The following is a 144,179-nucleotide window of genomic DNA, read 5'->3' on the forward strand; positions in this document are numbered from 1 at the left end:
TGGGCTATAGGCAGCCCATGGTCAAAAATCGAGTGGCAAATTGAGTGGCATTTTGTGAGTTTAACATTGTTTAACGTTGTTTAATGCAATCAGATTTATTTTATTATACTTTTCTGTTTGGGTGTATGGGCTGTCAAGGCTAGAAAGGATACTTTTTTGCCACTCTGTATAAGCATTCCTGGTTTGATGATGATGTCACGCGCATATTACCCTCATATATAGCCAGGCCACACACTTTTTCAAATTAATTATTTGAAAAAAAACAACAAGCATATAGATGGCTGTAACCACATACAGCACAAGCACACTGACAAACTGACTGTATAAGTCAAAAAGGTCATATTATGACCAGTGAAGGGAAGCAACTATTATCATTGCTCCCATTTGCTTCCAATTGCTGTAATGTACATACGGTACAGTAGAGTGCATACAAAATGTATCATTCATTATCATTGGCACAAATTTGCAGCAATTTTCCAGAGTTGAGCAATGTACAGCATAGCCTACTGATGATGGGTCTGACATTCAAAATTGTGAATGCAACTTCACCCTCCAAGCCCTCAGTATGCCCACTTACTTGACTAATTACTTTCGTTGTTATTGTTTTAAATCATTATTATTATTATTATTATTATTATTATCATATACTACTATGTATATACTATACTATAATTCTAACAATGTCCGTCTGTGTGTCTGTCTGTGTGTGTGTCAGAAACACCGTCGTAGCTCCTCATTGCCTGATCCAATCGCTCCCACTTTTCACACAGGCATTGACCATATGAATATGGAGGGCGTAACGAAGCCCTTTTTTTGATTTGACACATTAATGATTATTAATGAATTTATTAGTGAATTAAAAACGCACCGGGCGCAGTAACCCCCAAGGCCACAAAGGGTGGCAAATATCTCACAACGGGTAAGGGCTAGTTATATCAATTGTTGGAACCCAGTGTACTCTCTGCTGCCCCATCTGGCGGAGTCAGGTTATCGGTTAACAGCGCTGACGGAAAACTTCTCAAAAAATGCTGCCCAGTGGCCAACCCAATCGGAAATGATAAATGGTGGCCTGGGCCGTGGCTCAGCGGCCCAGGCACCTTGGCCGGTAGCCCAAGCCCATTGCAGTGTGCCGCGGGCTCGACTCTCGATCCCGGCGGCCCCCACTGCATGTCCCCCCCCCCCCTTTCCCATTTGTTTCAGCCTACTGTCTGTCCCTCTATAAAAAATATAAAATAAAGGCGAAAGCCACAAAAAAAACATCTAGAAGAGATGATAAATGGTAGTGGTACAGTCTATGATCTATGTTGTGGTATTTATTTTATATTATTGGCTAAAAAATAAATATTCCCGATAACCTTCCTGCACTTTCCTGTAAAGTACATCAGGGGTTCTCAACCCATGGGTCCCGAACCCTCTGGTGGTCGCGAAATTATTTTGGGGTGTTCCCAAATTATTATATATATAAAAAATATATTTTTCTCTTTTTTTTGTTGCTGCAACTGACTGGCTGGAAAATGGAAATGAAGAGTTTACATAATAGTACACCTAATACACCTTCCCTAATGATTATCTGGTTTCAGTATTTATTTATGGTGTATTGTCTCTATTATTAAGGTTATTGTAGCAGTCAATTTATATTGGGGGTCGGGAGGGGGCGGGGGTCCCGAGACACTGTCAAAGCATCTCCGGGGGTCCCCGGCCAAAAACGTTGAGAACCCCTGTTGTACATCATGGGGAGACACAGGAGATGATGACCTCAAGACTCAAGAGGCTGTTTTGTGGCTACAGGTTGAATCACTTCTGAAAGTGTCTTCATGAACACAAATAACTACTGTTATTTCTATCGATACATTTCATATTTTACTAGACTTTGAAATATGTGCTCTTTCACTGCAGATATAAGCACTAAGCAGATATAGTTCTATAAATGTAAAATCATAATATACAGTAACTAACTGATCATTCTTGTTTTCTGTTGTTTTTAAATGGAATTTTGCACTTTGGCCTCAAAAGGTCGCCATTGTTGAACATAGTTCAGATGTTTAGAATGAACGAATTATGATCCTAGCCCCAACAAGTCCACTTTATTGAAATCAAATAGACACTGCCCGTCGTCTCTTTGGTCATTCATGCGTTTATTTAGTAGATAGTTCTGTATAAGCCACGGTATATACTTTGTATTTGTGTTAAAGGCAGACATAGGTTTGGTTCTTCAATGTGATTTTATGTTCAGGCGTCCACCCTGAGGTCATTTATCCATTCTCCAATAAATCAATCAATCAATGAATCACTGGATGTTTGGTGTTGGCTGGCTGTGTTTGGGGACTATGGATGGAGTCCATATTTTTGTGTTGCACCTGTTGACCCCTAGGTGGAGTCGTAAGCACCTGGTGGTGACCCCTACCGGGTCACCGGGTATAGGGTCGTCTATATTGGAAACTGTGTGTCCAAAACAGATGGCCATGACCTGTGGGGGTCCATTCTAGGACACCTCCTATTTACAGTAAGCTTCCCCTGGGACAAATAATAAGCAATGATAAGGTCAATTACCATAATTATTCATCTCATACCCAAGAGTCAGGGGAATTATGTCCAAGCAAGACCTAGAAACACTTGGACATGCTTTTGTTTCCAGTAGACTGGAATTACTGTAATGGTCTGCTCACAGGACTTTCAAACAAAGTTCTTCGTCAACTCCAACTGATTCAGAATGCTGCTGCTAGAGTGCTGACGAAAACTAGGAAATATGACCATATTACACCAGTCCTAAAATCCTTACATTGGCCACCAGTATCCCAGAGAATTGATTTTAAAATGTTGTTACTTGTCTATAAATCATGTTTGTGGCTCTGGGCCCAGCTACATCTCAGACATGCTGAAGCCATATGAACCATCTAGAACCCTCATGGCATCTGGGGCTGGCCTACTAATTGTTCATCCCATAGTTGGAACAAAACATAGGGAAGCAGCATTTCACTATTATGCACCACAAACCTGAAATAATATTTTTTAGGAAATCCCCAACCATAGCTGTTTATAAGTCTTAATTTAAAAACATATTTATTTAACATTGCCTATCCGAATGATGTTTAATAATGCCTGGCCTTTTAATCAAAGGTGGGAGTATTTTTTCTAATGTATATGCTCCTTTATCTTACAGTATTTATGTCTATTGTCTATCTTTGTTCATTTTTTAAGTGCACTGTTGGCCCTCTGTATATGTTTTTATTCTGTAAAGCACTTTGAAGTGCATGAAAGGTGCTATATAAATAAAACTGCCTTGCTTGCCTCAATTGTTAAACATACTGCATCAAATCTTCATCATAACAATGAAATATAATTATCCACTTTAGAAAGGGACACACCAGAACGGTTTAGACTTTTCAGAATGCATATATTTATTCACCAGGACAGTACAAAGTATCAAGCTAAGAGACAGAAGTATACAGTCCAATAGAGGCATCATTTAACCACACTGACCAACCGTAGAAGAGACAGAAGTATACAGTCCAATAGAGGCATCATAACAAACGAACATTCTGGAACAATAGCCAATTTACAAGCTCACGAGATGTCACATTGCAACGCATTATGAGCTTGTATATCTTGTTGACCGTGGTCAACAAATTGTAAGTGATTAATTAAACAATTTAAAAACCTATATTTAGTTTACTAAATATCTTTGCTGATGGTAGCCGATCTACAAGCTCACACTCATGCGCTGTGAGCTAGCTAGATCGCCTGTTTTGACCAAAACGTTAGCGGTCAACTCCCCAACGTCCGTTTAGTCGTCTCTGCAGTCGCTTTTGGTTTGTCCTGCTGTAAATCAAATGTATCCAAGCATGTTGACTTTTGCCTTAGCAGAAATGGGAGCGTACCTATGTTCCCCAGGTTCTATGTTCCCCACCATGCAAAAAAGGTTATTTGTTCCCCACTTAAACCAGAAACCTAACCTAGTATTTTTGTGTAATTCTAGTAAGACTAAAAGTATTTGAGAAACTTAGTCTTAGTGTTACTTTTAGTAGCACATTCTGATTTAAGCTCAGTCTTTGAACAATCCATTGAACTTTAGGCCTGCCAATTAAGGCTACTTAAACTATCTAGTCTTAGCCAATTAAAAATTAACACTGCCATAAAATAATGGCATAATTGCTCTTCAACAAAGATAGCAAAAACAAACATTCTTTGTTCTGTACTTATTATACATACAATTGTATAGTAGGCTACAAAACACTGAAGTCTTTAAACCAGAAAGCTAACGCTAAACCCTAAGGTAAGTGGGGAACATATAGAACCTGGGGAACATAGGGTTGACCCCACAGAAATGAACATTCTGAGATATCTTATATATGCTTTTGGAAGGAGAAATGACAAACATGGCCACTCCAGAATAGAGACACTATAGGGTCCATGTGTGGTTAACTTGTTGTCACAGGGCCGAGCTGGAATTGAGAGGAGGATTTGACAGGAAATGGACACTATCATCATTCTTTCCCATCAACTTTCCCAGCATCATCGTTCCCCAGAAACTTCATTCTTGTTGGCAAACTTCTCCTACGTTTGAAAAAATTGAAAATAGTTATTTGACATCATTCGTACAGTAGGCTATAACTGTTTTAGTTGTATTCACAAAAATGTACTTGAGTAAAAGTATTGGTATCACAATGTACTTAAAGTACCAAAAGTAGAAATTACATACAATATGCAGAATGTTTTGAAGTTAATGCATACATAAACGTCTAGGGCCCGACTCACACCTTTCGATCTAGCATACAACATTGATGCATGCTAGATGTATACAAAGGGTGTGATACATCTTGCCCCAATGCATTTCCAATGGAAGTCACATGGTTTGACACAACATTTGTGTTGTACGGCTTTCGGCTGTGTTTCGACTGCCCCCCACCCAACCCTCTCATACAACACAAATGTTGTGTCAAACCATGTGACTCCCATTGGAAATGCATTGCGAGCTTGCATCAGCTATACATCTCATACAACAAGCATACATCAATCTGTTGCGAAGGTGTGAGTCAGGCCTAGCAGATCTATAGACCAATAGAGCCGATCTACACAATGTGATGCAACGCATTGTGTAGATGCTGGGATTGGAGATCGGCTATTTTCAAATGCCCCAAAATGTATAATAGGGCCGTTATAGTGGCTATAACCAAAATCTACAAAGTAACCAAAGTTTTTTTGGTGTAGTAAAAAAAAGCTTTGCTGAAAATTGTAGATCTACAAGAGCTTGTGGATCTGCTATTTTCAGCCCATATTCCCCTCAGAATAGAGAAATAGATCATATCACACAAAGATTTTGCACAATTTTGAGGTATTTGTACTTGAGTATTTCCAATTTCCAATACCTTTACTTCTACTCCACCACATCGCAGAGACAAATGTTGTACTTTTACTCCACTACAATTATTTGAAAACGTTAGTTACTAGTTACTACTAGGTAGGTTCACTTTATAGGTTAACCTATAAAGTTAACCTATAGTAACCTATAGTAACTATAGTTACTTTGTAGATTTTGATTGTTATTACAAAACATAGTCATTAATCACTCCAGCCCAATACACATTTCGGCCATTTGAAAACAACTGATCTACAAGTTCACAATGCATCGTGATCATATACTGTATAGGTCCCGATGCGACACATTGTGAGCTTGTAGATCTGCTATTTTCAAAATAATTGTATCCATGTTATACAGTACACTTGAAAACATTCTACAAAATTAGCACTTTCTACTTTTGGTCATTTTAAGTACATGTTGATAAATTACCAATACCTTTGTACTTTTACTCACGTCAATTTTAAATGCTGGACTTTTAGTATTTCTACATTGCAGTATTGATACTTTTACTTAAGTACAGATTGGTTTTTTTTTTCCACCACTGCTACATAAGGTGAATGGCCAAAAGTTGCAAAACAGAGAAAAAGCAGTAGAAATAGGCTACACTCATTTGTCTCTTGTGCAGACGAGACACCTAAAATGTCTTCTAAATCCTGACAGTTTTCTGAAAAAGCTATGTTTCTATGTCAGTGATTTTTCAAAGAAATCAGACCTACAAGCTCGTAGCACGCCCCTTGGTGGTGCGCTACGAGCTTGTAGATCTGCTATTTTTCAATAGCTAAAGCATAACATTTGTCCGCCCAAAATGCAGACAATTCCAATTATTTACCTTCCACGGAAGACGTTATGCCTACGTCCATGGCCTGCAGACAAGAGATAAACATTATATTTGGGCATAATATTAATAAGTATAATAATAATAATTTGGGGCCCACTATACATGAGCATATTGCAAGTATGCCCCAAAAATAATTAGCAAAACACTACGATTGTAATGATTATAATAACATTTAAAGCTGCACTATACAGTATGTATACACTGTCCTCTTCTACCCCGGATTTTCATGCTCTACCATACAGATGGGGGGGGGGGGGGGGGGGGGTATGTATAATGTATTCATTAAGTTGCATAAATATTAAATTAAAATAAAATAAAAACGTTTTTCTTTCTTTCTTTTCATTGTTATACCAATACATAGGAACTTAGAGTAAACTATGGAATACATTCAATTTGATAAACCAGATGTGAGGTGACCACTTAAAAGGGATATTTCACTTTCAATATTTTTACGGATTTATTTTGTTCATTTTCCAAAATATTAAAATAAAAATAAATTTAAAAAAGCGAACAAAACAAAAAAACAACAACACAGGGCTCCATTTTCGTCACCGCTAAACCCCTTATCCCTAAACTCCTTTGCCTTTTTTTTTTTTTTCACTATTTTGCAAAACATTTTTGAATAGTTAAAATGGCCAGTCTACAAGCTCACAACGTGTCAATAAGATTGGCTAGTTGAACTATTCAAAAATGTTTTGCAAAAAATAGTAAAAAAAAAAAAAGGCAAAGAAGATTAGGGATAAGGGGTTTAGCGGTGACGAAAATGGAGCCCACACAGTCTCCTCACTTATTAGGAGGGCACACTATGAGTCACCAGAAACAAGGATGGGTGTTTCCGTGTTTTCGATGAATTTATCATGGTTAAAGCAATGGGTTCAAAACTGTCCGGGGTGTTCACAAAAGCCTGATGAAAGTGAAATATTATAAGTGGTCAGAAGGGCATGACGTCTGATCACAAGGGTTTTGGGTCCAGGCCGGGGAGACACTAAAATGTATCTTGTGGGTCCACCAAGTGATTTGGTACTTGTATTATAAGACAGCCAAAAGAGCGGTCCAAGTACAGAGTGACCTCATGGTTGACCTACGGTTAAACAACAAATGCCAAAACCCGTCCACTGGCTCGGGTCCCTGAGCCGCCAACAGCATCAGCACCAGAAGCACGGAGCAGAACGACCTCATCCTGAAACCAAGAACCAACAACGACATACAAGACAGTGCATTAGGACGATGTGCGTGCGTGCATGCGTGCGATATAACGGTGCTGTATAGGCCTACATGTATATCACTTTTGCTATCAAGCCTCTTCCGGGAACCTTTACAATAAACATGGGTGTAGTGTGAGCAAATTCCCTCTAAATCGTTAGTTCTCACACTTTCAAGATTTTCTGCTATTATTTCGGCTATTAAATCGGCTATTTTTGAATAGCCAATAATGCGAAAAAAAATCTAATGTGACATGGTTTTCAGAGCCTTGCCTGAAGAGAAGAACACCATCAGTGACCAAAATGTTGCCTTTCTAACAAATTGTCCTCTTTTTTTCTATTTTAATATTAAAAAATAAGTTCACTGAAGGTTATCTGAGGTTTTTGAATCTTGCCACTGACAAAAAACGAAACTAACATTAAAACTAATACAAATTAAAACTAAAAGTAGTCTCTTTGAAAGAAATGTAAAGCAAATTTGCTCAACATTAAACTAATTATAACTAAATGAAAATGTAAAACAAAAACCAACTACATAGTACATACAACAAAAATACATAAAAATAACCAATGGAAAACGCTATGATTGCCCTGATTACAACCTCACCTATTTGGTTTCCACTCAGAGTCTAAGTCAGTGTAATGTTATGTTTCTAAATGCCAAGCCGAAACGGAGCTATTTAATTCTGTCACATTATCATGCAGTGTACAAACAGGCAGCCTGGCCAAGGTATATTTTATCGGTAGCATTACGTAGTAAAAGATGACGTTTATAGAATCATCATAACTCAACACGTCAACATTTATTTCTTACCTTTCCAACAGACGGCGTCTATGAGAAAGTGATGACTTGAAAGACCAGCTAGTGCCAGCGAGGGTTGTTGAGATTCCAGAGGAAGGTCAAGGGTGTGTCTGAAGGTTGACAGCTCGCGGTGTGTTCTCCCGGAACCACACCAGCGTTTTATAGCTTCTGCATGGACTTGTTTAGTCATTGTGTTGTTGTTGTGTCTGTGTTGTATCTGCGATAGCGATCACATGTCGTAACATCCAGGATATGTGGTCACACACACGAGGCCTTATCTCCACGGACACAGACACGACACACGTTTCTCGTTTTCTGATGGCGCTCATCGCCATCGTCGCGCTCAAATGCATGGGTCTTCAACGTGTTGGGGATTCCGGGACCCCCTATGAGTGCGAGGTCCTCGGAGTTACAACAGGGAGGGGGCTGCCAAATCTTTGTGCGATAGGGATTTATAGAATACGGTAGATTAGATTAAATTACAGGTGTTTTTATTATCCACAAGGGATTTTATTTTCTCGGGTCACATAGCATACAGACAAGACAATATTAATACAATATACATACATGCACGACAATTAACACCCGGCAAAGTACTTCAATGATATAAAAGCTCATTCTAAATGTAAAAGAGTCTTTGAGAGAAAGCAATGTCCTGCACTTCTACTGAGACGTTTAGTTGGCATAAGGTCATGGGTGTCAGGATACCAGGAAGCCTGAACCCAAATGCAGAGTCTCACGACAGTAGATTCAAAATAAACTTATTTATTAAAGCATGAGGCAGTGACAAACAAAACTCAGAACATCCAAAAATGTCCAAATGCTCTAAATGCCAAAATGCTAAAACTTTAGAAGCACAATGCAAAGCACAGAAAACATAGTCCAAAAATCAACAAGTCCAAAATCAAACCTTCACAGGATTGGAGCACAAAACAAGGAACCAGGAACCTTACACAAAGAGTGTAAGCAGGGAGTCCAGTTATATAGGGAGGAGGTTAATGGCAAAGTGTTCACAGGTTTGTAATGGGAAGCACTGCTGGGCTGATGAGGGACTGTGAGCAGGTGTGTGGCAAGGACTGAGGGTAGGAATGGAGAGTGGGAGTGGCTGACGGGGAGATTTAGGGCGCGTTCGGCTATGCGCACCGGGAATGTGGTCAGTTTGTTGAGTGTGGTGGGCGGTGACGTCACAGAGTGCGTTCAGTGTGCCTTATTTACGAACGACCAGTTACAACACACCATTCACACTGAGCAACCCTACCCTCAGGGTAGGGTTGCTCAGTGCGTGCACTCGGCACACCCGGTGCGCAGCGCACTGGATTTTCGAACGGCAACGCACTGAGTGCACTGAATAAACGAACGACAAGAGAGCACACCAGTGCGTTCAGGGCGCATTTCCGAACGCACCCATGGTCTGCAGACCGTGACAATGCGTCACCCAGACAGCCTACGGCATGAATTGTGACCTGATGGTCAAGATTACATTTATCCCCTGAGCAAGTGTTAGCTCAGTGGTAATATCAAAATCAGCACTCGAGCAGGTTCAATGAAATCTTCGTAGAGGAGGAAAGTTACATGAATCTATTAGATTAATGTAACCTATGATTTCTAGATTACATTAATCTAGAAATAATTTCCACCGGTTGGTTCCCAATGGGAACCGGTTCTTGTGGTTCTTATAGTCCATGAGCCAGAGCTCCACAATTGGACCGTTAATTATGAATTGAGTATGGGCAAAAACACATTAGATCGTTGTCACCATGACACTTCCCTAGTTGATTACTTATTCACGGAGACAATGATTTATTGTAGTACAAATGTTATTTTATTTTAAATATGCAAATGAGGCATATTATAGGAAAATATGCAAAAAAAAGAACATATGAAAAAGCTACTACCGTGGAAGGGTTATCATATATTTATTTACTTATATTGATCCTATAAACACCCCTCCCCCCCCCCCCACTGGGGAGGCACTGGGGGGACACTTGGGACAGTGGAGGCATTGGGGGGACACTGGGGACAGTTGAGGCATTGTGGGGACACTGGGGACAGTGGAGGCATGGGGGGTCCCGAGACACTGCCAAAGCATCTCCGGGGTCCCCGGCCAAAAACGTTGAGAACCCCTGTTGTAGGGAGACACAGGAGATGATGACCTCAAGAGGCTGTTTTGTGGCTACAGGTTGAATCACTTCTGAAAGTGTCTTCATGAACACAAATAACTACTGTTATTTCTATCGATACATTTCATATTTTACTAGACTTTGAAATATGTGCTCTTTCACTGCACCATAAGTGCAGATATAAGCAGATATAAGCAGATATAGTTCTATACATGTAAAATCATAATATACAGTAACTAACTGATCATTCTTGTTTTCTGTTGTTCTTAAATGGAATTTTGCACTTTGGCCTCAAAAGGTCGCCATTGTCCACTTTAGTTCAGATGTTTAGAATGAACGAATTATGATCTCTGCCCCAACAACAAGTCCACTTTATTGAAATCAAATAGACAGTGCCCGTCGTCTCTTTGGTCATGCGTTTATTTAGTAAATAGTTCTGTATAAGCCACGGTATATACTTTGTATTTGTGTTAAAGGCAGACATAGTTTGGGTTCTTCAATGTGATTTTATGTTCAGGCGTCCACCCTGAGGTCATTTATCCATTCTCCAATAAATCAATCCATCAATGAATCACTGGATGTTTGGTGTTGGCTGGCTGTGTTTGGGGACTATGGATGGAGTCCATATTTTTGTGTTGCCTGTTGACTCCTAGGTGGAGTCATAAGCACCTGGTGGTGACCCCTACCAGGTCACCGGGTATAGGGTCGTCTATATTGGAAACTGTGTGTCCAAAACAGATGGCCATGACCTGTGGGGGTCCATTCTAGGACACCACCTATTTACAGTAAGCTTCCCCTGGGACAAATAATAAGCAATGATAAGGTACATTACCATAATTATTCATCTCATACCCAAGAGTCAGGGGAATTATGTCCAAGCAAGACCTAGAAACACTTGGACATGCTTTTGTTTCCAGTAGACTGGAATTACTGTAATGGTCTGCTCACAGGACTTTCAAACAAAGTTCTTCGTCAACTCCAACTGATTCAGAATGCTGCTGCTAGAGTGCTGACGAAAACTAGGAAATATGACCATATTACACCAGTCCTAAAATCCTTACATTGGCCACCAGTATCCCAGAGAATTGATTTTAAAATGTTGTTACTTGTCTATAAATCATGTTTGTGGCTCTGGGCCCAGCTACATCTCAGACATGCTGAAGCCATATGAACCATCTAGAACCCTCATGGCATCTGGGGCTGGCCTACTAATTGTTCATCCCATAGTTGGAACAAAACATGGGGAAGCAGCATTTCACTATTATGCACCACAAACCTGAAATAATATTTTTTAGGAAATCCCCAACCATAGCTGTTTATAAGTCTTAATTTAAAAACATATTTATTTAACATTGCCTATCCGAATGATGTTTAATAATGCCTGGCCTTTTAATCAAAGGTGGGAGTATTTTTTCTAATTTATATGCTCCTTTATCTTACAGTATTTATGTCTATTGTCTATCTTTGTTCATTTTTTAAGTGCACTGTTGGCACTCTGTATATGTTTTTATTCTGTAAAGCACTTTGAAGTGCATGAAAGGTGCTATATAAATAAAACTGCCTTGCTTGCCTCAATTGTTAAACATACTGCATCAAATCTTCATCATAACAATGAAATATAATTATCCACTTTAGAAAGGGACACACCAGAACGGTTTAGACTTTTCAGAATGCATATATTTATTCACCAGGACAGTACAAAGTATCAAGCTAAGAGACAGAAGTATACAGTCCAATAGAGGCATCATTTAACCACACTGACCAACCGTAGAAGAGACAGAAATATACAGTCCAATAGAGGCGTCATAACAAACGAACATTCTGGAACAATAGCCAATTTACAAGCTCACGAGATGTCACATTGCAACGCATTATGAGCTTGTATATCTTGTTGACCGTGGTCAACAAATTGTAAGTGATTAATTAAACAATTTAAACACCTATATTTAGTTTACTAAATATCTTTGCTGATGGTAGCCGATCTACAAGCTCACACTCATGCGCTGTGAGCTAGCTATAGATCGCCTGTTTTGACCAAAACGTTAGCGGTCAACTCCCCAACGTCCGTTTAGTCGTCTCTGCAGTCGCTTTTGGTTTGTCCTGCTGTAAATCAAATGTATCCAAGCATGTTGACTTTTGCCTTAGCAGAAATGGGAGCGTACCTATGTTCCCCAGGTTCTATGTTCCCCACCATGCAAAAAAGGTTCTTTGTTCCCCACTTAAACCAGAAACCTAACCTAGTATTTTTGTGTAATTCTAGTAAGACTAAAAGTATTTGAGCAACTTAGTCTTAGTGTTACTTTTAGTAGCACATTCTGATTTAAGCTCAGTCTTTGAACAATCCATTGAACTTTAGGCCTGCCAATTAAGGCTAATTAGCCAATTAAAAATTAACACTGCCATAAAATAATGGCATAATTGCTCTTCAACAAAGATAGCAAAAACAAACATTCTTTGTTCTGTACTTATTATACATACACTTGTATAGTAGGCTACAAAACACTGAAGTCCTTAAACCAGAAAGCTAACGCTAAACCCTAAGGTAAGTGGGGAACATATAGAACCTGGGGAACATAGGGTTGACCCCACAGAAATGAACATTCTGAGATATCTTATATATGCTTTTGGAAGGAGAAATGACAAACATGGCCACTCCAGAATAGAGACACTATAGGGTCCATGTGTGGTTAACTTGTTGTCACAGGGCCGAGCAGGAATTGAGAGGAGGATTTGACAGGAAATGGACACTATCATCATTCTTTCCAATCAACTTTCCCAGCATCATCGTTCCCCAGAAACTTCATTCTTGTTGGCAAACTTCTCCTACGTTTGAAAAAATAGAAAATAGTTATTTGACATCATTCGTACAGTAGGCTATAACTATTTTAGTTGTATTCACAAAAATGTACTTGAGTAAAAGTATTGGTATCACAATGTACTTAAAGTACCAAAAGTAGAAATTACATACTATATGCAGAATGTTTTGAAGTTAATGCATACATAAAAGTCTAGGGCCCGACTCACACCTTTCGATCTAGCATACAACATTGATGCATGCTAGATGTATACAAAGGGTGTGATACATCTTGCCCCAATGCATTTCCAATGGAAGTCACATGGTTTGACAAAACATTTGTGTTGTACTGCTTTCGGCTGTGTTTCGACTGCCCCCCACCCAACCCTCTCATACAACACAAATGTTGTGTCAAACCATGTGACTCCCATTGGAAATGCATTGCGAGCTTGCATCAGCTATACATCTCATACAACAAGCATACATCAATCTGTTGCGAAGGTGTGAGTCAGGCCTAGCAGATCTATAGACCAATAGAGCCGATCTACACAATGTGATGCAACGCATTGTGTAGAATTGCTCGGCTATTTTCAAATGCCCCAAAATGTATAATAGGGCCGTTATAGTGGCTATAGCCAAAATCTACAAAGTAACCAAAGTTTTTGGTGTAGTAAAAAAAAGCTTTGCTGAAAATAGTAGATCTACAAGAGCTTGTGGATCTGCTATTTTCAGCCCATATTCCCCTCAGAATAGAGAAATAGATCATATCACACAAAGATTTTGCACAATTTTGAGGTATTTGTACTTGAGTATTTCCAATTTCCAATACTTACTAATTACTTCTACTCCACCACATCGCAGAGACAAATATTGTACTTTTACTCCACTACAATTATTTGAAAACGTTAGTTACTAGTTACTAGGTAGGTTCACCTATACCTAGGTTAACCTATAAAGTTAACCTACTGTATCGTAACCTATAGTAACTATAGTTACTTTGTAGATTTTGATTGTTATTACAAAACATAGTCATTAATCACTCCAGCCTAATACACATTTCGGCCATTTGAAAACAACCAGTTCACAATGCATCGTGATCATATTCTGTATGCAGTAGGTCCCGATGCGACACATTGTGAGCTTGTAGATCTGCTATTTTTCAATAGCTAAAGCATAACATTTGTCCGCCCAAAATGCAGACAATTACAATTATTTACCTTCCACGCCGCCGGGAACGGATGATACTGTTTGTAAGACTTGAGACTGCAGACAAGAGATAAACATTATATTTGGGCATAATATTAATAAGTATAATAATAATAATTTGGGGCCCACTATCCATGAGCATATTGCAAGTTTGCCCCAAAAATAATTAGCAAAACACTACGATTGTAATGATTATAATAACATTTAAAGCTGCACTATATGTATACACTGTCCTCTTCTACACCGGATTTTCATGCTCTACCATACAGATGGGGGGGGGGGGGGGATGAATGTATTCATTAAGTTGCATAAATATTAAATTAAAATAAAATATGGAATATGGAATACATTCGATTTGATAAACCAGATGTGAGGTGACCACTTAAAAGGGATATTTCACTTTCAATATTATTACGGATTTATTTTGTTCATTTTCCAAAATATTAAAATAAAAATAAATTTAAAAAAAGCAAACAAAACAAAAAAACAACACAGCCTAGGGCTCCACTTTCGTCACCGCTAAACCCCTTATCCCTAAACTTCTTTGCCTTTCTTTTTTTTTAGTCTACAAGCTCACAACGTGTCAATTATAGATTGGCTAGTTGAACTATTCAAAAATGTTTTGCAAAATAGTAAAAAAAAGGCAAAGAAGATTAGGGATAAGGGGTTTAGCGGTGACGAAAATGGAGCCCACACAGTCTCCTCACTTATTAGGAGGGCACACTATGAGTCACCAGAAACAAGGATGGGTGTTTTCGATGAATTTAACATGGTTAAAGCAATGGGTTCAAAACTGTCCGGGGTGTTTCACAAAAGCCTGATGAAATGAATGATTCAACATTGTTTTTTAAAGTGAAATATTATTAAGTAGCAAAGCAAAGTAAAGCAAAGTTACCATGTTTACCCAGGGTAACTGGACTAAGCTCAAGAACTTGTTTACAGCCAGGCCCTGCTCATAGAACATTTCATGGTAGGGGTTAAATGCCTTGTCCAAGGGCACTTCAGCGGTGGTCATTTTAACGTGCCGGTCCGGGGATACGAACTAGCGACCTTCCGATATCAAGACCGCTCCGCAAACCGTTTGGCCACCGCTGCCCATAACTGGTCAGAAGGGCATGATGTCTGATCACAAGGGTTTTGGGTCCCGGCCGGGGAGACACTAAAATGTATCTTGTGGGTCCACCAAGTGATTTGGTTGTATATAAGACAGCCAAAAGAGCAAATTGTTGGAATTGGAATTGTGGGTTTGAGTGTTTATTTATAATGGTAGACTTGGTTGGGGTGGAGTTGCTTTGCAGACTGCTGATCCGCTCTAGATCTAGACAATAGAGCGGATACGGAAACGATGCACACTCGTCGGTACGTATGTGTGAAGTATCGGATGCAGAAGGGCGGGCCTTAAACCGTCCGGAACACGGAACAACAACCTAAACTAGTGTGTGTAACTTGTTAGACTGCACTGTTAGAGACGTAAACAAACTAAGCATGGAGGAGATGGAAGAGACACCGGCACAACAAAGCGTTATAACATTCAATACTTGGAAGTATTCGCATTATTTTGAGTATGTCCGCGATCGAGACGAGTCGAACATTATTGTCCGCTGCAAGTTGTGCATAGGGAAGAAGCTATATTCCACGTCGAAAAAATCTACTTCTAATCAATGTGTACAAATGGACCCATCATCATGTGTACACTATACAGTACACTTTTTAGAGTTAAATAAACACTGCAGAATAGAGGAGGGGGGACTGCTAATGTTGGAAATGCAAAGTAAGACTTTTGGGGACAAAATATGCAATTACTGGAGGCGAGAGGGAAAAAGTAATAAGTAATAAGTAACTAGTTACTTTTCTCAGAGAGTAATACGTAGTGTAACTTTATTCCTTTTTTTTTAAAGTAATAAGTAATAAGTAGTATATTAGTGTTAAAGTAATATTTTGACTACACTGACCCAATGGAGACAACCACCGAACTAAAAGGGTGAAGAACCCGTCCACTGGCTTGGGTCCCTGAGCCCCCAACAGCAGCAGCACCAGAAACACGGAGCAGAACGTCCTCATCCTGAAACCAAGAACCAACAACGACATACAAGACAGTGCATTAGGACGATGTGCGTGCGTGCGTGCGTGCGATATAACGGTGCTGTATAGGCCTACATGTATATCACTTTTGCTATCAAGCCTCTTCCGGGAACCTTTACAATAAACATGGGTGTAGTGTGAGCAAATTCCCTCTAAATCGTTAGTTCTCACACTTTCAAGATCTTTCAGAGATGTAAAAAAACCTCAGCAGATCTGCTATTTTTGAATAGCCAATAATGCGAAAAAAAAATCTAATGTGACATGGTTTTCAAAGCCTTGCCTGAAGAGAAGAACACCATCAGTGACCAAAATGTTGCCTTTCTAACAAATTGTCCTCTTTTTTTCTATTTTAATATTAAAAAACAAGTTCACTGAAGGTTATCTGAGGTTTTTGAATCTCGCCACTGACAAAAAAACGAAACTAACTAACTAATACAAATTAAAACTAAAAGTAGTCTCTTTGAAAGAAATGTAAAGCAAATTTGCTCAACATTAAACTAATTATAACCAAATTAAAATGTAAAACAAAAACAAACTACATACTACAACAAAAATACATGAAAATAACCAATGGAAAACGCTATGATTGCCCTGATTACAACCTCACCTATTTGGTTTCAACTCAGAGTCTAAGTCAGTGTAATGTTATGTTTCTAAATGCCAAGCCTAAACGGAGCTATTTAATTCTGTCACATTATCATGCAGTGCACAAACAGGCAGCCTGGCCAAGGTATATTTTATCGGTAGCATTACGTAGTAAAAGATGACGTTTATAGAATCATCATAACTCAACACGTCAACATTAATTTCTTACCTTTCCAACAGACAGCGTCTATGAGAAAGTGATGACTTGAAAGACCAGCTAGTGCCAGCGAGGGTTGTTGAGATTCCAGAGGAAGGTGAAGGGTGTGTCTGAAGGTTGACAGCTCGCGGTGTGTTCTCCCAGAACCACACACACCAGCGTTTTATAGCTTCTGCATGGACTTGTTTAGTCATTGTGTTGTTGTTGTTGTGTATTTCACCACTGTGTTGTATCTGCGATAGCGATCACATGTCGTAACATCCAGGATATGTGGTCACACACACAAGGCCTTATCTCCACGGACACAGACACGACACACGTTTCTCGTTTTCTGATGGCGCTCATCGCCATCGTCGCGCTCAAATGCATGGGTCTTCAACGTGTTGGGGGTTCCGGGACCCCCTATGAGGGCGAGGTCCTCGGAGTTACAACAGGGAGGGGGCTGCCAAATCTTTGTGCGATAGGGATTTATAGAATACGGTAGATTAGATTAAATTACAGTTGTTTTTATTATCCACAAGGGATTTTATTTTCTCGGGTCACATAGCATACAGACAAGACAATATTAATACAATATACATACATGCACGACAATTAACACCCGGCAAAGTACTTCAATGATATAAAAGCTCATTCTAAATGTAAAAGAGTCTTTGAGAGAAAGCAATGTCCTGCACTTCTACTGAGACGTTTAGTTGGCATAAGGTCATGGGTCACCCAGACAGCCTATAGGATCTGGCACGAATTGTGACCTGATGGTCAAGATTAAATTTATCCCCTGAGCAAGCGTTAGCTCAATGGTAAGATTGAAATCAGCACTCGAGCAGGAAACCGGGTTCAATGAAATACAGGGTAGAGGAGGAAAGTTACATGAATCTAATAGATTAATGTAATCTATGATTTCTAGATTACATTAATATAGAAATCATTTCCACCGGTTGGTTCCCAATGGGAACCGGTTCTTGTGGTTCTTATAGTCCATGAGCCAGAGCTCCACAATTGGACCGTTAATTATGAATTGAGTGTGGGCAAAAACACACGTTTTGGGGAGGCACTGAGGGGGCACTTGGGACAGTGGAGGCATTGGGGGGACACTGAGGACAGTGGAGGCATTGGGGGGACACTGGGGACAGTGGAGGCATTGGGGGGACACTGAGGACAGTGGAGGCATTGGGGGACACTGGGGACAGTGGAGGGATTGGGGGGACACTGGGGACAGTGGAGGCATTGGGGGACACTGAGGACAGTGGAGGCATTGGGGTCTCACTAGGGAGGCCCTGGGCAGACATTGGGGAGGCACTCGGGGGACACTGGGCAGTTTTTGGGAGTAAAAGAATAAATAAAAAATAAATGTGTGGCCTGTAGGAAGGGCCGGGCCTGTATAAACAATAAGGGATAGTTTTGCCCCGCACTCAATTCATAATTAACGTTCCAATGTTGGAGCTCTGGCTCATGGACTAAGAACCAAAAAGAAATGAACCATTGGGAACCAACTGGTGGAAAAAGGGGCCTGAGTGCAAAGCAAACAGCGTAGAAGTTCTTCACAGAGCAGCTCAGGGGTCATCACTATGTCCCTACTCAGTCTGGACCAGTGTTGTTTTTGGCAGCAAAAAAAATGTTTTTTTCATATTTTAGTCACCTGGAATGTTTTAGTGTTTAGTCTAGTTTTAGTCGACTAAATATCATAAGATTTTAGTCGACTAAAATCTTGGTGGGCCTTGATGCTGCTTGTTGTCAGTAAAAGTCTCCAGGTTTTCTTCAGCATATTTATGTACAGTATGACATTGATTTACACTATGGCATATTAGGAGTCCTGCAGTACCAAATGTTTCATTCACAAAGACCTCCTTAACTCTAAGAGCTTTGAAATGGAACCAAGTAGACCCACGGGTCCATTTGGATCTCTTCTCCACTCGTGCCTCCCTAACATTTTAGTGTAGTTTTTATTTTATTTTACGAAATTGTCAATATATTTCGTCATAGTCGTGCAGTTGATGAAATCAGCACTGGCGTGAACAAACAGTATTTTTGATCATGGTGAGCGATCGAGCTAGGGCTGTTGGGCAACGCCGCCACTGTCACCATGACTGCTCGCTTTTATCGATTGAAAGGACGATACGGAGGTGAAAGATCTGATCTGCGATGAGTTTGTCATGCAACCGTTATTGTGAAAGAAGTATATGTCTAGACTATAGGTCAGGAGTCTTCAACATGTTTTAGCCCATAAGGACCCCTTGGCTGAGAGACAGATGAAGCAGGGACCCCCCTACGTATGCCTATGAGGGACCCCTTAGCTGAGAGACAGATGAAGCAGGGACCCCCCTACGTAGGCCTACGAGGGTCCCCTTAGCTGAGAGACAGATGAAGCAGGGACCCCCCTACGTAGGCCTACGAGGGTCCCCTTAGCTGAGAGACCGATGAAGCAGGGACCCCCCTACATAGGCCTATGAGGGACCCCTTAGCTGAGAGACAGATGAAGCAGGGACCCCCCTACATATCCCACTGTATATGAGGGTCCCCTTAGCTGAGAGACAGATGAAGCAGGGACCCCCCTACATAGGCCTATGAGGGACCCCTTAGCTGAGAGACAGATGAAGCAGGGACCCCCCCCCCCCCCCCCCCCTACATACCCCACTGTATATGAGGGACCCCTTAGCTGAGAGACAGATGAAGCAGGGACCCCCCTACAAACTATATACAATTATGTTGTCATGTCATAGATTATTTGACAACTTTAGTTACTATATAGCCTATAGTTACAAAGAGAAATCAACCATGGGGCCGGACTGGTAAACCAAATCAGGTCGGGAGATGAATCGAGGGTATGCGCATGCATGAAGTGAACGGCAAATCGAGTGGCAAATTGAGTGGCATTTTGTGAGTTGTCAAGGCTAGAAAGGATACTTTTTTGCCACTCTGTATAAGCATTCCTGCATTTCTGGTTTGACGATGATGTCACGCGCATATTACCCTCATATATAGCCAGGCCACACACTTTTTCAAATTAATTATTTAATTTTTATTTTTTGCCCCCCCGTGGATGTAATGTTGATCATTAATCATTTTTTACTAATTATGATCAACAAAAACACAGACAAAGCCGGTCACCAAAACAACATATATGGAGGTGTGAATGACCGAACGACTGATGGGAAATGCATGTTTTCATAGTAAACTGCGGCCAACCACTTGGATGGTTTTGAAATTAGAAGAGTGGTAATATGTCTTTTTTGGTTGGGTCTCTCTCGTGGTCTCTTTGTAAATGTGTGTAGCCTATAATTATCAGGCTACTGATGAGCCTGCAAAAGTGCCGTTGGATAACTCAATAAGTCTGCAGTTCATATAGGTAGCTACCAGGTGTCAGCTTTGGCACTTGTTCAGTGTCAAATAAAAGCCTGCTGATTTATGAGCAGATGACAGTGAGCCTTAACCTTAATCTTCACCACTTGTTTATGGAACAGTTAGTCTACCTGCACCATACAGTGCAATATGTGCTATGCAATGTGAAATCGAAATGTACCAGGAGGTTTTTCTACTGTCGTGGCACTTCTTCTTATTGTTTACTCTGTGGAGTTGTTTTTGTAAAAGATGGTTGGTGGTTGGAACTTGGAGGTAGTTCCAGAAAGGCTGTGATAGCCTAAAATAGTCTTTCCTAGGCTGCCTATAGGCTATATTTCATGTCCATATAGGCTAAAAGGCTATAAACAGCCATATCACTTTAAAAGTTAAAAGTTGTAGGCTACTATTGTGCTCAGTTTGTACTATCACCCAATAATTAATTACCTCGCACCACTTGCACCTGTCACCAAAGGAAGTTTTCATAGTTCAGTCCTGCAGTTTGCCTGAACTTGGAGAATGTTGTCTGTGGGAATATATTTTTCGACACAGCCCATAATGACAGAAAGTTTCATTAATATGAAACTTGAGGACATGCATAGCTGATCCCGAATTGCAGCAGGCTATATAAATGCACATGACAAAATAACTCTTCTGGGCCCCATCCCTATACTTCCTTCACAGGTGTTACCGATGATACTAATTAAGGCTCTGTTCCGAGTGTATAGCCTACAGTGGTTCTCAAACTTTTTAATTCCAAGGACCCCCACAGTAACTCTGAGTGTACAAAATGTACAGTGTGTACATTTATACACTCAGAGTTACACACCAGTATGCAGCCATTTGGAACCCACTCAAAGACACTTTTGAGACCCAGTAGACCCACTGGTGTAGCATAGTGTTTCCAGTGAGCCAACATGCACAATAGCAGCACCCACAAACCACTCTGTTTGACTAGAATGGAACAGAGCCTTAATTAGTATCATCGGTAACACCTGTGAAGTGAAGGAAGGGGCCAAATTAAGTTCTTTCCAAAATGGCGTATTGTGTGCATAGGGCCTATTAAATATATTGGGTGAGTCTACATGCAGCACTATACAACTTTTAATGCCACTGTGATCTACCACAGGAAAAGCAGTGATATATGGCTGTGTAGCCTATATGGAATACATAATCAAAGCATTCTATGGCTGCTAGGAGGCAAGCTGCTATTTTGTAGCCATGCAGGTTTAGTGTGAACTGTGAAATCTACAGTAGGCCTAGGCATAAACTTGACGGCTGAAGAAGAAATGGAATCGATCTGCTCAACTCTGACTATTATATTCCATGAACACTTGAACAGACATTCACCTCCCTCGCTATATAGCTCCTCCACACCACCAAACCTCCTCCACTGAACTTCTCATTTAGTTATTTCCCCTTGCTGCAGTTTCTCCTCCTCCTGGCTACCCTATAAGTATTTACCTGCCTCCTCAGTCTGATGTGGCCTTGTTAATGTCTCCACTGTGTGTTACTGTTTGATGCGAGAGGGCGGAGAGAATTCAGAAACGCACGTGGCTGGATTACTACTCTCTTTTTGGCACACGTGCCTCACCAGCAGCTAGCGTATCGCTGTTGCTGCTGTTGCATATTAAAGGGTGAGAGTGAGTTCATTGTTTGATAGGACTGTGTGCAGGTTGTCTTCTGCAAGTCATCGTGCCAGGAGCTATGGGTGCACTTATACACTGAACCACTCAGAGTCAGAGCACGAGATAGTTTAATAAGAAAAGTCTATTCCATGCTAAACAAGATGCTATGGCATGGTTTCTCGCTTTCTCCGGGTACTTAGGTTTGAAAACCAGGCAAATAGGTTTTCGAACAGTTAAGCCTGTGTCCACCAAATTGTTATTTTTTTCCCAGCTGAAAAGGCAAGGCGTTCTGCTAAAAACGCTTCCAAATGCCCAGTTTTGAACAAAAATATTTCAACTCACCAGGCGTGAACCGTGAATGTGCAGCATAATAGACATGCACGCGGAACCATTTTCAAAAACGCTCCCAAACTCCCAAACTCTTGGAATCCCTGGTCATTAAACAATCTGCCCCACCTGTTAAACAGAAACGCAGTGCAGTTGCCAGAGATATGGGACAATTTAAATAATACATTTCCGTGGGCGTCAGAAAAACTAGATTTTTTTTTAAATAACGTAACTTTACGTCTTAAAATGTAACCTGACGTTCCTCGCACAGATTGGGTTAAGTATTTTTATAATTTAATAGTGTAATATTTGGTTACACCTCTTGTACTTTGAAGTTGAAGTTCACCACTGTTATATCATTATAGTTGTGGTATGGATTCTGCCATCCACGTGAATTACAAAGTACCCAGCTTTACTGTTGCTTTATCCATCTACATTGGGTACAGTATATATCTTGATCAATGCTAACGGCTACAGAGCTTGGCCTTGTGGTTATGTTACAGACAGTAGCGTAGCCTATACTGTATGCACGTAGCAGTGTGAGCTGAGCTGTGATTGGCCTACTTTTGTAGGGACAGAGATACAATGACATTCAGACAAATCCTGTTTATGAGTTTATAAATCCATACATGTGTGTGTAGGTCACAGAGAGGAAGAAGAGATAAGATGCATGGTGTAAACTCATTTGCTTTTTTCATTTTGTACATGTATGTATATTACAAAGTACTAGTACACTAGAGCCATACATTTACAAATTACATTTATACATTATTTGTACAGCATCTATGCATTTGTGGCGGTGGTGGTGTGGGATATTGTTAATAGCTTGCTGCAGCAATGCACATCCTTCGAGCTCTCTCCTAGAACCACCAGAATCATTGTCCCTGCGCTAATTCAATGTTTTGGCCATTAAAAACGATTTATTGCACGTTATGATGGTTAAATTCCCATCACTCGGTCCGGGGTCCGTTGCCAAGGGCTTCTCCCTGTCACTGTGAGGGCCCGGTGGTTGATGAGGTAACCTCTCTGTCCATGATTTATACCCCACAGATGTTCTCGGTGAACGGCTCCTTCTGGTGGTGGGTTTGGGGGAGGGGGATGAACGCTTTGATACCTGGGGCTCTCCCAGCACAGTCTGCAGGCAAACCACAGACAGTTCCATGGCAATTGGAATTAAAAGAGATTTCCCATTCTGCACTCCCACGTCCACCCCCCCACCCGCATTAACCATTAAAGAGCATCGATCTTTTTTGGATACCTCATGGTGATCATGGTATTCATATAAAGCAGTTTGTGTGAGTTATGTTATACCACAAACCAGATTGTATTGTCATCAAGCAGTGAGGGCATCCACGGTTCAGATGACTGCTCGCAGTAACAAAATTAATGTTGTCTTGGCGTGCGCTATTCGTTGGGAAAGATGGTTGTCTGCCTTTGCCTTTCTTTTGCCAGGTACAGTACATGGACATTAAAGAATTTGCTGCATTTGCAGACAGATTTGTAAGATTAGAGCCGTAAATATTTCATAGCAATACTGTAGGATGGGGTGGACACTTGTTATCGTCAGTGTCTTTAATCATGGATAGATTCAGAGCAGGTTCTTTGACAGCAGCCGTAACCATGCAGTTATTTATCTGTGAGGGTCAGTCAGATGTTTCATGTTTGGCACCGTGGATTTGCCTGTTTTGGTGATTGCTGTTTTTGTTGTAGAAACTCCTTCGACAGGGAATAATTGAGTTATGTGTCTAGAGAAAAACAAGAGAAACAAATAATCTAATCTAATAATAATAATAATAATAATAATGATAATGCGGCCGCTGGCCTAGTGGTCCAGGCGCATGCCACGTGTAGGCTCTGGCCTGACAGCGCGTCGCGTGTTCGAGTCCCGTTCATGACGTCCTTTGCTGCATGTCTCTCCCCCTGTCTCTCTTTCCTGTCTGTCTTCACTAATGACTATCAATAAAGGCAAAAAGCCCCAAAAACAACATGACGAACAGTTTGCAAAAATCTGCTGCTTGTAGATCAAATAAATATCCCTGAGGGACCCCAGTCAGTTATTATTACGTATATTGAGTTGAAGTTGTTAATATAGGGTTAACAAAGGGCATTCGTTCCCAGCAGACGTTAGTGTGATCGTTTGTACCACATCTCATTATTTATTACTGTCTTGGAGCTGTTAAGTCAAGTGTGTGTGAAAAACATGATCTCAGCTAACCGCTGCCAAGTCTACCGCCAGTACGACTCCCTGCAGTGGTGTTCCGAGAGAAACAGTTATTCACATGACTGGCTGTTTCTTTGGAACCCCCTCAATTCCATCAACACTCAAGCTAAACTGTTGATAGGACAAGGCAGGTATGGGCTCCTCCTAGATTAGAAGGAAGCCTCTCACATATCTCCACATCCACTCCTCGCCAGTGTGTTAGGTCAACACACTGACTGACCTCATTCATATTGTTTTTCAAAGGCTGCGTAGCAGCCTTCAGCGTTGGAAGTTTCTTCCTCTATGACATGAATAATGAATACTGTAATGCATTCTTTCCCCCATGATGAATGCACGGTCCTTTCAGGACATATTTTAATTGTGCTGCTTTTATGACATTGCCATAATTGTCTTGCATTCCTTGTGTTTTTGTTTTTATAGTGTCACTGTTCCATGGAGACTGTTAATGTTATTGTGTTACTAGTGATTGGGGATGATTGTTATCTCATGGGAATGAGATAAAGGCAAATGGTGTTCCCAGTATTCTCAAGAATGAAGTCAACGTCAACATGCAGGTGGAGCCTGCATGTTATTGTGCATACTACGCAGTAAAATCTTCAATGTCAATTTAACTCTGAGAGAGTAAAAGCAGAAAAGTTGCAAAATGCTAGAAGACTTGGCAGTAGCTAGCAGTCTCGGAATTGTATGAACCTGGGTGCTCCGGTTGCACAGTGAAGCTAAGCTGAAGCCCACAAATGTGGCTGATAAAAAAAAGGCATATAAATCAAGATACTGGTTGTTTCACGGGGCAACCCGTGCCCTATATACAAATACACATGAAAACGGCTTAATATGAAAGGACTAATGTTTTAACCTTGTGTATTGAAATAATCACTGATGTATTGTCTCTCCTGAACTGCTGGTGGAAATTCCCTTGATTAGACCAAGTGCTGTGCAGGAGAGGGGTGTTTCTTCTTATGCTTTGAGTAATTGTCATTGAGTTTTCATGCTTATTTATATTTGTTTAATTGTAATACAGCTTTAGTATGTTTTAAGTTACTTTTATACAATGGATTATTTATGGAGGTATTTGTGTATAAGAAATGTTGTTAATTGATTCTGTGTCCTGTGGCAGGATCCACTCCTATTTAAGGGAGGCTGCAGGGACAGACTAGTCAGTTGGTTGTGGGCTTTAACACATTCCTGAGGGTTCTCATCCTGTTTGATTTTGTTCAGTTGTGTTTGCCTAAGTATTTAGTTTTGAACTTGTTGTTTTTGTACTGAAGAAAACGGTCTGGAGGTTGGTGGAGGAGTTTGGGGAGAATATACAAACCCTTTAAAACTACAATTTCTGACTGTTCGGGCAACTTCACACCGGTATTGCTCACTATAGTCACTATTTCACTAGTCAGAAGAATACTGTGGACTATACTGTACGACATTCACACAGCACCTTCAAAGCACCTCAAATAGGACTATTAGTATACATACTTTCTTTACCTACTTGTTATTCTTAATTATTTATTTTGTTATTTTTTGCTACAATGTTGAGGAACCAAAACCCAAATAACTGCTATTGTGTTATCATAATGAGATGAAACAAATCAACCTCCAGGCCAACCTCCTGCTACTGATTACCCCGGTGGGCTTACAGTAGTTATAGAATGTTGACTGGGGTACAGTACAGTCATCTCTACTCAGTCTCGACAGCTTCCAGAAGCTCCTACGCACGCACGAACACACACACGTGCACACACACTCTCACACACAAGCTTTCTACCCATATAAATCAATGTTTGCTCCAGGCTAGCTCCCTGTCTCAATCCCTAACGCCTTTGTGTTCTGTGAGCGCACGTGCTGCCTGCCTGTTGACATGCCGCCGGGAATGGCCCAGGCAGCAGCATGTGTGCACAAAAACAATGATGTGTGGAAAAGGAAGTGCCTTGGGAGACGGGGCAGACAGAGACAGTGTCCAGACACACAGGCCAGAGGGGCCCCAAGGCCCGAGGAGGCCCCTCTGCTCATGAGAGAGTGAGACTGAGAGACCAGTTGGAATTTATAACTGAGCCAGAGCCAGGTCTACAGGTTTTGGCTGCAAACAGCAGACAGTAGTAGGCCTTCCTATAATAAGCCCCCGTTTATGATCTTCCTTATATCCACCAATGACACAAGTTTTTTCCCCTTCCTTTTTAAATTTTCATCATTTCTTATGCCGTTAATTGTCATCAGTATCGTGTTCATAGTCACTGGCAGCAGTCGTTGTCGTCATCATTGTAATCATAATCATTATCATCACCACTAAAAGACCACAAGGGGTGTTTTAACATTATTCAAGTTGCTTTTTGCTACAAGCACTCATTTGGCCACAAGTCACCGATTCCTATTGGTCACGCCACAATGTCTGCAATTATGCAACTTTTCCTTAGAACTTCTTGTAGTTCAATAACCACATGGTTAAACTGAGACCTCTCAACGTTGACCCTCCACCCATATTTGTTGCTCTTCTCTATTGGGAAATAAAGGGTGGGCTGTGTAAAACATTTGTATGACGGTCTGGACCTTAATTTGTAAAGATGCATATTAGACAGTCAGCCTTTTATTTAAGTCATAGAACAGATCTGAGAATGGGCTACCCGCGGTGTCTTCCGTAACGGATGAGGAGCAGACGCTTTTGGGTCTGTCTGTCAGTCTCTTGTCTCTCTCTTCCTCCTGGGATCAGCTGATCTTCAAGGCCTCAGAGCAACAATAAAATCTTTGGGGCCTTCTGTGAAAGATAGTTAAAGGGCAGATGAAAAGAATTAGCACTGCTCAGCCCAGCAATGCACACTGACTTATTTCTAGTTCTACTTGTCTTTTTTGTAATCAAGCTATGTGATATATGTGAATGAGGCCTGAGAACACAGTGTTATTTAAATTGGCAAGTAGTAGTTGCAGAGTATAGTCAAGGCTTACATCACCCGCATTCACAACGAACATTGGGAATGGCTGAGTAATGCAATGCTGCAACGGAGTTGAAGGTCCAAGGACATACGACAGAAGAAGAAGTAATGTAGAAACATTTTCGTTACAAATGCAAGCCAAAAAACATATGTCCTCCTGACTGATACAAAATATGATGGACGAGGCGCCGTGGAGTTCCTTCCAACGTACATTATTTTTCAGGATACACTACATTGCCAACTTGTCAGTAAATTGCACAAACCTCCAGGAGGGGCGAGATCCAAGTTCGACCGCAACAAAAGATTTCACAATCGTGTGAGGTAAACTTATGTGAGGGTTATGTGGCCCGGATGACTATAGGGTAGTGGTCCGGGCACCATAGTGTTGCGGGTTCGATTCCCGATCCTGACGACCTTTGCTGCGTGTCACTCCATCTCTCTCTTCCCATTTCTTGTCAGACTAGGCAGGAGGCAGGAAAAGCAAAAAAATCTTAAAAATTAGAATTCATTAATATATTCATTAATTATTGTAGTGTGTTTGCCATCACAGATTGTTTGTAAGCCAGCTATTACATTTTCTCAACAATTTTAAAATAGTCTTCTTCTTTCTTCTAATTCCCATCAGGGGTTGCCACGGCTATTTTCTGTGACCATGGTATTATCACAGCCACGTCATATTGTCCCTAGGGGTTATACAGCATCTGACCAATCAGCGCAGCCACCTTGCACTGAACTGATACTGTGAGCAATCTCGCTGCTTAAGGAACATGGATGAAACTAGTGTAGTAGAAGTCACGGCGGAGGAAACAAAGGAGTTTATGAGCGGGTGCAAACTTAAGGAACCAAACCAGAGTGGAACTTTAAAACGGTGACCTTCGATGACTCACAGAATGGCTGTGTACCAACAAAGACGAGGCATGCTAGCAACACACCTTCCATCATGTTCTGAGCCAGCTCTCTCCCCCCATACTTGGAAACTATTTTGTCCATTGGGGCAGTTACTTGTTGACAATCAAATGCAAATTTCTCATTGCCTTTTCAATAAACAAGGCTGTGGGGTATGTGAGAAAAACTAATTAGCACCTCCTGCAAGCGGCATCACCCTTGCCCTCGGTTGGATAATCTTGGGCAATGATCGACGAATGCCTGGGTGATCATCTTAAATACCATTTGACAGTGACTGAGCTGATAAAAGTTGAAGATAAAAGAGTGGAGCTGTATTTCCTGAAGGAGAAAAGGAAGAGAAATGGTTTCATGGTTAAGCCGCCCTGCTGTTTCTATACTATTCTATTCATCATGTATTTTGCTTGAGGTATTCCTTGCTATATACTACAGTATGTGGTTGACAGTGATGGTGTTGTTTTAGTTACATGTGGCCCTGCTGAAAAGACCGCAGTTGACAGTGATGGTGTTGTTTTTAGATGCATGCTCCCCACTGAAGGGACCGCAGCTTAACCAAACACAGGAAACAGCATGCCGGGATCTACTCATTTCCGCTGCAAAAGTCATCTATTATGCTCCTTTTTAAAGTGTGTGTGTGTGTGTGTGTGTGTGTTTGTGTGTGCTCTACTGACACACTTTAGGCGTTGCAGCACTTGCAGCACGGACACATACGTACACATACACGTACGCACACATATAATATATGTACGCACACATGCAGACATAGCTCCGCATAGGAGTGGCGCTAGCACCAATCAAAAACTAAATGCACGTTTTCTTTAGATGTGTATAGTAGTGTGTGTAATTTTTCTTCTTAGCCATTGCTAATCCACCGTTAAATCTATATCTTCCATCGTACTTTGCAGAGGATATCAAGTTCAATACGCTTTTTACGCCATATGACAAGTCAACCAAATTTGAACCATTAACCAAAACGTTACGTTACCTAAACATCAGCATGGGGTCCACCAATGGCATGCTTTGTATGGCATAGGCAGCTCCCGGCAGGATCCGCCGGGAGGTGTGTGTATGTGTGTGCGCGTCAATTTAACAAAGGTGCAGACGATCAGAAATCAGCAGAGAGTGATCAATGTTTGCGCTACTCTATGCCGAATTGAAGTGGACTCGGTCCCAGACTTTATTTTTCTCCCTGGAAATAAAAACATCTGGGTTTCCGTGGCTACCAAAACATTAACGTTAATAGCGACAATATATATGATTTATTTCCCCCGACTTCTTTTGTTGTTTTGTAGCGCCTACTTCCTTACTAAAGTCACATGATGCAAGGCCTGCAGGCTCCCACTGGCCAGAGGAGAAAAGTAGGTGTGGTAAGGTAGGTATGACCTATACCGTAGCTGGCAGAGACCTGTGCTCCGATGAGCACCTTTTCTAGTTTATTCTGTTTATTCTGTCTGACCTGTATCTCCCCCAACCTCTCATGATGTTTCTAGTGTCCTCATCTCATCCCCAGCTGTCATGTAGGCCATTTTCTGCATGAAAACATTCTCAACACTTAGCACAATCCTCCCTTGTGGCAATGGAGTTTACTTGGGATGGTGCTGTAGGACACTGGCCTCTTGTCCTCGCATGTTTGAGACAGGATATGCCAGTGGCAGTGTGTCATCTCTCCACATCTGTAGCTATATAGGCAAGGGCTTATTGATGAGCTCAGCCTAAGATAACAAATGTGATTGATTAGACGAGAGATCTGGCAGGACTGCAGGGGTTGACAGTGGATCAGACTTGGAACCATGTGTGTCCAAATAAATTACTATTGGTGTAGTCTGATGCATTGTAATTTGATGCAAAGAAGCAAATAAAAAGTATGGGGAATTGTAACTGACACATATTTCAATAGGTCAGGCCCGTCAGGGTAGATATATTGCACAGTAAAATCATGCATTTATCAGGAATCAAAACGTGTATTTTTGAACATAGGCTGTTTGCCTAAAATAACCACTTGGCTGTAAAGTGACTTGCGAGAAGCATCCATCTTTTTGTCAGAGCTTAAACAGATCAGAGCGCTCTGTGTACTTTTCAGGAAGCAATGAGGTCCTTCAGCCAATCGCTGATCTCTGCAAAGCTGATATTGGTTGGTTTCCAGCCAATACTGAGAGCGTCGTTTCTGACAGACATATGGAAACCAGATGGTCTTTTAGCCCAAACAGATCTTCCAAGTCCCAAAACGGCGTGTGTAATCAAAAGTTTTGGGCTTACACACCAACCTGTGAGCTGGAGACAAATACAGCTTTATTGTACATTTTTGTGTATGCATGTTAATTTGTGTATGCACGTGCATCATGTCCTCATGCAGTGACCTCTGCTCACTGATTGCTGTAGGGAAGGCGTTGTTTGTTGATATGCTTTTGTATCTTGCATCTAGTTGGAGCAAAGCCCCAGATGCATTTGTCTTAGACATAAGATGGAAGTACATGGCAAACGTGTACTGTACCATTTGTTCTCTAAGTCTAAGTTCAAAGCCCAAACCACACCAAAGGGTCGGGGTTGGGACAAAACATTTTTAAATTTAAACCACACCAATGCAACTCACTGAGTTGCAATGAGTTGCAATGGTGTGGTCAACCTTAAAAACCGTTTCGTCCCGAGCCGACCTAAGTCTCTAAGCCTGTGTTTATGCACATGTATACAAACAACACAAGCGTATGTGCACTGTACTGTTGATTTGTGCATAATACCCTGCCATGTGAGTGAACCCCTTTTGGTGTTTTAAACATTATGTTATAATTTAGCTATTGAAAAATAGCAGATATACAAGCTCATAGCACGCCACCGAGTGGCGCGCTATACGAACTTGTAGGTCTGCTATTTTTGAAAAATCGTGAAAATGTGGCGCACATTTGGAATATATATTTTTAACGTTTTTTAACTCATATCTTTGCTTCTGGGAGGTCCCTGGAACAACATATTTTCAGATGGAGGTCGCCGGCCAAATACAGATAATTCTGGGGGTTCCTTGGCATGAAATTGTTGAGCGCCACTGACATAGAAATGGGTTTCTCAGAAAACTGTCATGATTTAGAAGACATCTTGTAGAATCGAGCTCAGGTCTAAAATGGGTTAAGCAATGTTGTAAAATAGGCCTCCAATACATAAGGGAGTAGGGTGGATGGGGGTTGCTGGCGGCATTTGGAATCAGGGGCAGTTTTTCCAAACTGTCCGTCTATAATATGCCTGCTGGTCACCTGCTCACAATTAGACCTGGATGTCTTTGCTGCTCTCTCCCCTGACGGCCCCTGCAATCACTGCCTGCACTGGGGCCTCTCGCACTGGTCTTGGAAACACACACACACACATCAAGGAAAGGAAGGCATTGAAGCTGTACAGAAACAGTCTGTCATTTCATATACACTAACATCAGTGCAATTTGAAATGGATTTTTTGAAATGCAATGTACTATTTTGTAATGTAATATAATGTATTTTGTAATGTTTTAATTTATTTCTGGACTCTTGGAAGATTAGCCGAAAGGAAACATTTGATATAAATAATGAATGATATAACTGTATTCTCTGTATTGATGAGTTCAATGTAAAGCAGTAACTATTGCATTTATGAGATCTGCCTGGCATAGACCTATCCTTTTTTTAAGTGAATAATAAGGATAAACTTTATTTATATACAGTAGCACCTTTCATGACATAAAATGCAGCGCAAGGTGTTTTACAGAGCAGCAAAAAAAAAGTCTCACATACGGGTCTAGCGACACATTCAATTAAAAAAAGGATAGGTCTATGCCAGCAGAGTCAATTCACTGCGCTTCCTGTAGCTTGGTTTGATTAGGTTTGGCCTGTTATTGCTCGGTCTTACACAAGAATCTCAACAACCACAAATTGATTCACTGTTTTGTCTTGGTGATTTTGACAAAATTACCAGCAATTGCCTGGAACAAAGGGCAATTACATGGAATGTGATTTCAGTCGACAGCTCGAATGCTTTGGAACCAAAACGAGTACAAAACAGAGGCATAGACCCACGTTTTGGCAGCTAACAGGATAGAGAATTTTGGAATCTGTTCCAACACCAGCGATGGAACTATGAGGTCCACAGTTCAACCCAAATGTCTGGCGAACACTGCAGCAGGTGCTACCTGAGGCTGGCTGTTTCAGGTCCTCATTTCAATGGCTGGAAACTATTTTAATGTGAAACACAGGGATGGATTAGAGAGAGGGAGAGAGAGAAGCAAGAAGGTAGAAGGTCCCTATTCTCCACTCCAGGCCCAATTAGACGGCGCACTGTTTTTGTCAGGGATCTTTCAGCGGTTGTTCTGTGAATCATAGTTTATTACAGTAAGTACATCCTCTCACCAGGGTCCGGACTGTGGAAAGTACTGTCCCCAAAGAGACAGATAGACAAAGCAATATGGGGAGAGACAGACAGACAGAGATGGAAAAGTGTTTTTTTTGTTTTTTTTAAGGTTCACGGTTTACTCACTTTTAATTTGAAATGCCTAATATGTTTCCCCCTTTTTGGTAACAGTGTGAGGTGTTATGCAATAATTGCTCCCGGTAAATTACTGCTTAGAGGCTCATTTGTATCAAATTAAGTGCAATCAGGCGCTAGCGTTGGTCATTACAAGCCTGGCTCTGATGGCTGCCATGGAGAATATCTCCCACATGTTGCACACGATGTCAGGTTATGTACAGTTCACCGACAGAATCTCCTCACATCCCTCCTCCGCTGGACGAGTCTCTCGGGTATGCATGCGTTGCATTCACATTCCCGCTGTTCATTGGAGGGAGCAGATGCAGGGCTGAGGGTGAGAGTCTGCGTCCCTGCGGTATGTCAGTAACGTGAGGTCAGGGCTGCATGAGCGCAGGCATCTCTGATGGCGTTCACGTGTGTCACCCCCCCCCCACCCTTACACACACAAACACACACACACAGGCCAAGTGGATTCAGGCCAAGGAGAGATGAAGCAGGAACCCCCAAATACATATTGTATCAAATTGTGTTGCAGATGGATAACCTCATAATATTTGTTTGACAGCACTGTCATCATTGTCGTGTAATTGTCTCCACCAGGCCGAAGCCATGGGGAGAGTATGTTTTGCACTCCGTCCGTGTGTCCGTCCGTCCGTTTGTCCGTCCCTCCGTCCCTCCGTCTGCGTACAGCTAATCTCCGGCACCTTTGGCCCAGTCTATGCCAAACTCTGCACACACACCAGAGGCGCAACACGGACCGAACGCTAGGAAAAAAATCCGTCCCCCCCGTCCCCCCCACCACCCTAGGGGAGGGGGGGATGGGGGGGTCTAACCACAAAAACGTGGGGTTATGGTTAGGGTTTGGGGTCGGACTACAGAGAGGTTGTTCCAGTGACTCAATGTACATACAAAACTGCGTTTTGGCACAGTTATTATTATTATTATTATGAATTACCTGGCTGTGATTCCTCCTCCTCCTCCACAAAAACGTGGGGTTATGGTTAGGGTTTGGGGACGGACTACAGAGAGGTTGTTCCAGTGACTCAATGTACATACAAAACTGCGTTTTGGCACAGTTATTATTATTATTATGAATTACCTGGCTGTGATTCCTCCTCCTCCCCATTTGTCTCAAAACGTAAAAGTTTAACCACATTATCAGCAGCGCCTCGAACAGGTCAAAACTCACTGACCATCTGATCTGTAAGTTAGCCTATCCTATATAAAATGTACACCTGGGAAGTTTTCAGGAGAGGATGTTTTATCAACATGTAGTTAGTGTTAAACCCATGCAACTCGAGAGGAAAGAAAAACCTGCAGCGCCTTATCTGGTGTTGACAGTTGTGCTTAATAGCGGCGTCGATCTCCTCCTTTCCCCAAATAATATAATTCTCAAAGTGGGGTCCGGGGACCCCCAGAGGTACAACTACATGATAGTTTGTGGCATGTCATGTGGACGCTCTCAGTTTTTTAAATTAACATTGATTATCAATTGGAGTCCCACCGCTAGAAATGGCATTAAAATAGGGTCCGTCCGAGCTGTATAAATCTTCTCTTATGGGGGTCCTTCTCTTCTCTTCAAATGGGGGGGTCCGCAGGCTAATACGTGTCCATTTGGGGGTCCTTGACATGAAAAGGATAAAGTAAATCCATTCATCTACTGATCGTCTTACCAAAAGTGGTGCGTGACACCAAAAGTGCTGACCTATTGAATCCTGTTCCTGTATTATTAGAATCATTACAGAGTGCAAAGCACATTGGGTCACTGATTGCGGTGTAACAACTCCCAACTTCCGAAAACAGTAGAACAGAACGGGCCAAACCATTTTGGGATTTAAACAGGGGTGGATCAAATATATGCTTCAAAATATATCGCGTTTATGAACGCAGGATTTCAAAAGTATTACTCCTAAGATAACTTTGGAGCCAGGGGGGATACAGGGGGGGACCCCCCCAGCCAGGGGGGACCCCCTAACTCATCTGGGGGGGACCAATGTGACGCTGACAGGGGATTCGTCCCCCGCGTCCCTGCGGTTATTGCGCCCCTGACACACACACTTCCTGGATGCCACCGAAGAACCTCTGCCCCAATTTTTCCACAATGGCCTGTTATTGCAAACACATTTCTTTATATTACTCGTACACATTTTATCCATACATCACGCAACTCTGTCCGCCCCCTTTCATGGCGACGCCAGGGCCAGGAAATGAATCCCAATGCATTTTTCCCATAGACATTTCAAAACGTATTTATTTAAAGACCTTTTAAGCGTCGTACGAAGCCAACTCTTGTCGTGACAAATCATGACAACACACACAATATTTTGGACCAAACAAATAATTACAAAGAAGAAAACCAACAATAAAAGTGTTTTTTTTCTACTTTCTAATTCTTTGTTTGGCCTGAAAAATTGTGTTTGTTATCATGATTTGTCACGACAAGAGTTGGCCTTGTCCGCGGCGTAAACGTCTTTAAATAAATACTTTCTGAACTTGAATTTACTTGAATTTTTTCACACCAGCCATGGTGGAGCTGTAACTGGCCAATTCGTGTTTTTACCTATATAACTGATTTTATACGCACACTCCCTAGAGGCCAAGGAAAAACCATTTTTCGCATCTGCCCTTTATAGCGCCACCAAGATGCCGACTTATGTAAAACATTTCTTCTGATTTTATCCACATCTCACACAAATCGGTACACATGATCTCTATATTGTTTTCTCATATTCCTGATTGGCTAACATTAAGGCTTCCAAACGTTTCAGGAATGGCCCGTTTTATACAAAATCCTGCAAAACAGTAACACAGCGTCCAATTGTGGTGATACTGCATATTCCCACTAGGCTGCCACTTGACATTTTTCCAAAATCGCTTCTTATATCGCTCCATATATAGGTTCTATAAGCCAGTCCAGCTGTGTAAGATTCTGTACCCAAGAGGCCTGCCATCTGTCAGAAGGCAAACGGAGTGACTTGACTTGACTTGACTTGTGTTTATAGTTATGTTGGGGTGGGCTTTCATACCACTGCAACAGTGACCCCCTATAGTTATTAACAGCAGCTGTTCTTTATTTTGTATGCTACTATAGTCTATAAATTCATCTTGACATTCAAATGTGTTCTTTATTTGCCTTTCCGGCAAAAGAAAAAAAAACCCTGATGGCATATGCTTCTTCAGGATGCCATGGTGTCTCCCTTGGTTGCAGGCTTTTTTTTCTACCTTGAGACTAGCAAGTGTTGGCGTTTAGCTTTCCATTATTCTAAGGAATATGCACTACCAAGGCCAAATACACACAAACTGTCTGAATGATCAAGGCCTGGGGGGTTTCAAACTTCATGCCAGCAGAATGCACAAGTCTTTTATTAGTCCATGGAACCCTATTTCAAACATCCCTGTATGCTTTGGTATAAAGAGCCGTTTTTTTTTGTAAGCACTAAACATCTCACCTGTTAACACGCTAAGGTGAGTTTCAGTGATATATGGATTATGCCATGGTACCATAGATATTAAAAATCACACCCGTGTGAAGTGAGTGGCGCTCTTATCATCGTACAGTATCAAGGCTATATGTATAAGACACCATGATGTAAAATTCTCCATTCATTGTCAATGGGAATGTAATGTTTGTGTAGTCTAGGCTGCCTAGTTGCAGCCCAGTTGCAACCCAGTCACAGCCTAGTTGCAGCAGTTGCAGCCCAGTTGCAACCCAGTCACAGCCTAGTTGCAGCCCAGTCGCAGCCCAGTTGCAACCCAGTGACAGCCTAGTTGCAACCCAGTCACAGCCTAGTTGCAGCCCAGTCACAGCCTAGTTGCAGCCCAGTCACAGCCTAGTTGAAGAAGCCCAGTTTCAACCCAGTCGCATCCCAGTTACAGCCCAGTCACAGGCTCACAGCCTAGTCACAGCCTAGTTGCAGCCCAGTTGCAGCCCAGTTGCAACCCAGTCACAGCCTAGTTGCAGCCCAGTCGCAGCCCAGTTGCAACCCAGTGACAGCCTAGTTGCAACCCAGTCACAGCCTAGTTGCAGCCCAGTCACAGCCTAGTTGCAGCCCAGTCACAGCCTAGTTGCAGCCCAGTCACAGCCTAGTTGAAGAAGCCCAGTTTCAACCCAGTCGCATCCCAGTTACAGCCCAGTCACAGGCTCACAGCCTAGTCACAGCCTAGTTGCAGCCCAGTCGCAGCCCAGTCACAGCCCAGGGGGTCCCTCTATTGTACTGTACTGTCACTATACTGTACTGTCACACCTGAAATCCATCATATACAGTATATGTGTGTGTGTGTGTGTGTGTGTGTGTGTGTGTGTGTGTGTGTGTGTGTGTGTGTGTGTGTGTGTGTGTGTGTGTGTGTGTGTGTGTGTGTGTGTGTGTGTGTGTGTGTGTGTGTGTGTGTGTGTGTGTGTGTTAGGCTGCACAACAATAACACTTGGTGGTGATAACCAACCAAACGCTATGTTCGTGCACATAGCTGTCTATAGGAGTGGTTGCACCACTCAAAAATAAGCCCAGTTAGACTGCATCCACACAGTCACATCGCGAAAATGCCAAATGCCGCTCGCGGCAGGATTCTCTTCCTGGTTTTTAGACAGCTGGTGGATGGAAATGAAGCTCCACCCACGCTGCAACTTTCAGTGTTGGCAAAGCGTTTCCGGCTTTCTGGCCAACACTGCAAGTTGCAGTGTGGGTCTCGACTCTTTCTGACCTTTCGAAAATGGTTAAATCAAGCATTGAAATCCATGAAAAACGACATACTATAGTATGTCATTGAAAAGCATGATTTTTATTTATTTATAAAAAAAATTACCCCTCCTCCCCACTATTCGGATGGTGGTAGGTCTTGATTTTGTCCGACCTTTGGAAGATACATTTTTACACGAGAAAATAATAATCACTTGAATTCATTGTAGCTTTTAGCAAAGGTTCAATTAGGAAGATCTCTGTTGTCATGTACAACTTGAGAGGCCAGCTCATCTAGCCAATCTGCAGTCAGCCAATCAGGCGATTGGACTCCGCCTTTAAATATCACTGCCACTTGCCATTCTCTTTTCAGTTTGCAACAAGCAACTCCACCTTATCCATAGTGTTGAGAAGGGAGGAGGTTCATCTGCATAGACTCCAATGCTCCAATGGGGGGGGGTTCTCCCTATTAAAAGCTAATCTTATTCAATAAATGCAATTGGAGTCTAATCGCCCAAATGTTATGCAAGGCCAATAATGCAATGATGCAAATGCTATGGAATAAAACTATTCATTTGCAACAACTTGATCTCTCCTTTCATTGAACTACACCGATACATTAGAGAGCCTGGGGCCTCCAAAGGACTCGGACAACTCAGAGTTGGTCGCGATATGTTGCATAATCATTATTTAGAATCGTATTCATCTGTATGAACAGCTGGATGAAATGACCTGAAAAGTCACATCATTATTTCCACATTGTTGTCCACGCTCCTTTTTTGCTACTTTCAGGCAGTTCATCCTGGGAATTTTGGCCAAAACTCTGCAAGCTCACAACATGTTGCATTGCAATGTGATGTGAGCATTAGATGTGGTGTTTTCACTTTCTAAATGTAATTCGTATTTGTATAATGTTCAATGCCAAAAACACAATTGAATCAATCGCAATTATTTGTATGACAATTAATCATCAACTAAATGTAATGATAGTGACAGCCATACAGTAGTCAATCTTTTCTCAGAGACATCTGACCGCCGTCTCTAGACTTAGCCAAACGTCCACCCATGTGATTTATATGCCTCCCCCGCAGAGATAACGCATCCACGTTCCACCACCTGATGGGAATACGGAGTCATTGCCATTAGACTTAGATCCAAATGTAGTAAATATTCAGCCTTGTTGACAACAACAAGAAGCACAGACCTTCTGTTGTTTCATGTCTTCCTGGCCATGTTGCAGTAGGGAAGGACATCTCCGTGGATGCCTGAGCGCTGCTCCGAGGCATGGTTCTCCTTAGCGACTCATGCATCATCAGCTGTCTTTTGGATTCACCTCACATGCTGTGTTCGTGTGAAGTGGAAGGCCTTCCATGGAATGAACATTGAGCCGCAGTGTTTTTTACGGACTGGAGACAATATGCAGCAGCGCTCATGCTGATTGTGTTCATCATATCCAGACCTTTCAGACCTTTTATTGTCCTATACACATGCGCACGCACACGCACACACACACGCGCGCACGCGCGCGCGCACACAAATAGACGCACTAATCAAAACACAGCTAGGTTATTGAGTATGAGTTGCTTGTGTATACAAATTCCATTCACTCCATTCCATATCTCTCTGTCTTCTGTTGACCTGCTTCAGTCTGACAGGAAGGAAAAAACATACAACTTTGGGCTGATTAAGTTGTGTATTTTAAACAAGGTCAAACAAGGACTGGTGTGTATACAGTATCATTGTGGCTCCTATATCACTTCTTCATCTGCAATGATTTTAGTTTGGCACATTGCCACAACATTCTTCAACTTTTTTTTTCTTTTTTTCTGTCAGCATGGATTGATTGATTGAATACTTTATTAACAGTTTGCAAAAAGTACAGTGGTACGGTTACACAATAATGCTAAAAGTATAGCGGAAAAAAGCCCTGAAGGAACGAGATGCAGTCGAGCTCCTTTTCTGGTGTTGTGCCCGTGGGCGTTTCTCACTCTATTGAAGTATTTTGACAGGGCACATGGTCCCTTGAGTATCCTGACCTCTCAAAACAAACTAATCAGACTACTACTAGTAGTAGTCTGATTATAGTTTGTTTTGAGAGGTCTGTGGGTTAGATTTTAGTGCCTTTGAGGTGCTAGAGTACCATGAGGTAGGACTGTAGGTACATGCATATAGTCAAAATGCCGTTGGACGATTACTCCAGCTAGTGACCCAAAAAGAACAGATTCAGTTTTACCCAGGTGTAATGAAAGTTTATCAATGGGCCATGTGCGGATTTTACTGAGCTCGGTCAGAGCTAAGGGCTTTTTTAACCTGCAATTTGTTCTAGTCCAATACCAGGAGTGCAAAGTATTAGGAACAGCCTTTAGGAAGAGTAAAGGCGGGGAGCCAGCCGTCCAAAATTTGAGAGGACCTGTGATGTCATGAGTCATGACATACTTTTTATTTGTATTTTTTCTATTTGGTACACTCCTTGGCCTAAAATCGGCCATATCCACTTGCCCAAATGTGCTTAAATGTGCTGACATCATCACATTTGTGAGCGTTTTTCGTGCAAAACAAATGCTTGGATTGGATTCAGAATCATGAAAACCCCCTATTTTGACATGTCACATGCTACTTAAAGTATGATGACATTTTGCATTGGTTGTCTATGGTGTGGTATACAAAAATGCCCATAACTTTTTTTTGCGATGCAGAAAAAGCAGAGCTTTTGGGCCTGTGGCTCCCCGGCTACTAGTACACTTTCTTGAGTCGTTGTGCTGCCATTGTCAGGATAAGGGGATGACTGAACCCAATATGGAGAGCCACAACAGGAAGGTTCAAAATCAAAAAGGTTTATAAATCCAAGGCAGAAACAGGTAACAAACAAAAAGTAGCTGTAAGCTCAGGATACTCACTTTTTTTTGGACAAATCCAAAAATAAAAAAAACTAGGAAGTCCAAAAAGGCAAACTGTAGAGTACAAGGCAGTAAATCATGAAGTCCAAAATTCAAACCTGAAGAGCACAGAAACAAGGAACCAGGAACATCAAGGGATAGCTCAGGGAAAATGACAAATGTTCTCTGACAGTGAGTTTTTGTAAGGAGTCCAGTTATATAGGGAGCAGGTAAATGGGCAAAGTGTTCACAGGTGGGTTGATGAGGGAGTTGGAGACAGGTGAGTGAATGGGACTGCAGAGTGGAAGGGAAAGTGGGAGTGGCCAGGGCTGACACGGTCTGTGGAGAGCCAGACCTTGACAGCCATGTGCTGCCATGTGCCAGCTTTTAAACACATCATAAGTTGTCACCCTGATGAGTTTAAAGTAATATTTGTGGACACCTACAGTATAGGTTATTTCGTAGAATGTGTGTGTTTTACGGGTGCATGTGTTTGGTCTGACGTACCAACAGTCCCACAGGCATTAGTCTGACACCCTACCCAAAAGCCAACCCTAAACCTTGGCTTACAAGTTAGTTTTAACCTGCCACAGGTTAGTTTTAACCTGCCACGCAATGTCAGGAGCCACAGGTCAGTTTTAACCTGCCACAGGTCAGTTTTAACCTGCCACGGGTTAGTTTTAACCTGCCACGCATGTTCGGGAGCCACGGGTGCATGAGTTTTAACCCAGGCCACGGGTTAGTTGTAACCTGCCACGCAATGTCGGGAGTGACGGTGTTGTCGGACTGTTCTATGTCTAACCAACGTATGCACCCCGTGTTTTACACCATATAGCCGCCCGGCCCTAGATTGAGAGGACAGTATAACCAGGGTGATGGATATATGGTTGAAAACTTGTGAAGAAGTAACCTTAGCTACTTTTCAGTAGCTAAGATTAGTAGCTTTTCAGTGACGAGCGTGCCGTCCAAATTAACGCCGACGTTTGCAGACGGTTAAACAGAAAGATGGAAGGATCGCCATGGCGATGCAATTATTATTATTCTCACTGGACCGCCTGAAGGGTCTGTTACAGTACATCATTCAGAATGTGGCATCGACACTCTTGTTTTGCTTTGTGGGTTTTGAGTGTGGACCGCCGTGATGATGTGATGCAGAGTAAGGTGATTATTTTCCACCGGTCCAGTCGGCGGGGCCTCCTTTTTCACCTTCACCTACTCCACTTACTTACTACATGTAATGCCGTACTGAAATACCTCTCTGTCCAAAGCTCTCCCGCCTCCCTCCTGGTCTGTCTTCCAGGGCCTGTCTAGGTCTGATCCCTTGGTTTATTTGTCTTAATCACCCAGAGGAACAAAGCGGGAGCGGAGAATCAAAGACGGCGTGAAGGCGACCAAATCACCAAGCCAGGAAAACAAACGCGTATCACTCCGAAATTATCTCTCCATCTTTTTTTTCTTCTTTTCTGTCTATCCACTTCTATTTCACTCGCTCAATCATCTCTTCCCTGTCTCATAATTTATTTTCCCTATTTTATAGCCACAGATTTTCAGAGTATTTCAAGATGGTTGTAAGTAATCTAGGTCAACATGGGAGCATATATCAGTATGATCTAAGAAAAACTGTATTCGCCCAATGTTGTTTTATAATCAGAACTTTTGTTATTGCTGGTTTTGTCAGCATGGCCTCGCTCTGGGTGAGAACGCATGTTTGCTTATTCTGTTGAACTCCTGGAAATCATCTTATCAAAATGTTTGTGTTGTTTCTGGAGAAAGGGTGATTGACAAAATACCACAATAGCAGTGTTCAGAATAACACACACTCTGAAGGGCAGGTATATAGGCAACAAAAATTGCCGAAATCAGCAGTGCAAAAACACAACACACTTGGTAAAGGGATTCCCCTCTATTCTTTTGGTGCTCATCGTTAACCCATTATGCGTGACTCATGTACAGTACTGTAGGAAATGTTACATGCCACGCAAATATGTGAGAAATAGCTTATGGCGCACCTCTAAAACAAATACTTGTCTTTTATACCGAAGGAGTAGAGTGATTTCCAGTGTGTCTATGTCTGGAAATGACTTAAGCACAACATGTAACTCATATGCGATTTCGCTCATAAATGTGTGTTACATAAAGCGACATTGCTGTTTTAAGCTATTGTCAAGGAGGCCCCTTTCGTCTGTTTGAGATGTATTTGGTTGCCATCGTAAGGCTTAACAACCTATAGTGGAGTCACGGAGAATACAATTCAATGTTGTAATAATAGGATGGTTGAATATATGGCTCATTGGTCAAGTTTATATTCTCTGTTACATAATACGTACGTATACTTTTTATTTTATTCACAGACTACACACACACACACACACACACACAAGCGCACACACACACACAAGCACACACATGCACACACACACGCACGTGCACACACACACGTGCGCGCGCACACACACACACACACACACACACACACACGCACGCACGCACACACACACACACACACACACACACACACACACACACACACACACACACACACACACACACACACACACACACACACACACACACACACACGCCCCTTGTGTGTTTGTAGTTGGTAAACTTTGTAGTTGGTAAACTTTTAGCTTGAATTGTGCATCTCTCATGCCTTTATTAAAGCATGCAAGATTTTTCCAAACAACTCCCCTTTACAGACAGTGTATAGGCCTATAGAGTAAAGCATTTACAGTAAAGAAGTGGGACTTTTATGATGGCTCCATCTGGGTATTCTGAGCCTTGGTATATCTGAGCCAGAGTCTTAGTTTATGGCCTGTGGAGTTGTCTAGTATCTTTTCTGCTGTCAGCTCAAAGTTAAGACCTGATCTGCTCATGTAATGTGGTTATTTATCATTAAGAGACACACACAAAATTGAACACACATTGAACCCGTGGCTTCTCTCCTAAACATACTTGAGTGGGTGAAGCATTTTAGCACTTCTTTGCACTCTCTCTCTCTCTCTCTCTTCCCTCCGCTCTGTTCTGTCCAGCTCTCTCTCTCTCTCTGCTTCACTCTTCACAACATGCTGCCCCACATGCGATTCCCGTAAAATTATTGCTATGATTGCCTCATCGTGGTTGGCAATAACTACATCTGGCCCGTCTGTCAAAATGGGCTGCCAGTAGGACGGACGATCGTGTCGTAGTGACGCATTATATATTTGCAGAGTAAGGTGTCCTGTAAGCTTTGTCATGCTGTGGGTTTGGGCCCCCGTTGCCCAGGCTGACCCAAACCAAAATTGCTGACCTGACCGAAAATTGCTGGTTTTGGCCCGTGCTGTAATGGGATACGCTTGAGCATGAGCATTTACAGTCACAGCGATCAAGATTTTAATCCCTGCGTAGATTCCTACCCTTCAAAACATTTCCCCAGATGTGTATCCATCCGTGTGCAGATGCTGTTCACCTGTTTGTACGAGTATAGGAGTAAGTCAGTTCGGTCGGTTTGACGTAGGCACATGTCCTACGAAGCCCAGGAACCGAGAAAGGCTGATGCAATTGTGATTCTGTCATCTTTATCGACATATTACGGTGCATCTAGCACTCGCGGGGACTAAGAGAGTCAGCTGTCAACATGCCTGGGAGAGTGGAATTGAGCCATAGATCATTCGGAGAAGTTTGAATGGATACAATAGTTTGTGGCTGTCAGTATATCTAGGAATGGCAATGGGCTGTGGCTGTGCACATGATGGATGAGATATTCATATACAGTATATGTGTACAATGCATGTGTATATGCATGTGTGTATATTTGTGCAAGCGTGTGGGGGGGCAAATGCAAAGGTACCTTTGTGTGTGTGTGTGTGTGTGTGTGTGTGTGTGTGTGTGTGTGTGAGTGTGTGTGTGTGTGTGTGTGTGTGTGTGTGTGTGTGTGTGTGTGTGTGTGTGTGTGTGTGTGTGTGTGTGTGTGTGTGTGTGTGTGGCTCGCGCCTTTGAAGAGCTGTGTAAATATTTGGTGGAACATTCCATACATCATATTTTCCACTTTGCTACAGTATGCGGAGCCATTAGAGGGCACGGAGGAGAGACTGGAGTTAAACATGTTCATCTGGCGGTGAAACCAGACGGCTGCAGCACCACAACCTGACAGACACATCATAAATTTCCAATAACGGAGTGGGGTCAAAAGTCATTATTCACTCTTTCAATAAATGCATGAATGTAAAGTTTATAGCATATGAACTTAGCGATTCAGTGATGACAGAGTAACCTGAATTCCACAGGGGTAGAACTCTCTTATCAAACACACGAAGACTACGAGTACATTACCATTGTGTTTGAACTCTCGCAACATTAAAGCTTGGAGAGCTTGAGGCAGAATTCTTCTGACCTGGTATGGAACAGTGGAAGTTAATAAGCCATTCCATTCATGGCATCAGCAGATGCGGATGGCCTTTGGAAAAAGTAGGTGGAAAAAAAAAATCTAAATTATTTTCTTTTTCCATACTCAAAATCGAAAACGGGCCAAGTGGGGAAACGTACAAACTGGACTAAGCTGTGAAAGCCCTTCTCCTGCACTTGGCTGCAGCCGCAATCGTTTTCCAACTCCCCACACCTAGGCCTACTGGAAGCGACAAGTTATGGCTGTTTAAAAAAAAAAAAAAAAAAGTTACCTCAAAATTTCAATATTTTATTCTGATATTGGGAAACATTTGGGCCTTGGCTGATCTTGTTCTGGCAATGGCCGCTCGGGGTCGTTGGGATCCGACAGAGCACTTTTCCACCTGAGTAAAGGTGATCCCTCTTAGGGGAATATCGTGGATTAGCCTATTAATCTATAAATGAGGAGGGAGAGTAGTCTATTGTTCCTTTGAATATTATCAACTTTTTCCCCATGCACAGCTGACATGTGTGGCTGAGTGCGTCTCATGCATGAAATCCCAACGTGTGAGCGCTCTCCACTTTCTCCTCGCGCCGTGCCCATCCCCCGACACAGTTTTCCGGCTGCGTGGCGCTCGTTGGCAGGTGGGCCTGATGATGTGTTGAAAACCTATAAAAATGGAGAGAGGGAACGACCAATCGGTGATGACTAAAGCAGAGCGAGCACAACGTGTCTATGTGTGTGCCGCTCTGTTCTCCTCCACTCTGCGTCCTTCACAAAAAGCCCCCGAGCAGCACAGTCAGGAGGAAGGAGAGGAACAGGGACAGTGGGAAGGAGACCGAGGTGAATGGGAGGAAAGAATATGACGAAGGGACAGAAAAGAGCAGAGACGTGCAGAGAGCGTTAGAGGGGAAGGGGCTCAAATCCCGTAAGAGGGCACTTTTGGACACAAATAGTGAAAATAGCAGATCTACAAGCTCACAACGCGTCGCAGTGCGACGCGTTGTGAGCTTGTAGATCTGCTATTTTCAGGGTGAAACCCAGCACTCTTTAGCTATAGTGGAGATGCGGTGTGTACGACATGGATTTCTAAACAAATTTGTTCAACGCAAAATACATGTGTTCAAGTTCAGGAGACTTCAGAAAGAAAAGCAATCCTCCTGAATGCTGCCTTCCCGGCATGGAAAGGAGTGGCATTTGCATTACAAACGGGTAAAAGGGGCAGGGGCTGAAGCCCCCTTTAATGTCTATGTGTGCACGTCCCTGGAAAAGAGATCAGGGAAGGGAGATGGACAGAGGCCGAAAAGGATGCCGGCGTTGTAACACCATCTGAGGACTTATAATGTTGCATAATACAGTATAGGGACAGGGGACACCATCTGGGACTAGGAAAGACAACTAGAGCAGGGGTTCTCAACTGATTATGAACCAGGGACCACCACCCTGACTGAGAATCAACCTGGGGACCACCGTTGTGTTGGGAGGGGGGGGAAATTAACCTTCCATATTAAAATCGTGTTGCTATTGTAACTTACTGTATGTATGAGCGAGCAGACACATGCAATTAATTATGGGCACATTTCCTTATAATGGTGACTCAACCAGGCAATCCGGTAACTGACAACGTCGACATGTCACCACGTCATTTACTGCAATGTTTCTCAACTTGTGGCCAATACAATTAATTAAAATACAAATCTTCACTTTCCTACATTACCAAATGCATGGTCAGGGACCACATGCAATAACTTCACGGACCACTAGTGGTCCACGGACCACCTGTTGAAAACACATGGTCTAGATCAGTGGTTCTCAATGTGGGGGTCCGGGAACCCCCCCCCCCCCCCCCCCCCCCCAGGGTGAGGGGAGCAAGGCAACAGGAGGAGGAGAAAAGGAGGAGACGGTCGAAGCAAGGAGGAGGGCAGAAGGAGGAGCCATGAGACACAGATGTGGGGTATAGGAATGAGAGGGAGGAGATGGTACGGTGAGGGGTGGATGAAGAGGAAGTGAAGGTGTGGTGGCGAAAAACCACAAAAGGGAGCGAGAATGGCAATATATATACTGTACCAGTACAATCCTGTCATTGACAAAATCCATTCATTTAAAGCCACAATGTATATTCCATAACTTTATTTTGTGGATAAAAATGCTATTTTGATCAGCATGGTGGAGTATGTCCATAACATATAGAACACATTCTGCAGTGGTCGGTCTCCCCACTTGACTTAGACCCTGTGTTTGGGTATATAGGAACACAAGGATTATACCGCATGAAATTTGAAACAAAATATCTTCCCTGCCAAAAGCGGGTGTTCTGCATTTAGCTCAGCGGTTAGACATGTTCTTTGCCCCGCGGGGGAGACCCATGGGTTTGAATCCAGAGAAGGACATCAAGACTTTAAGAGGAGAGCAACAAATGCATCCGTTGTCACAGTGCAAGGGCAGGAGCTTTTAGGACCCAATTGCAGACAGATAGACGCAGGCAAATGATCTTCAATGCAAGGGTTTTATTCCAAAAAACCAACACAAGGACACAGGAATACACTAGGAGTTAAATCATGGATACACAAGGAGCTGAACACTAATGACATAAAGTGACGAACTAGCAAGGGAACTGAACAAACAGGGGAGTTTAAATAGACACTGACTAACTAGGCACAGGTGAAACAAAACTCAAAATCAAGACAGGGATTGGCTGGGGGACTAAGAGGACACAGGTGGAAAACAAAGACTAATCACAATACAGGTTAGACAAGGCACGTACAGAACTACAGGGGCAGACAGGAAGGCATAAAACAATACTACAAAATAAAAGGTACACAAGATAAAGGTGAAACTCAAACTGGAACTAAGAAAACACAATACTACAAAATCACAGGAACACAACAGAAGGGTAGAACAATAACAAAAACCAAGAACAGGGTACACAAGAAAACATGACACGTCACGGATTGTGACATCCGCAATCTGTCCAATTCAGGAATTTGACAGTGTTATAAGGACATTGACAGCAACACCTACGTCCACTCCCATCCCAATATCTGTACCTTATTTCTGTGTGTCCAAATCATCACGACGTGAAAAGGAGGCGTAAGTCCTTCAGTCAAAGTGTTATTGTAACGTTACAGTCTTACAGAGTGTCGTACCCATAAATAAAGCCAGTGAAGTCTCAGTCATCGTCTACAGTTTATTGAGATGTTTTCATCATGTTCTCTGAGTGCAGCACACGTGTGCCTCGACACGTCGTCTCTCCGCCATGGAGGCTGACAGAACGTCTCTCCGCCATGGAGGCTGACAGAACGTCTCTCCTCCATGGCGGCTGACAGAATGTGTAATTGGGATCGGAATACGAGGGATTTCCAGCGGAGACACACCTCCGGCGTGTCTCCATTTCCTGTCTCATGTGGAGCTCATGGAATAACCGCACGCACCCACGCACCCACACACGCACACACGGCCACACGCGCTCAGGCACGCACACACAGAGTATACACACAAAGACACACCCAAGTCCTTGAGGCCTAATCCTGGCTAAATGGATTCTTGGACGTTCGTCAGACTTGGGTCCAGCCATGCACGTGACACGTCTGCATGCACGCACATGCACGTGCAAACACACACACACACACACACACACACACACACACACACACACACGCAAACACACGCACGCACACATACACATGCAAACACACACACGCAAACACACACACGCAAACACACATATGCAACCACACACACACACGCACGTACGTACGCACGCACACACACACACACACACACACACACACACACACACACACACACACACACACACACACACACACACGTACGCACTCACACACACACACACACAGACACACACAGAGACAAACACATAGCCACACTCAAACATACACTGAGACTGTAAGAACTGCAATGATGGATTAGCTCAGACTTCAAAGAAGAAGAATGGGGCAATGCAACATCACCATGTGTTTGTGATGGTCTGCATTCTGCAGAATGACATGTTTGAAGCATGTGCAATTTAAGTATATGCGGTCTGCAGCACGTGATTCTGAAGGGCTCTCATGCCGCTGTGCATGCAGCGTTGCATGGGTCATAATGTGTTTCTGCTTTTGGCAGCGCGTGTGTGTTTTGTGGGATGACAGACAACGTTTCCATGGGAGTATAAATGGGAAGAAACCCCCCTACATTCTGCAGCGCTTTGGATACAGGACGATAACACAAGTTATCAACATTAAAAAAAAAAGAAAAAAAAAACTCTCGAATTCTCCTTTTTGTGGTTCCGAGCGAAGAAAGGAGGGAAAATAAATGGACCGAATCTGCACGTGTTGTGGAGGAGTGAGATGGATATGGCAAATAGTGTACACAGAACATTACGAAAGTCAACACAAGCTAACGGAGGGTGAAAGAATGAAAGAACGGACGAGAGAAAGAGATAATGAGCAATTGAAAGGATTAAAATGGCCTTGGGTGGGATGGAAAGCCAAGTTGAAGGGCACACGCCAGACCAAGGGGAGGAGGAGGAGGAGGGGGGGGTGTGTGTGTGTGGGGGGGGATGGGACAGAGGAGGAGGGAAGAAAAAGAGAGAACTTTTTTTTTTTTACACAGTGAGAGAGGAGAGACAGAGAGAAAGAAGGGTGGGTGGGGGTGGGGGTGGGAGAGGGAGAGGGAGAAATGAAGAAGGGAGGGGGCTGTGGCAGAAAGAAAGAAAGAAAGAAAGAAAGAAAGAAAGAAAGAAAGAAAGAAAGAAAGAAAGAAAGAAAGAAAGAAAGAAAGAAAAGAAAGAAAGGGCAGAGAAAAAGGACCTCGTATACGTGCAATGTGGAGTGGGTGGGGGGCGTCTCCCCTCATGTCCCCTCCCTCTCCTCCCGTGCCGGTTATAGATGGTGCCGGAGGAGCCCGCTTACGTCCAGACACCCGGTCCAGTGAGCTGTACTAGTCCTGAGAGCTACCAGACCTCAGAGAAGTAGTACAGCCACTATACAAACTATCTATCTACAGCATACATTCTTGAAGAACTCTCCTCAGCACCGCTCTCGTCCCTACACTAGCTATAGTCCAACTTTCATCCTGTTCACAAGGTTAAGTCAGCAGTTGTTTCCTCCCAGTAAGGTCCCTTCTTTTTTCTTTTCTTTTTTTCTTTCTTTCTTTTTTTTTTTTGCAAAAATTGCTTCGCTCAGTTCCTCGTCCAGCTCCTATAGCATCTAACAGCGAGCAGCAGCACGTTCCTCGTCACACCTGCAGAGACCGTCGGTGATGATGATGATGATGCAGCGCAGCACCGCCACCGCCGCCGCCACCACCCACACCTTCCTGGTCCTTCTCCTCGTGCTCTTCGTAGCTGGGATTGCTTTATCCGGCCCCTCCGCGGGCTCCCACAGGAGCAGAGGTACGTGGCATTCTGTATATCAGCATTGTGTGTGTACTGAAATATAGCCACTATATCAGAGGATTCTAAAATGTCCTGACATCCTTGACATGATTTAACTCTGAACCGTTTACACTGTTTACAGTTCAAGGATTAAATGAACGCTCACTTGCTGAGCAAAGCTGCTGGTTGATGGAACGCATTGATATGTGTATAGCCTACTGTATGTGCATTTGTGTTGGTTAGGTTTGAAGTCACATGTTGGGATGCACAGTAAGTTGCGTGGGGCTTGTTCAGACATGACAGATCCATCTTATGTGTTATTGTGATTCAGCCGAGACGAACTGTTGGCAGTTCTAATTTGTGTAAATATTTGTTGTGTGATCGATGCTGCGGTTAAGGGATATAGTAGAGATGTTGTATTTATGATCTCTTTGCATATACAGTATATGGCTACAGTAGATAATACCCTAATCGGCACATAATGTGGTCATAAGGTACTGTAGCTCCTCCTTGGGGTTCCCATTGCAGACACTTGTTTTGTGGGTGTATCCTCGAAGCAGATCTAGATGCACTCCATGATTACAGCACATGGCATTAAGACGGTTTCTCTGCTCCAAATGCACACTGAAACTTTTATTTATTCGAAAATATAAAAGCAAAAAACTCAAATCCCAACACTGTAAAAAAAAAACCTCAAAACTCCACACTGTACAGCAACGTATACGGCCATTTAAAACGTAATTGATTTGGAACTATGCAAACACTGGGTGTTTATGACCCAAGTGCGCTATTCCCATTTCCCTGAAATGAGGAGAGCAGACGCATGCGGAGAAAAGAGGTCATGCCGCTGCTCGCGGTGTCCAGTGAAAGTGTTTCCAGGTCGGTGGTCATGGGGGTTAGGCTCGTATGTGGACACCCTGGTGGGATATGGCTTTCCCAGAACCGTGTGCCCACATCACCCACCAAGCAGAAAATCTGTCCGGTTAACAAGCTAGCTAATTACTTTCATTCATTGCTTCTGGCAAGAGATCTTTTATTGTTTCTGTAAAGATTTGTATTAAAGAGCTCATTAATGTGTTTACGTCAAAGACCCTATGAAGGGAGTCTTGTGATGTAAACAAAAGACATATGGGAGACATGCAGAGCACAGACCCTTCCCAGAACTAAATTTTCTGCAGGTTTTGTATTACCAATTTGAATATATTGTAAACATAGCTCCCAACTAGTGGTTTCTTTTACAGACATAACCATAAAAAAGGGGCTTAAACAGGATACACTAACGCAAATTAGCCTGTATTGGGCCTTTCTACTGATTAAGATTCTCACGTCCCGACAGTTGTGGAAAACTGCAGATTTTCCACCAACGTTTGCCATATTGTATCATTATCCTGCCACTTGAACACACACACACACGCACGCACGCACACACACACACACACACACACACACACACACACACACACACACACACACACACACACACACACACACACACACACACACACACACACATGTACTGTACACCCACCCACCCTCACACATGCACTTGATGCACACATGCACGCACTGGCTCACATTTACACACACACACACACGCGCGCGCGCGCGCAGTCTCAGTCTGCGCACGCACGCACACACAGACACACACGGTCAAATAGATTTCTGGCTTCTTGTTGTTTGAGCTGATGGTGTGTGTGCAGCCGTGCTGTTTTCTGTGAATTAAAGTTGGGCACCCTTTAGAGACTTTGACGGTCATAAAAGTGATTTGAAGTGAAGAGAGTGGAGTCAGTGAGAAGAGGCAAGCGCAGTGGAAAAGACTGTGAAGTATTGGCTCCCAGACAGCCTCCAATGTGTTGCTAGCTAAACTTGGCCTGCATACAATCAGAGTGTGCAGATTTGGAAGTGGGATGAAAGAGTGTATGTGTGTCTTTGCTTTGGGAGGGGTGTTTATGGTCCGCGCTCGTCTTCTTGGATCACCTCCCCGGTGTTGGCTTGACGCGTGTTATGTAATGTGATATTGTAATGACATGTTTTGCATGCTTTTTTATTTATTTTCAAAATCTTTTTTATTTAAAATTTTCCGATAACAGAAATCTCAGGGGCAGGTAAATAATGAAAATACTATATGTTGTTGAGCAAAACACATGCCCCTCCCAGACAAAAGAGAAAAAGAAAATTCTCCCCTTCGTGTCCCAATTCAATACGTATATAAGCCAATTCCCAATTCCCCACCCTCTCTATGAGTACTCCATCTCTGCTAAACCCCCACAATAAGTCATTGGGAGGGGTGAAGATAGCCTCGGGTCTCCTCCGATACCCGCGGGCCGTCAAGCCACCATCTTTTTTTCACCTGACACTGAAGGGTCTGACTAAGGGGGCGTATCGAATGTGGAGGTATGCTATCCCCCCCACAGTTCCTCTCCCTCCCCTGAACAGGCGCCCTGTGCATGCTTTTTTCAACTATAGAAAATACGTATACAGTATGTAGCCTACTGTTTATATTTCACAGATGACTTTTTTTTTTTTTACAATGGCAGCTACAGTAGGTGTGGAGCAATAAGGTAGCCACACAACAGCTGTGCCAGTCAAAACATGCCTTATATCACGTGTAGAGTAATGATGAGGACAAGGAGAGGAAAAGTGGAGAAATTACCCGAGGGGAGTGGAGGACAAGAGAGATGGATTTAAGGGATTGAGAGGAAGTTGAAAGAGGGTCACGGAGGCTGGAAAGATGACTGAAGACAGATATGGGACAGGAGAGATTGAGTGAGGGTAACAGCTGTTGCTCGGTTAGAATCTGACACAGGGAGATATAGTGTGAGAGCACGGGGAATAAGCACAGAACCAGCCAAGGCGAGGGGAGAACGTGGGAGAGTGATCCCCGGCCCCGGCAAAGACTCTTTCCAGCTGGGCTTCGAGGTGCAGACTAGAGGGTCCACATAGCCTCCACGGCTCCCAGAGTCTTATAAAGCCCCGTTTCAGCAGATCTACAAGCTCACCACGCATCACAACAGCTATGCGTGATGTCACTCAACTATGTATATATAAATCACCCTTAAGAGTGTGGTTCCAGTGACAGAAGAGGATGTGAGAGGTCATGCTGGGATTGAACAGGTGGGTCGAGGTCCCCCCTGGGTGACAGCTATAGGGTATCTCATTAGGGCTAATATACAGTAGGTCAGCACTATTGATCTATATCAACAGACACTTCCTGAGAGGCATATCTCTCTCTCTCTCTGCCTCTCTCTCTCTCTCTCTCTCTCTCTCTTTACACTACTTACCAGTATTGCATGGCATGAGGCTCGAGGGATTTTGACACTTCACTGATTTAAATGAAGGCGACAGTTTTATACCGAGGGCCATTAAACATCTCTGCCTCTCTCCCCCAGCGGCGGAGGCCATGAAGTCCCTCACTATACAGTACCTCTTCCCTCCTCCATTCCCAATGCAGGACAGAAGAAACCTGAGAGTCCAACATATGCCAGAGCTGCATGAAATCATGCTGAGACTCATTATCTGTGCGCGCGTGTGCGTGTGCGTGTGTGTGTGTGTGTGTGTGTGTGTGTGCGTGCGAGCGTGTGCACGTGTGTTATTCTAGGAATTACATAGACATTATGATCCATGTAGATTGTAAAGTGTATGCACAGCAAATTACGTTGAATGCTTTTGAGACGAGTGCCTGACATCACGCAGTGGAGCAGATATAGCTGTGATGTTCAATTTGCGGGATACGAGTTCCTTATTTAGTCTGATCCAACAGTCAAGATGCAAAAGCAAACGGTTCTTCCACACGTTTCGCAATAAATCAGGTCGTTCCTGTTGTTGTCCCATTCCGAGACATTTGAGATGCTGCTTTTGGATATTTCTAGTTTATTACCTCACGGAAGAATAATCTCTCCGCATATAAACAGAGCACTTGCTTCCATGTACTGTAGTTCCCCTCATTTAGCGGGGGAAAGAAAAGAGGAAGTGTGAGTATAGTCATACAAAGACAGGAGAGTACGAGTGTGTTGCCAAGAATAATTAGTTTGGCAGTGTCAGACAGAAGGATGTAAATCAACAACTAGAAAACACTGACAGTGGTTCCAGAAATACATTATACACCAACACTACACATGCATATAAATGAACACTCACGCGTACGTACACATGCACAAGCATCATAAAGACTCTCTTAGGATTGCATGCGTGCGTGCGTGCGTGCGTGCGTGCATGTGAGCGTGCGTGCGTGCGTACGTACTGACAACCTTATTAACCCACTCCCTTTCCCAGAGGACCATCCATCATCACTGATGAGCCAAGATTGCCTCTCCCGAGCTCACTTGCCTCCAGTGAGTGTTTCCATTCAGCCTTTCCAGTGAAAGGGAGTTTCTCAGTTTCAGACCCAGAAGATCACACTGCCTGGCTCCTATAGTTCAGAACAGGACGAGGGCCATGGTGGTGTTTTGCTGAATGATGTGGCACTGTTTATTGTATGATCTGACGTGTTTATTGGCTGACTCTTTGCGGATTGATGAATTTAGCTGGTATTGTAATTACCGACGGACCAAGCTACAGTATTTTCTCGTTGCATAATGTACTTCACAGGATGATTCTCCATCTCTGGTTGGTCAGCAGTATATCTTGTACTCGTAGCCTTGGAATGCAGCTGAACATTGTGCAATGTTTCAGCGTGTGCTCCCCTCTCTACTGCCATATGAATGTGCCGAGAGAGCGAAGGGCTGACTTTAGTGATGGGATTAGGTTTTATTCCCTATACCTTAAAAGTTTTAACGAGATGCCATGGATGGTCTTGGATTTGCGTAAGCCAGTCTTTCAACACAGTATCCATTTGTAGCATTGTGTTGGATTCATGTAGTGTATTCTACTATTTTCAGACAGTTAACCACTTTAAACCCTCAATAAACTTGTACTTCGTCTGCTCTTTTTCCCTCCCTACACCAACTGCCAGGCGTTGTGTGCTTGCAGATTGGCTAATGTTCCCCTCAGGGATGCTATGGGTTCAAGTGATTAATGTAAAACAAATCACACCCGTGTGAAGTGAGGGGCGCTTTACCAACCCTTATCATCTTACATCATCGTGATATCATTATTCGCCGACCCTGAAGTCTTTGGGGAGGAGGTCGTATGGCGTTCGTCTTACGGCGCGCATGGACGGTCACCCTCCAGCAGGAACCTGAGAAACGGGAGAGGTGGAGAAAGTAGAGAGAAGAGAGTTTTGTTTTAATCGTTTGTTCCACTTTAGCGATGTGAATGTAGGATTTCTAGTGCCAATAAGCTCCTTTGAGGGGAGCAGAGAAAGGAGCTATACTATGGAGGTGAATGGGGTGGAGGTGGGATGCAAGAAGCCTGTAGGAAAGGCTGTGCGACGCAGCGAGGCAGGTGAAACATGGAGGGTTCTGGGCGGTATTGGGCAGGTATAATTAGGGGCAGGTAGATTGGCGTGGAGGGCGGAGAGTGGCGTGAAGGGCAGGGCCAATGTGTGTTTCTCCAACTCCTGAACATCTGTTGTTCCCACTCCATTTATTGTTTGTGTTAGTGACAAAACAAACATTAAACTCTGTCCATTGCCAATGGCGTCTTTAATGTTTGTTTAGACAAGACAAACATTAAACCTGTATATAAAAAAAAGGTTCCTATCGCACAAAATTTGACAGCACCACCGTCGTAACTCCGAGGACCCCCTTATAGGAGGCCCCTGGCCTCAGCTATCTAAGACATGTGCAGAAATATGTGGTCTTTTCCTCATGACTTTCATTAATTCCCAGATTTTTCGTGGTGGGCTTTGCAAGCAGATCTCAAAAGTTGCTATTCAAATGAATTCCATATGGATACAGTATATATTAACAACAAACGAGAAAGGGGCGCGTGTTAATGCATCAAGGATGGCAATTATGTTTCTAAGCTGTCAACGTCTCTTGATGTTGTGAAAATGAATGATGAAAATGTGGTAGAGGCATGGCGTTATGTCAAGTGTACACATGAGATTAGCTGGGGGGGTCAAAACGTTTGGGAACCCCCGCTATATATAGGCCAAAACATAAAGCATCACCATGAGGCCAATTAGAAAAGAATGCAGGGAGCAATTTCATTTTCTTTCTGGCAGTTTTCACAAGACATTTGGCAATGATCGGTCTAGTTTACAAGATTAACTCCGGACACACAGACAGACACACATTCTGGCCACAGACCTTTGCCTGCATGGTGGGGCTGGTGGAGATAATAAAAAGATCTCAAGACTCAAGACAAGGGCCTGGGCCGTGGCTCAGTGGTCCAGGGCTGGTAATCCAGTCTGGCAGTGTGCCGCGGGTTCGACTCCCGATCCCAACAGCCTTCACTGCATGTCTTCTCCCCATTTACTGTCAACCTATACTGTCTGTCCCTCCATAAGAAAATATAAAATAAAGGCGAAAGCCACAAAAACAAAAGACTCAATGCAACGTTTCCCTTTAACTTCACAGTGATGACAGGGTCTAGACACGGTCAGGTCCAAAAGGATGCAGCTACAGTATACGCCTAACGACCGTTGGCCTCTGGCACCGCTTGCACTCTCTGGACATGAGCGCGGACCACCCTTGTTTCCATGGGGATGAGCCCCATCCTTCAGATTATGCTTCAACACGTTGAAATCGGGTTAACATGTCTCAGTTTTCTGCTGCACTATGGTCTTCATAAAACAGGCTGCGGTTACACGAGCACGCATGCACGCACACGCACACGCACGCGCACGCACGCACGCACGCACGCACACACACACGTGACTTGGCGCATCAATGCCTTGACGGTCTGTTCTGGGTATACTTGGCTGTTGATTCTTCTCCTTTGAAGTTGATTGATTGTAGGGGTTATGACTGGATCCATTTCTAAAATCTTTATTCATTTTACGCTGGAAACACTGATAGGTCTAATAGTCCCCAAGTGGTGTGTGGGCCAAGGCTTTGGACAGGGTTGCTGTGGGCCTGGGCCAGTGTTTGCTTGTATTGGAGCTTAAAAATGTCTGCCAGAACTTTTCTAATGTTTTATATACTCTGAGCCCTCTCCCTCAGAGTCAGTCCCACTATTGTTTTATCGGAAACATTGAGGGGGGAAAAAAACAAATGCAGCTTTGATAGAAAGCACACAGCTGGAAAAGCATGGGACTATTTTTCGAACCCAGGGCTTCCCCCTTTTCTCTCTGTGTCTCTGGGTTGGCCTCTGACAACTGCTGGCATAGTGCCTCAAACAAAGTTCCACTATTTCATTTAACTCTTAAATGTGAGCCAAGCATATGCGCTGAGGGGAATACTGTCTTGCACAAAGCGAGTACATATTAGTTCTATAGTAAAGCGTGTCATATTTGCCACTCTCTCACCCACCGCAGATTTTGTTCTTGGACGAAGCACGCAAGCAGCTCTCTGACCTCACACACCATCACTGCAGTTGTTGTTAAGTCAGGGCTTTCGTTCATCATCAAAGTACATTTAAAGTATTAACAATTTCAATGCCTGCAATGTTGCCAGAGCTGTATTGTAACTTGTGAGTGCATGTGACTATAAAGACCTCAATCATTAGACACTCGTCAGGAACTCTCAGCCACCGTCCTCATACTTCCACCATTAATCATAAAATAAGTGCAACAACAACAACAACAACAAAAACAAAAACAATATCATGAGCTGTCCTGTGGGCTCTCTGGGAGACCTGTGGTGTACGTCCTTTGTTAAACTCTGCCTCCAAGCACTGGCAATGTGCAGTTGGGCTCCGTGCTGACAGACACTGTGGCAGGGAACATCAAGATGCTTGGCAGGGGCCTATACAGTGTGTTTATATGCGTGTGTGCATGATTTGTGTATGCGTGCATATACGTACACGTGTAAGTGTGTGCATTTGTGTCTATTTGTGTGTGCATTCTATTTTATGCCATGCTCTCTCTCTCTCTCTCTGTTTTCTAATTTACTTTCATGCCAAGTGTGGATTTACTCTAACGTTTGTCGTAATTCAAAGCCACTTTCATGAATCAAGGCATAACCATGCTCACTGCTAGCACCTCATGGAATAGCTAACGAGGTGCTAGCACACGCACACGCACGCACGCACGCACACGCACACACACACACACACACACACACACACACACACACACACACACACACACACACACACACACACAGTATAAAATGCTTTTAAGCATTATACTTCTAACTCTAACTGTAATGTTTCCACCCAACAAACACTTAATAAAACGTGTTAATAGGTGCACTCTCAGCTCGTTGTTCAGCCTTTTAATCATTGCTATTGCAAAAGCAAAGTATAGTGTGTGTGTTTAGTAAGAATCTCATCCCGGCAATTTTGAATAGAACATGTGCTTTCTTCCGTCCCCCGCTGCAGTGAGACGTCAGAACATGAAGGTACGCATCAACGCCACGGGAGACACCATCGTGATGAAGTTCCTGCGTCCCAACGCCGACACCAAGCTGGAGGGCTACATCCTGGGCTACGGCAGCAGCATGTTCTCCAAGCAGTTCATCCAGCTGCCCGAGAACGGACAGCCCTACGAGACAGAGATTGGTAAGGAATCGTTCTTTCATGAATGTTTTGGGCCTTTGTTTATAGTCATCGCTGCACGTCTGTGCTTCCCTGAGAGAGAGAGAGAGAGCAGCATATCTGTGGAGGTTCAGTGTGCATTCCTCCACATCACCATTGGCCCTGCTGCTATATCCCCCATGAGCCGTTTGGGCCATATGCGGGTCAACCTTTGTTTTGACTCGTCCTTCCTCTTGGTTTTTCAGATGCAGAACCCAAATACCTCATCGCTGTTCAGCCCATCCCACTCAATGACGTGAAGAAACACTGCACCGGTAAAAACAAATGAAAAGATTCCTGAATACATTTAAGAATATGTGGCATTAAAAATGACATGCATACGGTATAATACTATAAGATTCAACTCTGAAGCACGAGGTGTTCGACATCAAAATGGACCTCGGACTGATGGAGGGCCTTCTTCTCCCCCCTTATAGGGAAAGTTGAACTGGAGAAGCCACTTCATCTGGTCATTGGTTCCGTGACCCCGACCTCAGTGCTGTTGTCGTGGGGGACGCTGCTGAAGACCCCCTATGAGGGCAACATCATGAAGGACTGCCTGGAGGACGGGTGAGATTTACACACACACACATGCGATGGGGAGAACTGGACGGGGTAGTGTTACTGTTTCTTTCATTTCTGGGTCTGGGATGGTCATGCCTCTGGCGTGTAATTATGGATCCCACCGCGGCTCCAGGCAAACTCCGCCCTCGCTGCTCCAAAGCCCTGATGACGCACGAGTTTGTGATGTCTGTACATTGATTATTTCTCTTCTCGCTTGGTTGCAAAACTTTTTATTTTTATTTGCACTGGATGTTTGGATATACAGGTTCTATAGCAATATTAGACCTTAATTGCCAAATATTCGCTCATGTTCTCATCATGTATACTGATTACTTACATTTTGGACCAAATGGCCATTGCTGAAGGCGAGCGTGAATTATTAATTTATTATGAATGAATTATCATGAATTAATGGAAGGCGTGCGTCAGTTTTCACATGCTGGGACCTGGGATGAATCAGCTGTCTACAGGGACGCAAGGCCAGAGCAGCAGAGGGGGGGCTTTCCTGGGGTTCTGAACAGCAGCTAGAACTGTGGTGCTATGGGTCACACTGATGATCCACACACACACACACACACACACACACACACACACCGACGTCGCTCTGCCGACCCCTCGGGGGTCTGTGTGTCACGGTGCGTTCAGAGGACACAAAAGCAGTGCGACAATGTCAAGATCAAAGTTCAGGATGTTTATTTTCTAACTTAAACTCCCCATAAAATGGGGCAGGCAACATAAGGACTGAATGATACAGAATGGCTTGTGGCCAAAACACAGTACATATACACACTGACACTAAACAACTATCTGACAAGGAGCTGCACAAACTGGGGCATATAACTAGACACAGGTGAACTGAAACAGACAATCAACACTGGGATAGGCTGACAGGCAAAAAGAACACAGGTGACTAGGGTTACACTAATACAGGGAGGTGAGACAAGGCAACAAGGCAGACAGCAAAGCACAGTCAGGACACTACTACAAAATAAGATACACAAAACCAACAGAGTAACAGAAAACCAAAACCGAACAGAACAGGAACACATGGCAAAATACAGAAAATACTGAAATAACAGAATAAGTCCATGTGTACAAAGGCAACAATAATAAGAAGCTATCTATAGTCACAGTTCAAATTCAAAGGCAGCGGTGCAGTGTGTGACACTGTCTCTTTTGTGCCCATACTGGGGAGGATGGGGGAAGATGAACCACTTTTTACTTAAGTTGTCCTGGAAGCAAGGCAAAATGAGATGGCAGTCAAATCTAATGATCTACACATATTTCAGGATGTCCTCTATCAATTGAAATGATGAGTAAGCAGCTATGACAAAGGGCCATGAAAATATGACCTTTTCAAAAAAACTGGTCATGTGGCTCAATTTGCCCCAGGTAAGGGGTAAGTTCATCCAAAATTGAACCACATGATATTTTAATGTAAATAGCTTAAACTTGAACAGATAATGTATTCACTTATTGAAAATAATGTAATAACAGTTTTCCCTTTAGCAAATAGTCTTATTTATCTGTTTATTTATTATTTAAACAATATAAAGACAATTAAATAAAGTTTGTTATTCAGAACCTTATATTAATATTTGCAATATTGTTAATACAATATAGCAAATTTGCAAACATTTGCAAACATCCAAATTAAAGGTCATTCAGTATAATTTGAGTAGCAAATACTTAATACAAAAATATGAATGGTGATTCACATTAAGAAAATTGGCTCAATTTACTCCAAGGAATTGGTTCAACTTGCCCCATGGCCACTTTTTGACAAAACATGGCTAGCTTAATGCTCCAGGCTAATGTTTAGCTAAATGATTCACATGGGTTTTATACATTGGTATATCACCAACATGCATGATATATAAGTTTAGACCTGGGTGCTTTTGCTTTAACATAAAAAGGATTATTCCAGAAAAGTTTTTTTTTTACTTTGACCAGCAAAAAACACTTTTTTTGTGTATAAATGTACTTTCCACTTTGTCCATGTGTCTCTCATCTTCACAGTCAGGTTGAAATGGTGGGTGTGTCCTGATTTTGAGGTCACATGACAACTCATGTGTGTAGTTTTAAAGATACAGGGGGTGGTTCAACTTACCCGACGGTTCATCTTCCCCCATCCTCCCCTATATGGAGATATCTTTATCTGTCGGTCCATGTCTCTTTTATGCCCATAAAGAACCATGATGTCATCAGTATATGCCCACATATACGGGCATGCCCCCTTTTGTGCCCATATATGGAGCTGACATGTTTATGTTGTCATAGTGACGTAGCTGTTGGTTTGTTTATGTTGTCATAGTGACGTGGACGTTTGTTTTTGGCTGAGTCAGAATGACATCAGAGGTCCGCCGGCCCACCCTCCCATTTTAGAAATAATAACTACATTGAATCCACGGGAACATACTGTACACACAGACACAGCTTATTTTCTTCCCCCCATTTCCTGAAAAGTAACGGTATTGGACATACAAGGTTTCTGCTGGATAGTTATGATATGATTCCCTTAAGTCTCTCGTATTACGGAGCTTGCAGTGCCAATACATAGAGTGTTCACAGGTGTTTAGGAGAGGAGTCCTCCCACGAGGCCTAAGTCACACTTCCTCTTCTCACTGAAATCCCCCATTCTCTCGATCCATATGGAGAGAGAGAGAGAGCAGCTTTGGAAAAGCCATTGGAAAGCTTGACCTCACTCGGCTATGACTCTGCCTAAATCTTCTGTTGGTTTTATAAATTTACTAATGTTAGTTTCATCTGTATCTCCTGAAATAAGGGGGAAAGAAACATGTAGTGCTCGTATAGCACTGCTAAAAGGGCAATGGAAACTGAGCAGTAGAAACTCAGATATATAGGCCTATACTTTTTACTACAGTAGAAACTCAGAAAATGTACTACAGTCTGAAACACAAAACCAAAAGACCTAAGTAGAGACAGAACTTTTAACATAATTTAGAAACAAACATTTTCTTTTATTAGCTGCCTTTAGAGCCACATTTGTGGATTAGGGGTGATTGTTTAGTTGAAAACATAACATTTTCACAGCGTGGCTCTGTCTTGAAGGCAAAATATCTGTGACTCTTTTGTCTGTCTGTTTGTTCCGGGACTAATCTCGGAAACCGCTGGACCAATCACTACCAAAATTAATGTCTTGAGCATGCTGCCAGTAGGCCATGTTGTTTCACACATGTTTTATAGTTTTTGAAGGATGGAAGTAAATGGCCATTTCAATAATGTTTTGAATCCATGTATTCCCTACACTGCCCCTTGACTCGTTTCACTGTATGGTTCCTTGTTTGATACAGATATATTAGCTCTTTTGAGTTTGCAGTCATATTATACAGTAGCATATTGTATTCTATAATAAATGTTTTGTTTTGTTTTTGTCTCAGACACTACACAGTGCGTTATCGTGAGAGGAATAGGAAGTGGAACTTCCAGACGTGCCCCACTAGCGACACTGTCATTGACAACTTGAAGCCCAACACAAACTATGAGTTTGGAGTGCAACCCAACTCTCCAAATGGAAATGGAATGTGGAGCAAACCAGTCGTTCACAACACCAATATGGGGGGTAGGTGGTATAACAAAAAACATATCCTCTTCTTGCAGTACATCTTGTACAGGCCCAGGGGAAACTGTTGCGCCCTTCTTTGTCCTTTGTTCCAGGTTAACTGCAAAAACATAGACATAGAGAACATAGAGACTTAAGAAAATATTTTTTATTTTTATTTTTAGAACGCTCATATACTTAAAGGGATATTTCACTTTCAAAAAAACTTTTGGTCAGTTCATCGTCTACTCAGGCTTATGTGAACACCCCGGAGAGTTTTTACTTGACTTGATTCAGTATTTAGATATTTGATATTAAATGTATCTGCCCCGTCCCCTTCCTATATACAAACCCATATTGTAACTTCAACCTCCATTTTAACCATGATAGATTAATCGAAAACACCCGTCCTTTTTTCTGGTGAGTCATACTGCCGTCCTGATAGGTGTTTTTTTTAGCTTTATTCTTTCCCTGATGCTTTTTATTTTCAAAAAATAAAATACATTAAAAAAAGTAATAATTAGTGTCAGTCACCAGAAAAAATGAGTTTGAATTTACAATGGGTTTGTATAGGAAGGAGGCGCTATAGGCAGTGCAGCGAATATGAATTTGGAATATCTAAATACTTAATAACTGTCTGGGGGTGTTCACGTATTTGCGAATACGATAAAATGAAAGTTTAAAGTGAAATATCCCTTTAAGTGCTCATAGTGCTCAAAGTGAGGTTAAAACTAGCAAAGTTTCGGTCCTGGGACCTTCGTCAGTGCTATATGGGCCTTCCTTAAACTATTTATGCAGCGTTTGAGTCTTTTTCTGCAGTACATCTTCGGCATGTGCACAGTCAAATCCCAGTCTTAACTTCATTTAACATTTTGGAGTTAAATTAACATTAAGGATTTGACTGTGTGTATTACCAAAAACCACAACCTCATATGCACTCTGCAATAGCTAACTTGTGAAACCCGCAACCTCTGTATAGTTATTTCATGAGTCATTGTGACCCACATCTTCTTCACAACATCTTTGCAATGTTATGGTTTTGATTAGTTTCTTTCCATCTGTCCCACTCATTTGTTTACTGTTGTATTGTGTATTGTGTTTTCCAGAGAAGTCCATGCAGAAACCCTATAAACCACGTCCTGTCAAGCCTGTGGTATGTATGTCTGGACACCATTCTGTTTCAATAATCGTTTAAACAACTTTATTTTGTAGATTGTTGTTGAGGCATTTTCTACCTACAGTAACATGGCCTGCTGGGTTCAGAACTACAACATGGCCTCATGCTGGTTATGCAATAGCAAATGTAAACGAACCTGGAAATACTGTACATTTTTACGGAAAGACTTAAAGCTCTACAGGTGCATTTTGTTCTCTGTTTTCCAAAATAAATATCTTATTTCGGGGAATGCGTCTGAAAGCCAGCAGTATGCTTCTGTGATGGTGTATAGTAGTGAGCATTAGTGGGTGTAATATGGTCTCATGTTTGGATCATTTTCTTTTCCATCCTGCTGATGAATGGAAACTGCATCAGTGCAGCCAGAGCTGACCAAGCCAAAACGAGCAGACCCATGACTATAGCTTTACTTCTGGAATAGAAGAGCACAAGGGAAGAGGAGGAGCGGAAATGTGGAGAAAGCAGAAGGGTGTGGAAGAGAGTTGAGGAGGGAATGATGGAGAGGTGATTGTTGGTGCCGAGTTTCTGACCGTGAAACGCCGTCGCGTCACATCGGCCCCCATGCTCATAAAACACCACAGCTGCTGAGAATCAACTGCAGCACTGGCATCTCTTAAAAAGCCCTGTTATACTTCTAATCTACAAGCTCTACTACAACGCACCACATTGCGACGTGTTATGTGAGCTTGTAGATTTGCACAAATGTGCAGTGAGAGGAAGACGCATATAGCGTGAAGATTTTGTCTGTTTATAAAAAAGGGATTTTGGTGGTTTTACTATAGGCTGCCCATCTACATTACATACTTGGACTAATCAGAAATGTCTTAATTAATGTTCTCGTCTTTCTCCTGACAGAAACCCTTCATGACAGGCACACGCTTCACCTTCCCTCCCCGCCATGGTAAGCCAATAGAGACTTTGGTCAACGCACTGAAACCTGTTTTAATACGGCAGCGGTCGTTTTACAAGATGCAGTGATTTATCACTGCTCAGAAATGTCCGTTTCAGCCCCCGTCACTGACCCTTTGCTTTAAGACTCGGAGCTGGAAGAATTTTAACTGGATCTTTTTGATTTATCATTTTGCAGACATCCTCATCATCATACCCAATCATGTTGTGTAATCTATACAATCTTCCCTCGGCTGGTTTATTGTAGGCTAGAGGAGGATAAACCACAGTCAAAGTGTTTCCTGACAATGAAGTTGTGTGCAGCATATAATATACTCTTTAACTGTTTGTTATGATTGAGCACTATTGTACAAATGCACATACTAGTACACATGGATCAGGAGCAGGTCACCCAATGACCCGTGGGTTGGTGGTTCGAATCCTCGTCCTGTCTACATGTCGAAGTGTCCTTGGGCAAGACACTGAACCCCACTTTGCCTCAAGTTGTTGCCACCATTGGTGTGTGAATGTGGGAAGTGAGGACGCTGGCGTCGACTGTTCGCCGCTTCACCTCCCAATGTATGAATGAACGAACCGTTGTAAAGTGCTTTGAGTAAGCACGTAGTGCATAGAAAAGCTCTATAAAAATGCAATCCATTATTATTATTATTATACTCCACATAGCCATGGTATATTAACAGATGCTCTATTTTGCAGGGCTGAAATCGACGTCTTCAGAGATGATTGATTTACTTTTTAATATTAATCACTTTCCTTTGTCCTTCCCAGTTCTCCATAATAGGACGAAGGGCAGGCTGCCCCTCTTCCGGAATGTAGCCTCCAAGACAACCCTCGGTAATGACCTTTGTGACCTTTAACTTGGCTCAAGGGTTTTTTGTTTTTTTCTTTCTCGTCTCGGAAAAAAAAGCTCCTGTCCACAACTCTGATCTTCTTTTCTGAACTCTCCATCTCTGTCTCTTCTCAGGAAATCTTAGAGAAGTCACCGTTCGTCCACATCAGTTGTACTCACTACACACTGTAGGGCATAAGTATATATTTCTCCCAGATTTCATGTTGTACATTATATTCCTCAGCTCCGACCCCCACCGCTAGACAGGATTCCCTGTCAACCGCTGGAACCACATTGCCTTTGGTCACCAAACAGCAAATCGGTAAAATGAGTCACAGAATTGTTTTTTCAAAAGCGCTTCATTGGCACTCAGCCTGGCTGCGTGCAATTACAGGCTTGGCAGAAGGTATTATATTCCGGAAGGTTGTCTTGTTTGTAAAAGGACTGCATGAGCAAGAGTTGCATGCATGCTCTGAGTAAGAAGATGTAGCCTACATCCCCACGGAAGCCCCCGAAAGCGAGAGAGAGTCGGTTCATAATGAGGCGAAGGTAGGTGGCCTTGGCTTCACAGCATTTTAAACAATGTAGTTCATAGGTATTCAAGTATGGCCTCCATGGTTCTGTTAAGTTTTTCTCCTGCACTGCACTGACCAATATGCCACATAAAATTCACGCAGAAATTGATAGTGAATCAATCAAACACATGTGCCAGCTAGCAGTGCTGCGGAGGCCTGGACTTGACTCACCTTGGTCTACATGCAGTAACCACATGTTTGCGCAGAGATAGAATGACCTCTGACCAACTCTGAGAGCATTGAATAGGTGCTTCTCATTCACGCAATACGTTACAGATCAGTCACATCCCACAAACTTTGTGTCCATGTCTTTCTCAACATTCCACTCTCTGTCTTTCATCTCTTTACCAGTATTCCAGCCATTGTCCATTCATTTTTTCCCCCATCATTATGGAACTTTGTATAATATGTGATCATTTTCTGTGTTTTACTGCCAGATACTGTTCCTGTCAGTATTAATGTCCATTCATTACTTTCCTGATCATCTTCACTGTCTTTTTTTTTAAAACTATATTTGTTTCTTTTCTGATCCCAACCCAGAAGCTTTAGCTTTCAGCCGGATGCGTTGTAGATGTGAAGTCTGCATGGCAAAGTTGCATGCACCAACCTTTAATAGTTTTCTTTTTTTGACTTCTACTTTTTTATCTTGTTTGTGACTTTTGTCACAATTTTCTCATTCAGTAGTTATTTAACTTCAAACCTCATCAAGGCCAGCTATTTTTACATCCAATTCTGTTCAATGTTAGTAAGGACACTGTGCCAACTACTGTATAGTTACAGTTACATAACTGAACTGCCATAATAACCCAAGGAAGTACTATAAACATTACATGCGGCCATAAAGATGAGTAGAGGTACTAAACGCCTGGAATGTCCTGTTATCTCTTCTGTTGCTTTACTGTTCCCCCTCTCTCTTTCTCTCTCATATGCATTGTGGTGAAGCACCTTATCAGATTGAACAATCAATCTGGAATGGTCCATCAAAATCCCACGGCAGGCGATCAATCAGTGGCCCATTAAAACCTCATGTCTCACAGCCCCCTTAGAGGCAAAGCCAATGGATTTGGACGGCCGTCAATATGCATGCATCCTGGGGTCTGGTATAGCCCAGCCTGTGTGTAATATTACGGTTGTAACACTGCAAATAGCTCCATATGGGCTGTTCCCCTTTGAAATTGGATTCCCTATATCAGACTCGTGCCAGTTCAATTCATCATTTTAACCCCTGATTTGGTCCAATAAGTTCTGTGAGACCTAAAACCAGCTGCTACAGTATTGGCTAATATGCAGGTATATGATGCCCATCTCACTCTTCCATCTTATGATTTATCTGTTTTTCCTAGAATGGTTTAATCCACCTTTGTGTTCTTTGTTTTGAAAGACATTAAATTGACGAAACAGGTGATTCTTTTGGATATTGAATGTTGTGCCATCATGGCTATACTTTTCTCTCTCACATACCCAGGAGGAGGAGACCAGCCCAGATCTGCTTTCCCTCCCTTCCTGGATATCCCTGTCACACCAAAGCTCCTTCTTACCCTGCCCATTCGCACAAGCCATGCCTCTGTGACGGTCCCGCGGACAAAAGGAGAGAGACCGCAGGATACACATGCCCAGGGCCAGCCCAAACCCAAGATCAAACCCCAATCCCTGCCCAAACCCCAAACCAAGCCCATGCCACCGTCCCAGCCCAAGTTCAAACCCAAACCTAGACCCCAATATCAGCCCCAGCCAAAGCCACAGTCCAAGCCCAAGACCCAACATCAGCCAATGATCCCACCCCAGCCCCGAGCCAAACCTATAGCCCAGCCTCAGAGTAGGGTTCAACCTCAGCCTCGACCTGGGCCTCAGATCCACCCTGAGACCAAGACCCAGCCTCAATCCTCCAGGCTCAACCAAAGTCAGACGGTCTCTCCGGGTAATAAAGCCCCTGCTCTTTTCCATCAGAAATATAATATATATACATCAAATTGTACGTAAATTTTAAAGGGGGGGGGGGGGGGGGGGGTATTGTATTATTTTCTCATTTTAACAGTCACAATTTGTGCAGTTATTGCATTGATTAATTTAAATCATACTAGGATCATTCGATTAGTTACGGATCACAACGGGTCTTTGATAGCACACCCGTTAATCAGCCTAAATCAGTCCAATTGAATGGTCTCGTTTTACAGCATTTCTAACCATACATTTCCAATATTCCTCCACTTATATGTCATGCCCAAAACCGTGTTATATTAATAACCATTGTTTGATTCAGAGACCTAATATAATGACAATGTAATATGACAGAATGGATCATGTAGGGACATGCCTCCTTTAGAATTCGAGAATTGTTCTAAAGTTGAACAGAATCTTCAGATAAATAGTAAAGTTCTCTTCCACATACAGCTCCTAGTCATCCAGCAGAGAGCAAGCCCCTGGCCATCCCTGCCCTGGCTACAGAGAAGGCCAGTAGTAACAATCTGGGTAAACATACGATGACAGTCTTGTCCCATTACCGTCCTCTTGTTGTCATCAAGCCACTCGAAACCTAACGCTTTCAGTGAGCCTTCCAGCTGTCCATCAGTCATTGGATGATGTCAATGCTTCCCCCCCATTATTCCACCCTCCACCCTGTACGTGTGCTTCCCCCACCACCCCACCACCCTGCCATTACTCCTGCCTCCATCGCTGCCTCCATTCTCAGTCCGCCACACTCACTCACGCCACCCCTCATCATTCACAGCCACAGACGAGTCCCCGTTGGCTTTGCCTACCGCGACATGTCATTTACGCTTGTGTCACGTCATTCTTCAATTCATTCCCCCCCCCCCCCCCCCCCCTCTCTGCTTTCCTCTTTTTCACGTTCCTATGCAGTTTGTATTCACTGATCATTTCTACTCTGTTTATTCCACCCAGGTCTGCTCTCACGCAGGAAGTGGATTGTAACCTAACTTGACCTCACCAACTCCCCCCCACCCCACCCCCCACCCCTCCCTTCTTTTTCATCTAGGAATCGGCATCCAGAAGCCTGCCGCAGGCGCCCCACCTCGCTCCCCCATTATCCCAACAGCCAGAAACACCACGCTGCAGTCTCGGCCTCGGGTCCCTCCCATTTCCACCAACACTAATGGCCTCAGACCATTGGTTCCACCCAAGAGCTCCTCCAACTCTTCCCTCACCTCCATCATACCTGGGGGTAATGGAACACTCACGTTCCCCTCCTTCTCTCTCTCTCTCTCTCTCTCTTCCACACATCCTTTATTCCCATGTGACTAACTAACTACCTCAGATGTCCCTATAATCCCTTCCCAGCTAGGTTTCCCGTGGCTCCTTTAAAAACACTAAAATCTGGGGAATTAAGTCAATACATTTAATAGCATTTTGTGCAGTATAGGCATTATATTTGCTAATGGTTTAAGGAAATTGGCATGCACAGTGGCCTCTATAAAACATTAGTATGTATTTCTTTTAACATATAGGAGGCGATGAGAACCTCCGCCATTAATAGAAATTTGATTGTGTTACCTTACCTATAGCTACAGTCATTGACACCTGGCTGTGTGTAATCTTTGTGTTATTATCAGTTGTGGTTTGCTAGATAGGGATGAGCCAAGACGGGGAGATAATTTGATGAAAAATGGGTGGGGGGGGGGAGGATATATTCCGGAGGTGGTTGACTCTGACAGGAAACGGGGCAAGGTGCAATTTACGCTGAAAGACATTCACGTCACAAGCCATTAAAAAACAATTACTGAACTGGAATTTATATCTAGAAAACATACAAATCTGTCTTTGCCCTTAACTCGTTTTGAAGTGAATATCATATACCGCACGTATTTTCCTGTTGACTCTTTTCTTTTCACGCACGCACGGGTCACACGCACGCACGCACGCACGCACGCACGCAAGCTCTCTCATGCACCTATGTGTGACTCTTCTGGATTTCAAGCTGCGAAATGAGGGTCTGAGGGAATGTCTGACAGTTTAGACATCGGGTTCAAATGACCACAGCAGTCTAGACCCACCATTGAGCCATTGTGAGCCTTTCTCTTTCCCAGTCCTCTTCCTTTTCTCTCTAAGCTCCCCTCACAGTCCAGATGTGCCACATGTGCTCCCGGAGGTCCTCCCTTTTTCGGTGTACATTTCACACCTTCACCTAAAGGAACGGTGGCGTCTTTGGGGTCAAGGGTCGTTAACATGATTTACGCTCCGGCTGGCCCCGGCCCGGGTGGGATAGTCTGGGCCACAACACTGGCCAGGATACACCACTTTTTACACTGGCCATGCCAAGCCAAGCACTGGCCAGCCAGCCAGCACCACCACCACCACAGCCTGTCTCGGTCACTCATTTATCTCTCTCTCGCGCGCGCGCGCACACACACACACACACACACACACACATACACACAGGCATGTATGCACGCTCGCAGACAGACATGCACACAAAAAAGACTTGAGGAAGGACGTGAGTCAGAGGGTTAGTCAAATGATAGCCTAGATGTTGTGCTTTAAAGTCTCGCCAGTTCCACTTGGTATGTCTTTAGCATGTGCATAAACCAGGTGGATGAAAGCACAAACAACTGACCAGCTGTACAAAAGAATAATAATGTGCGTCCTGGGAAAGACACCCGTCCATCTTTGTCTTCTGGATCTCCGTTTTCCTCTGCCTCGCATATAGGGCTCCCTTTGGTGTTCCCTCATGTGAACACATGTCTGGCATGTTGACAGGACATGCAAGCATTTTCATAACAGACACCCCTCTTCTCCCTCCCAACAGCCGACGGTGAGCACCATAAGGGCCATGGCCTTCTCAAACCTGTGTTGAGCTCCAAAGATAAACTGGGTAAAGACGAAAACCCGAGGCTTGACTCTCAGTCTCAGTGTCCCTCACCCACTAACCTGTGTCCCTGAGAGGCATTGTTTTGTCCTGTCCCCCCACAGTGTCGCTGACCTGTGCTTATGTCACAATCCCTTGGTGCTTTGTGTGGCTAGCGTCTGTGTTGTCTAATTATGTACTGCGTCATCAGCTGGGACTGAGGCTGAATCTCCATACTCAATACTTCTTCCTCGTCACCAGGTGTGTGCCTGTCAGTTCCATCAAATTTTGACTATACTGCGCATGCGGAGCTGCAGTTGTGACAACATCACACAAGACTTTGGTCAATTGTTAACTAAAATGCTTCCAATGATTAAATCCAAGCCCCGTATGGTGTGAAGGATTGATGTGGTTTGCCCCCATTGTTCGACTGCATTGTTTCCATGGTGCCCGCCAGGCTCAATTAATCAAAGTTAATTGGATCCATGTCAGATAATAATTCATCCCATGTCTGGATCACATGCATTCACGGTGACACTCCTTTCACTCCCAGTTGCGTGGAGCTTTTTGAGGAGAGTTGTGCTTCAGTTCCACGTCCCAGCTGGTGTGTGTTATTTCTGGAAACTTGGACGGTTTCAGAGTCCTTCGAGGAGCCAGCCGCAAAGCAAAGGCTCTCTGGAAGTAGCTCTACAGAAAATAAGTACACTTTTGTTGCCTGCCATCCTATACACAAATCCAAACCAAATGACCAGACCTTCTGACAAGGCTTTGCAACAATCCTTTTTTTAAAGGGGATTCAATGGCTAGCTAGTTTTAATAATAACCATAGGTATTGCATGAATATTGAATATAAGAGTTAAAAAGTAAATAGTAAAAAGTAACATGTTACAATTATTATTTATTATATATGCCATTCAGCTATACAATATGGGCCTATTTCTACTTGGATTTGTTTCAAAGCCTTGCTTTTAGTGGACTGCAGGTGTGTAATGGACAGTGTCCATCCATGAATCCCCTCTGAAATGTGTGTTGCAAAAGCAACAAACCTCAATGATGTGGAACAGTGGTATGTATTTCTCTGGGAATATTTTTCTGGGCAGAGCTAGGGTAAAGCACTTTGTTTTGACTGAGCGCATATTTTCACTTTCTTTGCCTGGAGATGAGAGGATCTGACACAAACCAGCCCTAAAACCCTGCTGTTTTAACTCAAAGTGTGATAAAAAAACCTTTGCAGCATTCGAGGGCTTTTGCACCCCTAAAGGTTTAGCCTGGACATTGTGGAGTGCATTGTACTAGGCTACTATACATCATGAGTGGCCACTGGCCATTTCATGTCGAGGACCCCCAAATTGATGTATTTGGTCGCGGAAATACTTTGCGCGAGGGTCCCCCATAAAAGATTTGTTTGTTTTTTCAAGATCTTTCAAAATGTTTGAAAATAGATCTTTTCCCAATGTATAAAATGGGGTTCACTAGTAAGAGACCACTCCTCTACTTAAGTTAACAGGGTATTGAAACAGAATGAGATTAATGTGGAATGGAGTGAGGAACCCAAGGTAGGTGCTCTACTCGGGATGAGCTGTTGGTTGTATCTGCTCCGCCGCTGCCCGCTGCTCCCCCCCTGGATTCCGAGAGAATCGAGGCAGAAGGAGGGGGTTGGGACTTGGGGTGGAGGAGGATGGCAAATTTAAAGAATAGCTAAAATAGCCGATCTGCAGTACTCACAACCCATATTTGGTCTGTTGTGAAGCAGAACAAATCGCAGAGATCGCAGGTGCATTTATACTGTGGTGATTGCACCAGGGATTGGCTGTGGTGAGAGGAGGCAGGTGTAGTGGATACGGGTGATTGTGGATGGGGAGTGGCTGTTGAGTGGAGGAGGGAGGTGGTTGAGAACAGAGTGGCAGTGATAAGCAGAGGCTGGTCTCCAGCACAATTTTGCTGGGGACCTTCTAGAACCCCTGGGGGTTCACAGACCCCACTTTAAGAACCACTGCTCTGCATGATACCTATACCTACAGTTCATTACATTGAAAGGTGCCATCACATCCCATCTTTTCTCCAAGCCCCTGTTCAGTTAACCAGCTCAGTGGCCTTGTGGTTAGAGTGTCCGCCCTGAGACTGGGAAGTCGGGGTTCAACCCCCGGCTCGGACCCAATGCGTCCCTGCTTGGCACTCAGCATCAAGGGTTGGATTGTGGGTAAGTCCCTGTGACATACTAGCGCCATGTCCAAGGGGTGTACTTGTACATCAAGCTGCCTCACGCTACAGAAACAGGAGAAAGGCTCCTGCCCTGAGCCTCATCGCTCGGCAAGGCTACTCTATTCAGTTAGGCACAAACCAATTGGCAAAACATCCTTTGAATTTGCCTCTGGGGGCACCGCCCTAATTGCCCATGTAGAGACCTGATGTCGTCCCACTCACTCTCCTTCTTCAGCCCTCCTCTTCTGGTGGTGCTTCTTTGTTTTCATTCCTAATATCAACAACTCTACACGTTGTAGAGTTGGGAGTTGCAGAGCTCTGAATCCTCGGAAATTAGGCTCAAACTAATTGACGTTGTAGCAGTCAGTCAATCATATTCATACCTGCATTACTCTAAACGTGTATGTTGTTGTGGGGCTGTTGTGCCAACCTTCAATGACTAAATGACCAATGGATTGTTCAGCAGATCTACAAACTCAATGCGTTGTGAGCTTGTAGCTCAGCTATTTGTGGTGGAGAGATTTTGTGGGGAGGGGGAAAAAAAGGAGTGGGCCAAGGATGGATCCCTGGGAGACCCTTTTCAACAAAATGTAGTAAATTATATAGGATTAAAGTGTTAATCAACATGTTTTCCTTTGGTTGATATTTTCTCCTAGTGCGAGACGTATTATTGCTTATTGTTAACCAGTGTGACTTGTTGGCAGGTGTATAGTCTGGGTTTCTTGTGATAGCCTCAGTGTATCTCTCCTGGATATGATTGATTTATCCTGACCAGGGTGGGAGGCATGAGGAGCTCAGGTCAGCTGTAAACAGGGATTAAAACAAGCCAAGAGAAATGTTTATTATGTCAGGCACCGGCCTGACTGTAACAGGGCTTCAGGGCAAGCAATTACACGGAATGTGTGGGACAGAAAAAGGCCACTAATGAATCTTTCAGATAAGACAATGCCAAATGCTGATGGGACGGCTCTCCCTTCACACAGCTCCCTGGAAAGATCTATGGAGCCCCATGAGGCTCCGGATAATCTGTGAAATCACTCAGTAATTATGCAACATGCAGTGCAAGGCTCTGGTGTCAAGCCTCCCAGAATTTCCTCACCTCTCTCTAAAGAAGTACATGATTTAAAAAGCATATGCTTCATCTACTGTATAACCATTATAAACAGTAAACCAGACCCATGTGCGCCGGTCCTCACATTTTAGAATCCTGAATTTGGACGGCTTGGCGGTCAGGACGGCTTCACGGCTAACTCTTTTGCATTTCCTTGCGGTTTGTCCCCCCAACATGCTTAAGGTCCTTCGTCCTTAAAGCTATAGTTAAGACCTGAAACAGAGCTGGTCTGCGCCTTTATGCCCAGGGCTGTGTTTCATTTGATCGCATCCTCTCTGGAGCAGGAACAGTAAAGGGATTGTGAAGAATGTGGCCTGGTCGTACCAGAGAATTAATTGAGAACAGGTTTTTTTTACTCTATTTTGTTTGAGATATATAAGCCCCTGAGTATAAAAGTTATTGGAGACTGCGGTTCACTTATTTTAGCCATCCACACATATGATTTTTGAGTTCATCTGATTGTTATTTTTCTGGATTTTATAGTGAATAGTTATAGTTGGGTTTATAGTATCTATCAAGGTTATTAAAAGTTGACATGTTTTTGTTATTAGTCACAGACCACAGCGTTGCACTGCGGTGGCTCTTCACAAGAGACTTCAGCATTTCACATCCAGTCTGTCTGGCTTTCATGCACTTTATTGTTGCTTGCGTTGTGTCTGTGTTTGCATACTTTTCCTTGTGTTTCACCACACAGCTTTACCACAGTCTTCATCGTTCCTATATATTTCCTCCCTGCCAACACACATGCTATTCACTCAATAATTGCACTAATGTAACAACTGACAAAACTTATTTTCAGCTTTGCATCTCCACCCCACAAGCCAGCATAGTCTGGTTCACACGTAATACCTATAACCCTGCCATGGACTCTATTTCCCAGGCTCCTCTGCAGTCCTGCGCCCCTCTCCTCCAGTCAACAAGAGCCCAAACCTGGTGGGGCAACCCAGTGAGCATGGTGAGGCTGAACACTGGTGTAGCTGGTCCATTATTACAACCACAGCAAGTCTCGAGAAAGACTTTCTTGCAATGCATTTGTGTATCTTATTTGTGAATAACGTGACCCAACTCTCTTGTAAAATTTGCACTGAAATACACGGAACATTGTTGCTCAAATTGTTCATTCTGCCTAAACATCGTTGTTGTTTTCAACAGGTCGTTATCACTGGAGCTGTCTTTCTGGTTTACTGTACGCATTTCTTTCTGACTCCGCACACGCACTTTCTGTATGTGTGCGTGTGGCTGTGTGCGCGCATCTACCAAGGAGAGAATGTGTGTGTGTGTGTGTGTGTGTGTGTGTGTGTGTGTGTGTGTGTGTGCGTGCGTCCGTGTGCGTGCGTGCGCACACACACACTTAAACACAGTATTATGGTTCTAGTAGGCTGCCTGGAAGAGTGTGTTTTAACATGTACACCTGTGTGCATGTGTATGTGTGTGTGTGTGTGTGTGTGTGTGTGTGTGTGTGTGTGTGTGTGTGTGTGTGTGTGTGTGTGTGTGGACATACACAGTATACGCGTGTGCAAGCGCATGGTGTCAGTGAGTACATTCTGGCTGAACCCCTCTGAAAGGCACGAACCCTGTTATGCAACACGCGAGCTCAGGCTTTTCAGCCGAAGGGAAGGAGCGTGCTGAGATGCACTGCAGGGATTGTCCAGAGCAGATGGATCACAACTGGATGCAGAGAACAGACGAGGACTATAGCCGCACAGAGCTGATCTCTCCTCCTCCTGCTCTGTCCTCAGATAAACCCATGGACCTGATTCAGGGAGACAAGGAGTCCATCTTGAAGCCATTCCCTCTGGTCACAGCCAAGCCCAAGCAGGAACGCAAGCAGACGACCACCTCCGCCCCGGCCGTAAACAGTACGAAGTGCATCAGTGATTGAGAGTGTTTGTTTGTGTCTGTGTGTGTGTGTGTGTGGGTACAGCCTGTGGCCTGCGTAACTGGTTTCATGCCCCGCCGGTTTCAGTTCCCGTGGAGTGCTCGCCACAACATTTCAACTGAACTCTGAAAAGAGTCAAATTGGACCCTTATGGGTCAAAGTTTTTTTTAATGGACTCTCCAGATTTCTTGTAGTGTGTGTCACAGACCTGGACAGTGTGGACGTGTTAACGTGTGATATAGGAACAGAACAGTGTTATTTGGGAAAGCAACGCATGCACCTTCAGGGCATGAGCTGGTACTGTATATATCAGGGGGTGGGGAGGCTTCAGGGAAGCTGTATGGTTATGGAGAATGCATGCGTCACTGTGCGTTCGTGTATATGGCAGAAATTCAAAAGTGAGAGAGAGAGAGAGAGAGAGAGAGAGAGAGAGAGAAGAGAGAGAGAGAGAGAGAGAGAGAGAAAACTGAGATGGAGAAAGACAAAAAATAAAGAGTGGAAGCCAGAGCAGGTGCTGGCTAGGAATTGACCTGGCCTAGGCCAGAGCAAAGCTTCCAGGGAATGCTGGCACCATCCCACTGATCCCAACCCATCTCTCTCATTTCCTCTGCAGGCAGCCGCTTTGACATATACGAAAACTCCTCCATATTCAGCTCCCAGCCTGCCTCAAAGGTGGACGCCATGGGCAAGGAACGCTTTCTAGGTAAGAAAAGCATCAGGTAATTTGCGTCCCGCGTTTGCACACATTTTAAATTCGTGCCTGCATAATTATAGCAAACAATATGGCTCGTTTGGCTATTTCACAGCAGAATGAATTGGTGAATGCATGCATGCCTTTCTGAACGTCTATTTTTTTCTTTTCGTCTACAGCTCCTCACGTGATCTACAAGACAGATAAGAAGCCAGATGAGCCGTGCTCCATCACCACCTCCCTCAGCTACTTCCCCGAGGAAGAGGGAGGGGAGCAGAACGTGACCGCTCCTCCCCGCGCGCCTCCGTCCAATCTCACCGTTGTCACAGTGGAGGGATGCCCATCCTTTGTCATCCTCGACTGGGAGAAATCAGACAACGACACTACAGGTGTGTGTGTGTGTGTGTGTGTGTGTGTGTGTGTGTGTGTGTGTGTGTGGAGTTATTAAGCCACAGCTGAGGTTAAAAGACACAAAGCGCTCTGCAAAGATAAATATGCTCGATCGTTCTCTCACACGTGCAGTGGTGTATACAGGAATTAATTACTGGCGAGGCCTGGCACACCTGGTTATTTTTTAATTAGTTTTTCCCTTAAATTTCCTCAAAATATGAAGTCAGCTGTCCATCTCTGGCAAACAAACGTGAGAAACAGGTGCTACAAGACACTACACACACACACGCACGCAACCCAGGGATAATAGGCAAGATTAACAATTAAATAAGAGGCTCAGGGCTGTATTTTGCGTGTCTTAAGTACCAGGTCTTATTCCCTAACTTGAGTAAACTAAAGACCTGGAGGCGTGATCAATGCTCTTTGGCCACTCACTCTCAGAATAGCCAAATGGCATTGATCACGCCTCCAGGTCTTAAGTTTACTCAAGTTAGGGAATAAGACCTGGTACTTAAGACACGCAAAATACAGCCATCAGAGTCAGAAGTTAAGTCACACGAGAGAGACTCAGAGTAGAGTATCTGCTTCTTCGCCTGGTAAGGAGCCAGCTTAGGTTTCTAGGGAGGTCTTCAACCTCTCACTCACTCCTCCAAACTGACTCCCCAGGCGGCTTGGGAGCCGGTTATTTAAAGGCTTCTGTTGATTGCCTGACTGGCTGCAGGTGCATCCATTTCCAGGCTCACAATGGCTGCAATACCTGGACCAGGTACAGTCCCTCTATATCACCTCCCCCAGCCTCCCTCTCTGGGGAAGATAGGCCTGGCTGTTTCCCCTGGTTTGCCACAACATACGTATGCATGCACGCACACGCACACAAACACACACTTCTCACAGTATATTGCAGAGTGCACAACAACAGCTATAGTTTCAACTTGCATCCACATTTCTAATTAAGCAAGATAGCACCCCATAGCATAGCAGCAGACAACATGGGGCACAATCCATGAAAATCCATTCGGCAAAAATTACAACTAGAAAAAGTGCCCTTCCGGGCACAGGTCTCCACCAGGTTATCCACAGATCCGTGCAGTTAGAGGTAAAAACACTTTTTGGCCAGTTATAGCGCCACCTTGAGGCTGAGTTGAAATTGTTCATGTGGCATTTCGTCCTCGGCCTAGTGGGAATGTGGGTGCACAATTTCACGGAAATCACACGATGTGTTCATGATTTGCAGCATTTTGTTTGAAACTGAGCACTCCTGTGAACTTTGGAAGCCAATCTTAACCAATCAGGATGGAGTCTGATAAATCTGAAAGACCCGTTTCGTTGAATGGCTCTAGAGAGACTGTGTACCAATTTGCGTGATGTTTGGACAAAATCTGTAGGTGTACTGTGCAAAAACCTGTTTTGCACAAAGCGGCCTCCTGGTGGCGCTATAACAGGCCGTTCTGGAAAGTTTGGGGCAGAGGTTCATGGTTGGCATCCAGGGAGTGTGTGTGCAAAATATGGCATCGACCGGGTTAACGGTGGCTGTTTTGCACAAAGCGGCCTCCTGGTGGCGCTATAACAGGCCGTTCTGGAAAGTTTGGGGCAGAGGTTCATGGTTGGCATCCAGGGAGTGTGTGTGCAAAATATGGCATCGACCGGGTTAACGGTGGCCGAGATTAGCTGTTCACGGACACACGGACACACGGACGGACACACAAACGGACACACAAACGGACGGACGGAGTGCAAAACATACTCTCCCCACATGCCTTCGGCCTGGTGGAGACAATTATGACCTTTGATGTCTTGTCTTGTTGTGGAGTGTGCCAGCCCAGTAAATCAGTAAATCCTCAGGATACAATTGTTGTAGCTACTCCGGGGACTGCTGACTTCCTTCCAAAAACTTGTGAGGCCTACATCAGAGAGTTTGTATTTAATCATCGACAAAGACGTGAGTTTCTGGGGTGAAGAATAAGAAATCTGTATTCTAGAAACCGCAAATAACAACACAAGCACATGATAGTGTCAGGGTCACGTCCCTGTTTTTCCTACCCGGTTTCGCACCAGTGAGGGGTGGGAGGGGCTGGGGGCCGTCTTGAAGGACAATGGGACGTATAAAAACTTCTAAAACAGAAGCGCAACACGAGGATAAAGGAAACATTCAGTACAAATGTCCAGTTTGCTAATTCACAACTACAACTATTACTTTGGTGATGAAACTTTGAATTTCTCTAACTATAAACTTTCACGACAGCAGACAGCCTAAATACAAATATAATTTATGAAAAGGCTATACTACAGTGAAGTCGGTTCACGGAAGTTGTTGTAGGCTATGTGGGGATTATTTTAATCCCCACATTGTTAGTGAGTGGGCAAAACCTTACATATAGGCCTATACTAAATTATACTTCACTAGGAAAGACCAAGCATCAGACATAAGTACCTTTTAGGGTCGTTAATTGAATAGATGCGTCACATGCGAAGCATGAAAAGACATTGGGGAAGCCAGCATGGTCATCGCCACGAGCGAGCGTGTAGCGTGCGGCTTAGTTGGCCAAAGGCGGGGGATGCCTTAAAGGTGCCGGCATGATCATCTACGGTCATCACCTCACACGAGCGTGAAATGTGCGGCTTAGGTGGTCAGGGCACGAATGACGTGTGGGGCGCCGGCGAGATCATCCAAGGTCATCGTTACACATGAGCGTGTAGCGATGCAGCTTGGATGGTCAGGTCGGGGGGAAGATGCCATTAGAGGCGCCGGCATGAAGGTCATCACTACACGCGAGCGTGTAGCGTGCGGCTTAGATGGTCGGGGGCACGAATGACACCGGAGGTGCTGGCTTGGTCATTCTAAGGTCGTCACCACACGCAAGCGTGCAGTGTGCGGCTTAGATGGTCAAGAGCACGGGACGTGGGCGGCAGTGGGATTAGGGTTCGAGGGGTTGTGGACCCAGATACTTTGGCTTGGGGGTCAAGGTGAGAGCCTGTGCGAATGTGTAGGAACCCCTCTGGAACCTGCAGAGAAGATAGAAGTAGGAGAGAAAAAGGGAGGGTTACTGAAAACTTTTTTTTAACTTGCGTTTAAAGTTCAAGGTTCAAGGTCTTTATTAATGTCCCAGAAGGGCAATTAGGTTTACAGCAAGAGGTAGTGGTTTAAAACATACAAACAATACAGGACAACAACAGACATGAGACACCATAGCATAAACAGAGGTCTGGGCGCATCTAGTGCAGGTATAGAATCAAAGATATATAAAAAAAAAAAAGGCTACATTCAGAAAAAGTGCTAGGATATAAAGTGCCGGCATAAAGTGCTTGTTTCAACATATCACCACCACATGTTTCGGTCCTCAGACCTTTTTAATTGCACCATGAGCACAGAGCACCATAAGAGCATGATAAAATAAAAGAATTTCTTTTTTTTTAAGTCTCAGTCCAAGGAGTTTTACTTCTTTTTCTATACAGTACGGTGAGCGAGTCTTTTCCTGTCAGAGGTTACCATACCAACAGATGATAGAGAAGGAGATAACAGAGTGTACATAGGCACTGTAAAACGGTGTCATCAGGTCTCTGTCGACATTAAATCTGGCCAATTTCCTTAGGCAGAAACGGCGTTGCTGGCCCTTCTTACACAGCATGTCATTGTTTAACATCAAATTTCAATTTGCTGTCAATAATCACGCCCAGGTATTTATAACTGGGTAGGATTTCCACTGGCTGGCCACAGATATCAGTGTTCTGGGTGGGATGGGGACCACGTCTGAAGTCAATACAGAGCTCTTTTGTTTTTGAGATGTTTAATTCAAGGAACGCATCATTGCAGCAGGACAAGAAGTGCTCTGTGACCTGGCCATGCCCGACCTCGTCATTGTCGAGAAGGCTGACAATGACTGAGTCATCCGCATATTTTATAATAAAGCGGTTGTCGTGACCACTGCGACAGTCGTCCGTGTACAAAATAAACAAAAACGCAGAACGAACACAGCCCTGTGGCGAACCAGTGGAGGTGGGCAGAAGGCTAGACACTGTGTCATTCACCCTAGTGGTTAGTGAGGTAGGAGTGGTCGGCCTGGTTGCAGGTAGGTGAGTGGTTGGCACGGGTGGCACGGGGTGGAGTTGACAGTGGCCGGTGAGTTGTGCTTGGCTGTCTTCTGCTTGGTCAAACCTCCCGAACCTTGAATGTTCCAACACCATTCAATTGTTTATAGGGTCAATATATATATTATTATTTTACTTAATATAATATAGCCTTAATGAGTATCTCTTTAGTGCTGTAGTAAATAAGGCAGTGTGTTTGAAGCATCAGGGGTCAGGGGTCAAGGGTCAGTCATGACCAATCAATCCACGCAGGCACAGAGGGACAAATGCAAATGCTTCCGTCGTACAGTCTGTAGACTCTGTACAACAGAAGTGCTTAAAACTATCCAGAAGTAGAGTGGATGTATCTCCTCCCTGCTTTCAGTATCACGTAAATTTGTAATTTGACTAATTTGTAAATAAAAAATAGTCAAAGCATTATATATCTTGCTGCTTATCAGAAATGGAAATTTAAAAAGATGTTGTAAATATAATTATTTTGAAAGATATATTTGTGAACAGAAATGATGAACAGATGACAGCTTCCCGTATTCAGAGATTGTGGAATAGTAATCTGGCTAGCGAGATACGTTTTCACAATATTATTTTATCATGCAGCAACCATGTGGACTTCATCTGTGCCTTGTCTTCAATCATCTCTCAGATTTGCATTTGTTATGGCTACTGAAAGCATATGCTTTAGGCTACTTGCCTAAATGCTATCAAAGCATATAGCTATAGCCTAACTACAGGGTAAAACAAAAACCACTCACAGATGTAAATCCGCTGATGCATGTGAAAGCACAGACATGTTTACAAATGTTCCAAAGGGTTTTCCGAGCAGCAAGGTGTCATGAACGCTGAAGGGCCATGTGGCTGTGTCAACATGAGGACCTCATTAGACTTACTTAAGCTTAATGAGTCTGTAATGTATTATGGAACGCCATCTGTACTTAATTATGCTATGTGTCCATATATTATCAACATGTTGTGGAGGAGACCACATGCTGAGCTCCTTGCGGGCCAAGTCTTTCAAGGCAGCCTTATACGAGTCATCCAAAGCCCCATGTTCTGTCCTCAATTTTCACATTCCTCTAATTATGCCTGAGTTGCTTAAAAGACGTTTTGCATTGTAGCGCTTGCATCTGTCTGTATAATATTTATTGGGCTGTTAAAATGCAGTTATATTCAAAGTTAAAATGTTGTGTTTGTGTTATTGAACACCTGTGTGGGATTGTCGGTTCCTTTGTTAGAGTATGAAATCACGTCCACCACCAAAGGGCCCGACGGCAAGGAGGTGTCCATCTTGACCATCACCAACCAGACGCACACAGCTGTGGAGAACCTCATACCAGAGAGCAGGTAGGCTGCTTCCCGCACATTCAAACCGCCGTGGTTCTAATCTCTGAACTGTAGGCCAAAAACCACACCTGTGTGAACTGAGTGGTGCAACTCACCTCTCTCTCTCTCTCTCTCTCATTAGCAGGCAACAGTGCAGCACTATCCCTCTCTCTCTTTCTGGCACAACAGCGCCCCTACTGGTACTCATAGTCATATACTGGTGCTCATTAACGTCACAGACACACATAGGTGAACACGGACATTGCTGTTCCTTGGAGTGGTTGCACCACTCAAAAAGTAAAAACACTAGTGAATATCATGATGCCGAATTTTTTCTTTTCCCCAAAGAACTTTAAATAGGGTATCGGTTTAGTAGCATTGTTAATTATTATGTTTTTAGGTACAATATGGAGCTACTTATGGCCATTGTGTCCAATATCTACTGTACTAAAAATACTTGAAGCCTATCACGACTAAAGATTTATTACACCAGTAAGCTTTACTACACTACCACCAATAAAGAGACAAATATTGCACTAGAGAGCCTTGCACAGTTTGACATTTTTAAACAGTATCAACATTATTTCATCCAATATGTGGGATTTGGGGTTTCGTTGGATAAACAAAAGGCAAAGCCGAGCTGGGTGGAGTTTTTAATTGGACCCGGCAAACATCTAGACTAGAGCCTCGGAATTCAGAACCATTCTCTGGGCTTGGTCTGCTGGCCCATGGATTGCTAGGACATCTGAACATAGCACATGGAATAGTCATTAGCTCTGTGTGCGCGTGCGTGTGCGTGCGTGCCTGTGCGCACACGTGTGCATGTGCATGTGTTGACCCAAGGCTGTCTTGAGAATAAAAATATCAAGTGTCTCTGCTCTGGGGGAATGAGGAATATGAAGTAAAACTTCTCAAAAGTTACGATTATAGTGAACAGCAGTGACTATAGGGTTTCCATTCCACACTCTTTTCTTGGGTATGTGGACTCTCTCTTTTACTATCCACGATTCAAAATGACATTCCACGCCTGGTAAAACCATTCTCTGGCGCTACAGGATAGGGCTGCAACTATCGATTATTTTCTCAGTGATTATGTAATCAATGACTTTTTGGATTAATCCTGAAGTGTTTTATTTTTATTTTTATTGTTGTATTATTATAATCTTTGCACATATCAATGAGGTGATCGGATTGCATTTTGTATAATCTGTGTAATATGAAAATAATATGATCCACAAGCTCACAACATTGTGAGCTTGTATATCTGCTATTTACTGTATTTCTGAAAATCTATTTTTTAGTAAAATCCATCATTCTTTATGATGGTTTGAATTGATTAACTGTTGCACCCCTACAACGTGGCGGCTGTGGCTCAGGAGGTATAGCACGTCGTCCAATGATCCCTGGGTCGGCGGTTCGAATCCCAGCTCCTCCTCCTGTCCACATGTCGAAGTGTCCTTGGGCAAGACACTGAACCCTACATTGCCTACAATTAGTTGGTCGGTGTGAGCTTGAAGAGAGATTCTTGAAACAACAAGAAAGTGGCCGCACGTGCCAATACTTTAAGAAGACAGCAGGTTAAGACAGAATCCTTCGAGTGTGAGCTGCTTCACCTCCCAATGTATGAATGAATGAACCATTGTAAAGCGCTTTGAGCACTTGGAAAAGCCCTATAAAAATGCAATTCCATTATTATTATTACAACAGTCAGTTAAACTGAAAGGCTAAAGAAACTGACCCCATTATTTGTTATTTTGTTTCTTTGCCCCGTCAGTTATGAATTCAAAGTGACACCAAAGAATGAATTGGGAGTGGGACCCCCCAGTGAGCCGGTGTCCTTTAGCACAGAGTCTGGTAAGTCTTAACTGATTGATTGATTGAATATAACAGTTTGCACAAAAAAGAAAGAAGCACAGAAGAGTACAGTAGTTTAATACAAATAGAAAGCACTAAGGTTTGTTTCCCTTTGGGTCCTGAGTATTCAATTCATAGAAATTGGGGTCCTGAGTATCCAATCCTTCCTACAATGATTTTAACCACACCACAGAGAATCCCTGATCACATGTGTTAGCTGTTAAATGCGGGACTTAATTAGGGGCCTGTTAAAAGGCACAACTTAGCCTCTGTGTATGTTGCTAATTATGAGGCTACGATTAGCATAGCTTACAATCTCATAAGGTGTGCAATTAAGCAGTTGTTAGTCTAATGATTTCAACATGGTCTCCTGATTTTCTAAAGCTTGGAGATTTGATGGAGACCCAGGGGTGCTGTTGAGTTGCCAGACATCACCTCAGGCTAATTCCTTAACTTGGGAACCTCACTAACATGGGGACAGAGACAGTAATGCACCGGTGTTCCCAAAACTTGCCATGCCAAGGACCCCCTAATGGCCATAGCCTCTAGCTGGCTGCGGCGCCCTTTTTGCAAAATGGCTTGAGTCGTGACCTTGTAAATTGGCACAAATTTCTCATTTGTACTTATTTTATACAGATTATTTCCAAAGAGAGGAGAATAAGGTCAACACTGGTGTCACCGAGTTGGGTTAAATGTTATCAGATTACCCTTGTGGTGACAGAACTGCGTGCTTTGCTTAACTGGCCTCTTGCCTTTATGCAATCAAAGCTCAAAGTCTCTTAAGGCTAAACTTTGTCAACGTGAAGCCAAATAGTTTCCCATGTAAACTAATACTAATACAGACACAATGATCCCAGATGTCTTCTGGACTCTGCAACTTCATCATCAAGTTGTTTTGATGATATGTGATTCCTTTCAACTCATAATTCTGCTCTACCTCTCCCCTTTTCAGCGGATCCACGGGTCAGTGAGAATGTCTCAGGTGAGTGAGATGCTATATCACACATCACCGCCGCCGAGTGGAAGACCATGTAGGCCTATGTCCAAAACCGTTTCGTATGATTAGCGTGCCACTCGGTGGCACGCTAATCATACGAAACGATACGAAACGCTTGAGCTTGTAGATCTGCTACTTTTCAATAGCTAAAGCATAACATAATGCTAACACCAAAAGGGGTTCCCGACCAAAATGGGCCAAGTAAAAGTGTCATTGAGATTAAGAATGGCATGCTGGCTTACTTCCATAGCAACATAAACAGTGGCAGAGAATATTTAGATCACACTGCAAAATGCCTATTCGATTGGCCAATCAGAATCGAATAATCACCAAAGTTGTGTAATACATAAGACGGGTCTTAGCCAATGTTCTCTCTCACACAGGAAAGGATGCTATCTGGACCCAGTTCCCATTCAAAGCCGATGCTTACTCAGAATGCAATGGCAAACAATATGTGAAGAGGACTTGGTATCGCAAGTTTGTCGGCATCCAGCTCTGCAACTCCCTGAGATATAAGATCTACCTGAGCGACTCACTCACCGGTAAGTGTTTGCATATCAATCCATGCGATTGTTGCTTGTTCAATCTTTATGTGCTGAACGCTGCTTCTGAAGATTGTATGGGCTATACTGTACCATTCTGTGGCTGTGGAACGTTACCAAACAAAGGGCCCTTCTGATTTTGTAGGAAAGTTCTACAACATTGGAGATCAGACGGGTCATGGCGAAGACCACTGTCAGTTTGTAGACTCCTTCCTGGATGGCAACACTGGCACAAAGCTGTTGGCAGACCAGCTTCCCCGCAGAGCAGGTATGTTATCTGACTGTAGCTATTCATGGATGCTTCTAAGTAACTACTGAACAGTGTGGAAACCCTCAATCTGTCCCCCGTGTCTCTGCATACTAGGATTCTACAGAGCAATGCGGCAAGAACCTGTCCACTTTGGAGAGATGGGAGGGAACTCGCATATAACCTATGTCGGATGGTACGAGTGTGGCACTCCCATCCCTGGGAAGTGGTAGGACCCAAGCGGGGTGTCCAGGATACTGCCTGACAGGAGAATGACGTCCTTGGGTTGTGAGAAGGAACAGGAGGCCTGAGGAGGCCTGACTAGGCCCCAGCGGCAATGGGCCTCTCTTTCTTGTTTACCATGGACACTGTAGATAGGTCCATCTGTCTGAAGAGGTCCCACTCTCCCATGTATGTCTGTACAGGACCATTAGGTGTCAGAGAAATCTATTGAGTTGCATTCGTAATATCACAGGTCTTCATTTCACTATTTATCAAACACAATGTCATGACGAGGGGGTGAAGTTACAGGAGTTTCAGAGTGACTCGAAAATGTTGAATATGAACACAGAGAAAATGTTGGGAAGCTGGCTCCCAAAAATTGTAATATCTTGTATTATGTTATTTATCTATGGATTGTTATAAAATGTTTCTCTGTGTGTGTTCTGACTTTTTGATATGAAGTCAAAATGGTTTCCAGTACTTTGCATGGTAATGCAAATAAGACATTTGATTTTTTTTGCACACACAAACAAGATGTCAAGCAGTTTACTGTACCGTCACAGAATATGTAAATGCGAGCACAAAGCTTTACAGTGCATACAGACATACAGACTTGTCCTCACTTCAAAGGATTATTAGCCGCTGCAGTTTGCACTTCACAAGTGACAAAGAGCTTTCCAACGTTCCAAAGGGGTCACATGGGACAAATAGTATTATGCTATTTTGTAGCCTTTACAGAATGTTTGCCCTACTTGAATATAGGTGTACCTTGTTAGTACCAGTAGTAATATTATGTTGTGTACCAGTATTATTTCAAGTAAAGCATTGCAATATGGAAATAGAATTTTCAAGCAAGTGACCCAAGTTGGCCAACGGATGAGGCAAATGTATTGGTATAGCACATCTCATAAACAAATGCAATTCAGGAGTTTAATCAGTTCTGTAATATTATGTTTTACCAAGGTTATTTTTTTTCTCTCCCTTTTTTTCTTTTTTTACGAAGTGTACATACAGTTTTACATAATTATCAACTGCAACAAGAAATCTTTGCTTTATCTTACATGACTGCAGTTGTTTGTTTTTGATATGCACAATATCTATTTTCAACAATAAATGAGTATGGTTCTTTTTTTACGATGGGATTCACTTCAATTTGTATCTTTGTATGTTTACATAATATCTATTAGTTCAATTCAGCAAGTAGTACTTTAAGACATTCTCTACTGGAGCTATTCCAACATCATCTGTATCATGTCAGTATTATGGTCACTGTCAGTTATCACTTTCAGAGGCATGCTACAGAAACAGATCATTATTTCAACGTGTGTGTGTGTGCTCTGTGCAAATTATGTATGTCAAGGGGTATTTCTGTATTACTTTCTGAGACACGTGCACACCCATGCATGTGCACATGACTTACGGACAGGAGTTTAGACTTTCAAACACTGTGCTCTTTCTTAGACATGCACTACAGAAACAGGTAATTATAGAATTATTTCAACATGTGTGTGTGTGTGTGTGTGTGTGTGTGTGTGTGTGTGTGTGTGTGTGTGAAGCTCCATGCCGATATGTAGGGATTTCTGCTAGTGACTCCCATTTGTGCAAGATTCAGGCAGCCAAATCCAGCCTGAATCAGATCTGTGCCACATCTAGATTGGAATCATTCTAAAGTCTAAACACAAACAAGTCCGATTTAGATCAGATTACGTGTTCAGTCTGAGACTGAAATCAACCGAAATCCGATTTGAAACCACCTCTGAATGTGGCTCAAGTCGCATTTGTATAAAAATCGGATTCCATGTGACTCGTTTGTGTTTAGACAGATATAAAATTTTAAATAATTTCACACTACTTGATTCAGTAGTGTGAAAATGAAATATTTAAATGGAACCCTTTGAATACACCTGCACGCTGTTATTAGCTGGAAACTCTCAAAAGGTAACGCCCAAATATGTGCCAGTTTACCAAAACAACAGTGAAATAATAGTGATGGCAGTACGTTTCTGCAGTGCAGGTAAACACTACAGATACAGACAGACCTATGGCTGATAACTGCTGAAATAGAGGGAAATGAAGGGTGGAAAACATATCCAAAACTGTTACTTTTCAGGAATGTAATTCAAAATCATCAAAAATACAAAAGTATAAAAAAAAGAGGTTTCTGCCAGACAGCAACGATATATTGTTTTGTTACACAGGGCAGTGCTGTCCGAAAGAACCCACCTAACACTAACATATTCGATTTGTTTCTTTTTAAATCAATGCTGAACACCCTTATTTATGTCTGTGTATTGGTTACTTTAAAATATATACATATTGATTGAACCAATGGAAAGTATTAAAAAGCGCTTCGACAAAAACCTCCTAACTCCACTTGAGATGGATGTATTTTTTTTTTTCATTTCCTGAAAATGAACATTTAGAGTTAGGTGGTTTCTTCCAGACAGCGGAGATAGTAGGTCTTTAACGTATGACTCAGTGTGTAGACTAGCCTACATGTGCAAAAACAATATGTTGGACTCTGCCATATATAATGACATGTACACTGTACAGCCGTACAGTAAGGCATACATTTTTTTTTTAATATTGCTCCTACAGATTTTGTCCAAACATCAGGCAAATCGATCTTATTTTTCATATTCCATCCCGATTGGCATAGACAGTTTGCAGGAGTGGCTCATTTTGAACAAAATGCCTCAAAATTAAGAACACAGTGTCCGATTGCTCTGAAACTTTGCATGTGCATTCCCACTGAAACGCCAACCTTTTCACATTGGCCTTATAGCCAATGCGATAGCGCCACCACCAGTATGCAGATTTGTTTGAGGGGAAAAATAAATAAATAAATATATATATACACACACACACACACACACACACACACACACACACCCATATGGTATATAGATTATACACGTACACAAATTTATCCAAACATCACTCAAATTGGTACACATCTGTAGCAATGTGATCAAGACGTTTCCGTCCGATTTTTCATATTCCATCAACATTGATGGCTCACAATACCTGACCCGGTGCTCCAACCTGTGCTCTGAAGACTTGGCCTTTTTCTAGTCTCTGCCTATAGCCTGAGCTAACGTGTTAGGTTTCTGGTCTAGAGGGGCGGGGTCGCGGCTGAGATTTATGCGCACGCCCTGATTGGATCTAGTCTAGGGGAGAGAGGCCCCTCCTCTCTCCCCCCTAGTGCAGTGCTGTGTCACATAATTTGGAGCGACGCCCACCCAGAAGTGTTTACTCCCATTTCTAGACCAGAGCGGCCTATGCAACGGTTCACCATAGAGTATTAAAAGATAGAGACTGAACTGGCACGAAGCTCCGCCCCCCCCCCCCCCCGCTATTCATGTCAGTGGAAGTTGCTCAGTGGCGTTTTGAAGCCGCCGGAGGGACCGTCTATTTCCGCCTTGGACCACCACATTTTGGTGGTCCAATGCTGAAGTGCAACCGAGCGCTCAATGTTAAAGCCCAGCTGCACGGGTTTCCTCGTCATGAATCCACGGGTCCGCCTGCAGTCCTTCCTCTTACCACTAGGGCCCAGCGCTTCAACATTGGAGTGCCTAGCTGGCCCCTTGCGGTTCACCCAGGCTTTACATTTTTGCGCCGACGAAAAAGCCTGGGTATCGAGGCTAGTCTCTCCACCAGACCGGATGGCTGAAGGCCATAACGTAGACCATGTCATCGCCCCTGTCCATCGATATAACATGACCAATGTGGAGCGTGAGCTTGTAGATGTAATAAAGATCTGATATTTTCACAGAATGTTTGCATATTACGACAAGATTAAGGATGCCATGATTCACATGGTTAACTGCATTCCCTGGAATGGAGAACAAACACTTTATCCATGTTCTCCAAAGCCTTTCAATCTTTCCCCCAGGACACTGGCTGGCTCCCCATAGGGAGTCGGGACATCTCAAACATCGGCGCATGTGCTTAACACAACGAGCCACTGCATCTCCGACTGTCCTCTTAAACAGCAAGCGTTCTCTGCATGTTGGCTGTACGTACGTCAAGAGTAAAAAAAAACATCACACGAGGTGATAATTCTCGCTGAAACATGATTTATGTACATACAGACAAAACCAAATCATCCAAAATAATCTCTGCGCTGTTTTTCCTGTGCTCAGTTTAGACAGTTTGACACGAGGGACCCGCCACCACATGTTCCCTTGCCATCGGACACGGCCAACCACAACCCTCCCATCAGGAAAACAAATATGAATACCAGCATTACCACAGTTTTCCAAATCCGGGTGGGAGAGAGAGGCCATTGGTGAGCCAAGCTCAACACAAGAGACATGAACTCACAAACCACAACGTGAGCAAAGTGTGCAGAGAGAGAGACAGAGACACACACACAGGGAACAACAAAGCAGTGCCAACAGGAACCAAATATCAACACAAACTTCAAACTGGGTCTCAGTCCTTTATTAGGTTTCATAGGAGAAAAAAAAAAAACAATGTTACAGTTTATACATAAAACAATATCACTTGATGGTGGAATTTCTGATTTATATATTATTAGTAAAACACGAGAGAGAGAGAGAGAGAGAGAGAGAGAGAGAGAGAGAGAGAGAGAGAGCATTAGCAATAAGCCATGCTGGAGGTGATCTAAAAGGCTAAACACTGTAGGATCCTTCTGGGTGCATTGACCTACATGTCCCTCAGCTAGTAGTGTTCCCAACACAGGGTAGTTTCAATGGAACATCATTACTACCAACATGGCGACGGGATATGATCAAATAAAACAAAATGACGACACGGAAGGGGGGGGGGGGGGGGGTGGGGGGAGTACGACTTCATTAGGTCTTAGATAGTGTCTTAGAAAGGTGTCTTCTAACCAAGTGCTCTGCTGTGGGAACCCATATGTGGTTCAGCTGAACACTTAAGGAGCGTCAAACGTCATCTCTGTACAGAAGAGCATACGACTGAAGACGTGGATGTCGGTCACATCAGCCAAGACGTGTGCTGGACGTACCGCAAGGAAAACCAACCAACGAGAGTTCAAACGAGACCAGTGTGTGCAGAATACAGACTCATTAACATCTTTACAACGACAGACAGAGAGAGAGAGAGAGAGAGAGAGAGAGAGGAGATTTGTTGTTGGTTGGGGGGGGGGAGGGAGGGGGGTAAAAGAAGAGTGTATGCGTGATTGCGTGTGTGTGTGTGTGTGGTGGGAGCAGAAAATTGCAAACGTGTCCCCACAGCAGGGACAACAGAGCACTCAGCACAGTGGCATACAAACATAGAAGATTTAGACAGAAGGAAAGTAAGAGGGGTTTGGCGTAATTTGACATTTTGATATTTGTTACGGGTGGATCGGTGGGTGGTGCCAAGTGGGCAGATCTGCACGCACCCACACCAAAACAGAGCCAGAGCCACACAGGGGGGGGGGGGGGTGGTTGGTTGAATATTTTAAGATTTTTTTAAATGTTCCATTTTCTCTTTTTACCGGTATCCGGGGCCCGGCTGAGTGTACCCCGAGCCGTAAGGAGGGCGGTTGCGGGCGTAGGGGTTGGCGGCCCCCGGAGGAGGGGTGCCACCCGGAGGAGGGGTGTACGCGGGCCGGGGCTGGTACCCTCCTTGGCCGGGTTGGGAGCCGCCGGGGGGCATGCTGTAGTTGGCCGGTTGGGAGGCCGCCTGGGAAGTGTAGTTTTGGGCAGGGTAAGCTCCTGGAGGGTACTGCTGCTGGGCTCCCTGTGGCGGCGGCTGCTGCTGCTGCTGCTGTTGGCCACCTTGGAAGGCTGGTGCCTGGGGGGCCTGACCAGGGGCCGGGGCCTGGGGCTGGGAGGTCGGGGCTGGGTAGTTCTGGAACTGCTGCTGCTGCTGCTGGGGCTGGGGAGGACCAGGCTGGGGGGCACCGGGCTGGGAGCTGTATCCTGCTGCTGAGAGAGAGAGACAAAGTATTCTGAATCCTGACCGTTTTCTGAAAAAAAACCTATGTTTCTATGTCAGTGGTGCTGGTGCTCAACCTTTTTCAAATCAAGGACCCCCAGAATTATCTGCATTTGGCCACAGACCCTGAAAATATCCCCAGAGGCTCAAAGATTTGAGTTTAAAACGTTCTGAAATGCTCTGAAAGAATATATATTCAAAGGTTTGCGGCACATTTTCAGGATTTTGAGAAAGAAATATAGCAAATCTACAAGCTACAAGCTAGCTACAAGCTACAAGATCTGCAATTTTTCAATAGCTAAAGTACAAGTAAGACGCGCAAACGCATGAAGCGAACGCAGCTTGTGTGTGTGTGGTTGTGTGTGCGTCTGTGTGTGTGTGTGTGTGTGTGCGCGTGTGCGTGTGCGTGTGTGTGTGTGTGTGTGTGTGTTACAGCTGCGCCCTCTGGTGGCGGGCGGGTGGTGTAACAGCGGGACAGACACACACATACACAGACATTCAGCCCTTGCTGTCATAGTAAGTGGCTCACTGCGTTCGCAATAACATAACACCAAAAGGGGTGAGAAGTATGTGTACTGTGAGTATTATGTTCTTCTTACCCGCGTACTGCATACCATAGTGCTGCGGTTGTTGTGGAGCAGCGGGCTGCTGGGGGGGGTATCCACCTGGAGCCTGGTATTGCTGGTACACCTGGCCTAAAGACGCAGACACAAACACAAGTCTCAGTCAGGACACAGGCAGCCATATTACCACGTGTAGACAGCTGTGTTTTCATTAGCCAGTAATTACCTGCAAAATAAAAATAAAAAGTGTGATAAAAAGAAACGTAAACGTTTCACCGTTTGATGAGATGAGATGAGCAAAAGGTCGCACAGATCTCAAAGAGTTCTTCTAGATCTAAAACTGAAGCTAATTACCTATGAGAATAAATAACTTCAACTTGTCTATTGAATGTATATTTGGTTCTACTGTAACTCTCATCCACTCTCTGGGGCTTTATTTAGTCCAAAATGACTTTGGGCTAAAAAATTGTTTTACGACTACCTCAAATACTTTCCAGACATGTTGGCCGGCATCAAAAGTTCATTGCGGAAATCCGGACAGACAGTACTTAAAAAGCAAACATACAATTAGTCTACGCATCATTAATATGCACATTATGCGCCTTCATCCATGCCTCTGCGTACATGCACACACACATCTCTACACCTGTACATCGGGACAGAATATAGAAAAGCAGTGAAAACAGCTGCAAGCACCATTATTTATTTAAAAAAAAACATTTGTTCCTAAAAAGCCCATTGCAGAGACGCAAGTCTTTATGGCACATTTACAGTCAGCTTCGGAGCTCCAAGCTAAACAGTACCGCACACGGCCAGGACAGGTGCCTCTGCAGACAGAAATACATGGTGAGGAGGGGGGGGGGGGGTCATACTGTACAATAAAGGCTCTCACTAAACAGGCCCATATAACCACCCACCGTAAATAAATGTAGGCTACACACATGCACAATCCAAACACGTCTCTGAATCGGTGCAGAGAGGCTGCCGTCTGTGCAAACAGGCCTGTCCAAGTCTGTAGACAGCGACTTCCTCCGATGCTTTTATTAACCATGACTTCACCACCAGTCCACACTACTGCCCATGTCCACATGTGGAGGATGATCCCCCCCGTCATCCCACTACAAGCTTCTCAATAACATACGGCTCCGATGGGCTCGGAATATTACAAGTGAGCCTTAGTGTGGAACATCATATTAGATGACGAGTCTCGTTTGATTATCGTATGCACGAATCAATACCGCCGTGACACAATTATGGTTCCATTGTGTGTTCAGAAAACATGGAAACTTATCTCTCTCTCTCTCTCTCTCCGCCCCACCCCGAAAACCAGCGGGCAAAGTTTTCCAACTAATGTCTAAGCAAACATGCAAAGACTTGGCAAAACTTCTTTTTTTTCCACCTTTACAAGACCCAAAACACACTCCAAGATCTCCTGCCTGGCATGTAAAGTAGGGCGACAACACATAAAATGCACAAAGGGTAAAGACAAATGAGAGAAGGCTGCAATCAGGGTTCACTGGTTTTTCATGTGCCAGTAAAAACCAGAGTGCCGATTTTCCATACTTTGAGAAGGATGATAATGGAGCCCTATGGAACTCCTGAGAGTTTAAAGAGGCCTATGGCCTGCGGGAGAGACAACTAACGTTATTCTTCAAAGGACTCATGTTGTCACAAAAGGTCAGTTCAGTGAGCAAGGCTCTACGGTTCAGTAATGCAGTGGTTCGTAAACTGGGGCTCGGTTTCCCCCAGTACATTTTGGGGGGGTCCCCAGATGATTAGCTTAAAGTGCAACATTGTTTTCTCACTCAACGCACTAAACAAACCAACATACAGTAATACGTGTATAAAGGGTATCTGCACATTTCTAAAGTTAGAATTGAGCGGGCATTTACTTTATTATCAATGTTGAAGATTTAATTGTACTGTGGAGATAACTATCAAATGTAGACGGATCATGAGTTGTTTTGTGTTGTATTATTGTTGTGTTGGATGAATGTTGTATTTATGTATGTAATAATATGAAAGAAATATTGTAATCATATGTTTAAGACCCCAGGAAGAATAGCTGCTGTGTTTCACAGTAAGCTAATGGGGATCTAAAATAATAATAATAATAATTACATTTAATATCAAATTTGCCAAATATTACACAAGATAGTAAGATCTACAAGCTTGTAGATCGGCTACGAAATGTGATGCCTACAATTCATGCTCGTCAGGGTGGGTGGGGGGGGGGGTCCCAAAAGGTTTGGGAACCATTGCAGTAATGCACCAACTCACAGCAGTTTCACAGTAGCACAGTCACGTTACGATAATTCATAGATAATGCAGAGGTGCATGCGATATGATACCGTTTATTCCCCTGGAACGGAATTCCAGTTGAATGTGCAGAATGGAATGCATGCCAAGTTCTAGCAGCTGAAGCTGTATGTGCCAGAAATCCAATGGAAGACAAAAAGAAACTCAAAAAACTTAAAAAAAGGTATATCCAGTGATTTCACTTGATTCAAATATCACTTCTTTTTTGTTTTGTTGTGATAATCCTCCCTACTATAGAGTGTGCTGACCATATAAGGAGGTCCTCCATGTCCCCAGTTTACCCCTGGGGTAAAAAAAAAAACCTGTAGGTTTCGATTTTGGCTAGGTGGCCCAGCCGTCATCCAATCAGGATAGAGACATGATCAATTGGGGGCGGGCCTTGTGTGTGTGCTGTTGGCCTGTTGCGTCCCCACCCCCCCACACTGTAGTGCGTGCATGTGCACATCTTGTGGAACGGAGGTTTTTCCAAATCACCCAAATCACCGAATACTCCTTTAAAGTGAAGTACTATTAAGCAATGGAAACTTCACTTTTTGCTAATTGAAAAATCTTAAATACGTGACAAACAAAATATGTATTCAGCAAAAGCATAGCTTTGCAGTGTCGGTCATGATGTGGCAAACATCTGTCAGCTCGCTGACAACGACTCAAAACATGAGCGCCATGATCTTTACTGTGCGAGTCGGTGCACGTGCACGTGTGTGTGTGTGTGTGTGTGTGTGTGTGTGTGTAATTGGCTGCATCGCATGTTGTCTCCAGTCTGCTATCCATCATGGGTGTTATGTAACAGTGATGGAAGGATGGGCTGCCGTCAGGCCTCATTGGCCTGGGGGAGTTCATTTCTCTCTCAGTGAATACAATACGCGGGGCCTACAGCGCTGCTCGGGGAAACAGAGAAATGACTGGAGGTCTGTGGAGGGGTAGGCACTTTGGCTCCGTCGCTTCTTGGAGAAGAGAAAACAGAACTGGAAAAATGATTCTGTGGAAAACGCAGTTTGCCTGTAATTCGTCCGACTTCTAGGGATGCCTTAATAAGAGAGTCATGAGAAAACACGGGCCTGTTTGGAAACTAGGAACTAAATCCCACCAAACACACGTCTGCCCATCTGATAAAAAAAAAAAGAGCCTCACGCAACTGTCCAATCCATTCTTGCACACGTGCACATTTCACAATTTGCCTCAACAATCCTACTGCCTAATTTCATCAGCATCTTTTACACTAAAAGGTGGAAAAAAAATCTATACCATCGGCTTATGGATCTAATTAGCAGCATTCTTGTGGCCACAAGTAACCTATGCTGGCATTGAAGTGGGCCTGAGGGTATCTTTAAAAGACCACATATGCTCATTTGGAATCAAACCTCAGCTATTTCCTTATATAACTTCTCATGCATTGGCAGGCCTTTGTTTAAGCCCCATTATATCAATAGCCTACAGACATTTACTGTCCTGCTATAACCCATTCTGGGTGGGAACCCCTTTGTGTTTCAAGCATTATGTTATACTTTAGCTATTGAAAAATAGCAGATCTACAAGCTCATAGCTCTATGAGCTTGTAGATCTGCTATTTTTGAAAAATCGTGAGAATGTGTCGCAAATCATTGAATGTATATTCTTTCAGAGTGTACGTTTTTAACTAAAATATTTGCTTCTGGGGGGGGTCCCCTGGAACAACATAATTTCAGATGGGGGGGGGGGTCGGCGGCCAATTACATATCATTTTGGGGTACCACCAAGAACGACTCGCATAGAAACCTAGGTTTTTCAGGATTTAGAAGGCATTTGTAGAATCGTCCTCGGGTCTAAATGGGATAATGGTGAAGCTAGAAGTTGGCATGCTGACTAACAGTCTCTCTTGCAGCTATAGACACTAGGAGTGTAGTTGAGGACCATTGAGGAGGACAGGGTGAAGTAGGAGACGGGGGCCCTGTGCGCCAAGGGAATGCCTGGCTGGGAGAAATATGTCCTTGCTAAACTACAGCCGTGTGCCGACCATCTGCAGCCTTGGAAATCTATACAGACAGAGGAGGAAGGGAGGGAAGCGAAGAGGGAACAGACCAGGGGACGATAGTCATGGACTTCCAGAAAGCTCTGCCGTGTTCATTATTGCATCTGGCCTCCAATGCATGGCGAGACATGCATGGCGAGACATAATTTAACGAACGCCACCGACAGACCCAAGGTCAGTGGCTCTCGGTGTCTGAATCCATTATGTATGAAGACATGCACACAGACATGAGAGGGGGGGGGGGTGTCGTTTGCAGACGTGGTGGTGGGGGCATATGGAACCGCACCGCGACTACAATTCCTGGAAATCATGTGCCTCTGTGTGTTGCAGTGAGACTTGAAAGGCTCAGACAAGCCCAGTCAGACCTCCGTGCCGTTATCTCGGCCGCTGCAGCAGGCCATACCTAGCGCTGGCTGGAAAAACAGTCAAATGTGAACATCAAAGTGGCAAGCCGTCATGACTCGTCATGAGAAAAAAGGCAGCTCTGGTATTACGGGAATAAATAAAATAAAATACATTGGGTGCTTTTTGCTGAGCTTGCCATTTTTCTTAAGGCTAGTTATGTTTCTGTCAGACTACGCCTGAATAATGTCCCCCCTCCCCCTCCCCCCCACCCCACCACCACCTGGATGTACTAAGCTCAAACCAGACCCTATATAGAGCCTTTGACTGAGCCAAACCGCAAAACTGATGTTTTTCTCACAACACAAGCATGCGTGTGCTTATTTTCCAGTGTTGCAGGTGTGGTTAAGGCAAGGGAGTCAGTGGCATGGTGGCTCTAGGGTGCCGTGTGGCTAAATTATGGCTCTCCAAGGGTACCACTGGAGAGTTTCTCCTACATTTAACTTGCCTCTGCGGCCAACTGAGCCGAGCGAGAAATGCTCAGAGCTGTCCAAGACAGAGGTGGTATATACACCAGGCAATGCTTCACTTAAAAGGGCTGCACCTGTGCCTCTGCGTGAGGACATCGAGCGAGAACGCGAAAAGCCCTGCGCCTAATTGCACATCTCAGAGAGAGAGCACGGACAGACGAGATTAACGTGGAAAAGTGCTCTCCGTCTGACCCGCATCCTCCTGGAGTGGATCAGTGCCGAGGAGATGGACGAGAGTTTGGAAGCCGTTTATTTTCATTCCTTTCTCCAATACCGTGTTTTGAATCCCTTGTTCATTTATCTCTCTTGCGGAGACAAACCCCTTTTCTGTGTGCAGCCTTGGGTCTGGGTCCAACATGTCAGCGGTTAAAGCGATAAGACAAGGAGGGGGCCGTGATAAGGCCTCCGCTAACTAAGACGAATGCCCGGGCGGCCGGACAGTGTTGTTTACACAACGCTGATTAAGATTCCTCCGTGGTGAGCCACAGGGCTCATTCCTCATCCTACTGAGGCTCCACAGGAACATGTCCGATGTAGGACCGAGCAGCTGTTGAAGTGGAACTGTAACAACAGTGGGAGCTGCGTCGCCATTACCACGGCTGTGCCTGTGTTCCTAGATCGTAGATTTGTCAAGCAGCCTACAGCCAGTCTGCCAATCTTCCATGCACACAAACGAAATTTGATTTGAGAATGGGCAAACATAGAGGGGCATGAAATTACATCTCACGGTGAATAACGGGCAGACTGAGCGAGAGTGGCACTGTGGCACGCATCTAGATTCAATAAAACCCATCTACAGCGATAATATCACGGCTAAGTGCGTGCCCGGGGTAAATGCTTTAGTCACAGTTTATGTCTGGGTGACAAGAAAAAGCAGTGTAATAAGAAAGAGAGTGAGAGATGTGTGTTTCACTCAAATGAGCCCGAGCTGAATTCAGATGCTTGCACAAAATAAAACATTTATTTGTAGCGTCTATAACCCTTCTGGACCAATTTTCCTATGAAAAATAAGGATTCAATTATTGTGACACTGACTCATTCATATAAAAAGACAAAAACGTAGTAAAAAAAATACTGCGTGGGGAACCAAGAAGGAAAAAACACTCCTGGGCAGTGGACTATGACATTGGTTCTCCATTTATTTCAGGCCGCGACCCCCCAAAATAATCATAATATGTGAACTGGCCTGGGACCCCCCACCCTGACAAGCAATTGGAATTGTAGGAGGCATTACATTTTGTTTGACTCTGTTCCACGGATACAATTTTTGTATCAATACATACAACGTTTGCGCTACTGTATGCCGTATTTGAAGTGGACTCGGCCACTCGACTGGAAATAAAAACGTCTGGGTTTCCGAGGCTAAAAAGATCTTGAAAAGTCTTAAAACCCCTTAAATTGTCACTTTAGACGTATGAAGATACCATACACTTATCCCGTATGTTGGTTTGTTTACAGTTGAGTGAGAAAACAAAGTTGCACATTAAGCTACTGTAGTAATCATCTGGGGGACCTGCTAAAATAATTTGCGGACCGCCCTGGATCCCGACCCACAGGTTGAGAACCACTGGACTAAAACATTTGTGCAAGGCAACACTACTACTAGAGCCAACCACTCCAATGACACGGCAAACTAACCTTTATAAACGTTCCCGCTAGAGGTTATAATACGGTTCAGGTTTAGCCTCAGCTAATGCAATGCACAACCCCAGTATTATTAGGTTAGAGCCATAACTGTGCTTTGGGGGAGACAACAAAATAAAAGCGGCCTTGGATCAGTGTCCAGGTAAAACATAGTCCAACTTCCTCTCTCAGTAGGGGGTGAGATTTTAGTGCGGCAGAATTGGCAGCAATTCTTGGAATTACACCCAATGTTTGCACCACACTGACCACAGTAAACACACACACACACACTCACACGTGTGCAGGAGGTCTCAAGAGGACTGCTACCGTGTTTTATAGATAGTCAGAGAGGTGCTAAACCACCCCAACTGCTAGTCTCAAGACTCCCTGCATTATTATAGGTTCCTACTCTTGAGAGTATGTGTCTCTGTGTACTTTAATGAAACAAAAATGTGTACACCTTAATAATGACATTGCCCATAACATACACTAGATTAGAACAATACAAGCATGGGGTCCACCTATGCTTTCTATGGCATAGGCAGTGGGAGAATCTAGACGCAGCTGCGCGACATGACTAATTAATTAGAGCGACAGAGAGAGAGAGAGAGGAGTGTGTACGTCAATTTAACAAAGGTGCAGACGATCAGAAATCAGCAGAGAGAGTGATCGACGTTGTCCCAGACTTTTTTTTTCTCCCTGGAAATAAAAACATCTGGGTTTCCGAGGCTAGAACAATACAGGATAAGAGAGTGAGTGTGAGTGTGTGTGTGTGTGTGTGTGTGTGCCACACCATCCATGGATGCTGGGGGTCCCTGCTGTACTGCTGCATAGGGGGCCTGGGGCTGAGGGGCGACAGCAGGCGGCGGCGCTGCAGATGAGGAAGAGGCAATGCTGTCTGGGGTTCCTGAGCGCTCCTCAGCTGCAACACCAGGGGGAGCTAGAGTGAGATATTCATACATTGACCGATGCTGTACGTGTATGCATCATCTACGATTCTACATCTAGTTGAATAACTGATACAAGTGTGTTGTTTATATTCAATATCGTTTCTACAGCACCCGGGAACTCAAGCAAACCCCAAAACTAATTAACTTTCGACATTGAATCCCGAGAGTGATATTAAGATTCATTCAGTGATATCAGTACTAGAGCCCTGCATCGGGAACAGGAGCCTGCGGTGGTACCCACGGGACCCAGCGCAAATGTTGCGGGATGGTGCGGGACTAAAATGGGCCTCGTTTTGGGCCAGGGTCGATCATCATTGCGGGAGCGGACGGGAGTGGTCAAGACATCCAACAGGAGTGGATTATAATAAAACACTATTCTTGTACTACCTGACGCTTGGTCCTCGCTCAAGCCAAAGGCCGAGATGACATTCTTGTTGACCTCGTCCTGGTTCTTCAGGGGGTCGAAGGCCGACATGCTAGCGGCGCTGACCGGGGTGGCCTGCTTCGCCACCGGGTCAGGCATCACCGCCGACGCCTGACCCGTCGACTCTAGAGGAGCAAAAGGGGGGCATGTTTTAGGAAGACGTAATCACGACCGTGATGGAAAGGCAGTTGACAGAAAACAGATACAGGGCTGAGAGAAAATAGCAAATATAGCAGAACTAGCACTAGTGCAGAGTCGTCTGTGGAAGGGCGTTCATTGGAAACAGATCATCGTTATTAACGCATTTTCGGCGGGAACCCTTTTTGGTGTTTTTGTAAGCATTATGTTATGCAATAGCCATTTAAAAATAGAAGATCTACAAGCTCATAGCGCGGCACCGAGTGTCGCCCTACGAGCTTGCAGGTCTGCTATTTTTTTAAGAATCGTGAAAATGTGCCGCAAATCTTTGAATATAATGCTTTCACAGCGAACGTTTTTGACAAAGCTTTGCTTCTGGCGAGGGTCCCTGGAACAACATATTTTCAGATGGAGGTCAGCGGCCAATTACTATATAATTGTTGGGGGTCCTTGACTGGAAATGTTTGAGAACGACTGACATACAGTAGAAACATGGGGTTTTTCTGAAAACTGTCAGAATTTAGAAGGCATTTGTAGAATCGTCTTCAGGTCTAAACGGGTTAAACTATAAAACCATCGCATGAGTACATCTTACGAGGGTTTTGGAGAGATTTGAGGTCTGTTCGTTACTAACCTCTGGTTTTGGGCGTTAATACAACAAATGCCTAGTAAAAAAAAAGGGGACTCTTCTACCCTGAGTCCAGGAAAAACAAATCCACCTGTTTGGTCATGCTTGCCAAATAACACACGCCGATTTTATGACTTTGGCCCGGGAGGGGGGGGGGGGGGGGGGGGGTGTATGGAATAGGAAGATGTGTTATTACTAGTCTAATTATTAATGCCATCTCATTAGAGACAACAACAAAAGGTTTACAACCCCGATCTAAAAAAATAAGGAAAAAACACTCTGTCTTAACAATGTTTCAGCACTGCCATGGAGTCAGCCAGTCTATTGGAATACTGGACAACTCACCCCGGTGCTTGCCCGTTTTTCCTCCCGGAATTTTCACCAGTGACTGAGGGGGATAACTTTGTAATATGCTATTGGCTGTTTGTATTCTTTTTGGAAAAATATAAAAAGATACTCCTGTGGAAAGGCTATATTATTTTACTTATTATTGACCCTATAAACAATTTAGTATTATTTAGTATATGTAAGGTTTTGCACACTCAAATGGTACCTCGTCAGATAATCCCCACATATCCTACAACAACTTCTGTGAACAGACTTCACTGTAGTAGCTTTTCATGAATTATATTTGTACTCAGGCTGTCTGCTGTCATGAAAGTTTATAGTTAGAGAAATTCAAAGTCCAGCCGTCTGCTGTCCAGCCTCTCCCACCCCTCACTGGGGAGAATTCTGGGAGGAAAACAGAAACGGGGCGAGTTGTCTTGTTACAGTCTATTGTATCAGGGGTGGGGTGGTGATAAGTGTACCATGGCACACTAGTCCGTGTGCTATTCTTCATTTCATATCAAGTGTGCCCCCGTGTGGCTATATCTTCCACAGTCTGCAGTAAAAAATAAAATAAAAAGCCGTTAAAACTAATTTGGTTGGACAGTATTTCCAACATACCAAAACATGTAACGAATAAGTGCCATTTTTAGTTTTTGGCTTAAGTTTGTGTAGTAGTGCTATTTACCACTGTCTGGTGCCGTGGCAGCCAGGCCTGGGTCCGTGGGGGGTTCCAAGCTGTCCAGGAGGCTGTTGACTTTGTTCCTGAGCTCGATGAGCTCCCTGCGCAGGTATTTCACCTGACTCGATTCCAGGGGCCGCGGCTGACCGTTCACTGAGGATAGAGAGAGAGAGAGAAAGTGAGCAAATCATCACGGTTATATTTATTGAAGGGAATTCAGTTAAGCCAAGCCAAACATTTCTCCGACGTCTCCACACACACAGCAGCCATCCCCACTGCGTTGGACCTCCGGGACAGTGATGGATAGAACACAATCCGTGATCACTCTAACAGACTTGCATAATACAGTCCCCTTCTTATTATTCGTGTGGTGCTATGTTCTAACGTATTTAAAAAGAAATTATATCGCACTTTGCTGCAAGACAAATGTTCTGTTTGGGGGGACAATGAGGCCTTGAACTTGAACCCGTGGGTGACATAAAAATGGATGAGTTGCCGAATTGAGGTTTCGGTGATTCAGGGGAACATTCCTGAGGATAAAGCCCAAACAGGTTCCAAAGCAAACCATGAGAGTGTGTGTGTTTTTGGGATTAACATTTACTAGTGCTTAAATGTCAGGGCATCTGTCATAGTAGGGAGGCAGACTAACCATGCTGCATTGGTTCACACTGCCGCGTAATCTCATCCGTGTAGGTGTTTCCTGGTGCCAACAGTTGCCCACATACCGTCTGTGATCATGGGAGCAGCCCGAGAGCTTTTCATGCAAACAGGAATTGTTTGAGAGGTCATGTATGCTCTTAACCCATTCTGAACGGGCACCCATTTTGGTGTTGGCATCATATTATGCTTTAGCTATTGAAAAATAGCAGATCTACAAGCTCATAGCGCGCCACCGAGTGGCGCGCTATGAGCTTGTAGGTCTGCTATTTTTGAAAAATCGAAGAACGACTGACATTTTTTTAATCTGATCTCAGGTCAGAATGGGTTAATAATGAAACTGTCAGGATGTAATAGACATTTTTAGAATCTGATCTCAGGTCAGAATGGGTTAAGGAACGTGTATTATTCACAGTTTACTAAGATCTTAACCACTAAAGCCCTATTTTTCTTTGACTTCAAATATCGAAAACATACGATCTACCAGTAAGATGCCTTTTAAGGCGACGGGCGACCGAAGGGCTGACACACTGTACCGGAATAATGTCACTTCATTATGTCAGCACTGTCATAGAGGTTTCATTTTACATTGTCTCATATAGGCCTGGGCCATGGCTTAATGGTCCAGGCACCTTGGCTGGTAACCCAGTCTGGCAGTGTGCCGCGGGTTCGACTCCCGATCCCGACGGCCTTTACTGCATGTCACCCCCCCCCCCCCCCCCCCCCCATCTCTCTCCCCATTTCCTACTGTCTGTCCCTCCATAAAAAGAAAAGTATAAAATAAAGGCGAAAGCCACAAAAAATTGTCTCATATAAGCACACCCCCCTGCCTTATATGAGACAATTTAAAATGAAACTTCCTTCCATGACATTAATATTTTGGGCTAGTTCTCAAATATCCCAGTGCTCCTTCCTGACTCAAGGTTACAGCAATAGCTCAGAGAGCTATGTCCAAGCTGGGCTGCAAAAAAAAAAAAAAAAAGAGGGAATGGCAGCCTCATCACCACCACGCCCTGCCAGCTACAATAGGAGACCAACAGACCATGGAACCACGGAAACATGGGTGCGGCAGGGCACTGGTCTGAGGTCTGACGATGACCCTTGGTGACCGTGTGACCTGCACCACTGTGACTGCAACAACTACATTCAATGTGGGTTTTTTTGTAGGCACTACGAATACAGTTAACCACATAAGCCCTATACAGTATAGACTAGAGGGTATGCGCGTGACATCATCATCATCATCATCATACCCGGAAGTTATGCGGGAACGCCTACAGAGTGGCAAAACACTACTTTCTGGCCTTGACAGGCCATACATCCAAACAGAAAAGTCCTGTCTGATTGACGTCAAGCGACGTTAAACTCACTTTTCCACTCACTTTGCCACTCGATTTCCCATTGACTTTATGCATGCGCATACCCTCTATACGATTACTGTAATGGCAAAAACAGCACATCTACAAGCTCACGCTTGAACATAGATCTGCTATCTTTGCCCCGAAATAGGGACGCCAGGCTGAAAGTGGTACAGGTCCAATCTTGATAGACACGACCACCATAGAAGGTGGCCTGATTGGGAGTCCCCAAATGGACATTCCTTACTGGATTCCAGCGTTTCATGTTTGAGAGTCTGACACTATACAGAGTTTTAAGGCCCCAACACACCAAACTGAGTTCTCCTGACTAATGTCGGACAATCTGTTGGGTCAGACGTCAGGTGTAAGTAAGTACTGTAGTCGTGTGTGTTGACCTTACTTGGCAGCCATTTCGCTTATTTTTCTGTGAGCCAAGACTCCAAAGCAGGTCAAACGATCTACACACAGACAGGAAAAACATGTCCGAGTGACAGATCGGCTCGTGTTGAATGAAGTGCATGTGTGAGTCGAGCCCAAACGTTTCAGAAGTATTGCACAACCAAAAGGGAACAGAGCATTCAATCCTCTGAAACCTGCTGGACGTTCACTCATCACTCATCTCTCTCTCCTTCCATAGCTGAAACAATGTAATCAACAATCGGGTTGTCACATACAATCAAATGACCTGCAGACCTTTCCGAAACGTTGAACTGCTTGAAACGCTGGGGGCGCTGCACCAGAAATGCCGGGAGCGATGGTCAGACTTTAACATAGGAATGCATTGCGGACTGGTACTGCAAGCTCAAATGGTGTTCTCAGTGGAAACGGCACCCAACATTGCAGTCTCTCTCACACACATTTGCCTTATGCCTATCTACTGACATTAAACACACACACACACACACACACACACACACACACACACACACACACACACACACACACACACACACACACACACACACACACACACACACACACACACACACACACACACACACACACACACACTAGTATTGCCAACAGTGATTCTGTTTGATGGTCGGGTGTGCGACCAACTACCACCGACGACAGAGTACACACCAGACATTCTACAACTGATTTTCGGGCCATCTAACTATGGCTTACTGTGTCACAGCCTTTAGGGTTTGGGGTGGGGGGTTCAGGAGGCATTGGATTAAGACATGGGACTGCTGGGAGATTCCAGCTATTTCCACCCGCTCAGAATCTCGACACACGTCTGGGGGGAAAAGCGCTTCCATGTGAGGTCATGACATGTGTCAATGCTGCAGAGCTCAACTGTAATTGGGATGGAGCAAAAAGAATAATACAGAGCTTTCATTTTCTCTCCCTCAATGCTTTTATTTTGACTTCTCTGTGCTCCGTTAACTAATAATAGCAGGGACGGTGTGGACTGTACAGTGGCGTAATTGAGAATGGAGAAAAGGAAATGACATCAAACATTTCCATTAGAGATCACGGAGGTGTGTGTATGCGTGTGACACCTAAAGACACCGACAGACATAGGTTTAAAGGGGAAGTTCGCCCAAAAGATTACTTTATTTCCAAATTTACTTCAATAAATTTTTCCTTCAATGTAAAGGAATGTTACACCAACAAAAATGCTCCTTGTATTCCTCACATCATGGAGTGAGTAAAGGATAGAAATAGTAATGTTTTGGGAGAACCGAACTTCCACCTTTAATGCAAATTGGCAACTTCTACAGAGAAGCTGCAATATGGGTTATCTCAGCATCACAACCTTGAGAAACAGTAGGTATAGCACATTCATCATCGTCTCACTGACCAGCTGCACTGTAGACCGAGTTGTTCCGTCATTAGCACATGGAATGAGAGTATGGAGCTAACTGAGTGATTTGGTGTAATCACTGGGGGAGGTGTATATCTGGCAAAACACTTAAACAGAGAGCAAGAACAAATATAACTAGTCTTTGCTGAATATATCCTTTTGTTTGCATGGCAAGCTGCAGCTAATCCAACTCATAATATGAGCTGGAGCTTTGGTATTGCTCAGGAGGGAGGGGGGAAACGCATGCCTACACTGCCCTCCAGTGGTAGGTTTCTGAGCTTCTGGTAGAGGGCATAATCAGTATAAAGTGATTGTGTCACAATAAAATTATATTGAATGTTTAAAAAGATTATACAGAGTACATTTGATTATTCTGGTACATATGGTACAGTAATATCAAATGATAACATGTTTCTGACAAACAATGAAGAGCAAATCTGCGTCTGTGAGACGTTTACAGCTTTACACTTTAGAAAAACTCCCATATCTTACCAAACAGAGTGAGTTTGAGTATTCTACTGCACTGGATGGCGAAGGACAGGTCGGAGCTGTCAAATATGGTGATGAGGTCATCATCTGCAAGAGGAGAGAAGAGGGAACACAGTACACACGACACTTAATAATACTATAAATAGGAACATTATGTTATACTATAAATAGAAAGGAAAGGAATATATATACACTGAGAGCAGTCGCCGACACTTTGCCAATATGTTTGTAAGTACTTTATAATAACTATGTTCATATTATTCTTTTGATGATTTCTTTTATACTGTAAATACTAATGTACTACTGTTAAGGACATATGAAAACACTTCCTAATGCATTCTGTGACTTGCCCTGCAAAGACTCCGACGTAACACAGTATAATATCGTAATACTGATAAAAGTATTGAGTTCAGCTTTTACAATTCCAAACATGACCCGCATCTATATTAGTAGCTTAGTATTACAATGTTATTGTATTTTATGCCCAATGAATTTGTATTTAGTTCATAAAGTTAACATAACTATAATAAATGCTTTTGAAATTAAATACAAAAAAGGTTACTTTTCAGGATTCAAATCCAAAAATAGCAAAAAATAGCTGACCTACAAGCTCAAAACACGTCAGACTGCGACGCGTTTTGAGCTTGTAGATCGGCTATTGTTGCTACAACAGAAATATGCAATGTGGCCCTCTGGAGTGAGTGTGGAAATATAGTGGCCCTCTCCAAAGTTGCCCACCCCTGATGTAGACAAAGCTTTGTCCATCTCGTAGGGCTGCTTGTTTTGATGAAAATTAGGTTATACCTTGTCGTCAACATTACTACAGTGTTGTTTGTGTTTAAACAATGTTTCTAATATTAGGTATTGATTGTACCGTAGTGAAGTTACATCTGAACAGAACACTCCTTTTATTTTTTAGGAATAAAACATATCCGCCATTTCCGTATTCCCATATTGCTCTTTGCAGCATCATACAAACATACACTTATTTATAAAAGAAAAATGATATGCATGTAATCCTTTCATGCATCTCTGATCTCTCCCTCACACACTTACTGTAAGTGAAAGAGTTAACGTGTACGTCCACGCAGACACCGTCCCTTGCCAAATCAAACAGACTATTATAATTATGTGAGAGCAGGTTTGAATTCTCTGAAATGGACAATCTCCTGTTGTGCTCCATGTGTGAAAGGGAAAGGACAACACCAGACAAACAATGTCCCTGACCGGAATCCCTGGACAATGTCCAGAGTTCATATGGGAAAGAGGCTAAACTAAAGGGCAGTCCATACTGTCTCCGAGCACCAAACTTTTCGGAAAGATCAGACTTACATTTTTTTCTCCGAAGTAGAGTTCGGCGAGTCACAACATCTGCAGCTTTCAGAACAAAAATTCGGAGGAATGCGTTTCAGAAGTTGAGAGTGACGTCATGTTGTAGTTGTACCGGAGCTTTCCGACGAAAAGTTTGATGGTCGGAGACAGTATGGACTGCCCTTAAGTAACCTACTTGCATCTGTGAACTATATATACACATGACAACAACCAGCGACAGCCATTATGTCTGTATGTCTGTCCGTCCGTCCTTCGCATATCTCGAAACATAGTCATCTGATCAACTTCACACTTGCCCGATATATTGCCGACTGAGGACCGAAGGAAGTGCAGTATTCGAGTAGGGATCAAAACATGCACGGCTGTAACCGAGATTCCTGTACTTGCAGAAAGCTGTCAGTGAAGTCTATAAAGGCTCTTATTTAGAGAGGCCTTATCGTTTAAGGATCTGTATCTTGCCTTAGGCGCTAGGGGGAGGGAGCCGTGTAAACTAGTCAGTAGCTTGAGCCCAGTGTTAGCTAGGTACCTCCTTCTTAAGAATCTTATATGAATCCAAACACTTAATTGTAGCATGAGATATTCTTATTTTAGTATGAGATACCTGTAGTATTATTGCTGAATGCTTCAATGTGCCATACTGTAGATTGACGTGACGCCATGGCCTAACGTCACGCTGTCAACAGTTTCCGTGACATCACCGGCCCTACCCGAGCCCTTATCAAACCCTGTACACTCAAAACGCTGCCACCCTTAGATCTCCATATATGGAGCTGATCTGTTCTGACATTCCATATGTTGATCTGACCTCATAAAACCCTCTAAAATCAAGACACTCTAAATATGGTCAGACCTCATCAAACCCTGTACACTCAAGACACTGCCCCCGCTGCCACCCTTAGATCTTCATTTGACCCACACGATATAGCAGATCAGATGCAAATATAAAAAATATAAATAGTGGAGCACCTCATGCATTTAAGGCTTTATGAAAGCAGTGACGCACAATGAATTAGGCCTATAATAAAACAGTGAAACATCCGACCGTAAAAAGTCAACAATTCTTATACAGCGCCTGACACAGGTAACCTGACGCTGCCAGATCCAAGAAGCTTGCTACACAAATTTGTTTAACAGCTTATTGGGATCTGGGATCGCGGAAGCAAATTCGATGACGGGGCTGTTCCTTTTTTTCAAGATACTTGGTAGATGATTGGATGGGACCATCTGTCTATCACCGTGTGGGCGTGCAAACACAACCAATCATATTGACGTGTCTATATAGCTTCACATCCGGTTTCGCACATATCCCGCCCTTAGCTCACGCCGATTGGTTCGGTACGGAACGGATTTTTGTCAGCTCAACTCCCTGAGAGATCCCAGATGAGTGCTGTGTTGGGGAACATGGTTACCCAATACCGCCCTCATCTGGCAGCGTCAGGTTATGACACAGGCAGTAGCATTACTTCTCCATCAAAAAGAAAATCGTGAAAAAAACACCACCCGACCGTAACATGAACTCTTAAATCAATCAATCAAGCCTGACAGACGTTCCCTCTAAATCTAGGCTCTATAGAGCGTCGCAGTCCCGCCCGCTACCAGGGCCCAGGAAATGATTCCCCGTTGATTTACCTCATAGACATTTCAAAAAGTATTTATTTAAAGACCTTTTAAGCAAAAGGTCAAAGCAAAACGGCAGGTTACGACACTTTTTCTTGTTTTTCTTCTTTGTAATCATTTGTTTGGTCCAAAATATTGTGTTTATTATCATGATTTGTCACGACTCGAGTTGGCTTTGTACGACGCTTAAAAGGTCTTTAAATAAATACTTTTTGAAATGTCTATGGGAAAAATGCATTGGGAATTTTTTCCTGGGCCTGGAGTCTCTATAGTTATATGGAACACAAAAAAAAACGAAATAATGGTAGGCCTAAAAGTAACAAACAAAAAAAAAAACAAGTGCAGGCCTGTGCTGTGCCAGGACGACTCTACTCACTGCTGTTGCTGTTTTAATCCGACTGCCATTGTGTGCCTAAAAGACCAACGTGTCTACATTCTTTGGCAACAGGGAACCCGTTATTTGCAAACTTAGTCAGCCTAATTTATATTATTATATATATATATATTGTGGCGTCTCGGGCCGGGACCGCACGCCACGGTATAGCCACCTCGGGGAGAGAGACAGAGAGACAGGCAGAGTCAAGCGTTGCCAACGGCAACGAGGGCGTGTCCTGGAAGGAAGGTACATCCCAGCCCGTCTCCTCGTCTGCCTTAACAAGCCACCTGCTGCGCGACCACACCCAGGCAGGTTTCAAAAGGCTCTGTCCTGCTGTGCTCACACTCTCAGACTCTCCCGAGAGACAGGCTGGCGTATTTCCAGTCATGAGTGAAATGTGATGACAAGACTAATTGTGTGATCTCTCACCTCCCAGGCTCACCTACCCTGTCCGTAGAAGTGATCGCTGGGCTCTGGGAAATAGGCATACTGGCTGGGACACAGGAGTGCCCCTAGCCCCCCATTTTGATGAAGATTGAGGGACAAGGCCCCCCAAATCCAATTATAGAAGAGACCTAAGTTGTGACCATGCTCTGTGGAACAAAGAGCCCCTGAGTCAAAAGCCCATTCCGTAATGGGTGGACATTTGTTGTTTCTGACCAACAAACAAATAAAAGTGCCTTTGTATTTAGCACTCTGAACTTGAACTCTGTGCCTTTTTTGGTCTGGTGAAACAGTGCCCCCACAATATATATATACACACAGGGTGTTGAGTCTAGAGATCTCCTATTTTCTGCGTGCCACTCACCGTGGCCTCACCACAGCAACACCAGTCCTCCGCATTCCCAAAATAAATCTATAGGCCTAGTTCAGGGGTCTGCAACAGGCGGCTGTAGAGCCGCAAGCGGCTCTAGAGCACACCCCTAGTGGCTCCCTGTAGCATTCAAAAATAAATCTATGAAAATGTATAGTTTATTTTTTCACATATTTATTTTTCATTTATGGTTTCTGTAGGAGGCCAAACGTGACAAACACATGTTTTCCAATTTTGTAAAAATTTGTAGAATAAATATACATTTTCAACACATAATGTCAACAAAAATGTGCGTCATAGCATGCGACACACTCTGCGCCGTGCCAGCCAGGTGTCTATTATAAACAAAGGCTGTGTGAGGCTTCTGCCTGCTACACTAATATGGCTTCTACAGGGAGAAAAAGAAAGATAGCCGACGAAAACAGAGGATTTAACAGTTTGTGGACAGATGCGTTTGCCTTCACAGCCAATGCAGATTGACTGCCTTTGTTATGCCTATGTTTAATCTGCAGTGAGAAGCTATCAAACAACAACAAAAAGTAACGTTGAAAGACATTTCCAGGAAAAGCATGCTAAATTTGCAGCTGACCAACCAGCTGGGAATGAGAGTGCTGTTGCAGAACTGCTGAAGAAAGTAGAAGAGACTAGAGCAAACAATCTTTTAAAAAGTGGATCGCATCTTCAAACTCCATCACTACTGCTAGTTTCGTTGCAACCCGGGAGATAATAAAGCGGCATTATAATGCGTACATTTTTTCTCCAGATGGATTTTGAATTAATTTTTGGTCGAAAATAGCTCTTTCAACATCTTGGGTTGCCGACCCCTGGCCTAGTTTCATTCGTGCCATTATACTCAGCCTATGCAAAACGATTGTTTTAATTCAAAGTGATATAGCTTGCTATTCTGTGAAATGTTTATTGTCATTCCGTGTATCTACAAGCTCCAAGTGTTGCGTCCACAGCGCATTGTGAGCTTGCAGATCTTGGAATTTTCAGCATAAGTTCCTAAAACTGTGTCACTTGCCTCCCGTCTCAGAAGAATATTTGGAGGGCCTAGTGGTAATATGTTGAGATGGAGTCCAAAGAGGCTGGCAGAGGTTCTCACAGGTCCGAAAAGAACTGACATGTTGGCGTGAAAATAAGTTCCTTTCGTTAATCGACACCACTACTATACTATCAAGTATAAATCAGGCTTTACCCTCGTCCTTGTACTTGATGGTGACTTCATCGTTGCTCTGCAGCTTGCCCCTGAACACCCGCTGCATCATCAGCACCAGCTCATCATAGGTGATGTCCTCATTGTGGATGGGGATGCGTCTGATGTCGTCGCCCAGCTGCGCTTTGATGATCAGCTTCCCACTCAGGTCCAGCTGGCCGTTCATGGTGCAGTCTGCCCTCTTCTGCTCCCACCACTTAGGGAGGACATTGTTGGAATGATTAAGGGGGATTAAAAAAACCACTCAGGTTGCTAGACATACGTAGATATTACTGTAAAGCTATGACACAGCTATGATGCCCAAACAACTGACAGATTACAACTTGACGTCCAAAATGCAGCAGCCAGTTTTAACTAAAATTAAGATGAGAGAACATACGACTCCAGTTTTAGCTTCACTACATTGGCTCCCGTTTGTTTTTAGGATTTATTTTAAATTTATTTTACTCGTTACTTGCGCAAGCAGAGCGTGCAAGTCCTGTAATCGGCTGCGTATAGTCGATCGTATGTCGGTCAGGTGTCAGTCGGCCAATCAGGGATTGGCTGATGACGTAACTAAGGTATGTATGTATGTTATGTATGCATGTATGCATGTATGTTGAGGTAAGAATGGTGGTCCCTTATTGGCTGTTGATGGTGACGTAATTAAGGTACGTGTCAAGGTTGGTATGAGGTCAATAACGGGTCTAAAGGATTTAGAATAGCAGTTGTAATAGACATCATAGTTAGTAGCAGTACTTGCGTGCTCTGCTTGCGCACAAGTAGGCCATGTATGGTCTACTTGTGTGCAAGGCGCAAGTTGGCACCTTGACAGAGTGCATTTCTTGTGTATAAAGCTCTCAATGAATGCCTGCCGAAATAATAGTCCCAAACTACCCCCCAGGTCCTCCACTGCTGGTCTGCCTAAAAACATGGCCAAGTAAAAAACACGGTCACAAAGCAGCTTTCTGCCTCTATGGGCCGACAGCGTGGAACAAACTCCCACTATACCTTCAACAAGTCAACAGGCAGCCTCTGTAGACATTTTTAAAGCACAGCTCAAGACCTACTTCTACACTCTTCTTTTAGTTGAGTTTTTAAAATCCTTGTTATTCATGTCCTCACTGTATTGCCTTATTCACTGCTGTTATTTTAATGTTCTGTAAAGCACTTTGAGCTGCCTTTCATGTCATGAAAGGTGCTATACAAATGTTATATTATCATTATTAGTATTGTTATTATTATTGATGGTACTAGGTTAATTTGAGCGCATTCGGATTAGACAAAATAAGGTTTCATGCAAGGCTAAGCAAATTATGTGTTCTACAGCTAGTGCATGGATTTTATTATTTTAACCTATTTATCGGGGCAAGTTGACTCTAGTCATTATTTGCATGCAGCTAAAATTACTTGGAGCCATGCCGTCATGCTTTCTGAGGACGAGATCAGTGATGTAGACCTAATATCTGTGCAAATCTGTCATGACATGGCTGTGATTTGTTTGCAATTATTCTACTGCAACGACTTAGTAGCCATCTGTTAGTTTATTTTCCATGGTTGGTGAAGTCAACAATCACCCGTTACCAATAGTCCAGTGTAAATCCACATAATCCGAATGTGTGATGTTTCAGTCACGAATCTTTGTTCAGACTAATGTAAGCCAGCACTGCACTGCCCTCTGGTCGGGTAGGCTACTGGACTGTTCAGTGTTGACTGATAAATCAACTTTGTATTACTAACCTTTACTGGGACAAGGACAAAATCCAATCAAGGTTGTTAACTGAGCAGGGAACCCATTATCCTACTATGTTATAACACTCTGCTTCCAAAGTCTAAGGGTCAGATATGACCAGGTGAGGTGGCAACTTTGGGGCCAGTCATACGGATTCCCTTTTGGTGTGTGTGTGTGTGTGTGTGTGTGTGTGTGTGTGTGTGTGTGTGTGTGTGTGTGTGTGTGTGTGTGTGTGTGTGTGTGTGTGTGTGTGTGTGTGTGTGTGTGTGTGTGTGTGTGTGTTTGTGTGTGCATGCATGCATGCGAGGGGAAAAAATACCAATCCATTTGATAAGGGATTAACTCTATCTAGATGAAATGAGATTATGTGAACGAGGAGGCTATGACACCATTTTATATTTTTGGTAGGCACTTCGCTGTCAGAATTAATACCTGTAGCGTTTAGCCTATTACATGTTTTTTGGAGATAATCTGTTGTTTATTTGCCTCAGTCTGATGAACGACACCCGGTGACGTGCTAGCAATGCTGAGTGTAACCATGCAAGCCAAGCCAGTACAGTAGTGCTTGCCAGATGAATAATTGGCTGGATGCTAGGGATTTGTGTGGCTATAGCTACGTCGCGACCATTTAGCCTAACATTAGCTATATAACTACAGAACGCTTGCAAAATACAACTACATTTCCCTGACAGTTCTGTCAGGAATCAGGACACAAGCAGACAAAAACCTATATTACCGGTATGTCTTGACATACGCTGTGTCGGCGCATACATACAGTACATTGCACTCTAGGTTTAGCAGATAAAATCACTTGCCTGACAAACAATAATACGGGGCAATATTATGACAGATGTTGGGTTAGTCCAAAATTAGCCAAGGTTCAATCACATATGACAGTCATGTTTCAGGGCTACTCCAAAATATCCCCCTGAAATTACACTTTTAGCAAACAACCGGCAAAACAGCTTGTGTTATAACCGATTCCCAATGACACATCTACAGAACACTTACATTAAAACGCAACTAATTTAGAAACGTATTAAGGCAGGGGAGAAAAAAAAGTATTCTATGTTTCTACTTTCTATGAGACATTGACGACACCTGTTTGGGTGAGTAAACGCTTGCTCACTGTGTCATGGGTAGCTAATGTAGCCAAGCTAACAGCTAACTATACATTAGTTCACGCACGGGTACAACACATAGGAGCTCCGTGGATACCAACAAAGTATATTTTAGTGCGTGTCTAAATATCCGTACTCTCACCTGAATCAGACGAGCTGACCACGCACCAAGTTACAGGTTTTGACGATACCGTAGTATAGATGTCAAACCTGTTAGCTATGTAGCAATGTCCCAACATCAGGAAGTGTCCCTCCCGATGACTGGCAACGTCAGCAGTACGTGGCACACACGGCCGTGCGCACGCGCAATTGCTTAGCATCATGAGCAGGATGACAGCTACTTTCTTATTAAACAATACCCAATTTAAATCTCAGTCGTGTCAATATTTTTGGTATATAATAATTATAGGATAACATTTTCCAAAAAATAAAACTGTATAGCAAAAACTAACAGATCTACAAGCTCACAATTGCTATTTTTGCACTGCATATTGTGCAATACTGTCTGCCTAGAGGTCTTAATTATAATTGTTTGGTTGAGATCCAAAATAGCTATACAACAAACCGTATGATGCTTCATTAAAGGGCCATGTAGCTTGATGTAATAATAATATTGGCAATAACTGCAATAACCACTTTTTATTAAATGTATAAATACAAATACATAGGAGAAACCAATACAGACTGAATAAATCATGAGAGGTAGGGTTATGAACATAGTAACAATAGCAGTGTGAAGACAAAAGGTGCGTCCTTTAATTAGTTTAATACAAGCAAAACCTGTATGATGCAACATAGCCCATACCTTTAGCAGTGTACAATACATGTGTATAGTGTGCATTTTCATCATCATTTCTTATCATGACACTGTTTAGGAGCAGGGTAATTAATAAACCCTGCTCCTAAACAGAATCTCTCTCCTAGAATAATGACACCTCTGAATAGCAAAGAGAGTTCTTGTGATTGAAGCAGCTCCATTGTGCAGAGTGATAATAGTAGTCGAGTGGCTTAAAACCAGTACCGCTACAAAGTGGATAAAAGCGTCATATTTTTCATGAGGCTTCCCATTGAGCAGGCGTCTAAAATACATCTAAATGGCCATCTAAAAATGGGTTATAACTGTTTTTTTGGCAGTCTAGGCGTAGATTAATATAATTATAATAATTAATTATTATTATAATTAATTATTAGATTATTAGATTATTATAATATTGCTCAGTGGGTTCTTTACTGATGGATTCTAGCCTAGGGGCCCCAACAATAAATCGAATTAATAAATAGTAATAATAAATAAAAACAGGCCGATTCACTTTTTGGCCTATAACTTTTGAACTGTAGTAGTCAAAAACCTTTCTTCCCCCAGAGTGTGCCCATCTGTGTGAGTTTCTTGTATGCCATCTCAAACAGTTTGAGTGAGGCTGGTTGATGTTCCCTCCCCGTCCTTGTTGCTCAGAAGATCCCGAAACCTTGGAGATCTCCTCCTTCAGTTAGGAAACTGGTCCTTGAACTCCTCCATCTTGGACTCTGTGTCGTGAACTATGCCCTCTGCCATGTTGACAGCCTCTGAATCTTAATTTGATTTTTTTTGGGCCCCTAGGCTAGGCTAGAAGCCTCATGCAACATTTGCTGCTTTTATCCGCTTCATAATGGTAATGTTAAAAATATATTTGAAGAAACATCCCCTGTGAATCTAATCACTGCTAATGTTGGCTGCAAATTATCCCTGAATTGCAATAGTAATGGTGGGGGAAAAAAGATTATAGGGGGTCATTTGTTATTCCATTATTTCTTCTTCTTTTCCTGAGTGTCATCAAACCATGCGTCTAATAGCTTCTTGCTGTAGTATAGCTGCCAGGCATGCACTTGCACAGCTAGCACCATGACTAAGTACATAACAGTCACAGCAGAGAAGCCAAAGATGAAACGGTAGGCCTTGCCATGGCGGTAGAGCTGCTGGGCAACAGGGAACATCTCCATACATCCATACATGAGAGGCGCCATGGAGAACAGTCCCGAGCTGATCATGGATATTACCAAGTAACTGATGTTGCTACTTGGCAATGACAGGCAGCTGGTGAGCAGTGGCAGGAGACTCAACAAGTACGGGTACTCCCACTGGAATGGCATGGAGACTGTGTCGTGTGGCACCAGGTTCAAGTTGCTGACAGCCACCTGGGCTGCCACCAGGACCCAGAGGATAATATGGATCAGGTTCAGCTTCCAAATCTCTGACTTCAGGGAAGCACTGCAAGGAACAATATTTTATTTACTCAAGTGTGTGCTTTTAAAAGACATATTTGTCTGACCAATGGCAATGACAGTCATTGACTTGATGAATTGAAAATGGAGGACCCTGAGATGTAAACAAGTCTTAAGGTGGTTGCACACTGGACGCGTTTTTCGGAGACCCCACAGAAAACGCAGCTAAAAATCCGAAAAACGCAGCAGTGTGCAGGGACCTTTGGTGCTTTTTCTGTTTTTGTCCTCGTAGCAGTTTCTGCATTGACCTGTACTATCGTTTTAAGTACTGTACCCATTCTACTAACTGAAGTACATTTTCAATCAATCAATCAATCAATCAGTCAGTCAGTCAGCTTGTTATACATACAAAAAATCTTTAGATACATAATGAAAAGCTTGAATAAACACATAAAAGTACACTTGCCTCATCTGGTAGTCCGGGGCCTTCTCCTTGAAGTTGAAGAGCGGGGGCTTCTGATTTGAACCTGGTTTGACGTCACCTCCATTAGTACCACCCTTAGAGTAGTAGGTACCACCAGGTCTGGGTTTGGAGTCACCTCCATTAGTACCATCCTTAGTGTAGGTACCACCAGGTCTGGGTCCAACACGAGATGTCATCGTTGAGGTCAATCTAGCCTACTCACTCACTCCCAGTCTCCCACACACACTTTTTCACAATGTCAACCAAAACAATTGGATTAACTGACAGCTAAATATAGCATGTTTTTAATTAGGCATACTTTATTTCTTTATATTTTGGCATTGATTATATCACAACAAACAATATGAATACAAAGCTATTGTATTAGGCACTGGCTGAGCTAGGATAGCCCCATCTGATCTCCCCAAGTCCCCATTCCCTGTAGCTGTGTGCATGAATCAGTATTGCCATCCAGGATTGGGGGTGGCAGGTGAAACACAAATAAACACAAATATTGTGTAAACAATAATTGAAGGCAAAAGAGAGGACGCAAATTGTGATTGGCCGGAAATAGATGGCTGATGATAAGAGCGCCCCTCACTTCACCTGGGTGTGATTTTTATTATGTATTTATTGTACCTTAATTTATTCGGGTGCTAGGTCAGAGATGCTACGTAGCATTGTGTTGTGTTCTTGATGTTATGCTCCCGGTGAGCATAACATCCGTCGGAGCATAACACCAACAACAAAACAGCAAAAAGGCCAACATATACGTCAGATCATATTTTGTATTGAGCGTTTTGAGCCACAGCTTGATCCGTTAGTTAATTCATTAAGAGACCATGGTCTCAATCACGAAAGCTATGCTAAACCAAACTGGGCCTATCCCGCTAGCACGAGTCATATTACCGCATAATTATTATTAGCTGGGCTAGCCCCATATGTGCCATCAGTCCCACTGTCCCAGGCTACGCTCATTCTGCAGGAGTGTGTGGGAGCGAGCTACAGAATGAGCGTAGGGATTCTGGGAAGGGACTGCGGGCACATGAGGCTAACGCTGTGTCAGTCATTACAAACTTGACATTCAGTCGAAGAGTATAATGTATAATGATACACCATGTTCATGATCAGGCTTACCGTGTCGTGTTTTCTTTGGTCAAGCTCGCCGCGCTACGCCGCTATCGTCCTGAATGTGATCTGATTCTAATTTCTGACCACACCGTATAGTACTGTAGTAGGTGCAAAATGAATGAACGGCAGAGCAGTGAGCACTCAGAGACAGGTCCAAGATGCGCATGTGTATTGTGTAGGACCTCCCATCGCAGCATCAGCATCTGAATGAGCCATCTGGCCTCATTCAAGCCTTGAGCTAGAATAGATGCTGGCCGTTTGTTTGAGATAGTATCACGTTTCAGTGTGTTTGTTTGTGATGGGATGGGACAACTTATTATTGACAACAAATGGCCAATTAAAACAAAACATTAGTGTGGCTAATTAGCCTAGTTAATTATTCTTATGACCCGGCAAAGGGTCATATTAGGTACTGTAGGTGCATATATAGCTATAGTGCATCATAGCACCCTATAATGTTTTTTTATTTTTATTGTAAATGCTCAACAGTAGTTTACCAGGATCCTATCCTATATAAATGACTAATGTAACCTCTCCTGGAATACGTAATCACATTATAAAATATATAGATATATTAACTTTAAGTATCCACACTGTGTTTAAAAATATAGTCGCATTGGAAGCTTTTTACAATTTACATTGGGGTCCCAGAGATGAGGGACTGTATAGCCAAATTCAGGTCAAACTGGGGGGCCCTTGAAAAGAAAATGGTTGAAAACCACTGCCAGAGCTGGTAAAATCTTATCTTATGGGGGGTCCTTGGCATATGTTTCAAATGGGGGTCTGCAAGCTAATGAGTGTCAACTTGGGGGTCCTTGACATGAAAAAGTTTGAGAACCACTGCAAAGTAACTGCTCGCTGAGCACTGTGTGGCACTTGCCTGCTGCTCATAATATTTATAATGGTGAAGACCAGAGGACAAATCTCATGTAGCCCACATGCAAATGTATACTGTGACAAAAAAGTACCCACAAAGGAGTGGGGACAATATTATAATAATATTGTAAAAATGTTCAACCCCTTGGCCCTTTCTCAATCCAGACCCATGCCAGGCCCATGATCCCCATCATTACGCCTCAGCTTCTGACATCTGTTCCCCTATAGTATTCTTTCTCAGCAATGTATTGGTGTGTAAATACAGCCTCTCTGCATGTGAACTCTTTCCACTTGTGAAAGACAAAGGGTTCTGTGGGGGTGATGTTGAGGAGTCGTTAATTATGCAAATGGATCCCAAACATTTTAGCTATAGAGATCCAAAAGAGAAATGTCCCAAACCAGTGAAAACCTAGCCTGGGCTCCATTTCATTTCGGTATATGATCCGGTCGGGAGCGGATGATATCGTTATGTCATGTTGTAGTATTGTTTTGTAGTCGACAGGCAGGAACAACAGGTGTCAACTTTATTGAGGGAAAAGGAATTGGTTCCTTCCTTTTCCCTCAATAAAAGCTACAGGCTACGAGAGCTTTTATTGAGGGAAAAGGAAGGAACCTTCCTTTTCCCTTAATAAAGTTGCCGCCTGTTGTTCCTGCCTGTCGACTACAAAATAATACTACAACATGACATAATCATCCGCTCCCGACAGGATCACACAGACTTTTGAAACAGAGACCAGGATTTCCTCCGAGGTGGTGGAAAGCCTGGTGAGGCGAGGTTAGTGAAAACCTATATTTCACTACTTCTTGAAAGTATATTTTTTTAATGATTTCTTTTTTTAAATCTTTTGAAATAATAATAATTCAAAACTAAATGTAGGAAAGAATAAAATAAAGGGGTTCACTGGCAAGTGGCAACCCATACAAATTGGGCCTTGCGTAAATGCATTACCAGTACCTATAATGCACATGTATGGAATCAGAACAGTGGTAGAGGAGGCTGAAAAAAACAGCCACAAAGAACACGTACATCTAAGTACCTATACTATATAGAAAGAAATCTGCACACCATTTTCTGCTCCCAGATATGTCTTTACTGAAGTGGCAATGTTTTGGCCGCAGCCCTTCCAACATTTTAGCTCAAGACCCAAAAGAGAAATTAGACGTTTGCCCGGGACCCAAACTAGTGAAAATAGCAGATCTACAAGCTAACAATGTGTCACTTCTTGCTGCATTGTAAGCTTGTATTTTCACTACTTCTTAAACATTTGTTTTCTAATTTAGGGAATTCTTTGATTGTTTGTATCTTATTCATGAACATTTTTGGAAAATGTTTTAATTTGTTTTCAATAAAAATGTGGACATCTTTAGAAAATATTTTATAAAATAATAATTAATGACTGAAATGTATAGGAAACTAAAAGAATTAAGGGATATTTACTCGCGACCCATGGAAATATATCCGTGCCCCACAAAATGGGTCCTGACCCAGTGTTTGGGAACCAGTGGCCCATAGAAGACCGAAGTCTGACGTCAATATCGGTAGAGGGCGCAAATCCACAGGTTCATGTACTTTTTATTTGCATTGTAATCCCCATAGGGGTATTTTAAATTGCCTCATATAAGAACTGTGTTTGAAAAATAAACAAATCATCCAGGCCGCTTCACTCATATGGATATGATGAATCAACTGACTAAGAGAAAACGCTAATGTTACTGCTGCTGAATTAGTTAAATTTTCGCTAGAAACAGACTGTATCATTATATGAGTGACTGACTGTCGCAAACGATACAGAGACACCTCCCTGACAATAACGCTGAGACAGCTTGATTATTTTTGGACCACAATCGATATTAAGATCACCCCATGTTATTCTCCATAGAGAAATTACTTCCGTGAACCAGGGGAATCGAGGAGATGAGCGAGTGACGTCAGGACTTCGGCGGCTCTATACCAAGAATTTCTTAGCACTAATTTATCTACAAAAAAGAGATGAGAAACAATAAATGATTTTCTTAATTAAATCATCTTTATTTAGAAAAAACAACAGACAATTACAAAATTAAAACATTACCTACGGTTTCCTTTTGTTTACACTGAAAATGTAGCACCATTGCTTCAAAAGGGAAACGTACATTTATTTACCTTTTGAAAATTCCTTACTGAAGTCCCCTGCACTACTAGAGATCAGTAGACAAAATAATAAATTATAGACACAAATATTATTGTCAATTCATTATTTAGGCATCATTCTGGGATTAGTGTATTTTATATATTCACTTATTTTATTTTCAAAAGATTCCTGAGTTGTATGTATTTCATATACTGTGTGCTTGATTTAGCCTTCAGGCACATCTAGTATACAATGCATGTTTTGGGAATTACACTTGAATTTATTATCTCATTTCAAAACAGCTGTGAACAGAAATACTAAATATTATCAAGCTAAAGTATGAGATTCTGTCAAAATCTTTCCATTGATGACACCAATATTTTTTTAAATGTTTGCTGGCATTTCTATAAAGTCAAATTCACTGTGGATCATAATTTACACTGGAAACTAATTAAGGCCTTGAAGTATTTTCATTAGCTTATTCAAATCTTCAGACAGCAGTGGAAAACTATTTGGAACACAGCTAATTTACTATGAAAATGAGTAAAAATAACAGCTGCAAATTCATGGCTTTCTCATATTTAACATAAATCAGTTATAGTTTACTTTGTTATGCTGGTGACAAATACAACAACCCTTTTTATCAGTGTCAGCAGTGGTTTTCATATTCCATGGTAACAGTGTGTTTGTTCTCAATCTATTCTTTGTTTACTAAAATGTATGTATTACACCATTATGGCATACATTTGCCCATACTTGGCCAGTCACAAATCCTTTGTAATATCATAGCTGGTGCCAACATAATACAAAACCTAGAACAAGATGTTACGGTTCCAATCTCACTCACAGGAGCAGTTGTGAATCATTATCACAATTCCTCAAATAATATTCAACGCATGCAATGGTTTCATTTCTTTAATCAAATTTAAAAGAAATATTTTCCTTTAGATGCACCTTTTAACTTTTAGTATGCAAACCCTGAGTCCATCAATGGTTGACCACCAATATTGCTGAGGTATACACACTGTATGGTCAATTCCATGTTCCATCTCACCTCCTCATTGGTTAAAACTGGAAAAATATGTTTACAACTTTCACACATTTCATTTGTATAATTCATTGACATAGCTCTCACAAATAGCCTACTTAGCATTAGATAGTGTAAGATAATGATTGACATTAACATCCATACAAGCAGCAATAGTAGCACACTACTGGCAAACTCTTAAGCCCAAACCACACCAGTTGCAACTCCTTGCAACAAAACCGTTTTATGCAACTCCTTGCAACTCAAGGAGTTGTATTGGTGTGACCTTAAAATGGCTTCGTTGCAAGGAGTTGCAACACGGTATGGTTTGGGCTTTAGACTTAATCAAGTCAAAAATCAAGTGATGTTACAATTGTTTGTAGGTAGGTTTCATTTCACCTGTATTGTGTCACACACGCACAAGCACTGCCACACACACACACACACACACACACACACACACACACACACACACACACACACACACACACACACACACACACACACACACACACACACACACACACACACACACACACACACACACACACACACACACACACACACAAATATATATATACTGTAGTGTGTATATATGGACAAGGGGTCTTGGATTCTGCAAATGTAAGCAAATATTGGGGATTGACTGTTCGTTAATTCATATCAACGTATGCATGCTAAAATGTAGTTGTCCAACCAAAGTGAAATATATCTTTAAGTTTTCTGTTTTACATTCTTTGCCACATAGGGCAGCTGCCAGTTTTGATGAGAACTAATTAGGGCAGAGAGATAACGTGACACCATGAAATTATTAGAATCACACCAATTTTCCACCCTCCTCCCTATAGGTTAGGATTCTGCATTTCTGTTTGTACCAAATTATAAATCAAACTCCGAGTCTGAAATGATTCATTACTTGCCAAATGCAAATAAATTATATAATGTCTTCTTTGAATGTGAAGTCTTACACATTCTTACATAATTGTCAGAGCTGCGAGTACAAAACTCCTTGTACTAGCAAATACATGGCTATACTCTGCTGTACGCACGGTATATACAGACACTTCAGATTTGCCAACAGACAGTCCCGTCTTGTCCTCCCATCTCTGTTGACCGGAGCAACAGATTGTAGATGTTTTATTGAAAACAAACAAACAAACAACAACAACAAAAAAAAAACATACCACTCAAATAAATGTTTTTTTTTTACATTGGATATAACAAGTACCCGGAGAAGGAGGAGTGAACGTATTGGCCTGCATAAAGTCCACCGGCCTGGTCTGAAGGCAGCTGGATGTACACCGTATCCCCAGGCTGCAGAGGTAACACTGCACTGCCTGACGCCTGATCTAGGAAGCCCTTCTTGTATTCGTCATACGTGTACATGACCGGCTCATTGTTCCTCATCAGGGCCACCCACACGTTGGCTCCCTTGCAGTGGACGTGGTAGGCGAAGTAATAAATGCCGGCCATGTCACAGGTGAACACGCCTGTCTGGGGATTATAGTTTTGACGGCCGTTGTACAGGAGCGTGTCGAAGATCACCGGCGTGCCCACGGGCGGGAAGGGCTTGGTCACTATAGCTGTGAACGCCGGCATCTCCAGGCCACTGGCGCCGATTACCTCTGCCCCTCCTTTGGCATACTTGCCCTTCTTGCCATAACCGTCGGTCTTTGCGCCATCCAGGGTGCCCAACACAGCCATGTTATCGGGTACAGTAGCTGCTCCGGCTGGACCAGGAGGCCCGGGGAGGCCAGGCTGACCTGGCTGTCCAGCTGGACCTGCTGGGCCCTCTTTCCCTGGGGGCCCCAAGGGACCCACACCACCTGGGATCCCCTCTCCAGGAACGCCAGGGAGACCGGGAAGGCCAATATCTCCTTTTTGCCCATTTGGTCCAGGAGGTCCAAGTGGCCCTCGTCCACCATCCGTGCCTGGAATACCTTTAGCGCCTTGGGGACCCGCTTCACCACCTAATCCAGCTTGTCCCTTTGGCCCAGGAAGTCCTGAAGTACCTGGAGGACCAGGTACACCTTTGTGTCCACCGTCTCCTTTGCTGCCACTCGGCCCTGGTGGACCTCTTTGCCCTGGCACACCATCTTCTCCAGTTAGACCATCTCTTCCAGAAAGTCCAGGAGGACCCGATTCACCTGGGGCACCATCAAGCCCCTTGTGCCCTGCCTCTCCACTGTCTCCTTTAGGTCCGGGAGCACCAACACCTCCTGCTGGTCCCACAGGACCATTAGGGCCTGCCGGGCCATTTGGTCCAGGGGATCCAAGCATACCAGGAAGTCCTCCATGGCCTTTATCTCCCTTTGGTCCGGAAGGTCCGGGCCCGCCACCCAAGCCCTTATCACCTTTTGGTCCTGGGAATCCTGGTTTTCCAAATCCAGGAAGTCCTGGCTTCCCGGGCAAACCTGGTGGTCCTGGGTGTCCTTTCCCTCCCAGCATGCCTGGCTGTCCGGGCAAGCCATTCTGACCTGGTTTGCCCTGACCAGGCAGACCCGGTGGGCCAAGCGCACCGCCTTCCCCAGGTGGACCAGACTGTCCTTCATCTCCTGGTGGTCCCGGTTTCCCCGGTGGGCCCAGTGGACCGGGCTTGCCATTCAATCCGGGTCTGCCCACACCAGGTAAACCTCCACCGCCGGGTGGACCTGGGTGTCCCGGGTGTCCTTTGGGCCCGGGCTGCCCTGGCTGGCCAATTCCCTTTTCTCCCTTTGGTCCTGGTAACCCGGGAAGTCCGGGCAGACCTTTGTGTCCTGGCTCTGCGCGTGGGCCTGGCTGGCCTGGTAGTCCCTGCCCTCCTGCTTTACCTATCCCTGGCAGTCCGGGAGGTCCGGGGGACCCCTGAGGCCCTGGCTGTCCGTCTGGCCCGTCTCCGCCACCGGGGCCCATTTCCCCTTGAGGTCCGGGCTCCCCATCTACTCCTGGGTTCCCTGCTGGTCCTGGTAAGCCTGCTTTCCCTACACCAGGTTCCCCTTGTGGACCAGGAATGCCCGGAGGTCCATCAGGCCCTGCCTGTCCAAGCCCTGGAAGTCCTGGAGGTCCTGGAGGCCCAGCAGGTCCGTTTGGTCCAATTGGTCCCACTGGACCTGGTTCACGATTTCCCGTGAGGTCCCTGGGGATAGTAATACCTGTTGGCAATAGCAGAAATACTCAATGTATCAATATTTATCATTTACACATCAATGCACACAATGAAATATTTAGTGATATGTTGTTGCAATCTAAATAATGGTATAATCGGTATAAAACCAAAACACCATCCTCTAGTGCAGTGGTTCTCAAACGTTTTAGCCCAAGACCCAAGAAAAGAAATGAGATGTTTTGCAGGGCCCAAACCAGGGAAAATAGCAGATCTACACAACGCGTCGCTCCGTGCCACGTTGTGAGCTTGGAGATCTTATAGATGTGAGCTTGTAATCTATGCAAGGACTGTTCTTATGATCCACTGCATAGATCCCAGGCTGATTGCAGGCTGGCTGATTCTGGCAAGGCCTCGCTCTACACTCTTCCTACCCTCTTCCTATACCCTCGACTTATATGTATTGATGTCTATTATGTCCTGTCCCTTCGGGCCATATGGAACACGCAGCTCTCATTGTGCATTGCAACAAGGCATGTGTTGGACCACAAGTTCATGGGTTCCATGAACATGACTAGCACGGCTTGTGTGCGGTAAGTACTGGGAGCTGATGGTAGGCATGGCCCTCCACCTCAGCATCCATCTCCCAGGGGTCTAGATAGAGATATAGGCCCTTATTGGGCTGCATTCACACATATCAAACACCTATCTTGTCTGTGTTTAATGGCCGCTCCAATGGTTTGACCAAACATTTTTGTTTGATTGGGGGAGGGGGGCAGAACACATCCATCAAAGCTGTGTGTGAATGTGCGCACACGCACTCACGCACGCACACGCACGCACACGCACACACGCACACACGCACACACACACACACACACACACACACACACACACACACACACACACACACACACACACACACACACACACACACATATATATAGTAGGTAGACTCACCCTTGTCCTGTCCGGCTGCTTTAAAGACACCTTTGTCCGGTCCAGCTTTAAATCCACCCTTACGAGGGATGTCCATGCCCTTAGGCCCCTTATGCACGGGCATCTGGGGAGGCTTGTACTGGGGGTACGGCAGGTAGGGCATCTCCTTGTACTCCTGGTACTGCTGCTGCGGATAGCCCTCTTTGACCATGCCCATGTGCTGCTCGTGTTGCATTGGCTGGTGATGTTGAGGATGCTGCAGCTGCTTGTGTCCATAGTACGCCCCTCCGGTTGACACGACCAGGCCCAGCTGGAACAGTGCCAGGAGGAAGGGGTTCAGGAGGAGAGGAGGCATGGCCATAATAGCCTGAAGAAAAGGAAAGAGAGGACAGACAATTAGTCTAAATGTGGTGTTGTTGTTGTTGTTGTTAAATGTAAACCTTTTATCACTTTTGTTCAAAATTTGTTCTGCAATTGAATAACCCTACCATGCCTTAATTTGAAGTACATCCATTTGTGTCATTGTCAACTAGTGTCAATTAACAAAGGTTCAAGTTTTGTTTTAAAGTACCATCCAACTTAAGCCACTGCTTAACTCAATTGCTGTTATGATTTAATTTGCTGGAGACAGAACAACAAAATACAATACAAGCCAGAGTCTGTGTGCAATCTTTTTTCCAATGTTATGTCTGTAATTAGTAGTCATGATTAGGAAATTTGAGTTATTTTGTAGCTGTGTTCAGATGATACACTTTGCTCTTTTCTACCTTCCTGACAAAAGTGTTCTCTGTGCACCAAATATTCTGTATTAAACCCATTCTGGGCGGGAACCCCTTTAAACAAAATACACAGGATTGATGAAGGCTTTTCAAGTTACAATATTGCTTTGGTGCTAAGTAATGACACTGCTGGACTGAGATACGCGTTCCTTGACTGCTTGATTCATATGGCCAGTGACTCACATACACACTCATTTTACGATTGGAAAAACGAAATATTATAGACTTGGAATGGAACTGTTAGACACATTCTCACACACTGTACACTGCAAAAAATGGCCCACACCCCACAAAAATACTACAGTAAGGATACAATAAGGATCTACAATCCACTTTTGTTGTTCCTTGGTTTCTCAATTTGGAACTTGGAAATGTCTAAGTTGTTCAGGGATATTATGATTTACTATGAAATCGTCAGTCAGTGTACCATGTATGTATGTATGTATGTATGTACACATTCATTGTGTGTGTGTGTGTGTGTGTGTGTGTGTGTGTGTGTGTGTGTGTGTGTGTGTGTGTGTGTGTGTGGTGTGTGTGTGTGGGTGTGTGTGTGTGTGTGTATGTGTGTGTGTGTGTGTGTGTGTGTGTGCTCGCATGCGTGTGTGTGTGGTGGCAAGGGGAGGAAAGAGGGCTATTGTTGTTGGAACATTATTTCATGACACATTTGCTATATGTTTCTCTACAAAACCAATAAAATATGTTTACCAAAAAAAAGTCACCGGTTTATGAAAATGTAAAGCCATGGAGCTTTGAATTTGAAAACGATGGAGCTTGCATGCAGAAAAATAAATTTAACCTGCACTTCTTTATATGTACGTGTAAAAGTTTTATTCTGATTGTGTGTAATGTGAGTTCAAACCCATTCCCGGTTTCTCTCTCTGTCCCCAGCAAATTAAAAAATGAATCACACTATGATTCACTGCGTTTGTCTGTTGGCCAGGCCTTTGATGTGAATCCGATCCCTTCTTATGAACTTGAATGTTACAGTAAAGTGAATATACTAACTCCATCAAGACTGATGACGGCACCTTGGCTGGTAATCCAGTCTGGCAGTGGGCCGCGGGTTCGACCCCCGATCCCGACGGCCTTTAGTGCATGTCACCCCCCGACCCCCCATATCTCTCCCCATTTCCTGTCAGCCTACTGTCTATCCCTCCATAAATAATATAAAATAAAGGCAAAAGAAAAAAGAAGACTGATGACATAGAGAATAGATGATGAGACCTTTATATTAGTCCATCAAAGTGCTAAATTCATGTGGTTTCTATTACCCCTTGAAGTCTCTATGCCGCCTCAGCAACAACTGCTATTCAGTTTTAGCATAATACAAATGACTCAGTCACATAATATTAGAGCTGCTGTGGTTGATGTGGAATTATTATTGATGGGTCTCTTTCACCTTCTCTCTATTTGGTATCGGGTTACAGCAAATCTTTTCAAATTAAATATTCTACTGGCTCAGCAGTTTCATCGTAAATAAATGAAATGTTTAGAATGCATGACCCCCTTTTTGCATTAAGCTCAAGTGTATGATAAAGTCTGACTTTGGGTTAATTCCTGCGCAGGCAGCCATCAGCCACCAGAGGGAACCACATTATATGTTGCTATATCCATGGGCTTCAGCAAGTGGCTGCCCTCTGTGTTGACCTCTACCAAAATCTCAGCTACTTTCTTCTAAACACAAAACAGAACTGGATGTCGGTTTCCATGATGAACAGGTTCCCAACAGCAGTACAGCTAAACGGTAACTTTAACCACTTTCAACCTGTCAGCATGTCATGTCATTGTAGACTTAAAATAGCCAATCTACAAGCTCACTGCTGATATTTCTGAATGACACTGTACAACAAGGCATGTAAACTACTAGGGCTTAACACCGCTCATCTGTTTTATGATGGGGATGCACTGTAGCCTAATACCTGCATTATCCCACTGTACAACACATGTTGACAGATTCATCGTTTTACAAGACTCCAGACAGACAGACACCAGACAGTGGCCTTGTGGTTAGAGTGTCCGCCCTGAGACTGGGAGGTTGGGGTTCGATCCCCGGCCGGGTCAGACTGAGGTAAAAACGGGACCCAATGCCTCCCTGCTTGGCACTCAGCATCAATGGGTTGGATTGGGGGGTTAAATCAACTAATCACATGGGCACTGTTCCTTGGCTGTGGATCACCGCTCCAAGAGATGGGTCAAATGCGGAGAACTAATTCCACTGCCGTAACATGTTTTACAAATCGTACGACTTTGACTTTGAACATGCTTGCTTTCATTGCCTGCCACTCAAAAGTCATTTTTACAAGAGTGTTAAGTATTTCTGTCACCCCCTCAGCTCAGTGGCTTTGTGGTATGAGTGTCCGCCCTGAGACTGGGAGGTCGGGGTTCATACCAAAGACTATAAAACATGAGACCCAATGCCTCTCTGCTTGGCACTCAGCATCAAGGGTTTGATTGGGGGTAAGTCCCTGCGACATACTAGCGTCATGTCCAGGGGGTGTACTTGTACATGCCTCACGCTACAGAAAAAGGAGATAGGCTCCTGCCCTATAGAGCAGTCCCTTTCGGAAACGACGAGTGGCCCAGGAAATAATTACCCATTCATTTTCCCCATAGGCTTTTCAAAAAGTATTTATTTAAAGACTTTTACGCCTCAGACAAAGACAAGTGTTGTACCCTGCCTTTATTTTCTTCACAACTCTTCTTTCGTCACAACTTTGGTACAAAAATACTGATTCAGATTCTGTGTTATTGTCACTTTTCCACGGCCAGGTACATAGACCTACCGTACATGTGAAATTCTTAAGCTAAGCGTCACTACAATAAAATAAAAACACAAAACAGCTTAAAAAAAAACAAGATTGCAAAAAGAAGATGATGTCATTATATAGCTGCGACTGCGACTTTAAATTGCACCTATAAACTTGACCAAATCATCTTTAAAAAACAACTCACCTAATAACGGCACCTTTCTTATAGTGCCATGTGTGTATGTGTGTCTGTAATCGGCAGGGTTCAATTTATAAAGAAAAAAAGCGGAGGTCATTTTCTTAACCACTCTTATCCCTATGTACTTCATCAAAAGACGAATAACAACAAATTAGCCGATCTACGATCTATCTAAGTTATTGAGATTGTTGATTGCCTATTTTTGGGATGCATGCAGTCTGACCAGAAGACTGACCGAAAGCCAAACATCACCAGAGGGGGGATGTCAAAAGCAGAGGCAACCCCCAGCAAATTGAACCCTGTGTGTCTGACTGCTCAACGGCTTGATTCCGTCCAGTCAGAACACAAAACAGGACAGCTGTGAGCCAACAGAATGATGGTAAATGGTAAATGGTGCATTTATAAAGCGCCTTTATCCAAGGCGCTTTACAGAGATTGTGCATTACATTCACCCATTCACACACACATTCATACACCGATGGCAGCGGAAACCATGCAAGGCACCAACCAGCACATCGGGAGCAATTAGGGGTTCAGTGTCTTGCTCAAGGACACTTCGACAGTAACTCTGGGGGAGCCCGGGTTCGAACTGGCAACCTTACGGTTACCATCCAGGCTGAGCCACCGCCGCCCCCAGGTGAAGCTGGGCCGCCCAGAGTAGACCATGTTCTAGTCTTACACCCATTATCCCACCGCTGTGCATTCCCTTTCAAATGGCCTGTAACACAAGATGCCACAGTTTGCTTTGGTTTAATGTCTGGTCCAGGTGGAAGGCTTTGGGGTTTGGTACTGTAGTGTGAAAGCCCATCTCACCCTCTGAGGTCTAGCAATGATTCAAACAAACAGCCTTTCTGTCTCCATAAGTCATATACCGGCCAGCCCATCCCTGCCCACCCATGCAGCCAAGCCATGCTCTCTACCTCTGCCAGTGTCAATCACACTGAATCAGCCCGTTTCAGTTCATACTTAAACCTAATTTATCCCTTGACTATTAAAAAAAAAAAAGTGTCAATGTGGCTAACAAAATATAACGGATGATGATGAAATGAAATTAAGAAAATGTGATGTAATTTTTTGGCGGGTATAGTGACAAAGAATGGATTAGGCTTAAATGAGTGTGCTCTGCCCCAAATCCTGACCTGGAATCCATCCTCATCGCCTGCTCTGCCGTCAGGTCCACAGATGGACAAGCATCGTCTTTTGCCCTTTGGCTGTTGCCGTTTCTCAGGCAGCTGGTGATTTTAACACAGTGGTGCCACTCTCTCTCCCCCCATGTGAGCGGGCCGTCTCGTGCCTTTGAAGGAGGCCCGTCTTATTTCCGGCAAAGATGGAAGTCTGACATGTCCAGACTCCCAGAGGAATGTTGCTCCGTTTTCCCAACTAGGGTGACCGGAGCTATTTCTGCTCCCTGAAGTCTTTCATTTAGACCTTGTCATATTATGATGGTGTCACCAGCCAAAAATAGCAGATCTATAAGCATAATATGGGCTTGTATATCTGCTATTTTTGGAGTGCAACACTGGTGCCCAACAAAGCATAGAACAGGCATCCTTTGTCAACAATACAACACTTCAAAACACTTAGATGGAGGGATAAGCCCAAGAGTCTGCTACACAGGTTGGGAACTAATTATAGTATTAAAAACACCATTCTCTTTCTCTCTGTGCACATAAAACAAATTAATGTTGACCATGGACCCCCAGGGCTCTATACTAGCCCCCCTTCATTTCTCCAAGAAAGTAGCTGATCTACAAGCTCACAACAAGTTGCATTGCAACGTATTTGTGAGCTTGTAAATCTGCTATTTTCACGTACATTCACCCCTGAATAGGGACGGTAGGGTTCACGTGGTTACGAATGCTTAGAAACTATTAAGGAGTCCAAGACAGGAGACAGAAAGATGTCCCTCGGCCCCCGAGACATTTAGCAGGGTTTCTGGGTTTGTGTAAATCTCAGACAGAGTTCTGCCACTATAAATAGCATGTCAGAGAGTAAATAAATTGAAAAAGGGACTGAAAGTGCCCTGAAGTTTTGTGATGTAGGTGCCAACTTTCACCTACTTTCTAATGGCATACCATTCAGGGCTGTACTGAGACAAATATTCGGCCCGGACATTTTCGCGGAATTTGTCCCAGACTGGCCCACCACAACCAGCGTGCAGATACAGATACTATTACTGACGTTTCGGGTCGAGCCCCATACAAATACTTGAAATACAAGCCCTTAACATCCCCACATTTACAGTAAACATAAATGATACACAGCCAACAGACAACTCATTTAACATTTGGCCCAGACCGGCCCACCAGAGGGTCGGCCCACCGGGCATATACTAATTTATTGATCCATTTGAACAGCACGAAAGCAGGCATGAACCGCAGATTGGTAAGAGAGATACGAGGAAGAAATAATGTGAAAACAATACAGAAATCATATCCGTGTGAAGTGAGGGGCGCTCTTATCATTAAACATCATCATACATCATCTCATGATTTGCTCTTCTACATATGACGTAACTTTTGCCTTCATTGTCGATGGCATTTAATGTTTGTGTTGCCACAAATGTACGTCATATTTGAGGCACATATGACCTAATTCCTTTCATCCTTTCATTGTCAATGGCAAATATTGAGACGTGTGGGGACAAAAGCTGTATATCAAAAAAAATAAAAAAAAATCACACTTGTGTGAAGCGAGCGCCGCCTTTTTACATCGTGATGATGATGTATGATGATGAGAACATCATCATACTGCTGCAGCCAATCGAAGTCAATCGAATACGGACAGACATAGGCCTACACACAAAGCTGTGCCGCTCAAAAATATACATAGACTTGGACTGACCGCCGGTTTAGCGTAATGTGTAAACCATTATTTAATAGCGTGGATATAAATGCAATCTGGCCAAAGGCGTGCATGTGTGCATGTGTGCCTGCATGCGTGCCTGCATGCGTGCCTGGGTGCGTGCGTGCGCGTGTGCCTGCCTGCATGCGTGCATGCATGCATGCGTGTAACTATTTATGAGTGTGTGAATACTAGGTGTGTGTAGAAGTGAGGAGAAACGTTCTGTCAGCACATGGGGTTACAGATCATAGCGACTGTCGGCCTAGAACAAGCAAGGTTCTGTTCAGTGTCACATAACAACAACCTCACTTCTCCGAGACACGACTGAGGCTGATGGAAATACCACATGTTCTTACGCAGAATACTTAACTATAGCCTGTTATTGGACATTATGTCGGCCGCTTTTGTGACTAACGTAATATTGACAAGGACCTACAGGTTGAGAACCCCTGATCTAATCTATACTACATATGTCAATGTGACTGGAAACACAATGTTATGTCTGAAAATATGTCTGGAAATATTGACTGTAGATGATCTACATTCTACAAGGTCACACCGAGTCGCGATGCAACGCGTCGTTATGAGCTTGTAGGTCGACAATGTCCTTCTATTTTTCATAAAACCTGTATGAAACTATAAAACAGGTGGTTAATCAGTATAGTAGTAGTAGTAATAGTTGCAGCCCTTGGTTGTTAAATGTAAATTAAAGGATCATAGTTGTGTGATAACATTATGGGTGATGTCATGTGATCTGTTTCTCATATACATTTCAGTGGGTTGATTTTAATTTACAGAACGTTGGAAAGCTATGCAACACTTTCTGTCACCACTTCCTGACAAGCAGTCAGGCTTTATGGAGTGTAACGGAGAACAAGAACAATGTTCTGTATTTTTTTTTACAACATTAATTCACCACACTTTCCATACAGGCCGGCTAACAGACACTACAGGACTCTCTTACAGTAGCCCAGTTATTAGTTAACAAGAATTATCCTCCACACACACTCATGCATGTACTGTACATACAAACGCATGCCCACAACTTCCAGTGAGGTTTGTCACTGCGACAACCGATAACCGGTAAGCTGCCAATAACCACTGGATGATACGGTAACGGGGTGATCATAGATATCTGAGGTTTGGACTCCTCCTTGACATCTGTTGCCAAGAAGAGCCATGTGTGGTTGGTCACACACCAGCGAGCCTCTCAGCATGCCCCGCCTGGCCCAGACAGAATAAAAAATAAGCAAAGCTCCTCCGATGTAGTCTACTATTGTGTGCATGTACATGTGTGCGTGTGCACACGTGTGTGCTTCCCGTGACTACTTCCAGATGTCCATCATTCTGACACTTTACATAAATAGACGTGTAGGGAATTGTCCATCAGGTGTGTGATGTACAGTAACAGCACACACATGGGTCACACGTGTGGCGCTGAATCGAGCGTTGCCCAGGAGATGGAGAGGTGTTCAGGTGCTAGAAGCATGTACTCCACCATCGTGTCAAAACCATGGGGGATATGCACATTGCACGGCATTGCTACAGTACATCTGCCAGAGCTTTTCACTTCCTCGCATTACTCCTGATTCCCCCCCATTGCCGGTTGGATGGGACGACAAAACTCGACAACCGAGATTTCCATTAGGCTGTCATGAACTTAAGGGACGAATGCTTGTTGAAAACATTAAAGATAGATTTCCATACAGAGCTCTCTCATTAAAAGTCACATTTGGGCCGCGACATACTCGTGATTTCATCATTCCAAAGTCTGGCAGGAGTCTGTGGCAAAAATCATGAAGAGTGAGGGAGAGGAAATAATTCAGGGTCGTATGGTAGGGTCACTGGTAAATGATATATGGAATATTTCTGCTGTAGAACATATAGAAGTACACTGGTACATCCAGTACACTGTATGCAGACATAATCATTTTAATAACAGGCTTACTGTACCATCACCCCATCTCTCCACCTCTACAGTAAACAGTGGATACATGTTCATGCGGGCCACCAAGAACCCATTCATTAGCTTCAGTTTTATAGCATTCCAGTTCAAATATTGTCTGCTCATTGTTTCATCACTTAGAATTCCACATGTTTATTCTGTATCATTAGTTCTGTCTCCTGAATGGATGAAATTGGTATCCTGACTTGAAAATGTATTTTCTGATGACTAAAGAGCTGGAGAGACTAATAAACGAACACTGTATAGCAATGATTACTATTGGAATTTGGAGCTATTCAACACTAATTTGAACAAAGTAATATCACTTTACACACCGCTTTTATGTACAAAGTTTAAAGAGGCTCCTGTCTTAACTTTCTGAAACACACCTGAATCTATAATTTCCTAGCGCACAGCAGCAGACTGAAACTAGCGCACTAAAACTATTGAACGCAGACACAAAAAAGACCCGAGCCAACACAACACACACACATACTGTACACTGATGGGGGAATATCAGCAGATGTGACGGTCGGAGCACACCGCTGAGTGCTGTAAAACATTTCCTCTCAAAAACATACCCCCCCCCCCTCCCCCCTCCCCAACTCATGCATTAGACGTCAATGGCAATGCCCAGTGCTGCACCTCCCAGACGGACATCTGTCTATCCTCCCTTTCTCCTGACAGATACAAACATTTCGCTTCTCGCTGTCTCCGATTCTTCCTCTCACTCGATGTGAACAGAGCAATGTCTGTTCCATAGCCCCCCCCAACCCACCTTCCTTCCTTCCTTCCGCTCTCTCTCTCTCTCTCTCTCTCTCTCTCTCTCTTTGCCTCCTCCTCCATTGGACACATCCTTGGTCAATGGTCAGTGACCTGAAGCCACTCGATGACCCTGCAGTTCCCCGTGGAGGTGAAGGGAAGAGGAAGCAAGTGAAACCACCCAGTTGCCATGCAGTGTAGTTGGGCGTAACGCAGAGAACCCACCGTGTTACCACTGGGTTGATTAGGAGAGAGACAGAGACAGCACCTTGTTAAAGGGCCACTTCAACCCCCCTTTTGCAACCAGATCTTTTTTTGAGTGGTGCAACCACTCCAAGGAACAGCAATGTCCGTGTGTATGTGTTGTTCACCTATGTGTTCACCTACTACTGGTTAATGAGCACCAGCATATGACTATTAGTACCAGTAGGGGGCGCCAGAAACAGAGAGGATAGTGCTGCTCTGTTGCCTGCTAATGAGAGAGAGAGAGAGAGAGAGAGAGAGAGAGAGAGAGAGAGGTGAGGGGGGGGGGGGGGGGAGGGGGAGTTGCACCACTCGGTTTATACGGGTGTGATTTCTTTAATGATGTTTGGGAGAAAATAAACACTTTCCCAGTGATGTTGGACACTGGTCTCACTTCTTTCCTGGACTACATGTTGTCTCTGTAAGACAGCCCTCCCCCTCTCCACAAGGTGGGTGAGTGCAGCAAAGCATTATGGTCATTGTAGTAATCCAGCAGTGAGACCAGTGTCCTAAAATGAAATACTAAAATATGTAAAAACACAAATTACCCACATAAAAAAAGAAACAGCTTTCCCGTCGATTTTCTGAAAAAAGCATCCAGTGTTTCTTGTCTCCTAAACATCATTAAAATAAGATCTGGTTGCAAAAGGGGTGAAGTGGCCCTTTTGGTCAATGCTCTTTGGTCACTCAGAATAGCCAAATGGCATTGATCACGCCTCCAGGTCTTAAATTAAGTAATAAGACCTGGTACTTAAGACACGCAAAATACAGCCCTTTAAGTGTCTTGCTCAGGGACACTTTGACAGTACAGTATGCTGCTGGGTGAGCCCTGGGGGGACATGGTCCTGTCACATCAGATATGGCCTCCAGTGTCAAATACTTGTTCACTTAAGATATACAGTACATATCCATGTTTCCCTTTTATCTAGGGGAGGCGGTGGCTCAGGGGTAGAGTGGCTTGATGGCAACCACAAGGTTGCCAGTTCAAACCCAGGCTCCCCCAGAGTTAGTGTTGAAGTGTCCTTGAGCAAGACACTTGAACTGATGCACAATCTATGTAAAGCGCCTTGGATAAAGGCGTTATATAAATGCACCATTTATCTAGTCTCTGGCATCTACCTACAGGTAATGTTAGGAAGAGCCCATATTTACCTATCACTATGGAAAAACTTGATAAATTTATAAAATAATTAAGCGATACTGATGCATTCCAAATATTATGCACCTATGGACTGGCATCACGGCAGTTGTGTGAAACCCTGCTCTACAGTACGTTTGCATGTGAATGTGAATGTGTGTGTGCGTGTGCGTGTGCGTGTGCGTGTGCGTGTGCGTGTGTGTGTGTGTGTGTGTCGTAAGTCTTGCAAGGGTACTGTATGTGTGTACGCCTCACACGAATCAATGAATTTACTGTGGCCTATGTTTGTGTATGTTGGTGGTTTTGCATTTGAGCGGTGTGACATCAGTCTTCAGAATAAAAACCATCGCCTTATTCAGTCAATCTTGACTCGTTCAGCCGCAGTCATTATTTCAGTGAAAAAGAAATGGCTTCTCTCTCTCTCAGCATCACCAGACTTTCTTTCTTTTCTTGCTGCACGTCAGGAAAAATTGCTGCCTGACCGAGATGACAATGTTCCAATCCCACTGAGCATGTTTAGCAAACCGCTGAGCCTTCTCATTCCACTCACTGCAGCCACAATCCTTCACAGATACCTCACCCAAAATCTAGCCATGTGCATTCACTGATGAGTCACTGAGGGTCCTCCAGCACAGAAATGCACGCACGCACGCACGCACGCGCACACGCACACGCACTTAAACACACCTCTTTCGGGGTTGTATTTCTTCATGGTAAACTTTCTCTGGTGTCTCAATGAAATGAGAAAAACCTTTTGCAAGCTCCCAAAGCCTTTATCACAAAGCACACCCCATAAAATTAACACCTCTTCAAGTCACACGGCAGAGCTCTTGTTTAAACAAACACAAACACACAAAGAGAATGGGAATGGCTAGGCTACTACAACACACACACACACACACACACACGCACGCACACGCACGCACGCACGCACACACACTAACACACACACACACACACACACACACACACACACACACACACACACACACACACACACACACGCACGCACGCACACAGCTGTGAACCTAAACGACCAAGCTGTTTACGGATTCTGTCCCCTCTCTTATTGTCCACTGTCATTCTCGCTCTCGGTTCTTTTGTTCCTTTGAATTCAGCATTCCTGAAGTTTTTCTGAAGAATGAATACAGGCAATTTACACACACACACACACACACACACACACACACACACACACACACACACACGCACGGTCGCACGCACGTGCACATGACCTCTTTGACCTTTCACCTATTGTGCCCACCTGGAGGCCTCACAGAATGGTCAGCTGTGTTTGTGGTTCTCATGCCCCGCCTGGCACACTAACCTGCTTCAAAGTAAACACACGTTTCTCCCACCTGGTAGGGCTGAGGCACACTGACCCCTGATTTATACTTGGTTGTGCGCTGCAGTGTCGTGCCGGCTGAAATAGCAGATGTACAAGATCACATAATAATGCTGTATAAGGCTAACCTGCATGAAGTGAACACAGGGCAGGGTAGCCTACTCCTCGGCCTGAATATTTGTGTCTTAAGCCAATGGGGAAGGAGAGAGAGTATAGAGGGAGCCTGCCTGGCCTCCACGTGCATAAATAAGTGAAGAGGAATTTATAATCAGAGGGACTGTGGAAAATACACCGTGTCCCTGCAGAGAAAAGCATGCAGTGAGGGGAGGAATTGTTTGAAAACTAGCATAATATATTTCATTCACTGTGCATGAGGTTACCTTGAAGATGACATAATAAGCGGAAACCTTGTATTTATATTTAATTTGTTTTTCCCTTTTTGTTTTGTAATTAAGGGCCTATTTCACCGTACAGGAGTGTCTAGTGCAAAAACAGCCGATTTACAAGCTCACAACACGCCACATGATGAATCGTCGTGAGCTTATTATAGATCTCAAATCTTCACAAAATTTGTTTTTTAAATTTAAGTGGTTATGTGTGTCTGTGGGTTTTATAAATATTTAATAATAATAAAATAAAATAAAAACATTAGCTTGTGCGTTCCATTGGAACACAGGTTATTTTTCCATTTCCTGAAAAATAACAGGTTTGGACATACAAGGCTTCCACCAATGCTATCGAGACTAATGTCAGTGAGTGCATACTATATCCCCCTAGGCCTAGATAGACCCTCCAAACAGCAAAACCATGAAATGGTATGTATTGAATGAATTATGCTTTTCAGATTATACCAGTTCAAGTTATGCAATGTACCAAACGGATAACAAATAATGAAATTCAATATTTCCATCTACTTCAACACAAATTAACCCAGATGTTTTGATGAGACAACGTTCAGTTATAAAGTCTCCTAATTACATAGGCTACTACTAGAACTGCCAATAGTAATGTGAGGATATGTACAACTGTGAGAGGAATGGGATTATCCCAAGCATTTCAATATTTCTTTTATTTTTAGTTTTTTTCTCTGACTTTATTGATGTGAAAGATAGTGAAAGTATACTGACAGGAAATGGGGAGAGAGATGGGGGGGGAAGACACGCGGCAAAGGTGGAACCAGCCTTTATGTAACCAGACGGCTGAGCTAACCGTCCGGGCCAGCATTTAGATCTTGAATAAGGTAAGAAAAAGCCTTTCCTCAGCCTCACGAGTTCATTGTCTGATTTCCGTTGAACTGTCTGACATGATAGGAAAAAAGTACAAATTATAGATGTTCTTCTTACAAATATATATATATATATATATATATATATATTGTATCTATCTATCTATCTATCTATGTATTTATGTATTTCTTTGTTTGTTTATTTCAGAGAATGTAGTGTGTTCAGATAATGTAGTGTGAGTGTGTGTGTGTGTGTGTGTGTGTGTGTGTGTGTGTATATATATTGGGGAAAAAAAGGCCATAGTAGGAAAGGTTAAAGGGTCGGCGAGCCTATGCTTGAGAACTAAACCAATGAACTCTCTTAGACAGAGATATCAACCAATGAGAAGAGCTGTCATAATCCCTGGGAGAAAGAAGTGCTCTCGCAGCCAATGGCAGTGTTTACTCTGTTCTCTCTTCTCACCACACTGACGCTCTTGGCCCATCACATACTGTAGACCTGACAGTTTGGCTTCAGCCCCGTGCACGCACGCGCACACACACACACACACACACACACACACACACACACACACACACACACACACACACACACACACACACACACACACACACACGCACGCACACAAGCACACGTGCGCGCGCACACTGCAAACACAAAACATTTGCGCACATATATTTGCCCTGAGCATCTCGACCTTTCTATCCTGAATGCTCATAATCCTGTTTCATTGGGGAGGGTCTGTAGGAGAAGAGCCTTTGTGACACCAAAATGTGTCACGGGTGTTGATTCCACAACACCCAAGAAGACACTATAGCATCCCCAGAAAGATGGTCTCTGTACTGGTCGACTGTCTGAAGATCCAGGAGGTAGCCATTCATAAAAGCATTTATATATTATGTATACTGTCATACACAAAACACCAATAATGATTACATTGGTGAATACACCAAACATTAGCCAGAGTTCAACAAATTATTTCAGTTGAGCTTAAATTGCTTTTTCCGTATGATATGAGTCCACAAAAACAGTGAAAGGAATTACGTACAGTGTGAATGTCACAGCATGACATTGCAGAGTTGCAAAAGTGTCATCACTGATTTCAGTGCAAATCATTACATTTGTACCATGCGTGCACCCGTGACAAATCCCAACTAGAGACATGAGCTTAAATCACCAAGGGAATACCAGATGGCATTTTAAATTCACTGGATTCAGTGGATTGACACATTAGCTAATGACAAACAGCCTACTTACATCTTCTATGCCAATATGATTCACACAACTTGACACGAGACATAAAACAACCATCATAAATACAAAACCATCATCACACAGTGACCTCTGTGTGACAATATCAACAAAGCCACGCGCTATACAGCGGAGAGAGTGTGATGCTGAACGTGAGTGGATCATCTGCTCTTACCTTTCTCTGTGTGAAGGCCCGGATACGGTGAAATAATCACTGCAGATCGAGACAGCCACCCACACCCACACACACACCCACACACACACACCCACACACAGAATGCTATAGACAGACAAGCAGATAAGGACAACTCTGGGAGACGTGCTCTGAACAGACTTAGAGCGCACGGCCCACATTATATCTACTGCAGGGTGGAGCCACTGGGAGGGGCGGAGAGAGAGAGGAGAGGGGAGAGGGAGAGAGAGGCCTCGAGTGGTGTGGTGGATACGAACCCTAAAAGAATCATGATGATGCCACCTCCTCAGGCAAACACTAGCTTATTTTCCAGGCATCGGCCGGTGCCCCGGGTGCTGGATGGTGTGGCGATGAACAACAGGTATTATTAATGCTTCGGTCTACTGGCCATGGCGTATACTGCTGTGTGAACTAAGACGTTGAGGTGATTCATCAACTTGCGAGTGAGTTCCAGAAGACACACGCTGACCATCTGGGCCTGGTTTGCTCCTCAAAGCCAGTTACTCTTAAAAACCATTTCAATTTCAAGGACCCCCACGTCTGATAAACATTAGGCCACGGATCCCCTATACTTTTCTTTTAATCTCTGTGACGTGACCCCAATCTAGACTGTAAAGAAAATCCTCTGTCCATTTTGGTTATATCTGTATACATTCTCAGAGTTATACAGACCATATAATGGGTCCATTTGGTTCCTATTCTATTCAACATTTATATAGCTTGGGACCCCCTTGGAGAACCTGGAACCCCATCATGGAAGCCCCTCGTTGGACACCTGGGGGTCCTATGAGTCAGTGAGTGCTCTATAAGTCAACCTGTTCTGCCTTTTAACTATACTGCTGAGTCAGGGTTCTGTTCACCCCTCCACAGAACAGGTTCATTCTGTGAAGCGTGCGCACACGCACACACACACGCACACGCACACACACACACACACACACACACACACACACACACACACACACACACACACACACACACACACACACACACACACACACACACACACACACACACACACACACACACACACACACACACGAACAGGAGACCCGGGTTTCAACATCTTTATTTGTATTCACATTTTACAAGAAATGTCTTGAACACAAACAATAGTGGATGCGCAAACTTGAGAAAACTAGTGCTTCAGGATACAGATCACGGCTACAGAAAGCATCGCCTTCTCCATATATGGCGACTGCCAATTATTGCAGACACTGAACAGAATTTTGCCGATGCCCTAGCTCTCGGCTTGGCCATGCCTGCAATCTGCAGGCCCCTCACGACTGATTTGTGGACATTACCGAGGATTCCAAATATGAACACAAGTAGTTTACATCTCACACACACACACACACACACACACACACACACACACACACACACACACACACACACACACACACACACACACACACGAACAGGAGACCCGGGTTTCAATCGGGGCGATCACACATGACACATGAATAAATAATCAGACACTTATTCTTAGAAGTCACCAGAAGTCACTGTCACAGAGTAATGACCAATTACCTGCCAGTATTACTTCTTCTACGGTATTCTAATTAACACAATTAACAAATCTACAGGTGTACTGTATGTACTTCATTGAACGGGGTCCCTCCTTTTTTTTCCCTCTACACCAAATCTCAGCTGAAAGTATAGCAGATCTAACAGCTCACAATGCGTCGCAACGTTTTGTGAGCTTGTAGACATGCTATTTTTTTTTGGCCCTATTATGACATGCCCAGAACAGGGATGATGCTGAGGGTCATTCGATTAATTCAAGATTATTCGACAAGACAGCGTAATGGTCCCACGTCACAAATTAAACAAAGCAGATGTTCGGTAGCCATTGTGCAGACATTCCCCAGTCTGTGATTTTGGGGCGGGAACCCCTTTTGG

At 43.5% G+C, this 144,179-nt stretch overlaps 4 protein-coding genes across 8 annotated transcripts; 1 reads left to right on the plus strand and 3 right to left on the minus strand.

The window, feature by feature from the left end:
* Window positions 1-49,743: 49,743 nt before the first annotated feature.
* Window positions 49,744-87,960, plus strand: abi3bpa (ABI family, member 3 (NESH) binding protein a). The gene is made up of 23 exons (XM_083777116.1): window positions 49,744-50,327; window positions 58,677-58,856; window positions 59,078-59,146; window positions 59,309-59,441; window positions 62,837-63,018; window positions 64,104-64,150; window positions 65,027-65,072; window positions 65,849-65,914; window positions 66,154-66,231; window positions 67,950-68,402; window positions 68,876-68,953; window positions 69,480-69,665; window positions 71,247-71,312; window positions 75,479-75,553; window positions 76,338-76,457; window positions 77,091-77,180; window positions 77,348-77,557; window positions 82,877-82,985; window positions 84,739-84,818; window positions 85,771-85,800; window positions 86,199-86,357; window positions 86,503-86,625; window positions 86,722-87,960. Exons 1-23 carry the CDS (start codon window positions 50,195-50,197, stop codon window positions 86,835-86,837), a joined length of 2,829 nt encoding a protein of 942 aa, XP_083633242.1. The 5' UTR covers window positions 49,744-50,194; the 3' UTR covers window positions 86,838-87,960.
* Window positions 87,961-91,250: 3,290 nt separating this feature from the next.
* tfg (trafficking from ER to golgi regulator) lies at window positions 91,251-116,044 on the minus strand. Of its 5 annotated transcripts, none has more exons than XM_083775933.1 (8): window positions 115,917-116,044; window positions 112,925-113,138; window positions 107,591-107,674; window positions 103,280-103,426; window positions 101,462-101,623; window positions 100,918-101,046; window positions 93,339-93,434; window positions 91,251-92,729 (listed from the first exon to the last, which is right to left on the minus strand). In XM_083775933.1, exons 2-8 carry the CDS (start codon window positions 113,106-113,108, stop codon window positions 92,293-92,295), a joined length of 1,239 nt encoding a protein of 412 aa, XP_083632059.1. In that variant the 5' UTR covers window positions 113,109-113,138; window positions 115,917-116,044; the 3' UTR covers window positions 91,251-92,292. The 5 variants fall into 5 exon arrangements, with proteins under 5 accessions (XP_083632059.1, XP_083632058.1, XP_083632057.1 ...); XM_083775932.1 differs by having other exon boundaries at window positions 93,354-93,434; window positions 100,918-101,064; XM_083775931.1 differs by having other exon boundaries at window positions 100,918-101,064.
* A 376-nt stretch (window positions 116,045-116,420) lies between these two features.
* jagn1a (jagunal homolog 1a) lies at window positions 116,421-119,692 on the minus strand. The gene is made up of 3 exons (XM_083776599.1): window positions 119,574-119,692; window positions 118,440-118,682; window positions 116,421-118,019 (listed from the first exon to the last, which is right to left on the minus strand). The coding sequence occupies exons 2-3, from the start codon at window positions 118,631-118,633 to the stop codon at window positions 117,557-117,559; spliced, it is 657 nt and encodes a 218-aa protein (XP_083632725.1). The 5' UTR covers window positions 118,634-118,682; window positions 119,574-119,692; the 3' UTR covers window positions 116,421-117,556.
* Window positions 119,693-124,051: 4,359 nt separating this feature from the next.
* Window positions 124,052-142,387, minus strand: col8a1a (collagen, type VIII, alpha 1a). The gene is made up of 3 exons (XM_083776522.1): window positions 142,257-142,387; window positions 127,624-127,969; window positions 124,052-126,712 (listed from the first exon to the last, which is right to left on the minus strand). The coding sequence occupies exons 2-3, from the start codon at window positions 127,961-127,963 to the stop codon at window positions 124,788-124,790; spliced, it is 2,265 nt and encodes a 754-aa protein (XP_083632648.1). The 5' UTR covers window positions 127,964-127,969; window positions 142,257-142,387; the 3' UTR covers window positions 124,052-124,787.
* Window positions 142,388-144,179: the final 1,792 nt, after the last annotated feature.

Source organism: Protomyctophum parallelum (genome assembly GCF_964188405.1).
Source record: "Protomyctophum parallelum genome assembly, chromosome: 11".
Lineage (NCBI taxonomy): Eukaryota > Metazoa > Chordata > Actinopteri > Myctophiformes > Myctophidae > Protomyctophum > Protomyctophum parallelum.

Excerpts from the sequence above, each read along its gene's own strand:
- abi3bpa (XM_083777116.1), top strand. The coding sequence starts at position 50,195 with ATGATGATGATGATGCAGCGCAGCACCGCCACCGCCGCCGCCACCACC. Across the intron at positions 59,442-62,836 it reads AAGGACTGCCTGGAGGACGG|ACACTACACAGTGCGTTATC; the intron begins GTGAGATTTACA and ends TTTTTGTCTCAG. Across the intron at positions 75,554-76,337 it reads GGGGCAACCCAGTGAGCATG|ATAAACCCATGGACCTGATT; the intron begins GTGAGGCTGAAC and ends CTCTGTCCTCAG.
- tfg (XM_083775931.1), bottom strand. The coding sequence starts at position 113,108 with ATGAACGGCCAGCTGGACCTGAGTGGGAAGCTGATCATCAAAGCGCAG. Across the intron at positions 101,065-101,461 it reads GAGCGAGGACCAAGCGTCAG|CTCCCCCTGGTGTTGCAGCT; the intron begins GTAGTACAAGAA and ends ATCTCACTCTAG. Across the intron at positions 93,435-100,917 it reads ACCCCCAGCATCCATGGATG|GCCAGGTGTACCAGCAATAC; the intron begins GTGTGGCACACA and ends CTGCGTCTTTAG.
- jagn1a (XM_083776599.1), bottom strand. The coding sequence starts at position 118,633 with ATGACATCTCGTGTTGGACCCAGACCTGGTGGTACCTACACTAAGGAT. Across the intron at positions 118,020-118,439 it reads GCCCCGGACTACCAGATGAG|TGCTTCCCTGAAGTCAGAGA; the intron begins GCAAGTGTACTT and ends TGTTCCTTGCAG.
- col8a1a (XM_083776522.1), bottom strand. The coding sequence starts at position 127,963 with ATGGCCATGCCTCCTCTCCTCCTGAACCCCTTCCTCCTGGCACTGTTC. Across the intron at positions 126,713-127,623 it reads AGCAGCCGGACAGGACAAGG|GTATTACTATCCCCAGGGAC; the intron begins GTGAGTCTACCT and ends TATTGCCAACAG.